This window comes from Carassius carassius, chromosome 9 (genome assembly GCF_963082965.1).
Source record: "Carassius carassius chromosome 9, fCarCar2.1, whole genome shotgun sequence".
Taxonomy (NCBI): Eukaryota; Metazoa; Chordata; class Actinopteri; order Cypriniformes; family Cyprinidae; genus Carassius; species Carassius carassius.
This window is the reverse complement of record NC_081763.1, coordinates 28644126-28763849: the sequence shown is the minus strand read 5'-3', so window position 1 is coordinate 28763849 and position 119724 is coordinate 28644126. Positions and strand designations below refer to the sequence as shown.

At 38.7% G+C, this 119724-nt stretch overlaps 13 protein-coding genes across 19 annotated transcripts; 8 read left to right on the top strand and 5 right to left on the bottom strand.

Annotated features, from left to right (window-relative positions):
* The first annotated feature begins 1669 nt into the window (after positions 1-1669).
* Positions 1670-2782, top strand: LOC132148663 (G-protein coupled receptor 183-like). Its single transcript, XM_059557363.1, has one exon. It carries the CDS (start codon positions 1670-1672, stop codon positions 2618-2620), a length of 951 nt encoding a protein of 316 aa, XP_059413346.1. The 3' UTR covers positions 2621-2782.
* A 1072-nt stretch (positions 2783-3854) lies between these two features.
* Positions 3855-9946, bottom strand: LOC132149507 (nuclear factor 7, brain). Its single transcript, XM_059558818.1, has 6 exons — positions 9388-9946; positions 6268-6363; positions 5939-6169; positions 5836-5858; positions 5366-5484; positions 3855-4769 (listed from the first exon to the last, which is right to left on the bottom strand). The coding sequence occupies exons 1-6, from the start codon at positions 9784-9786 to the stop codon at positions 4240-4242; spliced, it is 1398 nt and encodes a 465-aa protein (XP_059414801.1). The 5' UTR covers positions 9787-9946; the 3' UTR covers positions 3855-4239.
* A 1570-nt stretch (positions 9947-11516) lies between these two features.
* Positions 11517-16713, top strand: tubb4bl (tubulin, beta 4B class IVb-like). The gene is made up of 4 exons (XM_059558819.1): positions 11517-11766; positions 12741-12849; positions 14616-14726; positions 15313-16713. Exons 1-4 carry the CDS (start codon positions 11710-11712, stop codon positions 16368-16370), a joined length of 1335 nt encoding a protein of 444 aa, XP_059414802.1. The 5' UTR covers positions 11517-11709; the 3' UTR covers positions 16371-16713.
* A 1734-nt stretch (positions 16714-18447) lies between these two features.
* LOC132149506 (protein crumbs homolog 3-like) lies at positions 18448-23795 on the bottom strand. Of its 2 annotated transcripts, none has more exons than XM_059558816.1 (4): positions 23419-23795; positions 22654-22861; positions 20647-20690; positions 18448-19947 (listed from the first exon to the last, which is right to left on the bottom strand). In XM_059558816.1, exons 2-4 carry the CDS (start codon positions 22760-22762, stop codon positions 19738-19740), a joined length of 363 nt encoding a protein of 120 aa, XP_059414799.1. In that variant the 5' UTR covers positions 22763-22861; positions 23419-23795; the 3' UTR covers positions 18448-19737. The 2 variants fall into 2 exon arrangements, with proteins under 2 accessions (XP_059414799.1, XP_059414800.1); XM_059558817.1 differs by having other exon boundaries at positions 20647-20687.
* Positions 23796-35206: 11411 nt separating this feature from the next.
* LOC132149503 (histone chaperone asf1b-A-like) lies at positions 35207-40226 on the top strand. The gene is made up of 5 exons (XM_059558812.1): positions 35207-35578; positions 35663-35784; positions 36887-37002; positions 37517-37693; positions 39503-40226. Exons 2-5 carry the CDS (start codon positions 35676-35678, stop codon positions 39692-39694), a joined length of 594 nt encoding a protein of 197 aa, XP_059414795.1. The 5' UTR covers positions 35207-35578; positions 35663-35675; the 3' UTR covers positions 39695-40226.
* Positions 40227-40839: 613 nt separating this feature from the next.
* On the top strand, positions 40840-59718 carry LOC132149502 (cAMP-dependent protein kinase catalytic subunit alpha-like). Of its 3 annotated transcripts, none has more exons than XM_059558809.1 (10): positions 40840-41766; positions 50974-51035; positions 51489-51617; positions 51689-51787; positions 52370-52452; positions 53272-53398; positions 53568-53663; positions 53744-53866; positions 56569-56733; positions 56874-59718. In XM_059558809.1, exons 1-10 carry the CDS (start codon positions 41718-41720, stop codon positions 56997-56999), a joined length of 1059 nt encoding a protein of 352 aa, XP_059414792.1. In that variant the 5' UTR covers positions 40840-41717; the 3' UTR covers positions 57000-59718. The 3 variants fall into 3 exon arrangements, with proteins under 3 accessions (XP_059414792.1, XP_059414794.1, XP_059414793.1); XM_059558811.1 differs by lacking the exon at positions 40840-41766 and adding an exon at positions 46032-46225; XM_059558810.1 differs by lacking the exon at positions 40840-41766 and adding an exon at positions 48160-48507.
* A 940-nt stretch (positions 59719-60658) lies between these two features.
* Positions 60659-68142, top strand: LOC132149500 (polycomb protein SCMH1-like). Of its 3 annotated transcripts, none has more exons than XM_059558805.1 (7): positions 60659-61215; positions 63407-63665; positions 64809-64936; positions 65021-65078; positions 65170-65251; positions 65452-65566; positions 67567-68142. In XM_059558805.1, the coding sequence occupies exons 1-7, from the start codon at positions 60817-60819 to the stop codon at positions 67717-67719; spliced, it is 1194 nt and encodes a 397-aa protein (XP_059414788.1). In that variant the 5' UTR covers positions 60659-60816; the 3' UTR covers positions 67720-68142. The 3 variants fall into 3 exon arrangements, with proteins under 3 accessions (XP_059414788.1, XP_059414789.1, XP_059414790.1); XM_059558806.1 differs by having other exon boundaries at positions 60665-61158; XM_059558807.1 differs by lacking the exon at positions 60659-61215 and adding an exon at positions 61304-61429.
* A 285-nt stretch (positions 68143-68427) lies between these two features.
* Positions 68428-74319, bottom strand: LOC132149501 (very-long-chain enoyl-CoA reductase-like). Its single transcript, XM_059558808.1, has 11 exons — positions 73783-74319; positions 73375-73426; positions 73189-73233; positions 72546-72649; positions 70734-70849; positions 70491-70596; positions 70018-70090; positions 69893-69936; positions 69755-69812; positions 69574-69662; positions 68428-68936 (listed from the first exon to the last, which is right to left on the bottom strand). Exons 1-11 carry the CDS (start codon positions 73945-73947, stop codon positions 68763-68765), a joined length of 1026 nt encoding a protein of 341 aa, XP_059414791.1. The 5' UTR covers positions 73948-74319; the 3' UTR covers positions 68428-68762.
* A 2311-nt stretch (positions 74320-76630) lies between these two features.
* LOC132149499 (dnaJ homolog subfamily B member 1-like) lies at positions 76631-79538 on the top strand. Its single transcript, XM_059558803.1, has 3 exons — positions 76631-76936; positions 77908-78461; positions 78964-79538. The coding sequence occupies exons 1-3, from the start codon at positions 76726-76728 to the stop codon at positions 79192-79194; spliced, it is 996 nt and encodes a 331-aa protein (XP_059414786.1). The 5' UTR covers positions 76631-76725; the 3' UTR covers positions 79195-79538.
* A 4965-nt stretch (positions 79539-84503) lies between these two features.
* Positions 84504-90897, top strand: LOC132149505 (PDZ domain-containing protein GIPC1-like). The gene is made up of 7 exons (XM_059558815.1): positions 84504-84690; positions 85623-86071; positions 86149-86334; positions 87368-87548; positions 87642-87748; positions 88830-88911; positions 88991-90897. The coding sequence occupies exons 2-7, from the start codon at positions 85772-85774 to the stop codon at positions 89140-89142; spliced, it is 1008 nt and encodes a 335-aa protein (XP_059414798.1). The 5' UTR covers positions 84504-84690; positions 85623-85771; the 3' UTR covers positions 89143-90897.
* A 336-nt stretch (positions 90898-91233) lies between these two features.
* LOC132149504 (E3 ubiquitin-protein ligase TRIM39-like) lies at positions 91234-94616 on the top strand. Its single transcript, XM_059558814.1, has 6 exons — positions 91234-92112; positions 92694-92789; positions 92900-93130; positions 93215-93237; positions 93308-93426; positions 93705-94616. The coding sequence occupies exons 1-6, from the start codon at positions 91579-91581 to the stop codon at positions 94262-94264; spliced, it is 1563 nt and encodes a 520-aa protein (XP_059414797.1). The 5' UTR covers positions 91234-91578; the 3' UTR covers positions 94265-94616.
* A 2850-nt stretch (positions 94617-97466) lies between these two features.
* On the bottom strand, positions 97467-99344 carry LOC132148662 (C-signal-like). Its single transcript, XM_059557362.1, has 6 exons — positions 98922-99344; positions 98790-98844; positions 98494-98681; positions 98241-98402; positions 97869-97979; positions 97467-97727 (listed from the first exon to the last, which is right to left on the bottom strand). The coding sequence occupies exons 1-6, from the start codon at positions 99060-99062 to the stop codon at positions 97614-97616; spliced, it is 771 nt and encodes a 256-aa protein (XP_059413345.1). The 5' UTR covers positions 99063-99344; the 3' UTR covers positions 97467-97613.
* An 8200-nt stretch (positions 99345-107544) lies between these two features.
* LOC132149498 (C-signal-like) lies at positions 107545-112798 on the bottom strand. Of its 2 annotated transcripts, XM_059558801.1 has the most exons (7): positions 112531-112798; positions 112393-112447; positions 112075-112262; positions 111042-111203; positions 110798-110930; positions 108211-108328; positions 107545-107768 (listed from the first exon to the last, which is right to left on the bottom strand). In XM_059558801.1, the coding sequence occupies exons 1-7, from the start codon at positions 112675-112677 to the stop codon at positions 107585-107587; spliced, it is 987 nt and encodes a 328-aa protein (XP_059414784.1). In that variant the 5' UTR covers positions 112678-112798; the 3' UTR covers positions 107545-107584. The 2 variants fall into 2 exon arrangements, with proteins under 2 accessions (XP_059414784.1, XP_059414785.1); XM_059558802.1 differs by lacking the exon at positions 108211-108328 and having other exon boundaries at positions 110820-110930; positions 112531-112790.
* Positions 112799-119724: the final 6926 nt, after the last annotated feature.

Genomic DNA, 119724 nt, shown 5'->3' with positions numbered 1-119724 from the left:
TAATGAAACAAAGACAAACTTTTTGTCTTTGAATCACACACAGTAAAACCAGGATTTTGCACTAAGGAAGTACATGGTCAATTCTGTGTTTCATGTTGACTTGTAATTGGGAATTACATTGATTTAGAGAAATGTTTCCCGACTGTGGTCCTTGAGTACCACAACATTAGACATTTTGGATGTCTTCCATTTCTAACACCCATTTCAGAAGATGAGCAAGCTGAATAAAGGATGTTTGATTATGGTGACACTTAAAGTATGCAGTGTTGGAGGTACTTTGGGACCAGGGTGGGGAACCACTCACAACAGACTTCTCAAGTAACTTTGACTTATCAAATATTCGAACTTATCAAAATCTAATTTCCATTGTTCACATCTAGCTGGTTGATGTCCCCAGAGGTGAAGGAGAAAAACACAATTGATTAACAGTGTCAATCCCTGGGAACCTCCTTATTGTTTAGCAGAGGTGCCACTGGAGAGCGTTTTGCCTGAAGGCAAAGGGAGTAGGTCAGGGACATGCGCTGGGTCACAGGGGCCCCTCTGAGGCCCCAGTGGACAAGTGGTACAGAGAATGACATGACAAGAACACATTGAGCTCACTGTCCCTTTAGGTTTAACTGGGTGGTGCTTCCCATACGCTCCTCTATAAAGGAGACAGATGAATCCCAGAAGTTCCACAGTCTTTCACATATAATGTTTTATAGTAATTAATAAATGTGCAAAACAAGTGAAGTTTTGATATGCATTAAAGTTTAACTAAACTTTTTTTTTTTTTTTGTGACTTACTGTGCAAAATAAGTGGATTAGGGAGACACACCAAAAGTACAATGTTGGGGGTACTCCAGGGTTGGTGAAACACTGTGTTAATCATAAATTGAAATCATGCAACCATGCAACAAAATACATTTTAATTTTGTATCAATACTATTGTAATACAATGTACAAGTGCAGCTGCCTCACATATACCTCACCAAGCTAGCCCTTATATATCCAAGCTGAGGAAACAGGGCGGGTCTCATGTCATTTTTGTATGGACCCCAATGGAATTCCCTCTTGACAGGTGTTTCTGCACAGATGTGTTTTTGTGTATTCTGTGTACCTGTGTTTGTGCAGTGGTGCCACTACTCTGGGGATATGCAACGGGATAACAGGATAATATCCTCAGGGGTAGACACTGTTTGTCATAGCTGATGTATTGCCACAAAATTTGAGATGATCTACAAATTGCCCTTAAGACTGAATCCGGTCAAATTATCTTTACTAGACAAAATTATTACCACTAAAGAAACTGTAGAATAAGGGGAGCCAACCTTCATTCTGGAGGGGGTATACCTTCCTGCAGACTTAAGTTCCTGCCCTTCTGCAGCACATCTTACTTTTATTTTCAAGTAATCCTGAACACATAGATTTGCTGGTTTAGGTTTATTTGATTAGGGTTGGAGCCAAACATTGCAGGACAGATACCCTCCAGAAGCAGGACTGGTCACCATGCAAGGATCTTTCTTAAAAAAATAGAAGATCTAAATCTGAAATTTATCTCATAAGAAATGTATCATTAATGTCAAATGGCATTCAGAATATTTTAATATGTTAATATGTTCAATTAACATAATCATTTCCTTTTCGCTTATTCCAGAATTTCATTTGTGGTTTCAGTTTCTCATTTTTCATGGAGAGTCAGCTACGCTACGACACAAGTTTCAGCTACATCCTTAGAAGCAGCCTGCTCTCCTCTAACCTGACAATCGATTCAGTCAACACGACACACACCGACAGTGTGTTTGAAGGGTGCGAACAAATGGTGAGTGGTATCATTTTTGACCTAGCTATACAATGCTTCAACGTGATCGTTGGAATACCTGCCAACATCCTGGTCCTCGCAAACCTAATAAAGATCCGAAATGAGCCATTAACTTCTGATATCTTCCTGGGCTGCCTGGCTTTCATGGACGCCTACTTTGGATTCATGACAATCATATCATCCCTCAATCTCTTCCACTGGAGGAGCACTATGGCTTGGATGGCTTTGAAGTTCTCATACGGTGTGAAGGACACCAGTGGGCCGCTCTTCCTCTCCTGCGTCTGTCTGGATCGCTTTATAGCCGTACTCTTTCCCATCGCATTCGGACAGTTGAAGGCCATCAAATACAGGATCAGCCTGACCATCGTGGTTCTTCTGCTCACTTTTGCTTATGCTTCGGCCAAAACTGTTGGTGGGGTACCAAACTTTGAGAAGGTTTTCACTGGTGAGGTCTTGTTTGCGTTCACCTGGATGGTGGTGTGTAATGTGGCCGTCCTCTGGGCCCTGAAACGCTCACGAGGTTCTGGTAAAGATGAGATGAATCCTATGAAAAGAAAGGCCTTTAAGATGGTGCTGTCTATTTTGATCATAATCATAAGCAACTATCTCCCTCCAGTGGCTCTGTTCCCCTTTGAAGACCACTATCCCCATAAGGTCTTCACTTGCTATGTGCAGCCAGTATGTTTTGCCTTCGTAAACATCAGCAGCACTATCCAGCCTTTAACTTACTTATCCCGCTTAGAGAAAGTACCATTCTTACCAGAATCTTGTGCAGAGAAGGTAAGCTGCAAGAAAAAAGACAAGCCCTCAAATGAATGACATCAACAGCGTCTGAAATATTCTGTTAAAATGATTTAACATACTTCTGTAGTAGTAACTGAATTTCACTAGTTCACCAGTCTGCTACCTATACTCATGTATAATCATTGAATCAATTATAACATGAACTTGGATATTTGTAGAAATATATTGTACTGGAGGTTTAAGATTCTCTTTCAGTTATGTCTGATGAACTGTAACACTGAATTGGTTTTCTCAAACCATGCTATATTCAATTATACGCAGTTTATAACTTTCTAAGCATTAATATATAACCATATTACAGCAGAACTGAATATTGTTTGCATCATAGAATCACTATATTCTTGTCTATAACTGTACAGCTGTTTTGAAACAATCTAAATAAACGTGACTGAATAAAACCAAATAGACATGCAAAGGTTTATTTGAAGGCTTGTGGCGCCACCATGTGTTAACAGAGCAAGTTTGAGCTGTTTGTATTTATCCTAACATTTGTTGATGTTAAAATATGATCCCATAAGGCAATGTTGGTTCTGATTTACTACAAGTCTTATCACTTATCACTTATCTTTTCTGTGTCTCAGCTTTGAATTGAGTCAAGAGTTATCACTAGGGTCAAGTACAGTTTACAGTTGGCCCAGGTTACAGGTGAGTTAAGAACTGGATAACATTAATAACTGCAAATATTTTAACAAATAGCTCTTTGTTGGTATTTAATAGCTTTTTTAATAATAGTCAAATGGACACTTCATGGCCACAACCTACCACGGTAATGGTGTAACCAAGAAAAAGGGTCATTAATCGATCTATGAACAAGTCTTTTTGGTTAAAAGGATATCAGCTATAGCAAATATCAAAGAGGCATTGTTGGACATTATTAGAGTAGCAATTATAAAGATAAACATCAGAAAGTGTTCTTGATTGTATACTCTTAGGAGGTGCACTTGCTGGAGAAAATGATTCATCTTCACAGGTTTAAAAAACCTCAGGCTCAAAAATAAAGAGAACATGTAGTGTCTAAACAAAACTCTCTTTTGCAAACCAGACTCTCCTGTTCTGTCTTTGTAAAATATGTGTGAACACACCTTCTACAGCTGCAGTTTTTACAACATCAGCTATCCTTTTCACCAGAAGGTTATCCTTCAGGAACCCATACAAATATATTTCAGAATAACTTCAGAATGGGTATTACAGTATATAAAGCATGGAAAATATATTATACACAAGTTGTTACATTTTTGTTATTTTGATTTCATTTTTGAAAGCATATTGTAATGATGATAGTAGTTTGATAGGGATATGAATTTTTTTTTGTGTGTAAAATTGTAAAATTTCTAGCGGGGATGTGACGAGTTGGTTTATTCACATGAAAAAAATAACGAAGTTGTTGTGGCATTTCACGCTGCATGCATGTATACTTTAATGACAAATACCATTGAAACAGATTTGGAAACTACAGTTGTATGAATATTTTTTTTTATTAGCAGTGAGGATAAGCTTGCACAGGCACATTAGGCCTCGGGCTACTTTGCACAATACTGATTGAGTTGAACCTGTTTAAATCTGCATTTATTTAATACATGTGTTGTGTACTATTAAGAGGTTCTCTGTATTATATTAGATATTAGATGATACTTTCACGTAGACACCAACACAGGCTTGGAGAGGATCTGCAAAGGATGCTTACTTTGCGTGTAGAAGTACGGCAGTAACTTTTCTGTAAAGACGTGTTTAAATGTGTATATCATTTCTTGACGCAATGGGTTTGAAAAAATCACCTCCCCCCTGTCCCAGTTCAGCTGAACCGAGACCCTTTGCAGTTTCTCCTCCACTTTTAGAGCAGTTGGGGGTGATGACATAGCCCTGTATTGCCCATCCCGTAGGCAGATGGTCCAGAAGCCATTCTCTGGTCTGGCAGGAACTTCCTGATCTCGCTTCACACTGTCACTGGCCAAGCCCAGGATCCAGTCCTCATTGTCCCCAACCTGGATCTCCCAGCTGTGGCTTGCGGAGCTAAAGGCAGTGCAGCCCAGCACCTCTGCACTGATGTGGAAGCGCTCAGGGTTACTCGGGAGGCCTTGGTTTGGGGTGCTATAGCGGAGACTGGTCTGGTTATCTGACAGCGTCAAGCAAGGGTGGGCTGTGTTTGGGTCCAGAATTACTGGACCTGACAAATGAAGACAGACATTGAAAACATACTGTAAAATAGCTGTCACAAACCACAAAAACAGCTACAAAAGCGTATCCTTTCAAAGTGTACATCTTTATTTACTCCTAAAGTCTGCATATTAGTACCTAAAGTGTACATATTAATACCGTTTAGAAGGGTACTGCCCCAGCTTTTGTACCTTTTTGTTAACTTTTTTTTTTAGTATGTGGGAACAGTATAAAGTCACATACAAAAAACAGTAACTTTAAAAATGGAAGTTATCTTTCAAGTGTTGACATTATCAAAACAAGGATTTAGCTGTATTAAAACTAGCTTTTTTTTTTTTGGTCATTTACAGTTAACTAGTTTGGAATTCAATTATATTTTCTAAGTTTGTTATTTCAATATTGTTTGGTCATCATTCAAACCATTGATCTCTCTCTCTCTTTTTTTAGAAATTTTATTACAGTTTTAATAATAGCTGTTATTATGAAAAAAACCCAGTATACAGTTTTCAGTACTATCAGCATTAAATACATAGAACTATGCAGCAAAATAAATTAACCCTACATTAACCCTCCGAGATATTAAGGTTCAAATTTAGACATACTTACTGTACGGTGCAACTGCCTTCATCTTCTCCCAGACCTTATACTTTACATTCCCAAGATGCTTAGATTCATCCAACAAAGATCCAGACATGCCTTCTGGATCCTGCCATGTACTGCACATTCTGCAAACATTTTTATTTTATTTTAATTTATTGTAACATTTTATGTATTTATTAATATTCTAATCTAGGCTTAATTGGATGTGTTATCCCATAAAATCTTATAGGTAATAAATTGTGAAGTTCATCTTTTAGTTCAGGAATTCATTTTAATACACTGATTATAGTAGCTGACATAAACATGCCCCAAAGAATTTTTTTTACTGTTTATGCATAGGACAAAAAAAAACATAATAAAAGCTCAACTTGTTGCAATTATCATCCCAAATTGATATAATGTGTGACACTTACACTGAAAACCATTTTTTCAACAGCAAAACAAAAAGTAATGCGAAAAAAGTAATAGATACTTACCTGTCTATGATAGCTTTGAAGTTCTGTAAAAGATTAACACAAGTCAACACGTCTCAGTGAATGAATGAGAACATGCTATTCCAACAAATGTTGATATTCTCACCTGCAGCAATGTTAAATCTTCAGCATTTATGGTTTGCTCCATTGTCCTGATTATGTCTGTAAGAGACGAAATCCTCCGTGCGTCGTCATCATCTCTGTTTTTCACAGCAGCAACCCTGTGCTCTTCCTCTTCTTTCAGTGCTGATAACCTCTGCTCTTCCTCCTCATAAAGAAACTGATGGAGCTTGAGAAACTCATCCTTCATTTGTCTCTCAACCCGATTGGCCTGATTCTAAGATAAAAAAAATAATAATAATAATTGACATTGATTGAAATCTATTGACTGAGCTTTTAAGAAAAGCAACATATCTGATTAAATATAATATTAACCTTAATGTGCTCCAAAGTTACAGCTGAAGATTGTCTTGCTTTATCGAATACCTCCAGCTTACTTTGCAGTACCTTCATGGCAGCATACATTTTATCCTGCAAATGAAATAATGTTTTTAAAAGAAAAACCAAGGATATATTATTAATGTATGTAAAAAAAATAAAATAAAAATCTTCAAGAGGGAGATTTTGCTTTGGGTATCAATTGGCGTCAGCATCAGAAGTGTCTATCATACATCACTCAATTAAATTAAATGAAAAATAAAAGAGAAACCAGGGTTATTATAGTTAACTAATACTAAAACTAAAAACGTAAAAAAAAAAAAAAAAAAAAAAACCTTGAAATAAAATACATTTTGACTGAAAAGGCAGCCTGAAATGAAGACGGGCACAGTTTTTGTTTTATTCAGCTGTAACATCCAAGTGAAAGATATAACACCAACATGTCAAAAAAAACAAACAAAAAAAAACGGAATCACTGAGTTGGATAAAGGATCACCCCCCCTACTACAAATGAACTCAATCAGGTGTAGCTATCACCTTCTCAGTGGCACACAAAGACATTTGATTTCAGCTGTGGTCATTTTGTTCAGCTCAGCATGAGAAGAGCTTTCCTGGAGCATTTCAGAATCCATGACAGAGAGTGGTCGTTGTCTGCATGTGACAACAATATCACAAATTCTCCACAAATGTGGCTCGTATGGGAGGTTTGTAAGAAAAAAGCCAATCCTCAAGAAAGGCCACATGCAGTCACAAATGAGCTTTGCAAGAACACACCTTGAAGATTCTGAGTCAGATGAGACTAAATTATTTGGCCTCAACACCAAATGGTACGTCTGGCAGAAATCCATTAGCTCAGCATCCAGAAAACTTCCTCCAGTAAAGCATGGAGATGGTAATATCCTGTTATGGACTGTTTCTCTTCAGCAGAGACTGGAGTACTTGTCAGGATAGAAGGAAAAATGTTGAGGAAAATCTGCTGCCGTCTGCCAGAAAGTTGTCAGTGGGAAGAAGGTTAAATACCAACATGACAATGACCCAAATCACACAGTGTTGACCACACAGTGTCCTGCATGGCCTGTCAGAGCCCAGACTTAAACCCCACTGAATATCTGCAGAATGATTTGAAAACTGCCGTCCACAAACGATCACCATCAAATGGAACTGAACTTGAGCAGTTCTGCAGAACTTCTAGAGAGATATCCCAACAGACTAATGTAGTTAAAGCAAAAGGAGGTCTGTCTTCATTTCAAGCTGTAAAGCAACAAAATGTAATTAAAGGTGATTATTTTCTATACCTATATATGTGTGTGTGTGTGTGTGTGTGTGTGTGTGTGTGTGTGTGTGTGTGTGTGTGCCTACTTAACCATATTTTGGTGACAAATATGTACCCAAAAGTGAGCAAAACCTGACAAAATCGCCAAAAACCTCCATTCAGGGATAAGCTTGTTTGTACAAAAATGTATAAAAATAAAGTAAACATAGTTTTTTTAAATGGAAAAAATTTAGAAAGTTTTCTGTAAGTGTTAGTGGTAGGGGTTGGTTTAGTTTAAAAAGTGTATAACTATCTGTATATAAAAAATATAGAAGTCTATGTAATGTCCCTATTTATATAGCTAATTAAACGTGTGTGTGTGTGTGTGTGTGTGTGTGTGTGTGTGTGTGTGTGTGTGTGTGTGTGTGTGTGTGTGTGTGTGTGTGTGTGTGTGTGTGTGTGGTTTTAGTAATCATGGTTTATATATATATATATATATATATATATATATATATATATATATATATATATATATATATATAGAAAGAGAGAGAGAGAGAGAGAGAGAGAGAGAGAGAGAGAGAGAGAGAGAGATAATAATACAAATTTTAATAAAATACAAATTTTCTCTAAGTGGATGTCTTTTGTATATGATTAAAATAAGTTTGTTTATTGTTCATGTTTAGTGAGCTATGTTGACCCACAAAGACTGTATGAACAATTATATGTTTAACTTTGTTCCAAAAGCTAAGAATAAAAATTAAGTTGAAAAAAGTAATTAAAAAAAAATAGCTTAAATTTAAATGACAAATAATAATAAACTTTAAAAAATAAACTTATCCAAAAATTATATATATAAACTATAATAGTATCTCAGTGATAATAAAATAACACTTGAACTTAAAAACTTAATTAATAGCATGGTTTTTATGGGTTGAGGGCATTTACCACAAATTGTCCATGTAGTCCTCAGCATTAATTTTCACCTAAATTTGATTGGTTGCACATCTTTTTATGTTAAAAACAAAATATCTGGCCAGTGGTTTGTCTTCCCTTTAAAATGGTAATATGTTTCTATATAATGCTATCCAAACTATGCGTGATAAGCTTTGTATTTAAAGTGAAGTGACATTCAGCCAAGTATGGTGACCCATACTCAGAATTTGTGCTCTGCATTTAACCCATCCGAAGTGCACACACACAGAGCAGTGAACACACACCCGGAGCAGTGGGCAGCCATTTATGCTGCGGCGCCCGGGGAGCAGTTGGGGGTTCGATGCCTTGCTCAAGGGCACCTAAGTCATGGTATTGAAGGTGGAGAGAGAACTGTACATGCACTCCCCCCACCCACAATTCCTGCCAGCCCGGGTCTCGAACTCACAACCTTTCAATTGGGAGTCCGACTCTCTAACCATTAGGCCACGACTTCCCCCTTCATGCAAATGCAAAATGCAATGCAATGCAAAAAAACAATTTGCATTGAGCATTGTTTTATTCAGAACAGACCTACAGCTAAGAACAACCACTGCAGAAGAACTATGAAGCCTTAACCTTTACCATTACCCTGATCCAACTGTGCAAAGATACTCTGAAAGATTTATGTCACATTTTGGAAAGAGTTGATCACATTTTCCCAGAATATAATAGAGGCATAGGCCACAATGGGAGCTTGAAGGAGGGGAATGCTGAAGGTGTTGTTTGAAAGTCTGCCATGGTCTTTTTGGCCGAACACACTGAGATAATTTCAAAGTGAACTTGATAAACAGCATTCTTGTATTCTGCCGCTGTAAATCAGTAACAGCAGCATTGAGCACGACACAATGTAACACAGTTTGTCGAAACAATGTGGCACTGTCAAACTCTACCTTACAGTCCAGAGCCGCCTCTTCCGTGGGAGAGCAGTCGTGACCTTTGTGCATTTTTGAGGCTTGGCACACCACGCAGATGGGCTCCTGATCCACCAAACAGAAGAGTTTGAGCTTTTCCCCATGTCTCCAGCACAGGATGTTCGTTCCAGATGCACTGCCCTGGCCTCTGCCCAGCAGGAACGCTTCACACAGGTTTTTGAGGGCCCGGTTTGAAGGGGGGCTTTTCTTGGAGGCCCTTCTTCTGCAGACGGGGCAGCTACGAAAGACAGCGCTCTCCCAGAAGTGCTCCAGACAGCTCCTGCAGAAACTGTGGCTGCACGGCAAAAGCACCGGATCCTGGAAGATCTCGCAGCACACGGGACAGGAGAGGTCCTCTTCGGGAAGGTTTGCAGACATGTCCTCTAGCAGGTACTGGGGTTTTAACAGGAGGGATTGTAGTCTGTTGTTGAGTTTACAGGTGTTCCCACTCCGCTGGTTTCATGGAGCTCAGTCTGTCTTGACATGCATCAGTAGAGAAGGAGGGGTCTAAGCACACTGAACTAGTAAATCTAGAAGTCAAGAGTTTTTAATGATGTCGAAAGCCGACGGTAGTTGAGCCACATCTTTCAGCATGTTCCCGCAGTCTGATTTGAATAGTAGGTGTGGTTTCTTCCCATACATCACATTAAATACATTGTTAATAGATAATGTGTATAAATGTTCTTATGCATTGTGAAATATGCACATGCAAATATAAATACTGAAACGCATAGCAATCAATCTAATTGTTTACATTGTAATTGTGTAATTTTCACAAAGCATGGTCATTTTGGTGTTGTACTGTTTAATTTTTACTGAATGAAATTATAACAAGAATTTATCTAATGCAGTACAAAGTATTGTAATGACCGCTTAATAAAATGCCTTGAGTCTGGGCTTAAATGTCACGAAAAAGGCACCGTGGCAAAAAAATGACACCCTATTGATTGATTGTAAATTATAGGAGCACATTTTACAGTGTAATACTGTTTCAACTTCAAAATTTCAGATTTAATTCAATGTTTGTTTTCTTGTTTTTGTTTTTTTAGGATTATTTGCAAAATTTACTAGCAATTTCTGAGTGAAAATATTTTCAAAGTAAATCCTACAGCATTATTACAGTGTATTATATAGGCATAGTCACATTTTTCAAATTTTTCTAGCTATATGTTTAAGATATGTTGTGCATTGGCATACATGACGTTGATCTGATTTTATAGGTATACCATTTGTTTATTTAATATTTTATAAATATTGTTGTGGCGAGTGGGGCGGGGCCGAGGGACGTGGGAACACGAGTGAGGCCAGCAGTGATTGGGCAAATCAGTGGCACCTGCGGCCCACTGCCGGTCTCGAGTCCCACAGAGGAGATGGAAGGATATAAAACTGGAGCGACGACAGTGAAGGACGAGAGAGGACCAGGCCTGGGCTTTTAGTTGTGTTTTGCTTTTTATTTTATGCGCACCAGTCGTCCGTGAGGGGCTGGTGTGCTGTTTTGTGTTTATTTTGTAATTAAAGTCTTTGTTTGATTGTCCGCCGGTTCCCGCCTCCTTCTCCTAGTCATCGGGAAGAAGGAGGATTCATTTGTAATATATGTAACATGTAATAAATGCATTTATTACATTATTTATTAATCTTTGTTGGTGTTAATGAAAATAAAGTCATTCATTGTTAGTTCATGTTAATTCACAGTGCATTAACTAATGTTAACAAGTACAACTTTTGATTTTAATAATGCATTAGCAGATGTTGAAATTAAAATGAACTAAGATTAATAAATGCTGTAAAACTGTTGTTCATTTTAATTCATGTAAACTATAACTAATGTCAACTAATGAACCTTATTTTAAAGTGTTACCAATAATTTAGTGTCAGCCGCACTGGTGAAGCACCAATCTGTCTCTATTGCAGTTATGGTCCTGCTCCAGTCCAGTGTAGCCTACAAAACATAACAAATAAAACAATAGCATGGTGGTTTCATAGTAGTTCATTATTGTAATGAGAAGCCATTTTCCATTTCCTTTGCAATAGTTTTCAGACATGTCTTTACAGTCAGTGGTCGCCTATCATCTCCGTCCAAATCACAGACAGCATCCTATCCACTGTCTCCACGAGCTCAAGGTCCTCCTCCTCTCCTCCAGTCTTGTTGGTTACCATGGCGATTACGTCATCTTGCACCACAAGTTCAGCCCAGTAACGGAGTTCAGAGGCGGGCGTTAATCTCCGAGCGACAGAGACGAGCAGAAGAAGCAGCTCGAGCGAACATTCCTGCATCCCCGCCAGCGTCCTTCCTGCAGCATCATGCGCGAGATTGTGCACCTGCAAGCTGGCCAGTGCGGCAACCAGATCGGAGCCAAGGTAAAATACACCAATTATGTTGCTTTTTGAAAACGGATGGCTCAGATTTAAATCTGCACGCGATGCCCTCCAAGGCGACTAATCCACACTTCAAAGAATCTTCTAGAAACGCACTGCTGTTCGATTCGATTAATTCTGCAGCTTCTGTCATCTGCATGCACGATTTAAACGCGTATTTGTCCGATTTGGAGCTGAAGACAGACGGTGCGTTGTGCGCAGAGGAAACGTCTCATTCATTGTACGATGGAGAATGAATGAATTAAACGTTCCTTTGTTTCCCCCCACTCCCTTTTCTAATTGTGTTAATCATGCAGTTATGGCACATTTATTACAGTTTGACTTTATGTATAGCTACATTCAGGGTCATTCATTTTTGGTCGTAGGCTAATGAGACTGAATTGTGGGAATTGGTTCCTCCTGTCTACGAGAATGACCTAATTTACGTCTAATTAGCATACACGGGATAAAAAATTCTACATTGCTATTTAATATTTAGCAAATATATAAAAACGCATTACATATGTATACAGTACATTTATGCATCAGAGTCTAGACAATATTTCGTTAATCGCTGAAAGAAAATAACATAACATGGAATCCGTAAAATGCACAAGATTACAAATACAAGTTAGAGAAACGTTCTTAAAAACAAGTAGGCTATATGAAAATATTCATTGTGAATAATCGACATAATTTAATTATTTTCGTTGCTTTTCATTATTTGCTCAACATCGTTTATTCTTTAGAATTTTTTTATCTTACATGAAATTTTAAATCTGCATATTTGATGAACATTTAATTCCTTATTTCTTTTTTATTACTAACGAGTTAAATATTATTCTTTCTTCGTTTTTCTGTCTCCATCTGTCCCTCCCCCTCCCTTTCTCTGGCCTTGGCCCTGTTGTCTCTCCTCCTCCTCCTCTTTCTCATCCTCTTCCTCATCCTCCTCCTCCTCCTCCTGCTCTCTCTCTCAGTTCTGGGAGGTTATCAGTGATGAGCACGGCATTGATCCAACCGGAACATATCATGGAGACAGCGACCTTCAGCTAGACAGGATCAGCGTTTACTACAATGAGGCCACAGGTAGTTTTTTAAATATCATAAAGGTTGCAGAAGCAAGAATTGACAGAATATTTATGCATATTCGATGACAGCATAAATATTTATTCGGATCCAAAGGTGACACTGAAATACTGGGATGTAAAAGCAGTGTTTTTATCCCTAACAAATAAATAAATAATAATATGAATAAATAAAATAAAATAATTAAGAAAAATCAATAAATCAAATAAAAACGAGAAATTCTGCCTTGGCAACTAATTGAAATAAGTTTAACTATAATGACAAAAGCACACAATAAAATTACCATTACTGAAATTAAAAGAACAGCTGAATAAAAATAATAGCTCATTCAAAATATGAATAAAAACGATATAATAGTATAATACTAAAATAACACTGTAAAAGTGGAAATTACGTTCCATCCATCCATCCATCTTCTACCGCTTATCCGGGGCCGGGTCGCGGGGGCAGCAGTCTAAGCAGAAAACCCCAGACTTCGCTCTCCCTAGACACTTCCTCCAGCTCTTCTGGGGGGACACCGAGGCGTTCCCAGGCCAGCCGGGAGACATAGTCTCTCCAGCGTGTCCTAGGTCTCCCCCGGGGTCTCCTCCCAGTGGGATGTGCCCGGAACACCTTCCCGGGAAGGCGTCCAGGAGGCATCCGGAACAGATGCCCGAGCCACCTCAGCTGACCCCTCTCGATGTGGAGGAGCAGCGGCTCTACTCTGAGCTCCTCCCGGGTGACTGAGCTTCTCACCCTATCTCTAAGGGATCGCCCAGCCACCCTGCGGAGAAAGCACATTTCGGCCGCCTGTATCCGGGATCTTGTCCTTTCAGGCATGACCCAAAGCTCATGACCATAGGTGAGAGTAGGAACGTAGATTGACCGGTAAATCGAGAGCTTCGCCTTGCGGCTCAGCTCTTTCTTCACCACGACAGACCGGTACATCGACCGCATTACTGCAGAAGCTGCACCGATCCGTCTGTCAATCTCCCGTTCCATCCTTCCCTCACTCGTGAACAAGACCCCAAGATACTTAAACTCCTCCACTTGAGGCAGGAACTCTCCGCCAACCTGAAGTGGGCAAGCCACCCTTTTCCGACTGAGGACCATGGCCTCGGATTTGGAGGTGCTGATTCTCATCCCAGCCGCTTCACACTCGGCTGCAAACCGTCCCAGTGCATGCTGAAGGTCCTGGCCTGATGAGGCCAACACGACAACATCATCCGCAAAGAGCAGAGACGAAATCGTGTTGTCACCAAACCTGACCCCCTCCGGCCCCTGGCTGCGCCTAGAAATTCTGTCCATAAAAATCATGAACAGAACCGGCGACAATACATTTTCAGATTAAAATTTTAATGACAACAGATATTTGTAATTATAATTACATTTATAATTATATTATTATAATTATTATTTTATAGTCACTAATGAAAGTTAAGCAAACCACATTGTGAACTCCTTTTCACTTGCTCAAATGCTAAAACCCAAGCTGATACTCTTTAAATCATTCTCAAATCATGTTGGATAACATGATCATTAGGTTTGACACACACTTCATAGAGCTTGAGTGTTGCTATCATTACAGTGAAAGGAGGACACAAAGACCATTCATTCAAAAATTGTATGCTGATTTGTATAAAATACTGATTTGTATTGTTTTTAGTTATGCAAAATGTAAGCCAATATTGTGGTCTCAGACTTTTAAACCTCACCTCATGTGTACAGAAATTTGCATGCACATTGAAACAAATTGTATGACCCACTCTATCGGTCTCTTTGTTAAGGTGGGAAGTATGTTCCCCGTGCCATCTTGGTGGATCTGGAGCCTGGCACAATGGATTCAGTTCGTTCTGGACCCTTTGGACAGATATTTAGACCTGACAACTTTGTTTTTGGTAAGCTAATCATTCATCAAATGTTTTATTTTTCCATTATCTTTGATATTTCTATCATGTGCTGCTACATTATCATTTTACATGCTTAGTAGGTATGAATCCACACTGACAGCAATTAAATGGTCTCTTCTGTTGGATGCAAGGAGTTTAAATTTGACATGGTGGATGCCTGCAAACTGCTTACAGAAGACTGATGGTGCACTCTTATGAATGGGAGAAAGTTTAACACACAGTATGGCACAATAAGTCCCACCTTCTAAATAAAAGAGCCAATCACTAACTGCGAAAGTCATCACCAGCTGTTAGAAGCTCTGGCTGCACCTTGGCTTTATCAACCTAAAAAACCTTTTTTAATCCTATTTCAGCACAAGAAACACCATTTATGGGGACAGTATGTGCCAGCTTTTATTGCTTGTTTGAATTATGTTATGCAAATGTAAGTTTGGCCAGTTTTTGAGATTTCTGGAGCTGCCAATTCAAGTAGATAGAGCTTGGTCTTGGGTGCCAGAAACAGCTGGCCAGAAGGTGTTGAAAATATGGCCTTTTCTTGAAATGGACTTTCAATGCTAAATTTTAATGATTGCAGGTCAGAGTGGTGCTGGAAACAACTGGGCCAAAGGTCACTACACAGAAGGAGCAGAGCTGGTGGACTCAGTACTGGATGTTGTTCGTAAGGAAGCAGAAAGCTGCGACTGTCTGCAAGGCTTTCAGCTCACCCACTCTCTCGGTGGAGGCACTGGCTCAGGCATGGGCACCCTCCTCATCAGCAAGATCCGTGAAGAGTATCCCGACCGCATCATGAACACCTTCAGCGTGGTGCCTTCACCCAAGGTGTCCGACACCGTGGTGGAGCCCTACAATGCCACGCTGTCCGTTCACCAGCTGGTTGAGAACACCGACGAGACCTACTGCATCGACAATGAAGCTCTCTACGACATATGCTTCCGCACCCTCAAGCTCACCACACCAACCTACGGCGACCTTAACCATCTCGTCTCGGCCACCATGAGCGGAGTCACCACCTGCCTCCGCTTCCCCGGACAGCTCAATGCCGACCTCCGCAAACTGGCCGTCAACATGGTGCCCTTCCCACGTCTGCACTTCTTCATGCCCGGGTTCGCTCCCCTCACCAGCCGAGGCAGCCAGCAGTACCGCGCTCTCTCCGTTCCTGAGCTCACTCAGCAGATGTTTGACGCCAAGAACATGATGGCCGCCTGCGACCCCCGTCACGGCCGCTACCTGACCGTGGCCGCTGTCTTCCGCGGACGCATGTCCATGAAGGAGGTGGACGAGCAGATGCTGAACGTCCAGAACAAGAACAGCAGCTACTTCGTTGAGTGGATCCCCAACAACGTCAAGACCGCCGTATGCGACATCCCACCCCGCGGGCTCAAAATGGCAGCCACCTTCATCGGCAACAGCACGGCCATCCAGGAGCTCTTCAAGCGTATTTCCGAGCAGTTCACCGCTATGTTCAGGCGCAAGGCTTTCCTTCACTGGTACACCGGCGAGGGCATGGACGAGATGGAGTTCACCGAGGCCGAGAGCAACATGAACGACCTGGTGTCCGAGTACCAGCAGTACCAGGATGCCACCGCCGAAGAGGGCGAGTTCGAAGAGGAGGGCGAGGAGGAGGTTGCCTAAATCACAACCATCTGCCGAAATATTATTCCTTCCACTCCATCCCCCACATTTCATCCTTCTCACCACAAACCAGTGCTCTCCATAACAATTCATGGGTTTTCCCATTCAGTACCCAACAATGACAGTCATCACCCCCATCAGTGACATTTTGATGAATTGTGAACTTTTGGTTTGGTTTGGTTTGGTTTGGTTTTGTGTTTCTGAATGTTGTGAATGCACGCCATCAAATCCCCCTTCACATTCAAGTGAAACGCAAGTGATTTTAACTGTTAAGTCTTCGGATTCAAGAACGATGTAACTGTTGTCAGTGTCATTCTGAATAAAGGCTACTCCTACATCTGAATCGCTTTGTTGTTGTATTTTAATGTCACAGAGGGTTACATGAATGTTTTAATTAAAGGGTTAGTTCACCCAAATGGAAAGTTAGCCCATAAATTACTCACCCTCAAATCATCCTACGTGTATAATATGACTTTCTTCTTTCAGATGAATCCAGTCAGAGTTGTTTAATGCCACTCAGCGGGTGTTGCAGTGCAACAGTCCAAAAGAAGTTATGTAAAAAGTGCTCCTGTAGTGAATCGATGCATTTTTGTATGAAAAATATCCATCTTCAAAACGTAATAATCACTTTAATGTAGCTTGCGCCGACAGTTGTACATTTGAAGCAGCTCCAGGAGGATGTCGTATGAGGTCAGCGTTGCACATGCGCTGGTGAGTCTCGTGAAAACCAACCTTTGTTAACAGGAGCAAAGGAAGCAACGTTTCCTTACTTTTACTCTTGGCTTATATCAAAATCCTCTGACATTTTTCTTTACAAATTCTTGTTTTGTACTTCTAATTAGTGACCGTTATTTTGTTTTGATCTCTCCCATGTGCTTCCGCGTTCTTCACTTCTGAGAGGCGCATGCGCAAAGCCGACCTCATACGTCACCTGCATGGAACTGCTTCTGTTTACAACAGTGAACGCCAGCTACTTTAAAGTGATTATTACATTTTAAATATGGTTATTTTTCTTACAAAAATGCATCAATTTGCTACAAGAGGACTTTGTTCACCCCCCAGAGCCTTGTGAGACACTTTTTATTAAGGATGGATGCATTTTATTTAACTTCTTTTGGACCCACTGAGTGCCATTAAACAGCTTGAAAGAGCAAAGACCATTTTTAATATAACTCCGACTGGATTTGTGTGAGTAATTTATGGGCTAATTTTCATTTTTGGGTGGACTAACCCTTTAGAATTAGTGGTTCTCAACCAGGTGGACACAGGATGACTTAATTATTTATTTTAAAACAACTGCCTGAAAGAGACACTAGACCACTAGAGAGCAGTGTTGCTGAAAACAACGTGCTGAACATGCTTTTCTTAGCTCTAGTTCTCACAATAAACTCATGCAATGTTTTTGGCAAGAAAATCTGTGAGACACAGCCTGATTACTATACTATGCTTATTAAGAAATATCCCTCCATGCACACCCAGATGTTATTAAAGTGTCAGCACTCATGGGATATTTATGTAATGTCATAACATTTCAAAGAAGCCTAGCCTAGCCATAACAGTGAACAGTACATCAGATTGCACTAGAATTAAGATAATAAAATAATATGATAACAAATTCGTAACATAGAGCAATAGCAGAATGTTTTGTACAGCTCAAATAATTCTAAGCAGATGACACACTACAAAATAGCTGCACCCACTATTGTGTATAAAGAAATAATGCCCAATGGGTAAATAGACCTTATGAGTCAAAGGAACAAGTGTGCAACCGTCTTTACAATTTTGTCTTTGAACTGCCATTTTAGTTGTAGCTCTGTACAGCTGATGTCATAACAAATGTCAGTACACTAGGAAGATTTTGAAAATGAGCAGTTCATTTATACATTTGTATGACATTACCTTCACGCTGTATACAAATGGAAGACAGAAGACAACCAGCACAGCACAGTCTTGCTAAATTCCACAATATAGAATCCACACCTGTTCACGGCACAGCAAATTATTTTTACTGCGTAGTAGCATTCTCTTATATTAGAGACTGCATCTTCAGCGGAAGAATAACACTTAATGAATTAGCTTAATAAAATAATGTTTTAATGATAATTTGTCCCGTGTCTTGAACTTTTTAATATAGAATAACAGTTTTATAAAAGCAAAGGCACTTGGCCGTGCTGCTCTGTAAATATAGTGACTGCTGGGCATAACAAAACCCATTAACATTTATATTTATCATATTCACAATATAGCATGACCTTTGTGCCTTTTAATCTTAAATTTAAACGGCATGATTTAACAGATTCTAAAAAGCTGAAATTTGAAAAGGTACTCCAGTAAAAAAAAATGCATGAAATATTTGAATGTAAACATTCATGCTATGATAAAAGAATCAAGAATGATTCCAAGCAGAATTCACTGTTGCACTGATCAAATTTCTGGAAAATTAATACTAGATTAAATTATTTAGATTGAGAACATTACTGAGGTAAATCAAGACAAATGTCATTTCTCAATCCTTTGAAAAGTGTTTTCAACAAACATATATGAGAGCATGAACATCTAACATCTATATTGTGAGCAAATTGATCTGAATACATTTTTAAAGGTGTAGTGTGCATAATGCAATGCCAACAAACAGAAATGCAATAATAATGACTAGCGTCCACTGTTCAGTCAAACAGTCCCGCCCCCAGAATCACACCATTGGTCAAGCTGATGCCATTTAAAGTAATAATTCAGCCAGAAATGAAAATTTTGTCATCAAAAAGTTGACGGTAGCCATTAACTTCCATAGTATGTTTTTTTTTTTCTATACTATGTAGCTACTGTCAACTTGTTCAGTTAGCAACATTTTTAAAATATCATTCTAGTCAACAGAAGAACAACTTGAACAACTTGAGCTTGAGTAGACGATGGCATAATTTTCATGTTTGGTTGAACCAACCCGTTTAAGCCTGGCCCATTCTGAATGTGAAACAAACAAACTGCAATTCTGTTTTGTGCCACTAGGGGTGCAGAAATTACATGCTATACCTTTAAATTTCTCTCTACACTACATACAAACATCAGCATTTTTATGTGTAAAGCAACAGTTAAAACAGTTAACACAACACAAAATGAATTATTCAGAGAAAAGCTACCAGGCTAAAATGGCATAAAATGCTAGAGAGATACACGTGCAGATCAGTATGTTGCCTTTTGGAGAGACAATCTGTTCCTTCAAGTTTCTTCCAAGTAGTCAGACTTTAGCCAAAACATAGGGCTAAGTTTTTGCCTTTAGAAACGTTCCTTAGTAAATGTTTATCCGTTTAACCATTTTGGAATTGAGTCACTTTTATCATGTGCTGTATTTTAGTCATAAACCAGTGTGTTAAATCAGTCTCTCCTCCTTGGGTAGTTTCAGAGCGTCAGGCGTCTCTACACTACGCACTCCTGACTGCTCCTCTGCACTGGGTCGGTACGTCCCTTCCGTCTGTCTTTTCTTCTTTACCACGCAGAACAGAAACAACAGAACCGCTGTTAAAATAGCCAGCATTCCCAGGACCACGGTTGGTACCACAATGGCCACAATATTAGGGCCCTGGTCAAAGAAAAGTAGGAATGTTAATCAGCTGAAGCAGTAGAACAGTATGCTAAATTGCATTAAACACTGACTTGATTGCATAAAGAAATCAAATATTGTAATATGTTTTCATTCCAAGGCCATTCAGAAATGTAACAGAGTTTAAATTGAGGAAGCAAAAAAAGATCCAGGGGTAAAATGTATTTTAAGATCTCCTTGATACAGCGTAATTACATGCTTGAATGCTGAATAATATTAATTAACGCTTGCTGGGTTGGGACTGGTTTAAGGTTAGATGCATGTAATTATGCATAATTTACTGTTATTAGTATAGTAATAACATGTAGCAAGGGCAATAAAAAGTGAGAAGTAATAATATGTTCAGTATTTTTTTTTTTTTTGCATTATGAATTAGCCATAAACATAAAAGTTATTTTTTTCTGGGGTTTTCTTTTAAGAAAGTAATCTTTTAATTTACCAAGCATGCATAAAATTGTTTAAAAGTGCTTTCACAAAATAATAATCAGCTACTTTTTTCAGCATTGATATTAATAATAATTATTTTCTTGAGCAGAGAAATCTGCATATTAGAATGATTTTTAAAGGATCATGTGAAACTGAATAAACTAAATAAACGATTTTTAATTTCTAGACAGATGATGCACTTCAGGCTAACATAAGGACACAAGACTACACCTCAGGAGAATTTCTACTTACTGCGCTGGGAGTTGTAGAGTTACTGGACATTGTGGTCGGTTCTACTGCAAATAGAAAACATTACAATGAGATTGCAATCAATTGTACAGATTTTTGATGCAGACTCTTAATATGACTTCGGTATTCATCCTATAGCTCACAAATCTTGCATGTTTTTTTAATGACAGCATTGCAGCTCAAAGTAGCATTTTTTGGTTCTTTAATATTTATGTGCCGGTTTCATTTCAAATCACATCACTATGCTGCACACCTATGTCACAAAGCTCACTATGTAGGCTTTATTTCTGAGAAAGAGAAACAAAGATATGAGAATGAGAACTAAATGTTAATAAAAGAGGAACTTTAAGTTTTCTCCATGTCGATTGGTGTAAAGTGTGATACATCCGCAGCGTGATGGTGAAATCTCACAGTTAATGAATTACCGCAATATTATGAAACCCAGCACCCAACATTCACTACGTGTTCAGAGCTTATTTTTCTTTTCTTTTTTTTTTTTGATCTGGATATTGAATATAAAAGAAATTTATCAAATTGAGAGAGTGAGAAGGTTAAATCTTAATCATTAATGCCTACACAAATGAGATGTAAAAAATACATAGTAAAAAAAAAAAAACCTGCACTTGTTAAGTAATTACATTGCCTTTAATCATGTGGTGCTGTATGACTGGTTGATATCATATCCATTGTATATTCATTTATAAATTTATAAATTATTATCATGGTCACCTTGTTTAATAATAATGAAGCAAAGTATCAACTGGTGCCCCATACTTAGCCTCAATTCTCTAAGGAACAACAAATCCCTTAAACCTCAAATAATCTAAAACTTTGGCAACTTTGTACACTTTGACAAGCCATAATGTGCGTTTTAAGGTCAGAGAAGAAGTAATGGTACAAACTGCTAACTTGACTGAAAATAAATGTTACACTTGCATATTGAAGATAAAACATATAGAAGAGAGAGATCGAGAGAGAAAAAAGGGAAAGAGAGTGGGAGGATATATATAAAAAAGCAAAAATGTTAATCATTCACAGGAGTAAATAATCCCTCAAGGGCAAAAGTGCAAAGATAACTTTAAAGAATGAAAGAAACTTGAGTCATGAAGCATGTGTAGCATCGTATTTTTGTTTGCGTGACCATTTACAGCCCCACTTATGAATCTCACAAAACATGTTCTAATCCAAAAATGAGAATGAAAATACAAATAAATTTTATTTTTTTATAAAGAAAATTACACCTCTTTATGGCCAAGCCTCAAATTCTCATTGTCTTTAAGTCAGCATCAAAGTTGTACAACTAACACCACAATAATGTGTTTAAGTATGGTCACACTCTCAGTATTAAATACCACATTTGCCTCAACAAACTCCTAATTTGGGGTTTATTAATAGTTAGTAAGGTAGTTGATACGTTTAGGTATTGGGTAGTAAGGGATCTTCAATATGGTCATGCAGAACATGCTTTATAAGTACTAATAAATAGCAAATATGCTAGTAATTTTCATGCTAATAAGCGACTAGTAATAATTAAGAACCGGTCCCCAAACTAAAGTGTTATACATAATATTTCACATTAGTATAGAGTATCGTTAGGTTAGAATAAAAAAAATTTGTTTTGCAGTTTAAGAATTTGTGGCTGAAACGTACCTACTTGTCTTAAAAATAAAGTCACAATATATCACAAAAGTCACAATACAAAAAAATCTTAATGACCCTAAAACTTGGTTTGTTTTCTGTAAGGACAATATTATTTCTTACATCGTTCTTGTGATATTCAGGGTTTTTATGACACTTCTGCGGGAAACCGACATGCTTGAGCTTGTCTGCTCAAGAAACAATCCTGTACTCATTTAGTACAAGTTAGAGGAGTGTTAGGCTCTTGTGTTCAGATTAATCTGATGCAACTCCACTGAGCTGTTGAAATGCAGTGAGTCTAAACAGTGATAAATAGGATACTCTCAAAGTTCAGTTTTGGACATGACTGCAGAAGTGGAGCGAGGGACTCACCCTGGGCCGAAACATTCCTGAGAAGCAGCAGCAGAAAACTCCCTGCCAAAAGCCCAACCTGCCGTATCATCTCTGGATTGATGGAGTCAGTCTGCACCTCTACCCTCATCCAGAAGGGCCTGACGCTCCTCGTAGGGTGGAGCAGAGGTGATCAATAAATCATGTCCCAGATCAAAGAATAAAAATAGTCCTATCTGTCTCTAGCAAGCTGCAAAAGAAGAGTAGAAACGTCTGTTAGGATGTGAAGTTGTTTTGCAAATGTGATTGTTCATATTGTGTGCAACAAACAAAATCAGCTAAAGTAAAAGTGATTAATAGGGAACCAGATTATTTAGCTTTCTAATCTTTTTTTATGATCTCCTAAATTACATTTATATATATAAAAAAAAAAAATAATAATAATAATATATATATATATATATATATATATATATATATATATATATACACACACACACACACACACACACACACACAAATGCACTGATTCATTCCATTATGCCTTAATGTTTATGTGTAAACTTCAACTTTCAAAAGATCACCATGTGTCAATCATTTTAAATATTTCTTAAAGATGTACTGGATGTGTTTAACACCTAACAGCTGACCCTGGCCATCCTAATAGAAAAAAGGCAGCCTACTGGTATTTATTTTTCATTTCTCAACTAGCCTTTATCCAGTCCACGACAAGCACATTCCTTCTTATTTGTGTTGCTAAGGAAACATTCGTCCATAGTAGACACATAAACAGAAACAAACTCATACCTGTGTTTCCACCTTCATAACCCACGATGTTTTCCGACGAATAGACTGTATGTCCAATAGATCTGACCGCAGCTCAGTTCCGCCTCACCTTACCGGTGAAATGAAGTATTTAAACCGAAACTAGCGCAATACTCCGGCGTCCTGCTCATCATAATAATAGTACATTGTCCTTCGAGATCCTGCTCTGCTATCAATGGTGGTCTTGTGCGGTTGGTAGCCTATTTACTAGTGTGTTGAGTGAATGCTCGAGCTGTTTTTTTCTTCTTCTTCCTAAATTCTCATCGCTGATCACATGGTTTAGTGTCGTGTTACAACACCTGAGTCCAGCTACTACCTGTGGCGCGAGACAGTCGCGCTATTGTGCGCAGACATGCACCTGCTCAAGAAGAGATGCGCGCTCTCGATCAGTGACTTCACTGACTCACGTCATCGCTGATTTAATCTTTATGCTCTTGCTAATTTAAATATTTCGCGGATATCAAATGGTTTGCATCTGACTGATTTGAGGTTTTAAATTGTAGCTATTTTTAGCTGTAATTAAAGTTTCAAGAGATTTAAATAGCACTATACTATACTTCTCTTTCTTATCAATACCATCGGTTTGAAATGTTATTTTAGTGTCGCGACATCCAGTGGTAGCGAATCAACTTTTAATCTTACAAGAAAAAATTCTTGACATTCCACAGTTCCGTTAATCCCTTTCCTCCTGTCCTTATAGGAAAATTATTAACCACTTCGCTACTGTTGCTTCTTTGACGATCCACACAAATTAGCATTAAACTTTCCCATTGAGGCAGTAAAAAGTAAGACAACAACAATGAAAAAAATATAATATAATATAATATAATATAATATATAGACAATATAATTAAAAATGTAGAACAAACTTGACTATTGAGACAGTAAAAAGTAGGCTACGACAACAACAATTAATATAATATAATATAATATAATATAATATAATATAATATAATATAATATAATATAATATAATATAATATAATATAATATAATATAATATAATATAATATAATATAATATAATATACGTTTATATTTCATAATTTAGCAGATGCTTTTATCCAAGTTGACTTACAAATGAGAAGAGCAAATAGAAGCAATTCAGAGCCATAGGAGGGCAACAGTGTTCAAGTGATGTAAAAAGTCTCAGTTAGTCTAGCACAGTACACATATCAGTTGTTTTGTTTTTGTTTGTTTGTTTTTTTCAGAAAAAGAGACAAATAGAATAAGAATGTTAGCATTAATTAGTCAAGTGCTGACGAAAAAGATGAAATGAAGATGGCCAAAGACTGCTCGAACCCACGAGGTTGGAACAGTCCAGGTAAAGGTCTGTGAGAATGATTTGTGACCCTTTGTTTGGGATGGTACCACGAGGCGTCATTCATTTGCAGAATGTAAACTTCTGGAGGCCGCATAGGTCTGAACTATCGAGTTTAGGTACTTTTACATTGAACATTGAATTTAATGTAAGTGGCTATCGGCAGCCAGTGCAAACTGATGAAGAGACGATATAATTAAAATGTACAACAACAGCAGCAGTTATAATAACAATAGGCGCTAATAAATTGTATTTGCTTACATAAGATGCAGAAAGTGTTTCACAAGTAGGCCTAGGCTATAAACACTTGGAGCTTCTGAAATATCGTGATCGCTAACAACATGTAAAATGTGGTGAAAAAACATAAATTTAAACAAATTTTTGCATAGTAATATTCAGTTATTCTTCTTTAACTGTCAGCTGTTTCATCTTCATCTCAATTTGACTTAATATTTTACAACCTCTCTAATAAAAGACATTTCGTTAGCCTACTTGATATACACAGACACAGATGGTCACTGATCCTTCTGGAATCTTTCTCAATTAAAATTTAATTCACAATAAATAAAAAAAAAGAAAAAAAAACTAGCAGGTTAATATGTGTGTGTGAAAGATTCAGCAACTTGTTTTCTTTTTCTAGCCAGTAGGCTTTGTTACTTTTATTTATCAAGTAAACAGTTTTCACCTTTGGTTTTTAATAATTCAGCAAGAAGACGCCTCCTTCGTCTGCTGCTGTGAAGCGCGTTCACAAGAGCTCTAACAGTTCGGACATCAGTTTCTTGCATAGACTGATCGTTCTGTGTCTTTACACATCAATGTATCATCACGAGCCGCAGGGTTTAATTTGGATTTGTCTGTGCATGTTTTATTTTACTCTCATAGATTATGCTACCATTGCCAAGCATTGTACGGCTGAGAAACTGCAATGGCTGAAGTTAAAAAATCATAAATTGTGTTCTACTGAAGAAACAAAGTAACCTACATCTTGGATAGATAAACATCAAATGTTAATTTTTGGGTGAACTATCCCATTAATTCGTGGCCATGATTTAGTTAAACCTTGTTGATTAAATGACTGTAATGATTTTTTAATTAAACCTAAAAAGATGATGTTTATGTGAAATGTCAGATTACCTGTAGCTTACTGTATACGTGTGAAAACTTGTTTAATGCTCATTGTTTTACCATATTAAGTAGGCTATAAATCATCTTTTATAATTAAACTGTGCTGACTGCCTGGTTGCACCACAGTATTTGTTATGAGCTTGTCATTTTGGCATTGTTTTGCAGTGATGAATGAGATGTTTGGCAGTTTTAATAGTTTAACAAATCTGCAGATCTACACCACATACATTCCATGGTTATCATATGTTGCTTTCTGTCATGTTCTGCATGGCCAATATGAACTGATTTTATGGATTTGGTTTGTTAAAGTACCTCCAAATGCTCCTCAGATCCCTGTAACTATGTTCACATTTATTTATCTTTACAGACTAATCATAGTAAAGATTCACCAATGGCCTTAATTAGTGATTACATTTCAAATTATTGTATCTTTATCTTAAATGTATACATTTCATCAAAATAACAGTTTTTGTATTTGCCCATGTGGTGTAGTCAACAGGAAGCATATATATATATATATATATATATATATATATATATATATATATATATATATATATATATATATATATATATATATATGGAAGCATATGGGTAGCGATATTCAATTTGGAATGTAATGTGCAAAATGACAATGCAATATGTAAAATGGCAATGCATTTCTGTTTTTACATTTACATTTTCCATTTGTGCAACGTTTGGTGCAAAATGAAAATGAAATTACATAATTTTAATTTGCCATTTCATACACCAGTTTTAATATGTAAAATGAAAATTAATTTTAACGCTTTATAAGTTGCAAAATTAAAATTAAAATGTATTACCGAAATGATTAGATATGTATAACATGTTCAAGCAAAAAATGTGGCAAAATTATCATTTACATGCTATTTTTCTTAAATGCATTAACACTCACAGTCAAGACACTTACAATTGCATTTTCATTCAGTGTCCCGCAATGAATGTAGCAAAATTCAATGTGCACATTGAAAATGCATTCCGAGCCGATCACATGTCCGCCCCCTCGCGCCATGTCAATCACTGCGTGAACAAGGCGGGGCTTGCAGAAGGTCTGAGACTCAAATCTCAAGAAGAGGATTCAAGTGAGAGAACATGGACAACACAGTTGGTCCGTGTACGTTTTGATCATTTCAGTTTATGGCTTTAATATTTCATTCGCACTTGTGGGCGGAGCTGATACGCTGCTTTCATCTGATTGGTCGAATCGTTCCACCTTCAACTGTCTTTTCATTCTTTCAGGCAGAATAAGAGTCAGTGCGAGTGAATCACTGTAATGTCTGAAACCACCGCTCACTGTTAATAAGCATAATATTTGAATCAGATGTAGCTGGGCACATAATTCGTGCTGCTGAGACCTGCAAATTATTTCTAGGTTGTAGTATTGTATGAATATTGTCCCAATGATAAATACAGTGCAAATAGTTCTTGTGACGCTAGGTAAGGGAGACAGGAGGCAAAAGCAAGTAAACAGTGTTTATTGTAAATGACGTGCTGATGGAGGGTCGGAGAGTGACGCAGGAATCTGGATGGCAGCACAGACTGGTGAGTAGGTGCGTTGAGTGCGCTGGTACAGATGACGGTGGTGGTAGATCCGATAGAGGTGATGATAATCCGTGTACGAAGGGAACAATCCAGGGCAAACCAAAACAGGAGACAAAGCAGGACAGGAACACGAGAACCAGACATCTAACAAGGAGGACCTCAAACAACGATCTGACAAACAAGAGACGAAAGACAGGGCGTTATAAAGGCGGTGGGGATGAGATGCACCTGCCGCTGATCAGGCGATCAGTGGCCACACCCACATGAACCAATCAACATGACATAACCAGACTACAGCTGGAGACGGTGCGTTCACGAACCGTGACAGTACCCCTCCTCCTAAGGACGCCTCCTGGCGTCCCCAGAATCTCTTACCTGTCGATTGTAATCATCGATAAGGGAGTGATCCAGGATGTCCCTGGCAGGTACCCAACTTCTCTCCTCCGGACCGTAACCCTCCCAGTCCACCAAGTACTGAAATCCGCGTCCCCTCCTTCTAGAGTCCAGAATGCGATTTACCAAATAGGTGGTCTCCCCATCTACGAGACGCGGCGGGGGAGGAACCGGGGTAGGCGGATTAATGGGAGAATGAAATACGGGCTTAATTTTGGACACATGAAAGGCGGGATGAATTCTCCTGTACGTAGGAGGGAGTTTAAGGCGGACTGCCACCGGACTAATGATTTTGGTGACAGTAAACGGGCCAATAAATTTGGGAGCCAATTTATTAGATACGGAACGGAGAGGAATATTCTTGGTTGAAAGCCACACCCTTTGACCCACGACGTATACGGGAGGCCTAGACCGGTGGCGATCGGCCTTGGCCTTGGTGCGCGCCCCCGCTTGGAGTAGAGTCTCACGGGCTCTGGTCCAAGTGCGGTGGCACCTCTGGACGAAGGCGTGAGCGGAGGGGACCGCAACTTCGGATTCCATACTGGGAAAAATAGGTGGCTGGTAACCTACACTACACTCAAAAGGAGATAGGCCCGTAGCTGATACTGGTAAGGTATTGTGGGCGTACTCCACCATAGACAATTGTTGGCTCCAGGAGGAAGGATTCTTGGAGACCAAACATCGCAACACCCTTTCCAAATCTTGGTTGGCTCTCTCGGTTTGCCCATTGCTCTGGGGGTGAAACCCTGAGGACAGACTTACAGTCGCTCCCAGTAGTCTACAGAATTCTTGCCAAAATTTAGCCACAAATTGGGGTCCCCTGTCGGAAACCACGTCTATCGGGAGGCCATGTAACCGAAAGACGTGGTCTACGACGGTCAACGCTGTCTCCTTGGCTGAGGGTAATTTGGGCAAGGGAATAAAATGGGCTGCCTTCGAGAACCGGTCCACCACGGTTAAAACCACCGTGTTTCCCTGGGAGGGTGGGAGGGCGGTAATAAAATCTAGAGCGATGTGGGACCAGGGTCTCGAAGGAACCGGCAGCGGTTGGAGTAACCCATCAGGGGGCCGATTGGAAGTCTTACCAGTGGCACAAACCGAGCAAGCCAAAACAAAACTGTGAATGTCGCGAGCCATAAGTGGCCACCAGAATCGTTGCTTGACTAAAAATCTAGTACGGTTAACCCCTGGATGGCAAGCTACATTCGAGCAATGTCCCCACTGGATAACGTTGGACCTTAATCCCTCCGGCACAAATAAACGGTTCGGTGGGCACCCGGGCGGAGGCGTTACCCCTTCTAAGGCCGTTCTGACCTTCGATTCGATCTCCCATGTGAGAGTGGAGACCACTAATGTCTTCGGAAAAATACTCTCGGGAGTGGACGGGCGTTCGGAATGGTCAAAAATACGCGACAAAGAATCAGGTTTGATATTCTTGGAACCCGGGCGGTACGAGATAGTAAAGTCAAAACGTCCGAAAAAAAGTGCCCACCGAGCCTGCCTGGAGTTCAACCTCTTAGCGGTGCTAATGTACTCTAAATTCTTGTGGTCAGTCCATACTATAAAAGGAACCCCCGATCCCTCTAACCAGTGTCGCCATTCCTCTAATGCCATCTTAACTGCCAACAATTCTCGGTTACCAATATCATAATTTCGTTCTGCCGGGGATAAACGATATGAAAAATACGCGCAAGGATGGACCTTGTCGTCTAAGGGAGAACGTTGAGATAACACCGCTCCTACCCCCACCTCTGATGCGTCGACCTCCACCACGAACTGACGCGTAGGGTCCGGGGTAATCAGAATAGGGGCTGAGCTGAAACGGCTCTTCAGTTTGGCGAACACAGCCTCAGCTGTGTCCGACCACCTGAACGCCGTCTTGGCGGAGGTCAAGGCGGTCAGAGGTGCGGCTAGTTGACTGAAGTTGCGAATAAAACGCCGGTAGAAGTTAGCGAACCCCAGAAACCTCTGTAGGGCCTTACGGGAATCTGGGCTTGGCCATTCTACCACAGCCTTAACTTTCTCGGGATCCATGCGGATTCCCTCAGTCGACACGATATACCCCAAAAATGGAATTGACTGTGCATGAAATTCGCATTTCTCCGCCTTGACAAAAAGCCCATTCTCTAGCAACCTCTGAAGCACTCGTTGGACGTGCTGCACATGTTCCTGGAGAGAAGAAGAAAAAATCAATATGTCGTCCAGGTAGACATAAATGAACTGATCGATCATATCTCGCAGCACGTCGTTAACAAGTGCCTGGAAGACCGCTGGGGAGTTGGAGAGCCCAAACGGCATAACCAAGTATTCAAAGTGCCCTCTGGGGGTGTTAAAAGCGGTCTTCCATTCATCCCCCTCCCTGATCCGAACCAAATGATACGCATTGCGTAAGTCCAGTTTTGTGAAAATTGACGCTCCCTGCAACCTCTCGAAGGCCGAAGACATCAACGGCAAAGGATAAGTATTCTTTACCGTGATGTTGTTCAGTCCCCGGTAATCAATACAAGGTCGCAGAGACCCGTCCTTCTTTCCCACAAAAAAGAACCCCGCCCCCGCAGGAGAAGAGGAAGGGCGGATGAATTTAGAAGCTAGAGAATCAGAAATATATTTCTCCATAGCCTCCCTCTCTGGAACCGAAAGTGAATAGAGTTTGCCCTTAGGCGGAGACTTACCTGACAGTAAATCTATGGCACAGTCGTAAGGACGATGCGGAGGAAGAGAAGCAGCCCGAGACTTACTGAACACTTCCTTCAGATGGAGGTACTCAGCGGGCACGTTAGACAAATCCACCGCCTCCTCCTGCAACACAGACACAGACACAGACGGACAAGCAGACACTAGACAAGACTCATGACATCTTTTGGACCAAGACAAAACAGAGTTAGAGAGCCAGTCAATGCTAGGGTTATGGAGGAGGAGCCAAGGGTGTCCGAGGACAATGGGTGCCAGGGGAGAGTCAAGGATGTGAAAGGAGATGGTTTCGGAGTGATTGCCAGACGTGATGAGTGTGATGTCCTCAGTGATGTATGATATGGTAGGAAGTTGCTGGCCAGTGAGGGCGTGCACCGTGATGTGGTGCGGAAGGGGTTTGAGGGGGATGTGGAGCTTGTGAGCTAATGTGCTGTCCATGAAGTTACCTTCTGCCCCGGAATCCAGTAGTGCCTGACAGTGATGTGTCTGTGCTGACCACCGCAGCCATACCGGAAGGAGCGTGGAAGATGATGGTGATGATGATGATGATGAGGTCTTCTCGGCGGAGATCCCACCCGATAGTAGCCTCATACGTACTACCGGGCCTGGCCTTTTACCGGACAGGCGTGGGCTTGGTGTCCGGCTCCCCCGCAGTAAAGGCAAAGGCCCAGGGACCTCCGCCTCTCCTTCTCCTCCCGGGAAAGCCGAGCTCGCCCTACCTGCATGGGCTCGTGATCGTAGACGGGGCTGGCCACGTCCCCGCCGCTGAACCGCACGTCTGCCGGTCCCCTGGATGGGGTGTTGAGTAGCCCCCTCCTCTCCATCCGTGCCAGACGTGCGTCGACCCGAAGGGCCAGCTCAATGAGCCCATTGAACGACGGGGGAAGGTCCAGGGCGTAGATCTCCCTCTGGACGCGGTCAGCCAGCCCATGCAGGAACATGTCCCACTGCGCCTCCTCGTTCCAATGGCACTCCGCCGCCAGTGTCCGGAACTCGATGGAGTAGTCCGAGACGGATCTTTCGTGCTGGCGCAGCTCCGCCAGCCTCCTGGCCGCCTCCCGTCCTGCGGCGGCCCGATCAAAGACCCGTCTCATCTCGACGGAGAGGGCCTGGAACGAGGCGCAGCATGGGTCCTGGTTCTCCCACACCGCTGTTCCCCACAGTGCCGCCCTCCCAGAGAGCAGGGTCAGGACGAACGCCACCTTGGCCCTCTCAGTGGCGAACGTCCTAGGCTGGAGGGCAAAATGCATATCACACCGGTTAAGGAACGCTCTACAATAATCGGGTTCACCTGAGTAAGCCTCCGGAATCGGGAGGCGTGGTTCCGGCTGGGAGGGGGCCTCCGATGGTGCTGGTGGAACAGGCGGTGTGAGTGGCGCAGTGGGGGCTCGTAATAGCTGGAACTGTTGGGTGAGCTCGGACACCTGCGTCACTAAAGCCTGGACCGCGCGACCAGTGTCGTTAAGAGTCCGCTCCTGGGAGTCCATCCTCCGAACACTGGCGCTGAGGAAAGCTTCGAGAGATGAAGGTTGGTTACTCGCTGCCTCCATGTTGTAGGTCAGATCGTTCTGTGACGCTAGGTAAGGGAGACAGGAGGCAAAAGCAAGTAAACAGTGTTTATTGTAAATGACGTGCTGATGGAGGGTCGGAGAGTGACGCAGGAATCTGGATGGCAGCACAGACTGGTGAGTAGGTGCGTTGAGTGCGCTGGTACAGATGACGGTGGTGGTAGATCCGATAGAGGTGATGATAATCCGTGTACGAAGGGAACAATCCAGGGCAAACCAAAACAGGAGACAAAGCAGGACAGGAACACGAGAACCAGACATCTAACAAGGAGGACCTCAAACAACGATCTGACAAACAAGAGACGAAAGACAGGGCGTTATAAAGGCGGTGGGGATGAGATGCACCTGCCGCTGATCAGGCGATCAGTGGCCACACCCACATGAACCAATCAACATGACATAACCAGACTACAGCTGGAGACGGTGCGTTCACGAACCGTGACAGTTCTGTCTCTTTGGAAAAAAGTGAAGTGGAAATTAAAATCAATAATAGACTGAACAGTTCCATGTCTGTAACATTTACCACTCTCATCTTTTAAGTCATAAGGCACTAGGTATGTGTGTGTGACATTAATAAATAATTGTAAAAATTAATATTGTTACATTTCTGAAATAAAAATAGTAAAATTAGCTCTATGCTGCTCAGTGCTCCTGTAGCCTACCCCAGAGCGCCCTCTCGCGGCTGGAGACGGTAATGTTTTCTCTTGGTTCTGAATAAATGCGACTTAAATATGTTTTTTTCCTCGTCATGACGTATTTTTGAACTGATGCAACTTATACCGAAAAATACGGGTAACATTATTATTATTATTTATTATGAGAGTAACTGACACAGACTTAGAACTTTAATGTTTCACCAAATTCAGCTCAGATCTTCAGACTCGTCTGACTCGTGTTGCTGTATAACTGGCCAGACTTACCTTCCCAAAAAATCCTATTTAATTTTATTTAATAAATTTAACTATATTTATTTCCACTTCACTTTTATCCAAGGAGACATAACTATTTGCACTGTTTTTATCAGTGGGACAATATTTATACAATACTATAACCTAGAAATAATTTAACGGGGTCTCTTGCAAGTCGCAGCAGCACGAATTATGTGGCCAGCATCATCGGATTCAAATATTATGCTAATTAACAGTGAGCGGTGGTTTCAGACATTACAGTGCTTCACTCGCACTGACTCTTATTCTGCCTGAAAGAATGAAAAGACTGTGCTGAAGGTGGAGCGATTCGACCAATCAGATGAAAGGAGCGCTTCAGCGCCGCCCACAAGTGCGAATGAAATATTGAAGCCATAAACCGAAATGATCAAAACGTACACGGACCAACGGTCTTGTCCATGTTCTCTCACTTGAATCCTCTTCTTGAGATTTGAGTCTCTGACCTTCTGCAAGCCCCGCCTTGTTCACGCAGTGATTGACATGGCGCGAGGGGGCGGACACGTGATCGGCTCGGAATGCATTTTCAATGTGCACATTGAATTTTGCTACATTCATTGCGGGACAGTGGATGAAAATGCAATCGAAGTGTCTTGACTGTGAGTGTTAATGCATTTAAGAAAAATAGCATTTAAATGATAATTTTGCCACAGTTTTTGCTTGAACATGTTATACATATCTAATCATTTCGGTAATACATTTTCATTTTAATTTTGCAACTTATAAAGCGTTAAAATTAGTATTCATTTTACATATTAAAACTGGTGTATGAAATGCCAAATGAAAATTATGTAATTTAATTTTCATTTTTGCACCAAACGTTGCACAAATGTATTGGAAAATGTAAATGTAAATACAGAAATGCATTGCCATTTTACATATTGCATTGTCATTTTGCATATTACATTCCTAATTGAATATCGCTACCCATATGCTTCCATATATATATATATATATATATATACATTTAGCTGATGCTTTTATCCAAAGTGACTTACAATTGCTATGTGTGTGTGTATATATATATATATATATATATATATATATATATATATATATATATGTCAGAGGTCGCATGCCTCTGGAGCAACTAGGGGTTAACTGTCTTGCTCAGGGACACATTGGTGTCTCACAGTGGATTCGAACCCAGGTCTCTCATACCAAACGTATGTGTCTCATCCACTGCCCCAACACCACCCCTCTATATATATACACACACACACACACACACACACACACACACACACACACACACACACACACACACACACACACACACACACACACACACACACACACACACACACACACACACACACACACACACATTCAGAAATCTATCTATCACACACACACATATATATATATATATATATATATATACACCCACACACACACACACACACACACACACACACATTCTTGAATCATTATTGAGTCTTGTGTTTTGCCTCTATACAACCTTTATAATATCTGTCTGTAATTTAGTGACTCTAAATGCTGATTCCATCTTTATTTTACCTTATAATGAGCTAATTACTTAAACTTAAGGGGGTTAATCAATATACAGTATATTTAAAGAAATACATTTAAGGTACTCCACTTTTGTATAAAGATTGAAATATATTTTTCATTTAAATTTTAAGTGTAAATTCAATGTAAAATTGTGACTCCAAGCAGGTATTACACATTTTGTAATTAACCTCTGATGCATTCGAATCAGTAATCACAACTGAAATACCAAATGTTTCGTATATTCAATATCTTTAATAACATTTACAAACATTAAACTAAACCAACAGGGTTCTAGAAATGCGGTCCTGAAACTGCAGGCTCCGCTATATCATCCACTTCGGTAGGTGGCGCTGTTGCAAAAAAACTGGGGTCCTGAAAATGCGGTCCTAGAAATGCGAGATCTGCAGACCACAAGTTCCAGGGGGCGTGGTTGGATCTCTTCTAACCTAATGAACTCTAAACCCACCCATATCCACCCCTAGATGTGGATCCAAACACGCACCCTGGATCTTGTGTTTGTTCTGCGGTGAGTGGCTACTGAGAAATGCGGTCCTGAAACTGCAGCCTCTGGTAGTGCAGGAACACCCTTCTATTCTCCAATAAAAGATGATGCATCATGCAGCTAATCAACCACAGAGGAGGGCCCGTCCGTTTAACAGCTCTCACTGTCGTCCAATCAGCGTCCGCAGAATCCGAGACCTTTGGTCTATTGACCAATCAGCGCGCAGACCAATCCGCTCTCCGTGACGCTTCCTGGAGTTGTCTGAAAGCTCTGGCGGGAGACTGCGCAACTTGCATTGTCTGTAAGTTTAAGTAACGAGTTTCGCGAAATAACACCTGTTTTACGTCTACACGTTACTCTCGATCATAGATTTAATTATTGTTCCTTTTAATTTGTGAGGAGAGATTACCTAGACTTCTCTATTCTCCTGCTTTAACAGTATAACGTTAGTCCACGGTGTTGAACCAATAGCTCGCAAGCTAAGAAGTGAAGCCAACGCTTCTGGAGTTTTACTTGAAAACGTCTGTTGAGTATTTAAATTTCTTCTCGATTTATCGGTCTTGCGTTGTTTTGGGGGTAAATTGTAAATTTCCTTGTAACTGCAGGAACGTTAGCGCAATGGCAAAAGTGCAAGTGCTAAATGTAGCTGTTCTTGACAACCCGAGTCCGTTTGGGAACCCGTTTCAATTCGAAGTGACCTTTGAGTGCATGGAGGATCTTCCCGAGGGTGAGTATTAAATTTTATTTTAATTTTTGATATGTTTTCTCGTTCTTCATTAGCCTGCTAGCTAACGCGCTAACTGCAGATGACGTCAGATTGGCGGGTGATTGAAGCGTGCGAGGAGAAAACCGAGCTGTAATTTATACTTTATTTTTTATTCTCAGTTAAACCTAATTAAGCTAATCGTCTCTCTTTATCTAACATTTTGTCTTTTTCTATTGATGTGTGTATTGCTAAGAAGAAAAAAAAGATGCATAAATCTGTTGATTAGTTATGCATGGACTTTACGTTAGTTATATTACGATAAATCTTCCCAAATTACTAACTGCAATCGAAAACCTCGTAAATTAGCAAATCCATTACTCTAATTCCACTGTGCTACAATATTGCCATATAAAACTTTAAAGTTTATATCTGAACAACAGTATAGATTTAGCCTATCAAATACAAACGAAAAATCCAGATGAAATGCACATAAATGTATAATAATACACGTCACATCTCTTACATTTGAGACCCTAGTCTTAGGAAATAAAATGTAAAATGTTAAATCTGCTCTTTTAATTCCAACACAATCGTACTGCCAGTCATGCATCATTCAGCATCATTACTCCAGTCTTTAGTGTCACACGATCTTTCAGAAATCAGTCTAATATGATGATTTGCTGCTCAAGAAACATTTCTCATTATTGTGTTGAAACCTGCTTAATATATATTTTTTGGAAATCAGAATATTTTATCCTTATATTTTATAAGGATTCTTTAAATAGAAAGTTAAAAAGAACAGCATTTCTTTAACATAATACATGTCAGTTATATGCAATTTAATTTAATGCATCCTTGCTGAATAAAAATACCAATTTCTTTTTTTTTTTAAAATCGGACTTACTGCAACTATATGAATGGTAGTGCGTTATGGTTTCCACAAACATTTTAAGCTGCAAAAAACATCATAAATAATGACACTGAAAAACTTAAAAAATAGTTAATTATTCCAAACTTTTGGCCAGTAGTGTATTTTATATATTTTTTTCTGAATAGTTAATTGTAATAATACATTATACAGGACAATCTGATCATTTGAATAAAATAGTTTTCTGTGTTATAGATCTGGAATGGAAGATTATTTACGTGGGCTCAGCAGAAAGTGAAGAGTATGATCAAACTCTTGATTCTGTCCTGGTTGGTCCAGTTCCTGCAGGCCGACATATGTTTGTGTTTCAGGTGAGTTCATAACACGGATCATCATTATCAACATTGTCTACTTCGTAAAAAAAATCCCCCACACAAAAAGAGTATAAATTAGCCATTTTCAAAGTGTTGCGTCTGTTTAATGCAACTTACAAAAAACTGGACTTCATCAGTACTTTAATAGTCATAGTCTCACCACACCTGTATTTGAGATTATTTATTAAATTAAACATTGTCAATCTAATATGGCCACATTCACACAGCAGTAGAAAGTCCTGTATTTGAGTCATCTATGTAGCAAAAAAGTAAATTTAGGTAGAAGAACATGAGTGAAAATTGTTTGTTTTTCGTGCTTTTGAAACTACATGAGTGTTGATCCTTCATAGGTGAACTGTTCCTTTAATGTTGTTCTGTATTAAATGTACAAAGTCAATAAGTGCATTTATCCTGCAGTTACACCCAGTTTAGAGTCATGCAAGTATTCTACGTAATGCTTTTATTTTACTCTTTAATTTCTGTTATGGTATTTTTGTCTTTTGTGCAACAGGCGGACGCTCCAAACACTGGCCTAATACCTGAGAGTGATGCTGTGGGTGTCACTGTTGTTCTGATCACCTGCACATACAGAGGACAGGAGTTTATACGCATCGGCTACTATGTTAACAATGAGTACATGGACACTGAGCTTCGTGAGAATCCGCCCCTCAAACCTGACTATGGACAGGTATGTCAGCATGCTTCTTACACTCTGAAATTAAAAATCCCCATGAATTCAAAAGTGAAGTTTTTTTAGTATCACTATGTTAGCCTTTTGTGCTCCGAAACAATGACAAAATTTGCATTTAGAAGATATAACCTTCTCATCCAACTTTCTGTCCAATCAAATGCCTTCTAGAATCTGAAGCATCCCGCCCCCTTCACTGTAAATAAACGCTGAAGCTGAAATTGGTCACTTGTTGTTCACAGACTTCTGTATGGTGAATGGCACATGGTGTATTATATAGGGGAAAGGGAACGATCCAGTGTAAATATGCTTTCCATGGGGACGAAAGAATTCTGGTTTCGTGTTGTCAGGCGAACCGCTGCAGTGTGTACACAGTCTGCTCCCTTCCAGAGACATGATAGCACAGAGCAGATCATGTGCTTGAGTCGACCATAAAACATATCGGACCCATTCAAATTCTCCACAGAATGCTTTATTTTATAGTGTTATGGATGAGATTATTGGATGGAACTACATCATTAGCATAACTGTTTTGTTTTTGTAACCGTTTAATATTTAATCTAAAGGGGTAATCTATTAGACTGTGGTTGTCATAAGTTTTTGATTCATCTTAAAAGATTGTCCAATGGCCAGATAAGATTAAATCCCTTTTCTTCAGAAACCTATCACTCCACAACTGACTGTAAACTTGCACTCTGCTTCTGTTTAGTTTGCATTAGGGCTGCACAATAAATCGCATGGCATATTTAATGTGCATCTTGTCAGTAAAGCCGGTTCTGTTATCAGCAATAAATCACCTGCGTGCTTTCACATGGAGCTGTTATTCACCACACTCATTTTTTGCGCATGTTTTACACAGCTTATCAGTAAAAAAACGGCTCTGTGTAGTAAATGCTGCTCAATGTGAAAGCACGCAGGTGATGGAGATTTACCTGCTGATTACAGAACCGGCTTTACTGACAAGATGCACATTAAAAATTGAATGCAATTTTTTTTCATGCAGCCCTAGTTTGCAACAACCACTTTTCTACGATCCAATCAATTCCTGCTGGACAATAATTTTTTTCTTTTTCTTATACAATAAGCTGTTAACTTGGATATACATGTCAAAGAAAAGACTGTCGACTTTTGTACCACCTGTCTTGTACAAGCAATATCAAGTAGAAAACTGTAAGTAATGGCTGCTACATAAACTAAAGGCTGTTGGTTGTTTTAAAAACAGATGAGTTTTTCAAACTTGCTGTTTGAAATGTAGTACGGCAATAGGAGGAAGAACACTGTGCTCATAAAGCCATTTCATTGGGTTTTAATAGTTTTATTAAAAGGTATCTTCAGTGTTAATTGAATAAAGTGTGTCAAAATACAAAAATATTTAATTTGAGTAGTGCATGTAATATCACACTTTAGTAATAATTCCAGAGCTCGACATTATAGTTACATTTAAATAAAGGTAATTGTTTTGTTTTTTCTCAGAATTCTAACTTGCCTTGCGATTTGTACGTTTCTCACATTTCTAACTTTTATCTCAGAATTGCATGAAAAACATTGGATAAAAAGTTTAAACTCTTTGTTATTCTATGATGGAAACAAGCTTTCATAAATATTAAATGGGTTTCATTAAAACAAAAGTATGATTGTTGCCTGAGACAACATGCTAAAATTGATTGTAGCTAAACATTTTGAAGATGATATTTTACACGTTTTCCCTAGGGGGTGTTGTATTATCGTCATCTATTTCATCCCTGATGAATTTGCATCACTGTAAAATTATAGTGTATATTGAAAGACTTTTAATCTGCTTGCTTTCAGCTCCAGAGGAACATTCTGGCTTCCAACCCACGTGTAACCAGATTTCACATCAACTGGGAGGGATGTGCTGAGAAAATGGAGGATTCAGAGAACGTGGACCCTGCACCCAATGCCATGCTGCCCCCATCCTGCACTCCGGGAAAAGCACCTCCACTCAGCCAGGTGCCAGACAACTCCATGGACTGTTTGTAGTGACGCAAACTACAAACTCCTGTGAATAATCCTCACATCTCAATGCTCATCTGAGAGCTCATGTCAATCTGGACACTGTGGAGGAGAGGCGGGATTATTCAAACACATCAGAGAAAAAAAAAAAAAAGTTTATCTAATTTTGTTACAGTTGCCACATGTATTTGAAACAACTCAGTGGTGTGCAGCATATGACAAATCCTCCAGTATGCAATAAGCATGTTTGCTTTTCAGTTTGAAACATGAATGGAAAGCTGATGAGTCATAAATATCTAATACATAATTTAAGTATTAGGATGTGTTGCATCTAATGCCATCAAACTTTTGATCCAAAACCGATCCTTCCTCAAATCGAAAGGGGATGGAAGATCAGTTCAGCAGATAAGAAGTCTGATGCATAATTCAGACACATTCAGCAATAATTCTGTAAAAGATTGCAGCGGACAATATTTTTGTAGTTGGGACTGTATTATATTGTGTATATATCTCTCTCTTTATTTGTTCTTAATGAAATAAATGTTTTGTTACGTGATAATGGTCATTGAAGTTGTTTTACTTTGATTTGCCTTGTGCACAGAGTAAATGCAGCTGTGCAGGCTTTTCATTCATAAAAAGCTGTTGTGTTGCATTATGCAGGAGTACACCATGTTTGGAGTAAGACAAGCCGCTTGCTTGTTGCTTGGCAACATGAACTATTGCAGCATCTGTGACAACCTCAAAGTAGTGTTTTATAATTTTTTTTAAAAAATCGGTGTTTAGTTAGCATGAGTGTCACATTGTGGGTTTTGCCTCTCTTTGTTTTATTGCAGGGCAGTCATGCATTTGCGGTTGCTATGCACAGTAAATCATGCAACTTGTTCATGCATGTGCATCACGAAACTGGGTTGGTTGGGACTCGTTTTCCGTTTCCTGCTCGACAAATCCTAGCGCGCGCATTCGTTGCCGAAATGCAATGCATATACCTGCGTATATGACCTCGTCGTGCTTGTTTTGCACAAGACAGACCCCGTTTTTTTAATATTCCATAGACGTGGAGGGTTCGCGTTTTCAAATTCTGACCAACATTCTAAAAATAGACCGTCTTGACGTCATACAGCCTATCACGGATTAGTCCAGCGGGAGGGGTCTGCGCGGCCATTTCGTTAACAAACACCGCGGAGGATCACCAAAGGACTGTGAATGAAACCGACTCTGTATTGAGAAAGCAAAATAGCGCTGCCGGTAACAAAGACGGGAAGCGGACAGAGAAACCTGTGTTAAAGAAATGAAAATAGATTACGTTATTTGCCTGTTTGCGGGGGTGGGATAAAATCCTACAGACAGATATCGGTTGGCCAATCATCGATCACCCTGCATTGGATTGCTGAGCTCTTGTCCAATCAGCTTTGCACTTCGCCAGCGCGTCACACGCATAACGGCCAATGGGCATCGCGTAGGTCTCGCCGAAGCAGGAGTTCCCTGTAGCTGTGGATAGGGGATTAATGGAAGGTGTCTGACTGTCGAATTATGCGAACTACATAGTGCACACGACCGAATTGCTTCATCAACATAAACAAGCAAACGACCAGGCTACCGAAAAGGTACGGTCAAGTCGGCGTGCTGCGATAGGAATCGCGCGCGGACGGTGAAACAAGGGCTCGTGGCGCTCAAGAGGAAAGTCGAGGGCCTCGCTGAGGGCTAGCAGACCGAGGAAGAGGATCGAGAGAAGAAGACGGGATCTTAGTGATATTTCAACAGACCCCAGGAGAGCCGAGAGACATTACCGAACCCGAAGTACTGCAACCAGACAGCTACTGTTAGCTAGCTAGCGCTCGCTCGCTAGCTAGCTAACCAACTAACCAGCTAGCGTTACTATCAACCTCCAGACTGTATGTGATCTGACAGCATACTGCGATCCAGCGAGTTATGATCAGACATAGCTAGTGCAGCGGACGAAGAAATTGTATGAGCAGTAAGGAGACGGAGTCTGAAGACAGTTGGCGTAAAGAAAAAGTCGATTTAGATCTGTTATACCTGACCTGCAATCATGGGCAACGCGCCCACCGCCAAGAACAAGGGCAATGAGATGGAGAGCGGTAAGTGCTTGTGTGTTTACTTGAATTAGTCACACTCAGGCTGGGCTTCAAAGCATAGTGGACCTCCTGCCTGAACTGATCTTGGCCATTCATTTCCATTGAATGAGTGACTTAACATGATCTGACATCATAGTTAAAGGTATAGTTCACCCCAAAATGACGGATCTAACATTACTATTTACTCACACGCATGCCCTAATAAACCTGCAAGAGTTAACTTTCTTCTGTGGAGCTCAGAGGAAGACGATGTCGCATTAACTTTCCAAGTAACGTTATGTAAAAATATAGTGACGAAGGCTGTCCGTTCATAATATCTCTTTTGTGTGCTTCACGGAAGAAAAGTCATATGGGGTTGATAGCAGTATGATGGTAACTAAATGACCCCCCCCCCCCCCTTTAAGTATCCCAGGATACTATATGCTCTTCTAATAAAGGCCCTGTTCTCCTAAATAGTTTTGACATGTTAGAGTTGAATGTGATTGTCAAACGCAGGGTGTCCTTGATTATGACACTGAGAGCTAGTCTGGATATCAAACCAATCGCAAAGCAATATCTATATTTTCACATTCAGATTATTCACTTCCTCTGCAACTAGTCATAACAGTTTAATGACCTCTTGACAAACATCACTACCTTCTAGATTTAACGTTAGCTGTGTTATTTTTAAGCATTATTTTATGCTTGCTTGATACAGCAGTGCAAAATTATGAAAATGGGCTTATGTTTTCTGCGTGAGACATGGCTTGCGAGTGAATTTAGGGAAGAGTTTTCAAGGATTCTTTTGTGTAAACACTTGAGATTGTCAGGAAGTTTTGGTGAATCTCTCCAGCCTATTGCAATTATGTGGCACAAGCCATGAACCATTTAGAACACATTCGCTGGTTGCGACGATTGTCAAATGCATTCATTCTATCTCCATATTACAACAAATTAAGATGTATTACTTTTTTACAAGAAATATTTTACCCCAAAATCCAATTTTGTTATCTTTTACTCGCCCCTCATGTCATTCAAAACTTGCATGCATTTCATTGAACGTGAAAGATACTTTGAAGTATGTCCAAGCTGCTCTTTGCCTCTGTCGCAGATCTCAGATCTGATTCGTAGTTGCACAGGGCCTATATTCAAGTATGTCATATGAAGACACTTTTATAGGTTTAACATCAGTTATGCCAAGCGCCATTGGTTTGTCATGTCAGGTTACAGTGCCAAGCTAAAATATTTGGTATGAATGATAACTGTGGTAGAAGGCAAGACTAATAATAATCACTTTATATTTGAGTCTGTTTGTCAGACTAATCTATTCAAAGTATTCAAAATATTGATATTGTGGAGAGGTTACTTTGTGTCTTCTGTGGAATATTAAAGAAGTTCCGAGCCAACTAGCAAAGTAAACTACACTTAGAAATTAATATTCCATAAGTTTGGGGTTTCACAGTGCCATAGAAGAACTTAATTTGGGTTCCTCACAGCACCTTTCAGTTAATTGTTCCTAAAAGAACAACTGTTTTCGTAGTTTGAAGATCAACTTAATTTAAATAACTTTTTTTCCCCACTACAAAGAACCTTTAGAGCACTTTAAGGTTTCTGTGAAATGAATGGAATGTTCTTCATCGAACCAAAGATGCCAGCAAAGGACTTTTAATTTTAAGAGTGTATTCCTTAGTTTTTGCGAGAAGTCCTTGTGCTCTTCTTTGGAAGAGTATCATGAATGCAAAACTTTTGCAAGGAGGAGATGCAAGAATAATGTCCTCTAAAGATTTTGCTTTTTGCTTACATGTGAATTGCATGTTTGCCATGTCCTGCTATTTTTATTATTAGGAAGCAATAACTGTAAGAGTTAGAACTGTTTGTTTATTTGGCAATTGAAACGGTGAACTGCCTTTAAACTATAATAAAATAACAGACAATCTTCATGGGTGCAGTTCTCTTTTTTTTATTTTTATTTTTTTAGAGTTGAATCCATCCCTCATTAAATCCAATTTATCTCTAAGCTTAATAGACTGATGTCCTCTCCCATTTGAACTTCATAACGCAAGAAATGATTACATATCATCATGAATGGAAGCATATTCCAGGAACAGCTGAGAAAAGGGGCCCTAATTCAGCAGCCGCAATGGGTTTCATGAGAAAAGAATCTCTGACCCCAAAGGTCAAACCAGCAATAATTGTATTTCTGAGGGGGATGTGAGTGAAGAGGACCCGAAACATAAACAGTCCTGCCATGAGTCTTCAGAGAGCACTTGGGAACCGATGCGAGGAGGAGGAGGAGGTGCGGGCTGGTAAAGTCATGGAGGCGGGGTCATATGATGCAGCCTGTGTGATCCAGCAACCCTGGAGTGTTGACGTTGAACAGTCTCTTGAACATCATGTGATGACCACTGTTATGAACAAGACCACTTTGTGTGTGTGTGTGGCCTTCTGTCTGCATCTTCAGGCAATGTCATTTCTTTGCTTTCTCTCTTTTCCTGTTGCAAAAGTTTGCTTTGCTTCTGCTCTCTTGTGAGTTTTGAATTGCGGCATCAGATGTCTCCAGGATATTCCTTGATTTTATAAGCGGTTTTTGCCTGCTAGGGATTGGTGGGATGTTTTATTTTAAACAAAGTGAGACGGCAAAACAGTTTTAACTGGTAGAGACTTTGCTCTGCTGTTTATCACGGTACTGACAGCATAGTAAGCAGTGAGTCTGGTATACCTTATAAACATGTGAAAACAATTGGGTAAAATGAAGTAATCAGAAAATCCAGTGTGTTAGCAAGGTAGAACTTACTAAGGGGTGTTCGTTAGACATAAGAGTCTAGTTGTTTTGCAGCAACAATCTAAAATTTGTCTGATGTCATAGGTATTCATTAACATTAAAAACATGATTTATCCAATCAGAATGTATTCAGGATTTTCTGTTTTATAATACTAGCTTGCCTCTGTTTACTCTTATATCCAGTGTGATTATGAATAATCATCTTTTGACTTGCATTCCTATTGAAAAGAGAAAACAATAAGAGGAGGCACATTCATTGAATTTACTGGATTAGCCACTAATATCTACATAAAATGATCACATGGCCCTTTAAATGAGAATCTTGATAAAAGAATCTCTTAGGAATCACCCAACCAAATTAGCTTGAAGTATTGAAAGTGTTAGTGCTTAGAAAAATGTGAAGTACTATAAAGAAGGAGCTTATTAAAGGAGCTTAGTTGAGAGTCATTTTCAGAAACTTTAAAACGACCCGTCGTGGCCTAGTAGTTAGAGCGTTTGACTCCTTACCCTAGGGTTGTGAGTTTGAATCTTGGTCCTGCAATACCATGTCTGAGGTGCCCTTGAGCAACCCCCAACTGCTCCCCGGGCGCCGCAGCATAAATGGCTGCCCATTGTGTATGTGTGTGTGTGTTCACTGCTCTGTGTGTGCGCACTTCGGATGGGTTAAATGCAGAGCACGAATTCTGAGTATGGGTCACCATACTTGGCTGAATGTCACGTCATGTCAAAAGTTAATTCAACATGGTGAAAAACCATAATGGGATAAAGCAAACTAAGTTGAATTTACATGAAGCTAAGTGAATGATTTTGCATGAACTATGTTGATGTTGGAAAAAAGTTCAACTACATGTAATTTGTTAACTACCCAGTATACTCTGCCATATCAAACCTTTCAAGGCGCCTTTTAAGCCTAGCCTGGATAAGGCGTAGTTGGCGTTGGTGAAACAGATATGTGTGAAATGGATCTCAGTGGCATGCTGCTGCTAGAATCTAGGTGTGAAGAGTGGATTTCTATTTGCATGTGACTGCATGTCATTTGAATATGCTTGATACATTCAGTTGCAAAAACTGATTTTTTTTTCATGGTGGGCTTAAGTGCTCCCTCCCCTGGTCAGAATGAGGGGCTTTATTCATGACATGCTTCACATCCATATCTGCTCCATCGCCGTTGGACCGCCCTGATCCCTAGAGACAGGTGCAGGCTGCCATCCGGGGGCACAAGCCGGGGAGGGACATATTTTATGGTGTGCACGGACAAGAGAGGACATCATGGCAGACAATGCTGTGGATCAGATCGAGGTGCAACAGTAAGGGTTAATGCAAAGGTGGGCTGTGGTCTCTGACTGTTCAAAGAACCCCACGGGAGGAAACTGGGTGTGTAAGCCCAACACAGGAAGGCAAGGAAACGGAGAAGGTTCAGCCCTGCCTGCCCTGAGTCCTGAATCATCAGAGAGGTCAAAATAGAAGAGTCTCATACAAGAAGTGACCCTATCTTTTGTTTTGTCAAAAGAGTTTGGGAACACAGCCGTACAAAGTCGGATGCCTCTACACCGTGCTTACTTTCACAGCTTTCTACCATGTCAGTGCTGCAGAGGTTGGCAGAGAGGCTGTTCCAGCGGGCCGGTCCCTGTCTCGGAGACTCTAGCGGTGGGGGGGGCGGCTACTACCAGTCCCAGGATGAGTCGGAGGCCTTTTGCTGGAGTGAGTGACTGACCTGAGGCATTATGTGGGTTAAGGCTGCTGGCACAGTGAGTGTTTGGACATAACTGTGGAAGGCGTGGCTTGGCAAAGGAGGAGGAGAAACCTGCATGTCTAAAGGGCTTACCTCCCCATCTGATCCATAAGGAAGTTCTGGCCTGATTCCAAAATGAGTTTGTGAGATCAACCGATAATCATCTTGAATAATTCATCTTTGATTATGGATAATAATATTTCAACCAGGTTTATATTTGACCATTTAAGGTCTAGCCAATGGAGGATAGACTGTTCATTTTTAAAGTAAATGTTGTTTAAAACAAGTCTATTTTAGAAATTAGTTTCATTTTCATTAAATGTTTTGATTATCCTCTTCACTAGATGTTAATATTGCCTTAACCATAAAAAAACCATATTGGGTGACCACGAATGATAGTTGTTTTTCATAATGGGATCAAAAAGGGATTTGGGTTAAACAGAAAGTATGTCGTAAATGTAAGTCATGGTTGATATTGAGATCGTGTTTAGATTAGCACCTTTCGCTGTGCTTCGGGGATTGATGTGGGACTGCCGACACGCGCATCCTGGGTATAAAGCCCTTTTTATTCATCTTCTAATGTTTGTGCTGTTGCCTGGCATTGGCTGCGTCATACAGGAGTTCCAGGGAAGCTGGCTGTCTGTCTCCTGGGAAACCTGTCAGTGTGTCCCTCTTTGTTGGGGTCCCAGTGTTCTGCTGTTCCTGCCAGTCTGAATTACGAACTAATGCTAACGGCATTACCTGTTCATGCAGCTCTTATCCACTCTGATGACTAGCATCAGACTCCAGACTCTTTTGAAGTTTGCGATTTGCCCTAAAAGCATTTGATTTGCAATTTGACGTGTATTACAGGTGGTGTCTTCATAGCATCTGTTAAATCAGTCCTTTTTTGCCAACTCTTTCACATTTTCTTTGGTTGACTTTTATGTGCTTTTAAAAGTCTCATCTCAATTTCCCACAAGGGCACATGGACATTTGCTTAAAATACCCCATGTTTACCAACTTTGTATCCGATAAATCAGCCCGTGGAAGGGTGTCAAGTATCTGAGAGCTGAAAAGAGATTATACCGAGACTAGAGAAGCACCTATAGTCTTGAGAAATGAGGTCATGGAGGAGGGTGGGACTTACCAAAGGTGTCACTGTCCCTTGAGTCTCCACCTGGCCAGGATGGCTGCATTTGGCTCATTTGGTCTTTAAATCCATCTGTCCCTGACTCTTCCTGTGTCTCTGCCTTACTCATGCTGCTGTACCACTGCATTTATTCCCTGAAAGAGGCTAAAATGCCAGGCCTTAGGCTGCACTGTCTGCAAATGGGTGCTGCTCTCGGATGTGTGTGTGTGTGTGTGTGTGTCTGTGTGTGTGTGTGGAACAGCAGGGCTCTTGCTGTCGATGCACCACTAGCCGACCCCTCTGGTGTGCGTCAGAGGGAGCAACAGCAGCCGAGGGCCACACTGATTGATTTGACTCATCAATTGTGGACTCTGTCCACTAGAGGACAAAGCCAGGGTTTGAGGGACTTACGGGTTGCACTTAATGCAGTACCCTTTATGCCCACTTAATTTCTCTGGGCACTTTCTCCACTTTCAATAATAAGTTACCATTTCTTTGCTTTGTTTAGGTTGGTAGGAACTGCCACACAATCTATTTATTGTCCAAGTTTTTCATTAGACGAGACACTGCTGTTAGAGGTTTGCCCCTCCCCTAAGCGACCAGGTCCCTATTTGGATCAATCTAGTGCGTGTGTTTGTGTATGTGCTTGCATTTTAGGTGTGTGTGTTCCACTTGAGGGTGAGTCGAATTGCACTGTGTACAGAATAAATATTGATACAAATAGAGCATGAGGGGGATTGATTTACCAGGGTGATGAATGGTAAATCATGAAGCTGCAGAAAGAGAGGGCTTTAGTTCAGCATTCGGCACTCGAGGAAGAGCAGGATCAGTAGACTGAATCATTGGCCACACTTGGAGACAAAAGCGGCGTTGAAAGCACACCTGTAGCTCTTAGCAGAAGTGGATGCGAGGGTCAAGTGTGTGAAGACCTCTTAGGAAGATGCCTACGGCTATGAGCCTGATGCTGTGAGGAAGAAGAGAAAGGAGGAACCATCTCGGCAGGGCCCATGTGTGACCGAAAAAGTTCAAGGAGGCATGGTGGGAAGCGGGAATCTCGTTCTTCAGGAGGATCAGTGGAGGGAGGAGGGGGAGGCAGTAGTGGTGGAGGAGCAGTGGAGGGTCCCACACTTCTAGTGGACGGTAAGGGCAAGACTAACTTTGTGTGGGAATTGGTTATTAGTCTCAGGTAGTCATGGCATCCGATTGTTAGGGAAGCCAACACAAAGGCAAGGATCATTCATATCCTTAGCCATTTATGGAATTGTAGCAGGGCTATTTTTACATATCGCTGTTGTAGTTCTTAGATTTTTCTTTCGCGTTGTTTGCAAGGCCAAGCGGCCGAGGCCTGACCTATGTTTTGACTCTGCTTCGAGTTTTATGGAGCATTGGATCAGTAACAAGTTAGACAGAGGACTTTGGACACTGTCCTCTCCTCTGCCTCTAGCTTCTACTGTAGTTCCTCTACAGATAATCTAAACGAAGTAGAAATATGACCCTGTAGTGTGTGCAATCACTGCGCTTGTGAGAGAGACACTCCTGAATCTCTCTCAGAGATAATAAGGCAGGGGAATTGACGGGAAGTTGTGGGGTGAGGCTTTTTCTCTCTCTCTCCCTCTCTCTCTCAGGCTCTGCCTGGAGCCTGTGGACTAGAGATAATGGCAGTAGATTTGAGTGTGACTAACCTCGCTCTACGCCGTCTGGCTCTTTCACCACAAAGAGAGATCGTTTAATGCCCCTACTTCGGATTTAAAAGCATTGCACTTTGAGAATGCTTCACGTGGGTGTGTCCTGCAGTAGAGTCCTCAATGGCCGCAATCACACTGCATTTCTTTGGATGTCTCCACTGTGTGCAGCAACTGGATCTTCTCAGTGGCTGCAACAGCTTGCATTTCCCTGGAGTGAGCGCTGGTAGTGTGGAATGAGGAAGAGACTGTAGTCTAAACGTTCCCACACAGTCCTATAAAGAGAAGAGGGAGAAATGCTCAAGTAGTTCTTCATTGGGGTGCTCACCTGATAGCTGATTTTTTTCCTCACTCTTTCTGAAGCAGAAATTATGATGCTGTGACTTTTCTCACATGTATACACACACACACAAACACAGAGAGTGAGAGAGAGTCAGAAGATATTGATTTGGATCTGAGCTCTTGTTTTGTCATGGTGGGCTCAGGAAGTATTAGATAACATGAGCTCAGTCGATGTGGTTTCAACAACAGTGGAAACTAGAACAGACCTTTACCTTGAACAGCCAATGAGAGTGATTGCCAAAGGCTCTGAACACACAACAGTTTGCACACAAATAATTTTCTTATGGATGTAGAAGTGTAATAGAAAAAAAACAACAGACCCAACTGACATGACATGCATGCTGCTTGTTCTGAGTAACTGACTGATGCATTAAAAGGGGTGTGTTCAAAATAATAGCACTATGAAGTTTATTTAGAGAATTCATTCATTCTGTGAAAAAATGGGTATCATTAATTGTCCTTTATTAAGGAGGAATGGAAGCAATGTTCCACACATTGTTATAAAATATATTTTCTTCTGAATTATGATGTAACATCGGGCATTCCAATGTAATTTGATTAAAAACTTAATTTGGAGAAGGGCAAATGTAAGAAGTGCAGCAAATTATAGGATGCTCAGCTAAAATAGTGTCAAATGTGATTCAAGATGTAAATAAATGGAAAGTTAAAGGGATAGTTCACCCAAAAATGGAAATTCTGTCATCATTTACTCACTTTTATGTTGTTCCAAACCTGTATGAGTTTCTTTCTTCTGTTGAACCCTAAAGAAGATATTTTGAAAAAATTCTCTTTAGTGTTGATTTTCCTAGTATGGTGAAAATAAAAAAAAAATATTGTGGAAGTCAATGGCTACCGTTTGGTTTGCGACTTTTTTCAAAATATCTTCTTTCATGCTGAACAGAAGAAAGGAACTCAAACAGGTTTGGAAGACTGAGTAATTAATGACAGAATTAAACTTTTGGGGTGAACCGTCCCTTTAAATGACCTTTAAATGTGGTTGCAGAATTCCGTCAATTCATACTTTTTTGATCAACATAGAAAAAAAATTGGTTATGGCTTTTTTTTTTAATTGTAAAAAATCTAAACATTGGTAATACTTGCAAACTGCTTATGTATTTTTAAAGTAATACAATTTAAATAAGATCCCAATTAAGAATAATGAGAATAATTTTATTTAAGGTTGAAATGTTTTCATGAGATTCAGTTTGTGTACATGCAGTGTGGCGTGTAGAAAAAGTAGCAGTTCTCAGCAGTCTTCCCTGGCATTCAGCAGCTCATACGCAGCACTGCTGACAAAATGACGTAAATGGCTGTCATAAATAAGGGCAGACCAGTGACTCTGGACTTTAATGTGTTGTAGGGGCTGTAAAAGGTTAATGTTGAATGCCACACAGCCATGACTGTTTTAACAGGCCCTACTTTATGACATTTTAACAGATTCTAATGGCAACATCGTATCGGACTTTCTCATTTGTTTTTTTTTTGTAGGACATTAGCATGTCTTTAAGTGCATTGTAATTCTGTTGTGCACATAATAAATAAATAATAACACACAAATTATTTCTGCCTTTTTCGTTTTCAGTTAAGGAGTTTCTCGCTAAAGCCAAAGAAGATTTCCTAAAGAAATGGGAGAACCCAGCACAGGTCAGTTAATCCCATTTTCTGCAATGCACACAATAATTTTTTCCAGCCTACGAGTTCATGCGAGTTGCATTGCGCCACCTTCTGGACACAAGGTGAACTGACCTGCTGTTTATTTTTCTTAATAACAATGGAGTCTCTGTGTGTGTGTGTGTGTTTTTTTTTTTCTCAGTACAACGCTTTTGTACTAAAAACCCTGAGGAAATAACAGAAGCCAAATTTGACATATAGTGAATGAGATTTATTTACTTTATTTCACATTTCTGAAAATCGTACCTTAAACCGTATCTCATCTTGTTAGCGAACGTTCAGATAATTAGTGAAATAATCACTGCCAAGTTAGTTTGACTGTGCTCTAGATAAACCATATAGATATAGGGACAGTCAAATTCATCTTTGAAAAAATAGTATGTATTCACCAACGATCTCTTCCTCTTTATTTCTCTGGTTGTACAGAACACTGCAGCTCTGGACCATTTCGAGAGGTTGAAGACTCTAGGCACTGGCTCGTTTGGACGAGTCATGCTAGTCAAGCACAAAGAATCAGGCCAGCATTTTGCCATGAAGATCCTCGACAAACAGAAGGTAAGCCTCTCTCAGAAGCCTCTTTCGGGGCTGAGATCTGTGTGTGTGTCTCATCTTCTCGTGTCTTTCAGGTGGTGAAGCTGAAACAGATAGAACACACGCTGAATGAGAAACGGATCCTGCAGGCCGTCAGCTTCCCGTTCCTCGTGCGGTTGGAGCACTCGTTCAAGGTACCAGCTCTGTGTGTCTGTATACATGCATATTTGGAGAAGGATGATATAGCAATAATAACAATCTCAGTCTTTCAGCCTTTAGATGTGTTTTGAGTCCTTTTATTCATCAAGCGCACATTAAATTGATCGGAAACGACAGTAAAGGCATACTGCTATTCTGGCCTTGTCCACACTATTATGCTTTCGCTGTACTTTTGTCAATGAAAACTGAGCTCTTGAAAACGCTCTCCAAAGTGGATAAATTTGAAAACGGAAACCTTATAGTGTGGACACGTGTTTAGTCGTGACACATATTGTACCAATACATCTATGTTTATACTTCTAATTATGCCTGTTAAGTGCTATTCACTTTCACACCATTTCTTAAGCTCTTTACTTTGTACACCTTCATATTAGAGTCCTAAAAAGGTGACAGAAAAATGACTCCCAATTGCTGTCCTGCAGCAAAGCATACAGGCAGTTGTGTTTTAGATCAAACACATTTCTTTCAAATCTGACTGACTTGTGAATGGTATTTTGTGTTTTTTGTTTTTTTCACAATGCTTTTGTGCTCTTTTCTTTTGTGTGTCCTGTATGTAGGATAATACTAACCTGTATATGGTAATGGAGTATGTTCCTGGAGGAGAGATGTTCTCTCACTTGCGTAGAATCGGCCGTTTCAGGTGAGTTTTTTTTTTTCTCTATTCATATCGCTCAACGATTCTGAAATCATGCTAGATTTCGTTTGGATTAATTGCTGTCTGTTGCTTTTTCTCCTATTTTTAGTGTCGTACTACTATTTGTGCCACATTCATATGACAACACGCAGTTCTGAAACGGCATCGAACACGAAAAAAAAAACAGATTAGAGATTTATTAGTCAAATCTTGAGCAGCGCTGCGTTTTCGCTGACAGTGATTTTTGCAATAAATATTATGAAACTACACTGACTGAATTTACTGAGATGCACTGTTGAGGCCAAATTGTCACTTGCCAGACTTTTCAAATGTATCATTCACAAGTTATTAATTTACTTCCACTTTTGCTTCAAACATTTCAGTTACAATTTGATCCGGGCCGTTTAAATTGTTATCATTATATAATCACTTGACGCATTGCATAACACTCATTGTGACTGCAACACGCGATTGGGTTCTTTTGCATATTGCCAAATCTATATTTTCTATCATTATTATCACACATCCACTGAAAGGATTACATTTAAAGGATCAATTCTGTCTAAGTGCATGGTTCTTGACCAGAAAAAGCAAATAAGTAAAATACTTGCAGATTCACATTATGTTTAGTTGGTTTATTTTCTGTTCAGTTACAGATGTTATTTTAGGGTAGTTGACATGACATGTCAAACAGTGGCAGCAGTGTCCTGATACGTGACCTGTCTAAAACTATTTAATCCTCTCATTCTTGTATAGTGAGTGTGTGTGCATGTCCGATGACCTGTGTACATTGACGTTGTGTCTCTCTGTGTCTGTCTGGTACAGTGAGCCTCACGCCCGATTCTACGCCGCCCAGATAGTTCTGACCTTTGAATACCTTCACTCACTCGATCTTATCTACCGAGATCTGAAGCCTGAAAACCTGCTCATAGACCAGCAGGGCTACATACAGGTAAACTCAAGATGACTTCATGAAATCTAATGATAGCAGCTCCAAGAATGTCACATGACTGCAAAGAATATACCTGCCTTGTGTTTGTGTCACTGTTTAAGGCCATACAGGCCTGTTTTTCACAGATGCATACCTGCAATATTTATCCTCATTCTTGCTGTTTTCTCAGGTAACAGATTTTGGATTTGCTAAACGTGTAAAGGGCAGGACCTGGACACTGTGTGGCACACCTGAGTACCTGGCGCCAGAAATCATCCTCAGTAAAGTGAGTACCAAAGCTGCTTTTCTTGTTTTAACTGCAGTTTAAACCATTTCCGCATGACTCCAGCTTTCTGTGTCTCTCAGGGTTATAATAAAGCAGTGGACTGGTGGGCTCTGGGAGTGCTGATCTATGAAATGGCTGCCGGTTACCCTCCGTTCTTTGCCGACCAGCCCATCCAGATCTACGAGAAGATTGTTTCTGGGAAGGTGAGCGCACTTGCACTGGGATTATTTGACGCTATATAGGGCTGTGCAATTAATCACTGCGATACTCATGTGCATCTCATCAATAAAGCCAGTGATTAGTATTAAATCTCCATTTACTCCAGAAGTTAAAAAAAATAAATACTAAAACATATCTCGTGTCTTGAAGGTTTTTATTTGTGGTTTGGGTAGCTCAGAGCAGGGTTATTATAGCTAACTAAAACGGTCAACTGATAACTGAAATAAAGGTGAAATTAAATTATATAAAATATTAGATGACAAAACTTTTAGAAAAAATTTGAAATGTTGCCTTGACAACTAAATGAAATAATTTCACGCTGAAGCAGTAAAATTAGTCAAGTCATCTTTATTTATATAGCACTTTATACAATACATATTGTGTCAAAGCAGCGTCACAGATTTAAACAGGAAAAGCGTGTGCTGATGATTCAAGAGGACAATAGAAAACAGTCAGTTTGTCAGTTAAAGTCAGTTCATTTTTGATTCAGTTCACTTCTCTTCCAATAGTGTCTGTGCAATCAAGTCAACAATGTTAGCAGATATTGTATAACGGGAAACTTTAAAGTCAATAATGGAAAATAAACGAATGGAATGGAAATGAAATGGGAAAACAAAACAAATCAACCAAAAAACAAAACTAAAAAATGTAAACATTTAATTTAATTAAAAAAGGTTAATTAAAAATTTTAATAAAAACTATGAGTATATAAATTAGTGTTGTCACGATACCAAAATTATTTTTTCGATACCGATACCTTGTCAAGTATTGCGATTTCGATACTTTTTCGATACTTTTCCTGAAAAGGGAAAATACACTCTCAAATATTATTGCTGTGCTTTAGTTTAAAAACGGGACAACATTCTGATCATATAACACACTAATAAATGAACATATGAACAGCAGATATATTAAACATTTGAACAAAATATAAAATATCAAATAAAAAAAAAAACAATTAGAGCAATGACATTCAAGGTAAAGAGAGAATAAATTTAGCAGCATTATCTCAGTTATCATGAGAAACATGAGTAATAAATTTATCTTGTCTCTGAACTTTGAATAAAAATATGAACAGCGATTATATTAAACAATGTTTATGAACTCAGAACATTAAATGTCAAAAGATAAATATCAATTTAAGCAATGGCATTCAAGGAAAAAAAAAAGCTAATAAAATTTAGCAGCAATATCTCAGAAATTGTAACTTATTCTTTCAGTTGTGCAACCTTTTCTTTCAGAGGAGAAAACTCAGTCAGTGAGCGTCATCTTTATTGAGCGTCATGTTCTTCTACCAGTCGTGGACCGGCGGCCACAGTATCACTCGTGCTTGCACATGCAGCTTAGTGATGCATGGGTCGGGTTTTTTTCCAACCCGCGGGTCCCGACTCCCCCTTTTATGAAATTATTTGGCCAGCCCCAGCCCGCAAGTAAAGTAAAAATTTCTTTTCTCATTTCTCGTTCACTGAAGTTCCTCCCTCCACAGCAGCGCGCGATTAAGGCGCTATTAGCAGCGCATGCGCAGCTCGTGAACAGCTCTGTGAACTTTTTCATCCTGTCAAAGAGTTACTCAAAGATGTGACGGAGCTTGTGCTTTGTTGAACGAGATCGAGAGATCTTCTCATTCGTGAATGAGTTTAATGAACTGATACATCTCGTTTATGAATGAAATTAATGCGTATACAGGGTCAGTGAGCCAAGCATGTAAATCTCGATCAGCAATCAGCAGATACAAAGCGCAAAGCGGAGCTGTGCAGATACGCTCGTTTTCATATTTAGCATACAAAACATATCTCCACGTTTAATCACCGATTAATGTGAATATTATATATAAATAAACTGTGTGACCAAACAATTAAAATGTTAATTATGCAAGAAAACCTCGTGCTTTGTTCATCTGAACAACTTATTTAAACTATTTAATGCGATTATGCACACATTTTAGTAAAGCCAAATCAGTTCAGTAAAGCCACTAATGCAGCCATCTCGCTGTAGTGTTGTTTTGCTGCTTGCGTGAGGAGAAAAATACACAGCTGTCCATAGGGAGGCACAGGAAATACGTCTCTTACAAATCTGGAACGCAGTCATTCTTTTAAGTATCGATACTAATAAATTTAGGAATCATGACGTTTTTAATTTCCGAGAATCGCGATACTTTTGAAGTATCGGTGCACCGTGCAACACTAATATAAATAATACCATAAAATGCTGACCTGGAGTCAGACACATAAGCTTGTGTGTGTGTGTGTTTTGCTTTTAACGTTTTAACTCAAGTTTTTGAAAATGTTTTACCAGGGGACACAATTTTCGTCCAGCATTTAACTGAAAAAAAAGTATTTAGTTGTTATTGTGATGTTTTAAGAAATCGAATTGCATATTTAAATTGTGTTGTTATTTCCATGAATATATCCTTTGATGCTGAAATGAATTTAAAAATGAAAGTTTAAGTTTAAATTTGAGCTGTGAGTCATCTCAAGGTTTTGGCTTGCTGTCTTTTGCTGCTGCTCTCTTTGGTTTTTGTGGTTTGGGTGCAACATGCTGTCTTCTACACTGTTTTAAACTTTAGTATTCAGTCACAGCATTGTGTCAGTTATGACAAGACATTCTGGTGGATTGCAATTCACGTCTGTTTGTGAAGATGCTTGTGAATTTCAAACATTGATCGTGTGTCTTAATCTTTCTCTAGGTTCGCTTCCCCTCACATTTTAGCTCTGACCTGAAAGACATGCTGAGAAACCTGCTGCAGGTAGATCTGACGAAGCGCTTCGGTAACCTCAAGAACGGCGTCAACGACATCAAAGGCCACAAATGGTTTGCAACCACCGACTGGATCGCAATCTACCAGAAGAAGGTACCTCAATCACACTGGGTTCTTATGTTCTCGCCATTTCCTCAAGCTTCAAGGCACCTCCATTAGTAAAGCGTCATCATCAGTACACGTTACGGGCTTCATATTATTTCATCAGAATGCAATTTTGTCTTTGTTTTCAGGTGGAAGCCCCCTTCATCCCTAAGTGCAAAGGCCCTGGTGACACCAGCAACTTTGACGACTACGATGAAGAAGAAATCCGGGTCTCTTTCACAGAGAAATGTGGAAAGGAGTTCGGTGAATTCTAGAAGCAGCAGCGGAGGAGAGGGATGGAGAGAAATTAGATGTGGGGCAACACAGAGAAGATAACGTTTTCCAGGGTGATGATGGACTGGACTGAGCCTTAACCGATAACAACAACATAGAGCCCTCACACACAGATGGAGGGAGAAGAAGAACAAAGTCCTGAGAGAGACGCCAGCAGTGTTGCCTTTTCAGATCCTTCGTCTCTTGTTACTTGTCCATTTTCATGTTTTCCCTCTTGTTTGGTAGCCAGGGTCCATTGGGCAGAGATTCGGTCACTTCTCTGTGGCTGGCTGGTATGGGGATATTTGTGACTACTACTTTTGTTTTTCCAGAGACGTAGAGGTTACGTTCTGGTACTGAATTTTGGCTTCTGCAGAGAAAATTACCCAATTCATATAAATATTTTTTTTTTATTAGCAAAGGTGTCCTTGCTCTGTAGTTCTCCACCCTGCCACATCATGTTTACTTCCTGTGCACCTATTAGCATCCAATACCAAATCAAACCCACTTACAGCGTTCAAGAGATCTGGCTTTTTGTTTGACACGTCACCCATTTCTCATTTGGATTTCGAGCATCACACAAGCATCCTTCAAATGTTTCATTGCGTATTAATTTCCTACTGTGCTCTAGGATCAGGCAGAATCAGCCGCTTAGTATAAATATTGTTAATTTGGATCATCATTCGTCATCCTCTTGATTATTCAGTGTATTTTAAGCCAGTGTTGAAAGTAGCCACTGATAAGACTGGAACACTTCGTAATATTTCAGATCTGTAGCATGTAAGCATACTTGAAGCTCCAAATCCATTATTTTACAGGTTTTCACAGATGGCTATGATTCTAAGATACATTTAAAGAGATGAACCAACACAAAACGAAAATGCTGGTTGTTTTTTTAAAAAAAAAGATGCTTTTAAAGGAAAACGTTAAAGAAGAGCACTGTTTCTGTGGTTACACCGGGTTCCTGGTGGATGATGTTGTTGGGTATTTTATATTATTCTTTACTGCCGTAAAATATCGTCCAATGATCTGATCAAAATTTGTTCGCATTCTATCTTGCTCTGTAACTTTGTAGAATGCAAGACAATCTAAAAGCAAAACGTCCCCATGTTGTTGTTGTTGGAAACTTCGTTTCCAGAAGTTTACAGTAATGCGTAGTGTGTTGCAAAGATTTTATTTTGTTATGCTTGAAAAGTTCCGCGATGATGAATATTTAATTCGATTTTAAAGGTCAAGTGTAACTTCTGTGCCAATAGTGGCACCGAATTGAACAGCAGTCTGTTTGAGTAACAGAAAGGACATAATATATTACAGTTGCTAAAAGTTTGATACAATTGATTGTGTTTTTTGCTGCTGTTAGTGGCGCAGAATTGACACGCTTCACCTTTAAAACCGAGATGCAAACCATCGCTTATAGCTCAGCTGTTCGTTAATTGCCAATTTCATGCAAAAATCGATATTTGGTTTGTTATGATGAGTTATGCAAGTTAATTTTGCTGAATGTTTGCAAACTACAGATTGGTGCAAGGTTAAAATTGGTATTTCTAGCACCTTATTTTTTTTTTTTTTTTAGAACAGAAATATCTATTGGACACTGAATGGCTGTGATTCCATTTAAATTGCATCATAAGATCAAATTGCTGTTAATTTCCCTCTAAGGAAATGTTCTGTCACTGTATCCTGCCAGATCCACAGCCAAAACACACCAAATTGGGTCCGTTTTTGATCATTCGGGTGCTGATGTAGCTTTAGAAACATAGACGAGCAAAGGGCAGGAGTTTATATTTCACAACACATTATGGTAGGTTGAGATCTTCTCTCCCTCACGCTTCTCCCTGAATGCCTGGCGATTGCTGGTGTAAAATGGGTGTACAAACAGGAGAAACCGCTCCATCTCTTGGTTTGAATAGCTGGAAAACAAAACAATCAGTGTTTAAAGAATGCGTCTGTACGTTTAGATTGCTCCGCTGGTCTTGTGACGCTACAAGCAATGGAAGATTATCCTATTCTAACTGGTGCACTGAGTTATAATGTACAGGTTGGCTTTTGCATGAGTTTTTTTTCCCTCATCTTTGAGCTTGATCGTGGAAGGGACTATGGAAGGGTTCTGTTTAAAGCAACAGTGACTTTTGTGAAATTATGGCTCTCATGCACCTTTCATTACACCTTTTCTTTTGTCAGAGCATGGAAATATGTGACATTTTTGGCGGTATTCATATGTCGTCCCTCTTTCTCTGGGTCCCGTCCCTTACTTTCAAATACATGGGTGTCACACATCCTTCAGTCTCCCACTCATCTGTTCATTCACATTGTCAGTCATCTTTTTGTGTGTGTGTGTGTGTGTGTGTGTGTGCGCACGCATTAGTCCATGATACAGTTTGCCTTTGTACACATCCATCTGTTTCCTACACTCTTCTATTTGCTTTAAAAAAAAAAAAATCATGAGGAAAACATTTGATTTACTTTTGCATATTTTCTAAGTGTATTTTCAGTAACAGGAGTCTCTTTCCTCCCGACATGGGTATGGTGATGGTGTAGTCTATTGTACCTTCTCGGGAAACAATACTGTATATTCTCTGCCTTTAACAGTCTTAATTACCTTCTGGAGAAGTTGACGGATACCCGTAGGACACATTGAGTATGTTTAAAAACAAATACACAGAATAATATTTTGCAACATGTATCATTCCAATAAAGTTTTAAATGTTAAAATTACAAGAATGTGGTGCCATCTTAAATGTTATTGTTCCGAATTTTTTTTTATTTTATATCTGTCACAGGACATTTACTATAGCACAAAGAAAATAATAATAATAAATTATATATATATATCTTTCTTTCTTTTTTTACCAATATCTGATTTGTATTTTAAGGTTTCTTAAAAGCATGAAAAGGATCGGTGTTGTCATGATATAATTTTCATGTGTGTCTAGTCATTAGTCATGACGTTTTGTCTTTAAAAAAAACAAACAAGCAATCACCGATCACTTATGAATTTTGTGGTGGACCTGCACGAGCTGGGCCAGCTATTTTGGAGATGCATGGAAATTATTATAAATCTCCTTGAGATGACCTACTACATTTAATAAAAGGTAAAGCACACTGCACAAAACTGTATCCCACAATGCAAAGCCCTCGAGAAACTTCTAAGCCACCTTTTTATATATTTATTTATGAACTAATTTGATTGGAAGGCCAATATAATTTTATATAAATGCCTATTATGTTTAACTAAAAAAAAGGTATATAAGACTTACAAACTTTTCCGATAGTGTCTGGTCTGATTAAACGAAGCACAGTGAGCTCAGCATACTGCTGTTTGACGTGGTGTTGTTGCATAACGCCTTGTGATACAAACAGTGTTCTGTATACTACATAGTATATTTCACTCAGCGCATTTCCCTCTCGACTAATCATTTGATTGGATTGGCAAATTAATAATACATGGCTGGATTAAACAAAGAATGTAAATGAAAAGTTACCATTGTATAGTGCGGACGACTTGTTAAAAAAACAACAACAACGTATGCCCTTATGCATCATGCTGGTATTGCATTCCAAAACAGCCATTTAAGCGGCACGGAAACGTGCAACCGAGCGACGCCTCCTTAAATCGCCTAGTGGCGGGAGCGCATCTAGCGCATTCCACCTTAAAAGCGCTCAATGTGATCAACGCACGCGTACAGTATGTTTCCGTTTTTTTTCCTCTTTCTCTCCAGCGCGCTCGCGCCGCGGCTCGAAAGACTGCGAGCGTCACGTAGAAAAGGCTACACTGACGCACTTCATCCACTCTATCAAGCTTGAAGCGCATTAGGAATAATGTCTGAGCCGTACCGCGAGTGGATCCTGGGCTCCATAGACTCCCTGAGGTCGAGGAAAGCGCGACCGGACCTGGACAGAATTTGCAGAATGGTTAAAAGACGACACGGCTCGGACTGGGACCGAACCCGCTCAGAACTAGAGAAACTGATAGAGGAGCAGACGGTGCTCAAAGTCAACTATAAAGGTTCGGTTTCCTATCGCAACGCGGCAAAGGTGCTACGAGGCAGGAGAAAACCCGAGCAGAGCAAGTGTGCGGTGAAACAGCCTTGTCTCGCGGACTGGAGCACCGGCGACAGCGCTCTCGGTCCCGCGGATGAGGATCACATGGAGGACATGGAAGTGAGTGCACAGAGCAAACGGCTGCGCTCCGGGAAAAACGAGACGCGAAATGTCCAAGTATTGGTGTTTTTATCACTAGTTGAGGTGTTCAGGCGAATGCAACATGAAAAAGCAAGTGCACACGCACACACAGACGCGCGCGCGCGGACTGGCGCAGACGGGGAGCGGCACGAACCTTCATGAGCGTCGGAAACGCTCCAACAATGGAAGCGCTTGATCTGCGAGGTCGAAATCTTTCAGAGCGAGTTGTTGTGTGCGCTGGATGAGTCCGGTAACTCAAGTTGCGCGATGAAATCCTCTGCAATGAGTCCAAACTCGCTTTTCGCACAGCGGGGGAAAGTCACCCAAACATCACGGATCAGCCGACTGACGCATTTTGCACAAAGAGCGACACTGGAGACAATTGCATTAGTGATTGTTTACTGACGAGAGAGTTTTTTTTATCTTTATTATTATTATTTATTTAATTTTATTTGTTTGTGCTTGTGCGAGTCGTGACCGAGCCAATACGATAATTTATAGGGATCATCGAAGCTCAAGTCATTAGACGGGCTGCTAGATGATCCTTTATGTCCGTGCACGCGAAGTGCGAACGAAGTCGTTAGTGGGGCTCGTGAACCTGCCGTACTGATTTATCACGGGTTAACACGTGAACAAAGGTTAACGTTAGTTTTCGGGTGTTTTTTTAGGGAGAAAATGTCGGCTTTAGCCACGTTTAACGTTGGCTTGCTTTGGGACGCGCTTGTCTCAGACAGGCAGCGCGCCTCGGAGCGAAGTGGGGCGGGTTCATGAGTATTAACTACGCTGCGTGAAGTTCGCCGGTGGCGTGCCTTATTAATATACATTAACTCAGCGCGCTTCACTCTCAGGGCACTGACGTTCCTCACGCAACTTAATATTCATGAGCCCGCCCCCGCTTCGCTCTTAGCGCGCGCTGATGCCTGCCGCCGGAGAACCGCGAGTCCAAGACGAGTACAGCGAGCTCTTTCCGTAATGTCCTTCATTCTGTATGAATACATTATTTCGATGTGCTCGCTACTGTTAGTAACGTCCCTGACACCATCGTGCCAACTGAATCCAGCGTTAAAAGCGTGAGAAAGAAATCGGACGAAGAGGAATTTCTGTCTGAATAAACAGTGCGCGCGGCCTTCAGATACTGAAGCTCGAGTCGACGACGATCCAGTTTTGCAGTGCGACCGATTGAACATAAACACAAAGTGTGGTAGTCGATGTCTGTTCGTTTAAATGTAAAATACTGCTACATTCTAGCATTGCTAATTCACCATGAAGTCCCGCTTAAAGCCACTGTATGTGTGCTAATTAATAGGTGTTTTCTTCTTCTCATCATCTTGGTATTTATGTAAAACCTTGCCCTGAGTTCAACTCTTGAGAATCAAACATTTAAAATCTGCCTTCATTATATAGTTGACTCAGCCATTCTTCTTGTGTTCAGTCATTAATAGTGAAAAACTAAGACTACTTGAATGCCAGGTTAATTTCACAAAAATATTATGCCAAATTAGAAGATTGAAACCACTACATTTTTGCAATTTTGGACTTCTGACGTTAAACCTTGTAATTGTAGAAATATAACGTTTCTAATCAAAGTAATGATGTTTTAATCTATAATTAGGGTAATGTTCAGTATTATTTTAAAAACAATATATAATTATTATTTATACACTACCGTTCAAACGTTTGGGGTAAGGTTTTTCTATTAATATTATTATTTTATTTTTTTTGTAGATGTTTTTGAAAAAAAAAATATTATAGTCCCCAAGGCTGCATTTATTTAATCAAAAATATATTATTTTCTCATCCAGTCTCATGATCCTTCAGAAATCAATCTAATATGCTGATTTGATGCTCAAGAGCCATTTTTATGATTATTAATGTTGAAAACGGTTATTAAATAACATATTTTTGAGGAAACCATGATACATTTTTTTTTCAGGATTCTTTGAATAGAAGATTCAAAGGAAAAGCATTTATTTAAAATATAAATCTTTTATAACATAAGGTTTTTGCTGTCACTTTCGATCACTTTAATGCATCCTTGATTAATAAAAATAGTGTATTAACTTTTATAAGATCATTTACATAAAGTTTCATAGAACTGTAGAAACAAGGTTCCAAATGGCATGTTGTTGATTCCTCATGTTGCATTGGTTGTTGATGCAGTCCTGGCAGTGATCAAAGCACTTGTCTAAAAATGATGATGATGATAATAATGCTGTGATCTTTTTAGGACGAGATGTCCACGACGGCAGGATTGGACAGCAGCATGGATGAGGAGGGGGATGAGAGCAGTCTGGATGCCATGTGCGCTCAGAGCACCGCCGACTCGGGCATCAGCATGAGTCCCATCACCAGCAGTAACACCAGTCAGCCTGTTCCCTCACCCACGTCCTCCAAGAGCTCGCCTACCCATGATGCTCTGAGGCAGGATGCCGACAGCACTTACATCCTTCCTGAGCACATTCAGCCAGCAGCCCAGCAGGACACAGGTACTCAAGTCAGATCAGGTGAATCCAAGGGGTCAAGGTTTGGCTTGTTAGTGTAGTATCATCCTCCCCCGTGGTAGATATTGTAACTTTGCTGTTTAGCAGCCCCTTCAGGATTTCACCCGACCTTTCTTTGATTTTCCAAAATGACAGAATTTGACTGAATTTCTTTGTGTAGTGAAAACCCACTGATAATCTTTACATGATATGTAAATTGGGATTTTTATCATTATTTTTATTTTTTCTAGAATTTATTAGTTGATCTATTGTGGTCCTGCCCTTATTTTCTAATATTGTTCTTATGAAATGTAAAATTATTGCATTCATTTGAAATAAAATACTGTACTTTTGTATATCTATTGGTGAAATCAAGCATTATGAGAACTAGACAATTGACTGCAAAACAGTGGAAGGGCAGGTGAACACGTAGTGATTCATTTATTTGGGCTCAGAATTATAAATTTTGATTAACGAATATTGACTCCCTCCTCAGGTTGAGTTTTTTTTTTTTTATGTAAAAATTGTAGAAATAGGACAAATGCAAGCTGTCAAATAATGCAACAAATTGTTGAATTAGCTTTTTTGCCATTTGTCTCAACGGCCATTTAAAAATATGGTTGTTTTTGCAGTATATTAAAATGTAAAATATTTCAAAATGTTTTACCAGTGGCCTCCTTATCTATATATTTTTGTGAAAGAGCTTTGAAGCGTAACTTATTGTCCCTGTCCCAGATGTTCCATGATGATTGTGTAACCAAATATTTGTTTTCTGGAGCTCTTCTACACTTGTATATTTATATAAAATAAGCAAGTAGATGCACAACAATCTGTCTTCCTTGAATATACATGGTTTTCTCACTGAAGCTGTGCGAAGTCTGAAGAGACAAACGTACAAAAACACATTTTGACAGTGAAAAGTTATTAAAGCAACCCTCAGTGTGTTGCAATTCCTGTTCTCATTTCATTCATTTTCTGCCAAATTCAAGCATTGCAATGCATGTCAAGGAGTTGGAGAGTTTAGTAATTGTTGATAATGACCGACCTTCTTCCGAAGAAGCCACGATTTCAGCAAAAACAGTCGGTGGATGTGTATGACATCAGCCTACAGAGATTTGATTTGGCGGTATCTGTCATTGTGACCCACAGGATCTGTGGCGCTCCTGCAGCAGCCAGCGGCCATCTGTCTCTCGTCTCTTCAGGCCGAGGAGGGGCCGAGGGTGGAGGAGCACACACTCACCCCTGGTCCGCTGCTGTCAGACTGCACAGCCACACCGGTAAGCACGTCCACCCTGCGCTTCCAATCACAGCTCAACATCTGTCCTGTTCTTCTGTGTCATATTGTGTCTGTCTGTCATCAGGACGAGGCGGGGACGTCAGATGGAGGGCCTCACGCTGTGTCTGATCCTGTTGAGGAGGGTGAGGATTCTGCCTGTGCTCTTTAAATTTCACGCTGTATCTGTGACCTCATTGGATGTTACCATTTATATTCGAAACTGTGCTTTCACAGGTGAATTGTGCACCAAAAGCACAACTGAGGAAGAAACAGTGGAGGGAAACAATGTTGACAATGGAGGAATGAATAATGGAAAGTGAGTAAAAGCCAAATTTGTCTTTGTATCTTTGGTAATAAACATTAAAAGAAAAAAGAGACTTGTAGAGTTGTAGAGTGTCATCTCTGTGGCGTCAAACTTTGTCCATTGGATTCTTTATAGTCGATGTGATATGAAAAAAGTCTAGTTTGAGTTGCTCTTAGACTTTGAGGGTTTAATCTGTTGTTGTTCACTCTCAGTGATGTGGTAAAGAGAGAAATCGGGCGGGACGCTTTGCTTTGGAGCGTGGCTGATGTGGCCAGTTATTTCACGTCTGTGGGTTTCCCCGAGCAGGCGCTGGCTTTCAGGACACAGGTTAGTCCTGGAGTTAACCCAACCTGTCACGAGCATGTTCTTGTCATAGTTTAACCCAAGGTCTGATGAGCCATTTGTGCTTTTTGTATAATAAAAAATACAAATTATTGCGAAGTATACTAGTGAGTGCAGATCCTTCTTTTTTAATTTGAAGTCATTGGTATTAGTATTAGTGGAGCACCGCGATTTCACATCTTTATTTATTTATTTTTTTATTTAAACCCAAAGCCTAAAAAATACAAAAATAAAAATGATTTCGCCTAATGAAAATGAAATCTTAATTTTACAATGCAAAAGATGTCATTTTTATATTTTCGTGCCAAAATAATGTGCAAAACGTTTCTTTTATTTATGTTGATTTTTAGGCTTCCCACTATCCTGGAAAAAACAATTGTCAGCTAGTTTTAAATTGTTATTTCCAGGCCAGGTAAAGGTAATGGAAATTCATGAAATGAATGTAATTTCTGTAGTGACTATGTATTTTTATAGTTATGCTCCGCTCTGAAATATTCAAATGAAATTCCAGTAAGTGATTTTTTTACAATTCTAATTCAGGAGTCACACATGAATGGAAAATCTGTGAGAATTCAAGGTGCGGGAACACTGTAATAATAATAACTAGAATGTACATTTCCTGAAGAAAATGTGAGTGGTGCTTGCAGTGGCAAAACTCGGCGCCCTGTAGCCACCCATGATGCCTGTGTGATGTTGTGGAGCCGAGATATAAGTACTTTATTTTGCTATATGGTTGCTAATGTGCTCTATATGGTTGCTATAGTGTGGCTATATAGTTTATGGGGTGATATTTAAAGACTATTGGCCAGCCTGATTCCAGAAAGCCAGAGCCAGTGTTTCTATATAGTAATTTTGCTGACATATAGCTTTTATATGTTGTTAAACAGTTGCTAGGGTGCTTAAAGTGGTTGCTAGGGCATAGATATGAAGTTATGTCACTACTTATGGACTGCTTGATAGGCTGAGTCAAAAGAGCCCTCTTCCAAGCCTCTACGACTTTCTGATCCAAAGATATGATGTCAGATCATTTTTCCAATGTTAAGTCTATGGGATATTTTCACACATTTTCTTCGCCCGCTGTACGAATATCGTAAGTCTGATTGCTTAGAAAAGTCATAGCACACCTCTCCTTAATAAGTCGCACGATTTGACACCTCATTCATGGGTCTGCGACAAAAACTGCGGGAGGAGTAGCGCGCCAAAGTTTTGTCAAGGCGAATAGTAATAGTGATGCCTTGCCTCCGGCAAGCACCACTAATAAAAAAGCATTTCTCCAATAAGAGTCACCATTGGAAAACAATACAAATACAATAACGGGAATTACAAGCACCCCTCAGAAGTGAAACATCTGTGCACATTATGATAATGAAAATATCACTTTATTCTGGACATATTTTTCACCAAAAACAAGGAAATCCAACTACTTGAGCTTTTAGAGTAGCTTTTGGAAATGGAACTTGTCTGACAAAATGGGTCACTTTTTTTTCCCTCCAAAAAAGATGATCAATATAAGCTATATGGTGATTTCAAACACAATATACATTACTTAAAATCGTATGACCATAATTATGTGAATAATTTAGCTAAAAAAATCTGAAATGTACCCCAGTGGTTGAGTTACAGTATGTAGCTATACACTCCTATTCAAAAGTTCGTGGTCGGTAAGATTTTTTAAACTAGTCTCTAAGGATCTTATGATCCTAAAAATGTAATCAATTCCTGTGATGCGAGGCTGAATTTTCATCATCAGTCTTCAGGGTCACATGATCCTTCAGAAATCAGTCTAATATGCTTTTTTTTGTTGCTCAAGCAATTATTATGAAGGATGAAAATGGTGGTTCTACTTTATATTCATTCATTGAATAGAAAGTTCAAAAGAACAGCATTTATTTGAAATAGAAATCTTTCGTCTTTACTGTCACTTCTGATCAATTTTTTGTGTCCTTGCCGAGAACAAGTATTTATACCTCTATATCTTTCAACAGGAAATAGATGGGAAGTCCTTACTGCTGATGCAGCGCAGTGACGTGTTGACTGGTCTGTCGATCAGACTCGGCCCCGCTCTTAAAATCTACGAGAATCATGTGAAGGTACTGCAGAGAAGCCACTTTCAGGACGACAGCCGTCTCTTCTCATAGTGCTGGTGTTTTCAGCGAAAACAGACTGAAATTCTCCTGGCTCTGAGCGCTGGCCACAAAATGAGGAGACACGTTAACTCTTTAAGACTTGATTTGCACAATGCTCCTCAGTTTATCTTCTCTTCTTCCGTGTGAGGACATGCCGCATGATTCAGCCCTGCAGTCTGTCCTTCTATCCATCCGTCACAGGGCTGAACGGACCATTCGTCTCAGTAGAAGTGTTATTTTTTTATTTCTACGGTGGAGCTTTTCATTCACCAGTGTGTTTTCCTTCTGTTTTTGTCAGATATGATTTACAGTGTCGCAATATTATATAAACCTTGTTCTTGTCCAATTAAATGTTCGATGTTCCGCAATGTTTTACAGCAGTCTTAAAATGAACATGCAATGTTAGGAAATAAATTCCAGTTTCAGAATCTGAAACTGCATTTGTGGCATCAATCTTTTCTGTCATGCATTTTGCCTGCCAAGCAGAGATATGAAGCCAATTACTGATGTAACTCAGTATAATATATATATGAGAAAATATAATAAGTTTCATTAGATTCCTCCAAGCCAATATCATAAAAGCTTACCATAAATGTATGCACATTGACAAGTTCGATGCATGCATCAGTCAGGATATCTGCTACATACAAATTTGCTTTAGTCATTTCATCGAAGAAAAGAAAAACAGAGTGTGTTATGTTTACCTCAAAAGAGCATAATTGCCCTTTAATTCACATCTCACCAAGACTGAAGCTCTCTGACAAAAAGAGTCACTTTTTATTTCTAGGTTGTAGTACTTTTTCTGCTAATTGTATATCTTTTTATTTCCATAAATTTGAACCATTTTCTGTATTCTTGTAAATTAACAATAAAACATTTTTTTATTATTATTATTATTAATAAAATAGAATGCATTACAGTATCATAATGTACTATGGTTATTTAATTCATTAAAATATATTAAGACTTGCTATATATTTATTATATACACAAACTAGTAAAACACTGACTTATGTTTGTTCTGTTGACCTTATTTCTAGTGTTGTATTTTCCTGCTACAGGATGAATGGTAGGATTGGGGAGCGCAGTGTGGGATACTCTTTGAACTCCTTCAGGTAGCTGCGATGCTTTCCTTTGGCCCAAACGGTCATCTGTATGAAGCCCACCACAGTGAAGAACAACACGGGGACACACTGGGTCATGAGTGTGAATCCGAGCCAAGATCCCAGCTACAGAAGTACAGCAAGCACAGTGCACCTTTAGTGTCTGTTATTTACTCAATGTGACCAGTAGAGGTCCGCATTATCTGTTCACACAGGACACACATTTGCCAAGGAGCTCTGCAGACTGCTGCAGGGAGGACCTATTTTTGTAGGCCAAAATCTGGAAATGAGTTTGAATTTGAGCTCTTCTGGTTCCAGTGTCCCAATGGCTTATCATTTTAATGAAGAAACAAACTCATCTACGTATCTTGGATTGCTTGTTTTCACCAAATTATAAAGACTTATTCGTTTTAATAGCGGTGATGCTGAAGTGACCATGCTGCAGTGAATTTATAGTCTGTGTTTAGCTTTTTTTTCTTCTGCCTGCTGCATTTGAGCTTTAAATGTAATTAAAAAAATTCAATTTGTGAGGAATATCATGATGAACAAAATGTGCAAGAATCATGCACTTTTGTTGGTCACTGAGCATAGTTTCCACAGTAATCCAAAAGCCAATGGAAAAATCCCTGTTTTTTTTTTTTTTTAAAGAAAGACAGAATTAGACAGATGTCAACTCAAGGGTTGGCCTACAAAAATACATAATCAGTGCAAAACTCTATAAAGACATGAAATCACTCATAATGCAACCACTCATGAGTCTCACCTCATATGTGTAATTTGGGCATGAAACGAGTGCAAACATCCATGTAAAAGGATTCTTGGTTGGATAAGGAATCTTCTTAATCTTACAACCTTCGCATTAAAAAAAGGAGCAATTTGATGCATTTCATGAACAAAACCAGAATGGCTGATTCGATATTTGTGATTTATTTTACAGATCTTACCAGGTAGTTTGAGATTACGCAGAGCCATGTGAATCGAGAAGCTGCCAAGCTGACAGAACTGCAAAAATAAGAAATCAGTAAGTGAAAAACGCTATGAAGACACACTACAGGAGGAGTCAGTGCAGTTAAAGTGCTTACTAGAAAGACTGCCAGCGCTGCCTTCACCTGCTTCTCCCCATAATCTGCGCAGAAATGGACAGTTCAGTCCATTTAACATACATTTTAACCTGGTTTAATAAAGGAAATGAATGAATGTAATATACATGGCGGTGTGTAAAGTGGGTGATTGATGTAATAAGCCATCCATGCAGCAAAGCACCAGTGATAGGAACAGTTCTGTTGAAGAAACAATCACATGTGATTTACAGACTTCCTGTTTGCAATATATAAAATTACTGTTTGATTGAAATTCAATGATTATTAATTTTATTTAGCATTTATATCAACTGCATTGAAGGCATGATCTAATCTTCATAAAGTGACATTTCCTCCAACACTGGAAATCCACTTAAAAACTGTTGAGTGCTGTTTTCTTTTCTCTGTTGATGAATTTTCTAAGTAGACGACAAATGTTGGGGCGTAGCCATGAATATTTTTTGCATATAATATTTATCTACGAGTCATCAATACTCTTAGTATAATAAAAATAAAACATGAAAAAATTGTACCAACCCCAAACTTTTGAAAGGTATGTATATTCATATAAATAAAACACACACTTGCGAGGCGTTCTCACTTTAAAAATGTTGCGCAGTGGCATGGTGCCGTGGGAGAAGCGATGGATGAACAACGTCTCCAAGATTCGCTTCATGTAGTGGAAGGAATGACACACACAGGCAATACTGTGAAGAACAGTTTAATACCAGATTAAATCTAATTTTATTCCTAGACATCCATCAAATGCTTTTCAACAATTCCCAAAATCCTTCTGGGCCAGTGTCTTGGTTGATCTGATAGCAGTGTTCTTTATGATACTTACTGCACAACCGAATGCTTGCTGGCGGTGAACTCGTACTTGGGAGCGTAGATTAAAGGCAGTCGAAAATAAAACAGCAGATATATGACAAGTGGTCCAATGCACTCGATTAGGAACACCTGCATACACACATTCACAAACACATTTTAACTCTGGATGTGAAACAGGATCTTCAGGAAGAAAAATGTAGATCACTACTTGATTTTATCCAGTGACTGGATGGTGAAAATTGAATATTCTATACTACCTTATTCTACTAACTACCTTAAATACACAGAAATATCTAAAGAACACCTAAAGAAAAGGCCACATGTTGAATCAAATTTCATCACACAAGTAGCTTTTCACAAGATATAGAAGACACACACATTATCAAACACACAAAACACCATCATGATAATAAACATGATGCTAAAATAATGCAACAAACATTAATTTAACAGCATATGATGTAACATAAAACCCTAAATATACACTGTAAAGAAAATTCCGTAAAATGTACGATAAAAAAACAAACGGCTGCTGTGGTTGCCAGAATTTTACTGTAAAAAGCTACCGTAGCAACATTTTAGGTTTTATGGTTTTAACTTAAATTTACAGTTGAATACCGTAATTTCATTAAATTATACAATGTTAATATACCAACTTATTTAAGTACTTAAGTACAAGTAACTTTGTAATACACTGATAACCACCAAATGCTGGAGGTGATGAGAAAATCACATGATGAATCAAAGCACATCGCAAGCAGCGTTTAAATAACAACGTAAAGGTGCACAGTGTCATTCACACAAACACTGTAAACCATCATGGTTATATGCATGAAACTGAAATAATGCAATAAACATTCATTTAACAACATTACAACATAAAAGTTATTTCAACAAAAAAACATAACATTTTAAATGTAATGCAGGGAGTCCTGGGAATGTCAGTTTACGGTTATTCACTGTAAATTATATGGTCTTTTTCCACAAAAATGGTATACTACCGTAAAATTACATGTAATGTCCAATACAGTTTTTTTTACCGTAAATAGTAGGGGAATTAACCATTTAACAGGTTTTTACTGTAGCATCTTTACAGTTAAATTCACAGTCATTTTTTACAGTGTATACATAACTGATAACAAAACACTAATTTCAATGAAAAACCTTCAAATGTGTCACACAGGGATTTCTAGGAATGTCAGTTTATGTTTTTTTTAGATGTCTTGTTCTTTTTCATTTCTAAACACTAAAGATTTAACAATATTTTACTGTAAAATAACATGAAACTTGTTAGAAATAGCACAGATTTGGACTGTATATAGTAAGGGAACTTACAGTTAACCAACAGGTTTTTGCTGTAACAATTTTACAGTCTTTACCGTTAAATTTATGATTTTATAGAACATGCCTCTCATGTGCTGTCATCATCCCAGCTCCGTGGGAGTCAGGACAGGAGTGGGCAGAGGGGCTACGCATGCAGAAAGTGAACGGGATCAACACCTGTGGGGAAATGGTGCCAGAGAGATTACATGTTCTGAGAAAGAGGATTGAGTGATGGGAAGGTGAGAGAAAACTGAACCAGAGGACTGTGCACACATCAGCCGAAACAAACTCCCTAAAACATACCAGTGAAAGATTAGACAAAGATTAGAATACTGAAGCTAAATTCTGACGAGGAACCTTCAAAGCCATTGTTAAATGCTACTAATTGCACAGATGTGAGAGTCTCCAAGAGGCCTTGGAGTCAAAAAGGTAGAGAGCTGCTACTATATGTGATGATTGCATGTGTTTCCGTTGTTATTCATGTGTTTGGCAAAACACTCACAGTTCCCCAGGAGATCTGGGCTCCCAGGTCTCTGAAGTAGAAGGTTGCGGTGGTTCCTACAGGGAGCTCTTGAAGGATTTCCTCATCTCTTAAGGGTTTTACTTCTGAAATCACCAATATAGCACAACCATTAACTTTCTCTTTGCATTTACAGTGGCTTGAATGAGGAAATGGACGCCAACTTATTGCACTTGTCTGAACTTTTTTTGCTACAATTTCAGATCAGCAGTATGAATATGTAGTTCATCTCATTAACTATGAGCACGATTCTTCAATGTTTGACAACCGTTGTGTCCAGATACTTTTTATATTCATTTTGAATAACGTTGAAATATGTTGAAACCAAACAAACATTTTTTTTTTTGTGAAATGCTTTGAAATACAATAAATAACAAATGTTACAATGCATGCCACTAGTTTCGATATTATGTAATATGATATTTAAAAATATATATATATAATAATAAAATAATAACATTTATAATAAAATAAATATATACTAACGCAAGTCACTTGTTTCAATGTTATGTTGTAATTAAACAACATTAACAAATTATTAATTTGTTACTCATTTTAAGGTATGTCATGCTTGTTAGTATGTCAGATACGTTTTTAACAACCGTTATAAAGCAGATGTACTCACTTGGGTCCAGGCGTAAAGACTGTCTGGCAGGATACCAGTGTGGATCTGTGAAAAATGAAGCCTGACATGTAAGACTTTGCTAAAACCATTATTTCAATGTCATCAACTTATCATCGTCCTTGTAGAAAGCTATTTAAAGAAAGGCTTTACGGTTTCATAGCTTCTTCAGCACCGAGCAAAACTTACTTGATTTGTGGAACATAGACTTAATGTCCAAAATAGTGGCTGTTGGCTCTACCTGCAGAAAGATAGACAGCTGCTAAATATCCACATTCTGATTCACAATTATACATAAATATGTAAATGCACAATATACAAATGCAATATATATATATATCTATCTTGAATCTTGATCTTGAATATACTGTTTTTAATAAAGACAGCAATGAAAGTCATGAAAACAAAAGTTAGAAACAGCATTAGCTGTTTGGCTGGTCTAAGCTGGTTTAAGTTGGAAGAAATTGTTAAAACCCCACTAAAGCCAGCCTGCAAACCGACAAGCTTAGGCTGGTTTCAGCTGGTGTATTTTTTTCTAGCAGGGACACAACTTGCTAGTAACGGTTTGTCCATTGTAACACATTAAAAAGCACATACCTTATCCAGAAGCAGTAGTTTTTCCTGGGTTTTGATGTCTAGTATCTCCACCTCAAAGTAAACAATCCGTTTTGGTTTTTTCGGGGGTTTTGGTCTGGGTTTAGGGGGTGCAGGTGCTGCACTTTCACTCTTAGCCCCTTTTGCCTCTAAAGCTAATGCATCCATGACACTTCTTCCAACTTATTGCACACTGAATCCTGTGTTTAGTCCGTAGTTCAAAGGTCTCATTTACACCCCACACATCACTCCCAAGTCCTCAAGCCTCAGTTCTTAATAATAAATCCAATATCCAACTCTCCGTTGAATGCAGTGCAGCCGGAGGGTCTCCAGAAAAGGCTGGTGTGAGTGAGTGCAGTGTGATTGAAATATCTCCCACCTCTTGACACCTGAGGGGTGGCCATCACAACCATTCCTCTGGAGGCGAAATCTGAGAGTCACAAGACATAATCCACGGCTTTTCATGAAGCTAAATTTATTTGCCTTGTTTTCTGAATCCCAGCCCCGTGACCTTGTGGGACTCAGACCAATCCAATTGGACGTGACTCTTACCTCCACACCCCATCTCTTTTTGAATTAGGGTTAGGATAGCGTGCATCTGTACAGCAGGGACAGAGCAGTGTGTGCCTGAGTAATATTAATACATCAGCCTTGCAAGCAGAGTCACCCAGTGGCTCCGTCAGGACATCTGTTTGAGTTTGTCTGTGGCCACATCAAGCTTGGATTCAATAAATAAGCCACTTCTGAGGTCCCCAGAGGTTCTCAATTAGGTTTGGACAAGTTGTTGCTATAGAGAAGCCATTTGTGTCTGTCTGCAGTCAGTAGATCAGACAAACATATAGTGGTAGGCAAAGTGTCTCAAGTTATCTGGTATATTTGCCATACATAATGTCTTTTCCATCACCTGTTCTAAAGCTCTGAGGAATGTAAAAGATTGTACAGAATTGTAGAGATACTGTTTTTGTTAATATTTTGAATCAGTTTATATATATTTAGTTTTTTTTAGTTTATATAGCTTTTAGTAATTATTATTTCAGTTATTTTAAGTTACACAAAATTATTATATATTAAAATGCATTTAAATAAAATGAAAAATTTATTTAAAATAGTTAACAAATTCACAAAAGAGTGTGTTGGATGTGATTTAGTTTTCATTCAAGTAGCTTTGATTTGATACAATCCTAAAATCCTTAGTTAAAATTAGACAATGTGTAATGTATTCAAATATCTGACTTGAGTTGTATTCAGTGAAATAAATATTAAAATATAAAATGCCAAATATAATTGCTTTTAAGGAAACATATTACATTCAAAGTTAAATTATTAGGAAGGTCTAAAGCCATTTTGCAAGGCACTGCACACATGCTCATACATATACACATGAAATGTCTCAGACAAGTGCAGCGAGAGTGAAGACAGCCTAAATTTGTTTACTTACTTCAACTGCTGCAAATGATCATGGTGTGCGGACTGTGCATGCATGGAATCAAACAAGAGCTCATATTACAGTAGTTAGATTACACCATTTCGATTTTCAGTAATACTGTGTCAGTGGCATGATACTAGTTTTACAACTGTTTCCACAATTCACAGCTGAGCTAAACATTTGAAGAATGAGAAATATACATTTTCAAAGCCATGTGTTATCATGACTCGTTGTTTAGGTGTACACAATGTTTAGTCTGGTTCTTAATTCCAGTCCTCGTATACCACAGCTCTACATATTTTGCGAATCTCTCTTGTTTAACACACCTGATTCAGATAACCAAAAGAGAGCTCCATGCATGAACTGTGTTCTGATTTACAGGCTCCCTACACAGTGTTCACTGCTCCCTACTTACAGGAAATGCACTGAAGTTGACTTCACTTCGGAACATCCATTCACGGACTTGCACTAGTCTACACTAGATCCTGCAATATCAAAGACAAAACTTACTAGAGAAGTGTGACGTGTGACTGTAAATAAATACAATTTAGATTCACGTCTCATACACTTTAATGCTATTTGAATGGAACATATATACCTTACAAAAGAAATCATGGCTGAATATCCTGTGAAGTCCACTTTGCAGGGCACTTACGGTAAAACAGAACGATGTCTGAAGTGATATATTCAAAAAGTGCTGACCAAACCAAACCAGTAGGCCTGCTATTTTTTGTACCGCGAGACTACCGTAAACAACTGCTCAGCCCCATGTTTGGAAGAGCATCCTAACATAGCACTCTTACTATTTCTGTAGTATATAGTAGTGCAGGGTATATTATTTTTCTGTGTATAGTAATACCCAGATGATCTTATATTTGCAAAAATAAGCATACAAAAATGCATATGTACTACAAGTAATATTGCATCCTAAAACACAATTAGGTGCGCCGATCAAAATAAAATACATTAATGAAATGTTATTATTTTTCAGAAAGAAGAAGAAGAAGAAAAAAAAGTTATTTGACTTGACTGCGAGAATAATACGTTGTTATAATACAAAACCGAAAATACAATATAAAAATAATAACCGGGCCCACTTACATAATCTAAATAACACAAGGTCATGTTGTTAGCATGAGTTACCATTAGCATGAACCTACTGTTTTGCTTACTGTTTTTATTTTTTATTTTTTTATAATCGGCACTATAAGGTGTATACGGTACTATATTCAGTTAGTAGAAAGGCATTGTCCATAACTAACTACTGCTAGTCCAGCATATGAATTTCTCTCTAGGCTAATTACCTGTCAAAGTCTGCATGCAGTGCACGCTCCTCGTCGCAGGAGGCGCTCGTTCAGTCGCAGCTGAAGCATCTGTCTCTAGCACCGCCGAGCAAGTCATTTTTCTCGGACTTTCTGCGGATGCTCGTTTAAAATTGGTCAAATCGTTCAATATTTGGAGGATATCGACATATGGAGACGGGCAGTTGAGCATCAGTGGGGTTTTAGTCGAGTGTTGTGATGGGTAAAGATTATTACAGGGTCCTGGGGATCGAGAAGGGCGCCTCGGACGAGGAGATCAAGAAAGCCTACAGAAAACAAGCTTTGAGATTTCATCCCGACAAAAACAAATCAGCCGGAGCAGAAGATAAGTTCAAAGAGATCGCCGAAGCGTACGATGTCCTGAGCGATGCCAAGAAGAAAGACATCTATGACAGATATGGAGAGGATGGTAAGAGCTGTCACTGTCCCACAGCAGACAGACTGAGGGAATGATAAAAAGATAGATAGTGTGATAGTGCCAGTGGTGATTTTAGATATGGTTCTATATATATAGGTATTGAGTGATTACCATTGAACATATCCAAAACAGTGCTATGGAACAGATAGATAGACAGAGACAGATAGATAGATAGACCTTAAAAATGACTGTAGTTGCCTTGTATTAATCTTAGTTTAGGTTTAATTGTCAGATAGATGCACAGACACTTATATGCTATGAATTAAGCCATGAGGGAAATGGCAGTACAGCAGCAGCTACAACAGTGTTGTGGAAAAATAATAATAAAAAAAGTCGCAAGTCACATTGTATTGTTTATTTAAAAAGAGACATTTCATGTGTCCTGACATGTTTCTGCTTTTCGCTGGTATATTCTAAAGGCCCCGATATACTCACTGCTAAAATCTTAAATGTTTATTACTCAAGGGTAAAACAAAGTTCGAAAAAATGCAATCAATCAGTTAATAAATAATAACTCACGCGTGAAAGCATGTGTGTACAGTAAGTGAACTGTATGCTGCTGATGATATTTACATTATGCACACTGTACAAATCACAAAGACAGAAGTTAGAAAAGCAGCTAGAAAAGTTATTTATTCGTGGTTAAATAAATAACTAAATGAAAAATGTCAAAAAAATTAATCATGTGCCAGTGGCAGTTTGAAAGGGTTTTACAGAATATTTGTTTTGACAAGCTGTTTCAAACCTCAACAATCCAAACAAACATTGTTTTGGCTACAGTTTGTTTGAAATGACATCACACACTTTTGCTATTTGATTTTGCCTGAAGTAAATTGGGGCCTTGAGTGAGGCGTGTCTTGGTTAAGTGAGCTCCCACAGTACCACATAGAGTTAAACTGTAGCGTGTTTTCCCAAATGGTGAATTGCTGTTTTTCCATAAACATAATTTCTTTCTCCCGCAGGGCTGAAGGGACATGCCGGTGGTGGTACCAATGGCCCTAGCTATAGTTTTCACGGAGATCCTCACGCCATGTTTGCAGAGTTCTTTGGTGGCCGTAGCCCATTCGATCAGTTCTTTGCATCTGCTGGGGGCGCAGATGACATGGACATTGATGACCCCTTTGCGGCCTTCGGAATGGGGGGATTCCCCAGATCTTTTAAATCTCGGGCAGGTGGTGTGCACAGGGGCCGGGAAAAGAAGAAAGATCCCCCAGTAATGCACGAACTCAAAGTGAGTCTAGAAGAAGTGTTTTCTGGTTGCACGAAAAAGATGAAGATCTCTCGCAAGAGGCTGAACCCGGACGGCTGCACGGTGCGCACTGAAGACAAGATCCTCACTTTGGACATCAAACGTGGCTGGAAGGAGGGGACAAAGATTACCTTTCCCAAAGAGGGAGATGAGACGCCAACCAACATCCCTGCTGACATCGTGTTTGTGGTTAAGGACAAGGTTCACTCAGTTTTTCGAAGAGACGGCTCCGACATCATCTATCCTGCAAGGATATCCCTCCGAGAGGTGAGTGTCTAGTGTCTGCTGCTGAGATAATGTTACTTAACATCCAGTAATATACACCAGTGAACTTTTGTTAAGCTTTTAAAACATTTTCAACTAGGGCTGCACGGTTAATTGAACGCAATTGTCATTTTGTTAGTAAAGCTGGTACTGTAATCAGCAGTAAATCATCATCACTGATATGACTAATAAACACACGATTATGACAATATATGGTTGTCAAAGAGTTATTATTATTGTAATTTTCACATGCTTTCAGATGGAGCAGCATTTACCACACAGAGCCATATCACACTGACAAGTTACGCAATATCGCGTTCATTATCGCAGGCGATTCGATCTGTCATGATGAACGTGATATTGCCTAATTGTCAGTGAGGTACGGCTCTGTGAAGTAAATGTTGCTCAATCTGAAAGCAGCTGATGCAGATTTACTCTTAAAGATTTAAGGGTAATGAAGGCAAAAGTAAGTCTTGTTAATCTGTCTTAACCATCATTTACTCAGGCTCTGTGCGGCTGCACCATCAGCGCTCCCACCCTGGACGGAAGAACTGTCACAGTGACATCACGTGATGTCATAAAACCTGGTATGAAGAAGAGGATTGTGGGAGAAGGACTGCCACTGTCCAGATATCCTGAAAAGAGAGGAGACATGGTGCTGGAGTTCTCAGTGAAGTTTCCGGACAAGTTAGGATCGAGTACTCGTGAAGCTCTGGTTCAGATCCTACCAACTTGATCTTTCCAAGCCACTTGAGGACAGACTCAACACACAGATCCTATGATTGGGCCCTTCTGATTTCCTAGATATTAATGCACCTGAAAGTATCAGTGGTAAATGTACAAACAAGTCGAGCTCCGAGAAACTCAATAGAGCTCCAATACATTATTTATATCCCCTTACTTGTATTGCAGTGCACTTTTACAAAACACTGTGAAACATTTCAGAAGTAATATATTGACTTTGACACATAGTTTTACAGTACCTCACCACTCCGTCATCCTCCTCTTCTTCAGGTTTCTTTCCTCTTGAATCTGTTTTTTATGTATTTTTTCTTTTATTAAAATTGTATTCCAATTTTAGTCACTGAGCAGTCAAAATTTTACTTAACAAAAACCATCACTATTGAACATTAGGGTTCTATATGATTCTAAGATCTCAAAAAGTAATTGTAGAAGTGTGTGATTGTGGTTTTGTGAAATCCCAATGAAGGGCCTGCTTTGCATAGAGTGAGCCCAGGAAATTCACAAGGGCATTATTACAGAGCATTATCACAGAGTCCAATCCACTTTATTTTCCAATGTTTAAGTAAGCTATGTTCTGTGAAAGTGCAAGATTTTGGATTCATTAGTTGCTATAGGTAAATAACTGCCTTATGCATACAGATTCATTTCTGCCAGTCAGACAGAATGTGTTTTTCTTTTATTTTTTTGTAGTGAGAGGTGCGTTTTTTAATTGTTTTTCTGTTGACTAAGCGTTTTGCACACTGTTAAGGGTGCCCCAGGCACCTTGTGTTTTTGTAGGAGTGCTCTGAGCACCTGAAGTTGAAAATAATATTAACTCTGAACGAGAAAAGCACAGAAAAGTGTCCAATGTCATTTGCATTTAAAAAAATAATAATTGATTGTCTAATAGAAAAAAATGGAGAGGCGAGCCTTCCATTACAGTTGCTTGGAACGTCCAGAGACTGCAAAGAACTGCTGTCGCGGGTTACCTGGATTTGTATTTTATACAGTATTATATACAGTTTACTTAACAGCAAACCAAAGATAGTACAGTGTTCACGCTATAATCCTCGATTAGACTGACAGGACGGCTGATTCAGAAAAAAACCCAGAGCACACTGCTCTTTACGGAATAAAAAAAAGTCAGCGCAGTGCACCTTGCATTTTAAGACCTGAAAAACATGTTCTGTCTGATGGGGTCTTGTGTGTCAGAGAAACAAAGTGTGCGGTCATCTTTACAATTTTGTCAACCTGTCTTTTTTTTTTGTTTTGTTTGTTTTTTACGATAACTACAGCAGGCCTACATTAAAATAATATAAAAAAATACCTGTTTACAATATTTTGTTGCTACAAGAGACTGGAAGTGAATGACACTGGAAGCCTCGCACATTCAAGTAACAAATGGCTGCGTCAGCTTGTAAGTTGATCGCAAGTTAAGAGTGAAGGTGAATATTCCCCACACAGATTTTCAAACAAAGCAGCTTTTCTTGTGCTCAACGTGGTGAATTTCTGTTAACACATCAGTGTTGCCAGATTGAATGAACATTTTCCAGCCCAAAAGCTCACCAAAACCTGCCCACTGAAAAACCATGACCCTAATATAAAAATAAGATAAGAAAAAAAAAATGAAATCAGGGCAAATACATTAAAGAGAATTACCAAATATCAAGTGAAGTGAAGTCCAACTTCAATTCAATTCAAGTTTATTTGTAACTAAGTATGGTGTCCCATACTCATAGAATTTGTGCTCTGCATTTAACCCATCCTAGTGCACACACACACACCTGTCATTTTTGCTGCAGCGCCCGGGAAGTAATTGGGGGTTTGGTTCCTTGCTCAAGGGTCTCATCTCAGTCGTTGTATTGAGGATGGAGAAGACCCTTTGGGTTACAAATCCGATTTCTAACCATTAGACCACGACTGTCCCATGACTAAATATGACTAAAATATGCAGGAATGAGCAACGTAATTGGCAGGTATTTCTGATTCAGTTTTGCACACACCATGACAGTCAAAACTGTGTCAATCATCGATACATACTGTTTGATAATCTGACATAACAAACCGTAATGTGCTTACCTTCGTGTCACACTTCAAACAGAACTAGAAGTCTCTCTTTAAGTAGCTACATATTGTAGAACATAATGCAGAACTTGGCACAGTCCCATAGTTTTGATTTTTCAGATTTCAGATTATTCAGAGTTACAATGATAATGACAGCAAGATGGCACCCGCATGTTGCATGGCATGCCACTGCATCCTGAGCATTTTAGAAATTATGTTTTTATGATTATAATGCTACTGTCTTCGCTTGTTGCCTCATCTGTGCTGAGATATGGTCGATCAACACTGTTGGAAATTACCTTTGAGGATAGATATTTTATCTATGGTGGTCTTCCTCAAGGTTCTATTCTGGGCCCTATATTATTTTATTATACATGTGATCACTTGGATCTATATGTTGTCGCTATAACATTTCCTATCATATGTATGCTGATGACACTCAGATATATTTACCATTGAGCACTCGCTACAGTCCCTTTTACTCTGTCTGGAAGATGTCAAAATTTGTTTGTCTAAAAATTTTCTTCAGCTAAATGAAAACAAATCTGAGTTAATTATTTTTGGTCCACCAAAATTTAAAGAGATGATTTCCAGTACTATTGCTCCTTTAGAACAGTGTAAGAAACCTGGGTTTATAATTGACTCAACTCTCAGCTTTGACAATCAGATAAAGTCTATAGTAAAAAGTAGTTTTTACCAACTTAGAATGATCTCCAGGTTAAAACCCATTCTTAGTTTTAAAGATTTAGAGACCGCTGTCCATGCATTTATTACCTCAAGATTGGATTACTGCAATTCTCTTTATGTTTGGATCTGTCAGCGATAACTATCTCGTCTGCAAATGATACAGAATGGTGCAGCCAGGCTTTTGACAGGCTCAACAAAAAGGGATCATATTACTCTACTATACTATTATCCCTTCTCCATTGGCTACCAGTTCTGTACAGGATCGATTTTAAGATTTTATTGATGGTTTTTAAAGCACTTTATAACACGTCCCCAAGTTATATCACCAATCTTTTAGAGTACCATACATAGGACACTGAGATCAGCAGATAAACTGTTACTGGCAGTTCCTCGTTCCAAAAAAAGTCTAAAGGTGATAGAGCGTCTTCCACTTCATGTTTGGCAGGCTCCATCCTTAGACGTTTTTAAGTCTCAGTTGAAAACTCATCTTTTTACATTAGCTTTCACAGAGTAAAGACCTTCATACAGACTTTTCGAAGAGGATCAACCCCGATGTGTAATGACCTGGTATTTGTCATCTGTTGGTTGGTTCATAAAGTGGTTTGTTTTTAATCTTTGTATATGCTTTCTGTTAAATTGTGAAGCACTTTGGTCAACAAAATTGCGTTAAAATGTGCTATACAAATAAATAAAGTAAAAATAAAGTTATTCATGTCATCTCCCTCTACAGGTGAAGGTTAATTCACATTTGAGGTATTGAGATATTTAGGCAACTCTGTGTGATCACTTGAATATACAGCTATATGTCCAAAATCTGATTCCTTATCGTGTTAAATTAGCCTATACTATTTAACCCTAAACCATCCCAAATATTTCCACCCACCCAAACCACAGTTGGAATTTCGACTGTCAAAATTCACTAAACAATGGTAAATGTGACCACACATTTACACTGCATGCACCACTCGCTTTCCCCTGTTAGGAGTGATCCATGATGGGTTACTTTCATCTCCATGTCACCATGTCTTTGAGCACACAACTGCTCCATTCAAACCATCCCTCTTCTAGTTATTTGTTGCTACGTTTCAGGTATAAAAATGCCTAAATGTAGCTTTAACTATTAATGGGTGTTGTTTTGGAAAGCATGAATAGTGTAATTGCTGCTAGTTGTGCAAAATTACACACTTCAGCTTTTAAGACTTCTAATTTCCTAACCAGCATAGATTTGTGAGTTTATAAACTATGAAACATCCAACACAACTTAAACCTTCTTTTGCTTGCAATAAATGTAGCTTGAAAATAATTTCTATTATTCTTTCATGGCCCTGGAAACATGCTGTGTTATTTTATAGTCATATTTATGCTGTTCTTGTCATGCACATATTGAAATGATGAGATGTATATATACAATGATGAGATGATGGCGATTTTTTAGATTTTATTGGATTTTGCATCTTAGAACTGCCATTACCAGAAGTCATTTTATAGGGAATTACAGTATTTGTGCCAAATGTACACAGACGGCACATATGCACACATTTTAAAGTACCTCACACATTATTGCTGCATCATCAGCATGCTTTTTGAAATTCACAACGTTGTGGAATATGTGCGTTTCTGTAAAAAGATATTGGCTTTTTTAAGTGAAATGCTTTACAACACATCATATGTGTAATTGTTTTTATTTCTTGCAATTAAAGGCTTTACAAGTACTGTATTGTATTAAGTCTGTTACTGTATTTGTATATAATGTTTCTATGAAAAATGTCTATGAAGTATTGTGATTGCTAGAGCTAAAATAGTATTTTTTAAGTATTAGAAAAGTTTTATTTTCTACTATTTCTACTGTGCAGTTCTAAATTATTCAAAGGCCCTTTCACATCAACAACTATAATGAATATTAATGTCCACACCAACAGATGATATCGTTGCTTGCTCTTGCTGGCGGACTTCCTCAACCACCAATTTTTGATGCTGAGATGGGGTTGCCTTGTGCCAGAATATTGCTTTCTACAGTAAGTGGTCTCATCTGAATCAGGGCCGGATTATGCACAGATCAAGCATATTTACAGTACAAGCGAAAGCAATATGTGGGTGGATTTTGATGTGAGAGGAAAACAGGTGTTGGATCTTTTCACTGAAGGAAGTGTTATGGCCAGAAGTGACAATTAAAAGTTACATCAGTGATGGATTTGTTTCTTACACACACAGGATTTTGCTTAACAAGACATTAATCAGTGGACTGGAGTCATGTGGAATAATATAAAGGTTTTTCTTTTTTTTTTTTCTTCTTCATCTGTTTGGACTCTCATTCTGATGGCACCCATTCACTGTAGAAGATCCATTGGTGAATATTGTACTGCTCATTTTCTCTAAATCTTTGAAGAAACAAATTTTAAGCAAATATAAATTTTTGGGTGAACTGTTTCACTAGTTAGATGATATTGCTCTTTCTGTGAGTAACAATGGCACGGTTTCCCCTACAGCGTCGTTGACTGATGATCACTGTTATGATCGCTTGTCGTCTGTAGGTGGCAGCAGTGCGCGCGTGATTGAGCTTCGCTGCTGTTTGGCGTCTCAGCAGAGGAAGAGCTGCAGGTTGCGTTGAGTGATGTGGTATCCGCCTCTCTTTCACATAGCAGAACGTACTCCCTAAACGTCCGCTTTAATCCTCCTCAACAATCATCTTTTATAATGAATATATTATAAGCGCGACGTCCCAGCGGTTCATGGTTTCCTCTCTGTCAGAGTTAGTTTGGTAAGTGTCGTGATATCTAGAGCATGCTAACATGCTAACTCACATTACTGTTAGCTTCTTAGCTTCAGTCTATAAACAGAAACATAGCAGGCTGCTTTAACTCTGAATCTCCAGCTCATGAAAGTGCTTTTTCACTGGTCGGTATCTGAGTTTAGTTCGTTTAATTTTTAGCCAGGTTGTTGTTCGAGTTGGCTTGCTGGATGACTATGTAAATAAACAATGCAGAACAAAATACTACTTATTTTTTTGTTTGTTTGTTTTTAATAGTAGATACATAATTTTCCTTAAATTAAATTTTTTTTTATATAAATTAAATAACACTACTTTGCTTGTACATGAAATTTTTTTTACAAATATATCCTTTTCCATCTCTTTTTCTATTATTGTTGTTTTTAATGTATGAAAAAGACGATCTAGATTTTCAAGAAGTGACCATTAAATTTTGCACTTATATTACTTGAAATGTTGGAGATGCACATTAAAATATATATGAGTGCAACCTTATCTTTATTTCCCACAGTCGTAGAAAACCTGGAAATATCAGGGTATTTAATATTCAATGATAGAAAATTTATAGAAATTACATTTATGCATTAGATCTTATAATAAGTCGAAATAAAAGTTTTTTTAGTTTAAATGAGGAAATATCATGAAATTTATAATTCAAGGGTAGAAAAAAAATACATTTAGTATTGTACATAATCTTCTATGTCAAATAAAATAACAAATATTTTTTAAAAACTTTTACACATTTTTATATTTACTTTTATATTTACTCATTAATTAAAATGTTTCTTGTTTTTGGTTTAATGTAACTTGTCTGTTGTTTATTTATCTATCCCTTTTGCTTTTGTAGCTTTTTTTTTTTTTTTTTTTTTTTTTTTTTACAAATGTATTTTTTTGATCCCAGCTTGTCCATCTTTGTATCACAGGTCTGGAGATTTCCTTTGAATGGGTTGAATTCAAAACACTTTCTACTTTGATTTGGGCACATCAGGAACATAATTAAAGGTGGTGCACAGCCCCATTTTGTATTAAAACATTGTGCCTGTACGACAAAACGAAGACAGAAGCACCCAAAATGCCACTTGGATTGGGCCGCAGAAAGAAGGCGTCTCCTCTGGTGGAGAATGAGGAGGCCGAGCCCATCCGGGCTGGTCTGAACGTCCCAGGGTCGGGTGGCCTTGATGGTGTCAGGGTCAGTTTGGGTGAAGGAGCTGCCCATGAGGGCTTACCACCTCCACCCACCAGCCTGCGCCCTCGCCTGATCTTCCACACCCAGCTGGCTCACGGCAGCCCCACGGGTCGCATCGAGGGCTTCAGCAATGTGCGTGAGCTATATGCCAAGATAGGAGAGGCCTTTGGGATTCCTCCAACAGAGGTGAGCGGGATTTCTCTATGCATTATAAGAGCAGGTCTCGGTGATTATACTGACTAAATGCTTCTTTTCTTTCTCAGGTGATGTTTTGCACACTGAATACTCACAAAGTAGACATGGACAAGCTTTTGGGTGGCCAGATCGGATTGGAGGACTTTATATTTGCTCATGTGAAGGGCCAGAGGAAAGAGGTGGATGTTTTTAAAGGAGAGGATGCACTGGGGCTCACCATCACTGACAATGGAGCTGGCTATGCTTTCATCAAAGTGAGACTTTTAATCATTACTGTTTTGATGCCTTTTTTTCTTTTTAAGAAATTAATACTTTTATTCAGTAAGGAGGATGCATTAAATTGTTCAAAGGTGTCAGTAGAGACATTTGTAATCTTACAAAAAATTATACTTCAAATGAGTATTGTTATTTTGAACCTTCTATTCATCAAAGAGTCCTGAAACAAATTGATCACAGTCTCCACAAAGTGTTTTCAACATTGTTAATAATAATAAATTCTTCTTAAGCAGCGCATCAGTTCAGTATATAAGAATGATTTCTGAAGGATCATGTGACACTGAAGACTGGAGGAATGACGCTGAAAATTCAGCTTTGCATTAAAGGAATAAATAACAGTCATTTGAAATTGTAATAATATTTCACAATATTACTGTATTTTTGATTAAATGAATGCAGTTTTGGTCACCGTAAGAAACCATAAAAAAATCAATGCTGATATTCGCATGCTTGTGATATATACCGTATTTTCCGGACTATAAGTCACACTTTTTTTTCATAGTTTGGCTGGTCCTGCGACTTATGGTCAGGTGCGACTTATTTATCAAAATTAATTTGACATGAACCAAGATAAATGAACTAAGAGACATGAACCAAGAGAAAACATTACCATCTCCAGCCGCGAGAGGGCGCTCTATGCTGCTCAGTGCTCCTGTAGTCTACCACTGAGAACATAGAGCGCCCTCTCGTGGCTGGAGATGGTTATCTGAACTCTTAGTTCTTGATTCTAAATAAATGTGACTTATAGTCCAGTGCGACTTATATATGTTTTTTTCCTCACCATGACGTATTTTTGGACTGATGCGACTTATACTCAGGTACGATTTATAGTCCGAAAAATACGGTAATAATGAGTCCAGTTGTGCCATTGCTTGACAACCGTAAACAGTTTACACCCTACTTCACACTGTACCTAACAAACCCCTTTTAATAATAACTATCAGAATAATAATCATACCACCTGACCTGCTGGAATGCTGTAATCATCTGAAAATCACGTTTCCTTCGCAGAGAATAAGAGAAGGCAGTATTATTCATCAGATCCAGGTCATCAACGTGGGTGACATGATCGAGTCAATCAACGGACAGATACTCATTGGCTGCCGCCATTATGAGGTTGCCAAGATGCTGAAGGAACTGCCCAAAGGGAAGACATTTGTCCTGAAGCTGGTGGAACCTTTGAAGGCATTTGGTAAGTGTTTTTGGATATCCTTTAGCTGACATTGACGGCCACAGTGAATCTGATATGATGAGTTTTTACCTTTTTTATACCCTTTTATTTAAGACATGATCAGTCAGCGGTCAGGAAGCAAGTCAGGCTCTGCACAGTTAGGAACGGGCAGAGGAACGCTGCGTCTGAGGTCTAAAGGGCCGGCCACCGTAGAGGAACTGGTAAGACTGTTGGGTTAAATATACAGTGAACTCAGATCAGTTCAGTCCATGAGTCAGCATGTTTTCATTTGTGTGACTGGAAAGGTCTAGGCATCTCTAGTTGTCTTGTGATCTGATACACACTTAAATACATATTTCACAATTCAATATATTGTAATGTTTGACACTATAATCGGATTGTGATAATTGTATGAGAAAAACCTAGATGTCATAGAAGCGGCTGTACCATCACGGAAAAGCACCAGTTTCAGAGTTTGTACTTATTTAGATGACTTTTTCTTTACTACTTTTGTAGGAAATGTGAATGTACCTTAAAAATATGTGTATGAGTATAGTGAGAATCAATCTTAATATATGAATGTGTCAGTGAAACCTCATTTTGAATTCCCGCAGTCGTAGATAACTGGGAAATATCAGGGAATTTAGGATTCGTGGCTAGAAAAATTGCATTTCATTTTTTTTTTTTTTTTAAGATAAAATATATTTTTTTAATATTTGCACATATGCATAAATATTAGGGCTGCTCCGATCACGATCGGCCGATTTGCGCAACTTCTCAGTTAACAACGGCTCTGTGTAGTAACAACTGCTCTATGTGAAATCACGCACCTGAGGGAATTTACCGCTGATTAGAGAACCGGCTTTACTGACGAGATGCGCATAACGATCGGAGCAGCCCTAATAAATATATTTTTCTAATTCTTGTTATCAAATGGGTTTTTCACCTTCATGAAAACTTATGTCAGATCACTTTTTACAAACGTTTTCTACATAAAACATGTTTCTTTACAAAGAGACGAATGGCAAAATTCCATATATTCATAAACCAACTTCAGTAATGCAAACTGTTACAGATTGGTTTGTGGTTTTCAATATTCTTACTGATGCTCTCAAGTCTCTCGCTGTTTTTATAACATTTCTACCTCATGCAATGCCAGCTAGATGACTTTATCCTGGCGACTAAGCATTTTAGAAAACATCACAGACGATCAAACACAATAGCACAGCTAACTAATCACCCATAATTTTCAGTTTAGCAGGGTAATCTAATGTTTTCATTCATTCTTTTCTTGTGTTGCAGCCGTCAGCATTTGAAGAAAAAGCTATCGAGAAAGTGGATGATCTGTTGGAGAGCTACATGGGCATTAGAGACAGTGAACTTGGTAATTTTCCCTGCATATTACTATTTTTGTACTCTTGTTTTTTGTAAGTGGCATCTCTAACTCCCACACTCATTTACAGCTGCCACGATGGTGGAGCTCGGCAAGGACAAAAAGAACCCGGATGAGTTTGCTGAAGCTTTGGACGAGACTCTGGGTGATTTTGCATTTCCAGATGAGTTTGTGTTCGATGTGTGGGGTGCCATAGGCGATGCAAAGGTCGGTCGCGTGTAATTTTAGAAATGGATAAAAAAAAAAAAACACTGCTTTAGGAACACTATTGAGTTTTATATTGGTTGGTTTTGGGAACGTATGCTGGGATGCTTTTAAGAATGCTTGAAAAACACTTGTAGGCCTCTAACTCCACACTTTTTTTAATATGCAGGTGTTATCAAAACACTATGTTGAATGCATTTCAAAATTGTATTCATATTTGAATAGGTTGAGCCTGATCACTTATATGAAATGTCTTATTTAGTAGAATATTAAGCAAAAGATAATGAGACTCATTGAATTTGCAAGTTATTTACTCCAGGGCCCGTGTTTGGTCCCCTGAGAGGTTACTCTGTTACATACTGTGACTTTCACTTGCACTGTTACCCAACGCTGTATAAATTGCACGGTTAGACACAGAACACGCAGTGCACAGATCGAGGCAATGCTGGTTTGCACTGTAGTGACCTCTGCGGTGTTGATCTGACCCGTCCCACGGCAGAATCATGGACCATTTGTCTTATCAACACTATAACGATTCTCTAAAGCATGTGCTGTCTTGTTATGTACTCTTGTTCTGTATTATACAAAGGACTTCGAGTGGGTTTGAAGTCGTTGCAATGAACAGTTTCTAAATGACATCTAGTGCTTTACATTTCCAGTTCTGTGGCTTAGCTCTTATTTTAAAAGAGTAAAAGAAAGGGAGACAAAAAATGAACCATCCGTTTTCATTTTAGTAGCGTGGCAAACTAGCACATAATGCCAAACATAAGGAAATCTTTTTTCTTTTTTATCAGTAAAATCAGTATTAAGAAATGTCATAAAGTATTACAGATAGTGTTTCACCTGTAACAGTATTTATCCTTTAAAGGAGAAGCGGAGGAAGAATGAAGGGCTGGGCAATAAGGGAGTTTAAAAAAAAAACATTATTGAAGTGAAACGGATTCAGAAAGCCACATATATAAATATATATAGCTTTCTGAAATATATAAGTGTGTGTGTGTATTAGTGTATCTTTGAATATTTGAAACTTATTGCCCAGCCCTACTGGTAAGTGAATATTAAAGCACTGATTGGACAGTGTAGGTGTTAGATGGTATTGATTTGTATGCTGTTGATTTGAATGTATATAGTGTTGATGTGTTTATGGAAACTACACTACAGCCAGTGAGCATTTCCAAGATCCTGACAATAGTGCTGCAAATATGACCAAACACAGGCGTCTTACACTGAGCACATGTTGAACTCTGAAGTTATCATTACTCTTTTAACCAGGCAGTTCAACACTGTACTATTCCACATCTGTAACGTCAGAGCATGTTTGAAATGTAAATGCTGATCAAGTGATGGTTAAAACTTCAAACTTTATATTTCTTTTTTTATTATTTAGCCGGGCGTCTTGTCTTATGGGAGATGTAGGTTAATGTTTAAAGGACCCAGCTCCAAAATTAATAAAAAGAAGAAGAAAAAAAATGCAATGTTTTGGTGTTACTTTTTACATACTGTAAAGCTGTCAGTGTAGCTTGGACACGGCTCTCTTGTCGTTGATTTACTTTGGTCACTTTTTCATTCGATGCTTTTTGAACATATTTAGATAAGCGTTGTTTTTAAGATTAATGGTTTACACTGATGTAATGGTGTTGATGGACTCATGTTACACTGTCTCAGACTACCTTCAAATGGCAATAAATGTTATGTTTTTTCAGTGACAGAAATGCTATTGCACCAAAATGTTCTTTGTTAGATTTCTGAACAACAATAAAACAAACATAATGAGTTGTGTTTTTGTTTTTCTTGTGCTTTGGAAAGCAGTAGGTGTTTTCCTTCTTATCTTTGGTTGTTCATTGAAACATTGGGTTCGTTCTTCTTGGCTGAAGGGCATATTTACTTTTACATTACCATTGTGGACATAGGGGAACGAGTGACCTGCATATGGTTTAATAAGAGTTATTTGGTATAGTATTTGTAATTTAGCCCATTAGAAACGCTCATTTGTTGCCATGTTCTGTGGCTGTATGTGGAGTTTTACACCTTTCCAAGTTTATTTGCATTAATGTCCCTGCAGCATTTGGAAAGGGTTTGGTTTTTTGCAACCCCTCACATAGCCTTTGATTTCCCAAAACAATAATGCTTACACCAAACATTTCATGGATCAATGGTGGTTTGTTTCCCTGTCAAGCACCAGCTGATCCAATAATGAACCCAGACCGCATATTACAGTGACGTAAATAAGAACCCAGTGCTCCAGCAGACGAGGTGTGGTCAAAGAATGACTTCTGAGAATGTCGTGATCATATAAATGGTCATTATTGACTAAGGACAGACTTGTTTTTAAGACGTGAGGGTGCTTGTGGGACGCTTGTGGTTTTTGTACAAACACTGCAGTTGCAGCTTGGGCTCATCAGGGTTTTCATTTTTAAAAACAAGTGGACTCCACTCCAGCAACACCAGACAGCCATGTCCTTGCGACCAAGGGCTTCCTCTCAACCTGGAGGAGCAAACACCTTTCCAGGCCTTAAAAACATCCGAATTCTGCGTCCAAGAGCTCTGACTTCTCACGCTGGGTCGCCTTTAGAGGATGAGCTCTCCTGTCCGGTTTGCTGCGAGATCTTCACCGATCCCGTGGTCCTAAAGTGCAGCCACAGCTTCTGCCGCCTCTGCCTTCAGCAATTCTGGAACAAGAAGGCGGCCAAGAAGGAATGTCCCGTGTGCAGGATGAAGTGTTCTCTGACGGAGCCCACCATGAGTCTGGCTTTGAAGAACGTTTGCGATGCCATTGCACAGGAGCAGAAAGGACAAGCGTCTGCGAAAGCAGGCTCATATTCAGCCAACGAGACGTCCAAACCAGAGGCTCTCTGTGCCACTCACGGGGAGGGACTCAAATTGTTCTGCCAATATGACGAAGAGGTTCTCTGCTGTGTTTGTCAAACATCCAAGAAACATCAAGGCCACAGTGTGTGTCCTTTGGAAGAAGCAGCAAATGATCTCAAGGTGATGTATTTTTAAGAATATTCCCTAATAATTCTTAGTTTAAAATTTTTTTTTTTCCAAATAAGCCTTATTTTTACCAGAAATAAACCAAAAAGATAATGCATCCAGATGTTTTTCCTGTATTTGTCACTATTCTCAATTCAGTAGATATTTTGTCTATTCTTATTCTTTTTTTTTTGTAAATATATTTAATGTGCATAAATCGAAGGTAAAACAATAAATGCTGCCAGAACATATAAATACAATTTGATTACTGTATTAAATAATATATTTATATACGCATTAAATAATTGTGATAATTTTTTGCATTGTAATGATATAATACAGCTTACCTTGCTTAATCAAAAATACATAAAGTTAATTAGTTACTTTAGGCCAAATCAACACAATTTTCAATAGTAATTACATTAATAGTGAATATGTGTTTTATTAGAGTTAGAACCTTTGAACTTTTTGAGTGCAATTACTATATTATTATTATTATTTATTTTAAAATCTGGAGGAATTCTTGTTTACAGTTTTACTGTCCTTGAGGGTTGTTTCAAATTGGATTGAGACGTAAATTTAGTTTTCTTCTCCAGGACGAAATGCGGCAGATTGTCATCCCACTTAAGAAAAGTCTTCGACGCCTCTATGAGAGCAAACAGGAATATGATGACATAACTGTCCACATCAAGGTATCAACAAAAACCAAGATCCAGACTAATAAACATCATGTGATAGACTAGCCATCAACAGATACCTAGAGTAATCACTTAATTACCTTTTTTATTTTGGGTTCACACAGAACCAAGGGCAACAGACAGAGAAGCAAGTTCACGAGGAGTTTAACGAGCTTCGGCAATTTCTTCTGAAGGAGGAAGCTGCGAGGATTGCTGTTCTGGCAGAAGAAGAAGAGACAAAGAAACAGAGGATGAAGAAAAAAACGGACATAATTGCTCGTGATATACTCACCTTTTCTCGTGCTGTAATAGCCATTGAAAACGAGATTGCTAATGATGACAGCCTCTTTTTACAAGTAACCTGCTGTATTTGGATTAACTAATCTTATCAAGTTTTTACAAATATTAGCACAAGTAACTGATTTGACTTTTTCCTACAGAACTACAAGAATGTCAAAATGAGGTAATAGTACATTTGAGACTATTTGATTGATTTGTTTTCATAAAACTAACCTGACTGAATGTCTTTCTAGAGCTCAGATAGCATTTCATGAACCAGAAAAGGTCCCCAATACTCTAATTGACGTTGCGGAGCACATCGCCTCCCTGAAGTTCAGAGCGTGGGAAAAAATGCAGAGCCTGGTGGAATACAGTAAGTGTTCAGTTACGATAGAGCTGGATGAGTTTGTGTAAACATTCCGAATGGGTTCCCTTTAAATTCATGAGTTGGAATTTGAATGGAATGTCTCGCAGGTTGAATTGGAAGGACAGGAAAAGGAAAATACTGAGTGCAATTACTCACTAGCACAGCCAAGAGGAATTGCAAAAATGTATTGTTTCGACAGGTTTCCGAAACCTTTCCTTTTTACATTTTAACACTGGTACATAAATATGCATGTGTTATGTCTTTCCGATTCCTCTTCCACTTAGCTCCAGTGACGTTGGACCCCAACACAGCCTACCCCTGTTTGTCTCTTAGCAAGAGCCTGACGAGTGTGTCCAACACAGGGACGATGGAAGAGCTACCTAATAACCTGGAGCGCTTTGACCACTTTGATTTTGTACTGGGCTCCAAGGGTTTCACCTCAGGATGTCATTCCTGGGAGGTGGATGTGGGCCAAAATAATGACTGGGTAATCGGTGTGGTTAAAGCATCGGTAGCCAGGAAAGGCAAAATCTCAGGCTGTCCCGACGGTGGATTCTGGACCATCGCTCTCTCTGATGGGAAGTACACGGCCATGACCAGCCCCCACACCCCACTCGATCTGAAGGGCCACCTGGAAAGGGTTCGGGTGAAGATCGACTATGATGCTGGAGAGGTCAGCTTCTTTGACTCAGTGGGTGTCACACCTGTCTACATGTTTAATGATCATTTCACTGAGGCCGTGTTTCCTTTTTTCTGTCCGGGGGCAAATATAAATGGGAACAATCCTGGGCCGCTGAAGATCTGCCCCGTGAGAGTGGCAGTGTGGAACAGTGCCTTCTGGTGACGCCAGCTTTATTTACGTATTTCGGCTTCAGTTATAGGGTACCAGTCAAAGATTTGGATATGTTTACCTTTGAATCTATTAAATAACGATTTTTCCAGGTTTTAGAATGAATTCAAATCATAAAACAAGTCAAATTTAAGTATGACCAGCCCAGGCGTGACCAATATTTGATCTTCATCGAATTCACCAGCATTCATGGATTCCAGCTCTGCACACTCTGGGCTTCTCACTTATGAGGTGCATTCTGGGATCTATGTTCACATCTATGTAGAAACCATAGTGTCCAACTTGTCAATTTTAAATAAATGAATAGAACCATATGTAGGTAAGCACAGTTTAAATTAGTCTGTCATGGAATGTTGAGCTGAGCTGCAGACCACACCCTTTCTGCCTGGGTGTTTTTGGCACTGGGTGTGGCGCCCAGCTGCAGATAGTTAATTAGTCACCAGGTGGGAAGGATCTAGTGATTTAAGGGAATCAGAGTTACTCACAGGATGGAAAGCAGGTTGGCAAGATGTGTGGAGAAACTGGGCCTGGAAAGTGATACTGCAGGACTAAAGCTTGTCGGTGAGCATTTGTTTGTGCAGTGTGGTGGATTTTAACATTTAAATAAATCATGTAACTATACTTAAGGAAAAATGTATGTATAAATGTTATGAAAATCATGTTTGAATTGTAAACTAAAGTGTTATACATTTAACATCATGAAGGTATAGTTAAAAGCAATGTATTGTAAAGATTTTAAGGAAGCTGGAAGTGTGGAATTGTGGTTTTATAGGTTAAAGCTGTTAAAGTTTAAGGGTAAAATCATTTGAGTAGTGCTTTTAAAAGTGTCTTCAATTTATTTGGGGGCTCTAGATATGGGGTTTCTCTTTCCATTTATTTTCAAGACTAATTTCTTGTTTAAATTTAAGTATTTGATCCTGGGTTATGATGCTTTATTATGGTTACTTGGGCTTAATGTATTTTTTTTTCTTGATCTGCTTGTTTAAGGTTTTTTTTTTTTTTACCTGCTTTTGGCCATGGCAACTTTAAAATAAAAGAGAATTGATTCCTGGTCATTGAGTAAAATCCAGTTCAAATCTTCAAGAGCAAGCGTACCCTTTCAAGTGGGGGAAACTGCAGGGTTGAACTTCACTAGAGTGCGGGAACTTGACATGGAATTCTGAATCAGCCGTCCAGTAGTTACCCGTTGACTCCCTTTAAAAAAAAAGTTCTCCATTTGCATCTGTGGTTCCATGAAAAACCTTTCAAATCCACAGAACCTTTAAATTCCATAAAACGTTATTTATAAAAATTTTGGATTTTCTAAAGAACCTTTTAAAAGTTCTTTTAAGAACTCTTCACTGAATGGTTCTTTTGGGGAAGCAAATATGGTTAGTCTATGGCACTGATCAGAAAGCCTCTGTATTTTAATGCTACTTGAATGCTACAGCAATAAAGACTCTTATCTCTCAATAGAATTTACTCAATAGCTGGGGACTCTTTACCATTCCTCGGAAAAGAGAAGCATGCACAATCTTTGAGTAGTTTTCTGCACACAAACTGACCGTTATTAATTTTTCAATTAAATTTTCAAAATCCGTTCGTCTCATATTCCCCACCAATAGTTATTTATATTTTAATTCAGTAGAGGCTTCTTAGCCTTCTAAGCCGAAGACAGAGAATGCCTGCAAATTTAATTTCAGGCATTTAAGCACAATACTTGCACTAAATAGATTTGAAAACGCACAAGAAGCTCAGTCAGGTATATCCAGACCTTTGATTGTGTATGATGTTTTATGGACAGTTTGTTGTCTACCAAAGTATATGTTTGGATAATTTTCTAATATTTGCTTACCTCATATATATATATATATAAATGTAACTGATATGTAATGCCAAATTAGAAAAGCTTGTTTGTATTTATTGAGCTTCTCACAAGTGTGATATGTTAACTTGCTAAACTCAGTAGATCTATGTACCAATTTATAGAACTCTCTAGGATATTGTATAAAATATATAGAAATCATAACATTCTATGCTGTTTGTTAAAGTGCATGTAATAGCAATAAATGCTGTTCTGGTTTTTTACTATTTTATGGTGAATGGCAAATTATATAGCACAATGTTTGTGCATTCAGATAAATGACACAATATCGCAGTATTGTTTTAGTTCATTTTATTGTATTGAACACGAAGTTACCATGTCATAAGCACTGATGACTGCGCTTATCACTTTGCTAATAATGGGTCAAACAGGTCATCTGGATATATAAAATTTTTCTAAAGAACCTTTTTTTTTTTTTTTTTTTTAAGTTAGCGAATGGTTCTTTTGGAAAGCAAAAATTGTTCTTAAAAGGCATTTCTCTGAAAGCACCCTTTTGGAACCTTTATATTTAAGAGTGTATAATTCTCAATTTTAAGCCTTTACTCTTGAATGCTACAACAATAAAGACTGCTCTTTTACTTGCATTTATTCAGCTCGTGAACTCTTTACCATTTATTGGAGAAACTCCGCAAAGATAAGCATGTACAATCTATGTAGATTAGTTTTCAGCCCACGTTGTTTACAGTCTAAACCCAAACTGACCATGAGAAGTAATTTTTCAATTATTTCTCAGAACTTAATCCTCATTATCAGACAGTCCACCCAATAACTGCTAGTCTCCTACCGACAGTTATATTTTAATTCAGTGGAAGTTTCAAAAGACATCACTTGTGAAAATGTAAAATACACTAGTCTATGATGCCTGGAAAATTAATTTCAGATTAACAGAATTTAAAGCTCACAAGAAGCTCAGTCAAGTCTATCCATGACTATGATTGGTTATAAGTTTTATGGGCAGTTTGTGGTCTACCAAAGTATGTTTTCATAATTTAATAGTTACATTTACCTCATACCTCATTGATATGTAATGCCAAATTAGAACAGCCAGTTTTATTTGTTGCTCTTTTTACAATGGTGAGTTTAGTAGCTTGGTGAACTCGGATTATGTAATAGTTTATCAAATCTAAGGATATTGATCAAAATGTAAAAAACTAAAAAATGATAGTTTCTTTGAGGCCCATCTTATATTGTTTGCTAAAGTGCATGTAGTAGCATAGAAATACTGTCAGAAAATGCTTTACATTACTGAATGTGGTGTCATGGTGTTTTTAAAAGGTGAATGGCAAATTATATAAAAGTTTATGCATTAAGATAAATGGCAATATAACAGTATTGTTTGTTTAGACTGTGTTCAATACAAAGAAACAAAGAGAATGAATTTGAACATGTCATAAACATTAATGACTGTGCTTATCACTTTATTTGTAACGGGTTAAAAAGGTCAATCTGTATCAGCCCTTTGATGAACGTTTTTCTGGTTTACCAGGGAATTGTTTCTCCAGTGTAGTCTAAGAATCCACCGTTCTGCTTCTCAGTAAGGCCACCAATGACACGCAGCATCCCCTCCACACTTTCTCTGGCATCAATCGACGCCTGGTGAACAAACAGTGAATCACATGCATTTAAAATAGTGGTAGCATTGTCAAAAGGAGACCATCAGAGTGCTTTTGTGATTCAGGCCTCATGTTCTGTTAAGGTCCTAAGAGATTCCTTTATTACTGAGTCTAGATTTACCATATCTCCCCCCATGTCTGTCTTCACCCATCCTGGATGAAGGGAAATGCAAAGGATCTCATCTGCCTTTAAGTCCCTGGCGGTGTATATGGTCAGCATGTTTAGACCTGCCTGAAAGGAAAACAGATGCATCATAAAGTTTCAGATCAGTTAAGATGGTTTTTATCCAAACTGTGTAGCAGACAATTTATAAAGAAGATATAGAAAGAATAGCTCAATTTCAAACTGTTTTTTCTTTTTTTCCCATTCAGGACATTACATTAGAAATCCAGTCTGATCTTTCACACTGAAACCGTTCCAAATATCTGATTTTCAATTGAGTTTCAAACCACATACAAACAAGAACAGAACAGTCTTAGGATTCTTGTGTACCTTGCTGATACTGTATGGGAAGAATGGGAATGGCTCTTTCAGTTCTGGCATGATGCTCATAGACGCTGAATCCGTGGATATGTTGATCACAGCTGCTTTATCACATGACATCCCTGGTTTGCCACTGGCTTTAGCTGCCGTACGCAGATATGGCAGGTACTCCTGATTGAAACCATTCACAACAGATTGTTTCAGATCTACAAGAAAGGTCGCATTTTAGATTCAGCTTGCTCTCAAAAGGGATTTCCATTACCCTAATGACAAACAAAGGTCCTATCACATTGGTGTTGAAGGTGTTTTGCATGTCCTCAACAGTGGCGGTCAGCATGGTTTTTTGTGGCAACACTGCAGCGTTATTCACAAGTAGGTTCAAGCCCTTCTTCCCCAGAAGAGAACCCACTTTTTTGGCTGACTCTTTGACACTGCATGGATCAGCAACATCTAATAATAGCAGGAAATAAAAATAAATATGACGTTATTTCAAAACATAATCTACATTACAATCTATTGTAATATAAAATGGAGTGTAAAAGATAAATGCACATGTACCAAGCTGCACAAGGGTGACAACTCCTGGATGATTTTTGGCCAGTTCTCTCAGTGCCTGAATCAGAAAGAAAATGTGAATGTTTAAAAATGTTTTTTTGAGCTGTCTATGATCCTAAGCTCCTGAATACTCACCTCAGAGTTTGGCCCATCTGGATCACGACATGCAGCAAAAATATTTGAGCAACAGGCCTCCAGGAGTTGCTTGACCATTTCTAAACCCAAGCCTCGGTTGGCCCCTGTCACTAGAGCATTACATGCCTTCAATCCTGCCATGTTCAAAGATGAAAGTCTGGTTCTGTCAAACAACCTGCCTCACTATATGGCTTTTATATAGGATGCAGAGTGGACTCCACGCCCCTTACTGCACTGGTCTGTTCAGTGTTTGTAACCAAGAGTCATGAACTTATCAGAGCTGATTGCTTTGAGTAATAAAACTACTTTTATACTTTCCAAAATCTGCAATGTATTATACAAAATCATAAATGCTATCAGGGGTGAAAGCAGAGGTGAAAAATCTGGACTAGAAAACAACAGTCCTAAAGCAAAATCTGGAAGGTACTGTATGACCCAGAAACTGATGAGATAATTATTAACTCCTTTATTGCTACTGTGACCTTAAGCAAGGTATTTACTCATATGCTCAAAAGGAACACTCTCTGTAGTAATTTATATAAAAATCATCTGTTAAATAAACCGCACTGAATCAACCAAACAAAGATTTTATGATGGTCAGTCTGTTCAGTATAATGCATTCAAGGAGAAATTTGCGATAAAATGTTCCTTTAGAGAATATATCATACTGTGTGTAGATCTATCCATTTAACACTAAAATAATTCATACTAAATAGTCTTAACGTATTCTGATTTAAGACAGAATTATTTAGATCAGAGTCAGATGCACTATTCTCCAAATATTTAAACTATTGAGACAAATATACAACCATAATGAATATTTGTCATAACATCATTATATTCTATGGGTTTAATGAATTGGCAAATAATATAGTTATCTTTAACGGTCATATAACAAAAATGTAACTTAAATCAGAACTTAAAACTTTCTGGAAGTCTGGATGAAAAAATTGTCCATGCATTGTTCTGTGTGTATTGTGCTGTTTCATACTATATGTGCTATTGAGGATAAGAGGAAAATATATAATTAAATCAATAATCAGAGACAAAAAAAAAGCGATAACAGTGACTTCTAGTTAATGATTTGCAACTGTATCAAACAGTGGCAGCCCAGTCACATTACACTGCTGTCTCTGTGGAAGAAAGGCAGAAAACAAAAGAAACGAGTTTTACAACTTTTTTTGCCTGGTGTACTTATAAAAAAAAAAAAGCACAACTTCTGCATAGAAGCTGAAATTAATTTTTTTTTTCAGCATACTTTTTGGGGAACACAAAGGGAGATTTTTAGTAGAATCCCAAAGCTGCTCACTCAGGACATGCTTTTTAATTCATAGTTTTGATGCCTTCAGAGTGAATCTACAATTTTCATAGTCATGAAAATAAAGAAAACTCTTTGAATGAGAAGGTGTGTCCAAACTTTTGGTCTGTACCGTATATATATATATATATATATATATATATATATATATATATATATATATATTAGGGGTTGCACGACTATTGATTTCTACTAGTCGAATTTTATTTAAAAAATACTCGACTACTCGTGGTTCATGCTACTGTAAATGAAAATACATTTTTTTAATCAATAAACAATTCATAGCCTTATGCAACGATTGCATATGTAAATTAAAAATGTAATTATGACATTACATATTAAAATTTTCATGTAACAGCCAGTATTTGTATCTGTATTTGTGTCTGTAACAATCACAACATTTTTCGTATCTGCATTCGGATACAACGTCGTAAAGTACTTAATAAGACCGTTATGGCTATCTTTTTTTTCATAGTTATCACTGAACAAGTATGCCATGTTAAACTAAAATAATTTTTAATTTCTAAAATAATATTTATCATGCAAGCAGAGATGTCATGACAAACGTTTAGTGATCATTTGAACACGACTGAATCAATTGAACGCGCACATTTTCATTACGCAGAACTCTTTAAAAGCCGTGTTGCAGGGTTAATTATTCAAAGAATTTGTGCAATTTGCTTGTTGGTAATACACATTTAAACTGTTATCCATTGTATTTTATGTTGTTGGGTATCACAAAACGGAATATAATACGGAAAAGTAGGTACTATCTTACAGCGGTCTGCTTTCCCCCACAATGCACAGCGACCAAAACGCACTCACTTCCCTACAGCACAAGTTTTCCAACGCAGTTTCCATGGGACAGCACCCACACAAGCACCTGCTAAACACAGCGACAGAAACGCGGCTACGCTTGCAACAACATTTTCACCAGAGGTGAAACGCTTAGAAACGTTCATATAGCTAGCATGATGCCTTCTATTTATATATGACAAAGACAAAGTTTACCAGTTCTACGACACTATGACAAAGGTTACCGGTACTTATCTGAACTAACGTCATGATCACTGCCACTAGATATAAAGAAAACGTTGATTTTTCACTCGGTGCTATTCAATGACAGTAAAAAATATATACGTGTCGTTATTGTGCACTGCTGCTCGTAGACTAGCTCCAGTGCTCACTGCTGCGATGCTAAATGATAGCAACTCACCAGGACACTTCACCAACTCTCCACTCATTCTCCTCGGACCATGCATAGGCTTTGACGGACAACAGTTCTTGGCAATCCCTCATTTGCCCTCTCACGTCTGGCAGGTTAGAAATTATACGGCTGGGGGTCATCATACATGTTGGCTCTTGCCACCTCTTCCTCATCCCAGTCAGTCGCTACAGTTCTGATGATGCGCTCCAGGCAGGTTTTTGAGCTTTTCATACCACGCGGACTGGCCATCGGGAGCACCGGGACATTTCCTGGTGGCCTGACGGTCATGCTGGTCTGCCTGCTGCCGCTGTGCAGTCGATCAGGCTGACGTGCAATAGGCTGTTATGCAACTGCGAATTAATTGACGGTCTTATGAATCTACAAATCAGGCAATCGCGGAGTGAAAATGACACCACCATATGACCAAACATCAGCGAAGCACTGCCTAATTGGCTATATCCAGAGGCAGGCTTCATCTTAGAAAATCGCGCAAAAAAAAAAAATGGAGCGTAAACGCAAAGGAGGAGCAGAGACGGAACGTATATATATGAGAAAAGCCCTGGCCACAGACACAGCAAGTTGCTGCAAAATTCCAGCCATGTTCGCCAGTAAGGGAGCAGGTCGGTCAGAATTACATTTATATTTAGGGATGGGACGGTTCACTGAAAAAACCGAACCGTTCAGTTCTCCACACACGGTTCGTCACGCGCTGGGACCGCTGTTCATCTTAAATCTGACAAAGCATCTGTAATATGGTTTACTATAAATAACACGTAAAACAAACAGGGTTCAGCTAATATATGTTTCTGTTGATGTAAGCGCATTCTGGATTCCCAGACATTACAACATCAGCGATGAAAAAAAAAAAACCTGGACAAATCATTCACTCAGTGTTGCCAGATTGGAAATGTCCAAGTATCGTACCAGAAGTTCAAAATTATCGTATCTGGAAGAAAATTATCGTACACGAGTCAAAAGAGTTATTTATCTATTCTAAACCAACAACATTTCGACACGACCTGCAAATTACCACTATAGATAACAAGGCGTATTGTTGGACGGAAGCAGTTCGACAAAATACTATCCCATTATTTTCAGTGACTGTCTGTGTCGCGGCGCATATTAAAACATATTAAAATGATTTTTAAAACTTGCTTTGTCGCGTCCAGTGAAGAAGGAATTTAGCTGTTGCTGCGTGGTGCAGTTAACTCCACATCTGAGCCGCTGTAATCGGAATCCTGCGTGTTGCCAGATGTTGAAGGGTTCTTGCTGTCATGGACCGCAACTAGTGCTCGTTGGCTTTAAAGCAGGGCACTCTCCTGCATTCTTAACACACCCTGAGGTGCACACGAACGCATTTAGAGTGTCTGTAATGAGCCGATTTCGTATTTGAGTAAAGAAGCCCTATAAATGCAACTACCCTCATTTAAATTTTCATAGAATTCTGAAATTATCGTACATTACTGGATTTTTTAAATTATTGATCGTACATCGTACAGAGGTAAAAATTATCGTACGAATAGGCCTACGATAATTATCGTACGTCTGGCAACACTGCATTCACTCTTGTTCAATACTAATACGAACACTGTATCAGTGCATTCTTTTAAAGTGACAGTATTTATATTAATCGAACAGCAACAACAAAAAAATCACTCACTGCTCTTTATTAAAAAGCTTTTTTTATTTAATAAAGAATAATCTTTAATTTATAGTCCAAAATGCAATGCTGTTTTATATTTGAATACTTTAATTTTACTAAAAACTAATGCAAGACCTACCTAAAAAAAAAAACTGAAAGTCAGTTTATTTTAATGTGTATCTTTACTCTAAAGAAGTTTTAAAAGAGCATCTTAATGGCACACTGTTTTACATATGGGGATACAGTATTTTTTTAGTGCCAAAATTGACCAGAAATTGATTTTCCATTTCTAGCCTACAGTATGTAGCCTAGTGTACAATGCTTATTTATTTTGAAGGTGACGAAGGAAGCAACAGTAGCACTAGTGCTCCTGCTTTGAACAAGAGGGGGTGGACATTTCAGCTTTTGAGTCAGAGCAGGAAACCTTCAAGTAAAGTTTAAGCTATAAGCAAAACTAAACATGCTGGCTATACTCTAAGAACAATATGTGCTTTTATTATTTATAAGGTCATCAGTAGTAGGACTGTGATCATTGGAACATACAATTGATGGCTGCATAATTAATATAGATTATTGAAAGTGTTTATTTGCATAGAAACTCAATGTGCAGAGTGAGAGAGAGGGGGATTAAGGAAAGACGATAGAGACAGTGTATGCCTTGATACTTTGATTTATTTTTTAAGTATAACCCAATTCAAACAACTGAAAGAGCCAAAGAGTTTAGCAGTCTGGTGGACACATGAATTGGGTGGTGGTGACTGCAAGCAACAGAGGTGGCCTGGGGTGGAGTCAAATTCCCGGCCTCGGAACTCGGAGTACATCGATCTAGTACGAGTTCACGGGTGGGAAGTCATGGGTTTGACTGCCGTTCCAGTGCACTTTCATGGGTTTAAGGTTGGAAAAACACGGGTTACGGGGTGGCTGGAATGCGGCATCATACTAGGCTTAGGCTACCTTTCCTCCACTTCTCCCCAATGTGACGTCATCACCGAGTTATGTAAAAAAAAACCCGTTAATACCAAAAACTTAAAAAAAATGGTCTTTAAGACGATTTTTGAGACATTTTAAAAATGATACACATATCTTGAATGATTTATGTACCCATTAATCGAAAGTGGTGGTTAACCTGCAACATGGCCTTTAAGCGAGTCTTTATGTTTAGTAAACTTCTCTAAACAAATGTGTGTGTGCCGCGCAAACCAGAAAAAGATTAAGATGCAAACATGTAGGCCAAATAGAAAATGTATCCATATCTAAGTTGATTATTAGCCTGCTTAGAGAACTTGTTTGGTTTTTGAGAAACTGACGCGCAAGGTGGCTGTTTGATTGGTGAGTGCGCTGTGCTTAATCCATTAAGCCTAAGGTTTAAATCATTGCCTTTTAAATATATACAATAGAACATGTATGATGTACTATTATAGGTGATGTTACTCTTGCCAAGCTCTGATTTCTGAGAGATGCACGGAGAGACAACAGCAATGCTGTGTAACGATTGATCACAGGAAACGAGAGATCCAATAGCAGTGTGTTTTAATGGGTAATCCAAAATCACAATCCAAAACAAGCAGGGGGTCAAAAACCATGAAAGCAGTCAACAAAAAAAAAAACAAAGAACAAGAAAAACACAAGAAACCAGAAAACACAGGGGAACGCGAGGATACCAGGTGACAGAAAACAAGGACTCCATGAAACAGAATGAAAACAGACCGGTATATACAGGTGATGACGATGAAAGTGAAGACAGGTGAGTGCAATTAACAGGTGTGCAATTAACCGTGATGAAGGGACAAGGCTTAGTGGGAAATGTAGTGCCTGCAGTGGGGTGCCTATGGGGAAGTGAGACCACTAGTGGACACCCAGGGAAACACAGACCAGACACTGTGACATGCTGTGTTTGATTTGCGCTCTTTTCATTCATAAAGTTTACATTCATTTACTTCGCACTCGTGACTTTAGAGGTCTCTGTATAATATTGCGCTGATCCCCTGGCTCGGCTGTTATCTAGCAAACTCCGGACTGTGCCAGCTTCAGCCGAGTATTCGGGCAGAATTATTCCTTGTCTGTTATTCGTTTTTGAAGCCACTATCCGTGCCATTCTGAATAAGGTATTCGGCTTCAGGCACACCCCTGTTTACATATTTAAATTTTACATGCAACAAAGATAAGGTCATAAAAAAAAACCCAGCCACACGCAATATTTAATCCTAAAATTCACGTCGTACTTGCAAACTCTTTGTACGCGTTATGGTTAATGCATGCTCGAGTAGTTGATTGTTTCCGACAGCGCCGACTAGTGGTTGAAGTAGTCGATCACTCGACTAGTCTATGCAAGGCCTTATATATATATATAAGCGGAGGGATCAGTAGATCTAGAATAGAGAGAATTGAGAAATATTTTTTTAGTGATTACGTATAAGTCTTTCAAAACATGAGCTTTTTCAATCAGTAATCTTCTGTTTAAGCCATAGCTCCACATGTTTTCAACTAGGCCATTTCTTGTTTGTTTTCAATTATTTTTAAAAGGTAAGATAACTACTTTGTGGTCCCTCTAAGGAAATGCAACTGCTTGCATATTTACAAGACACAAATGTGTATGTCAAGCCAAAAAATCACAAGAACTGTGTGTGGATGCTTACTTTGGTGTTTTGGTGTCTTTGTCTTTCTCTCTCACTCAGATAACATTCTACATACATGCTAATATGATGAATAGCATACGTTTTTTCATCTCATACATCTATTTTGGTTTCAAATATTTTTAATAGAGTACATATTCACATCGTTATATTATCTACATCATACACAAGAGTATAATGTATATCCATATAGAAATATGTGCAGTTAGGACCTACGGTCCTCTTTTTGTTTTTAGAACATACAACAATGGTAAAAGAAGAACACAATCAACAGATAGACATACAGAGTACAAAAAAAAAAAAACCCAACCTAAATAATCCCTCTTCCCCACCCTACCCAGCCTTATCCTTCCGTCTAAATACAACTATATTATAGTTAGAGGGAAACATTAATTTCCACTGCCAGGTGTGAGATAGTGAATGAGAGGTATATATTTTATTCTCTCTAAGTAGAGAGTGTTAGTAAGATCACTAAGCCATATCTTTGTGGAGGGTGTTTCTTTATTTTTCCAATGCATGAGAAGTAGCTTCTTTGCGGTGATGAGACTATAGGACAGGAAGCATTGTTGGTAGTTGTTTAACCTTTTAATATCGTCTGATTTTCCTAAAATAATAATGTGTGGATTAGGCTCCAATTGTATTTTAAGTATCCTAGAAATTAAACTGAAGATATTAAACCAAAAGATCTTAACCTTGGGACACAGGACGAAGCTGTGAAGCAACGTGTCTTCTGCAACAAGGCATCTGTCATTTAGAGGGGATATCTCAGGGTATATTTTGTGTAACCTCTCCTTAGAATAGTGAAGACGATGTAGAATCTAGAACATCGAGGAGTATGTTCCAAAGTCTTTTCCCATAGAGGGTCTGGGATCACAGTGCCCATTTCTTCCTCCCATTTTGTTTTTATGGAAGTGGAGATCACTGGACTGATAGACTGCAAAGTGTCATAAATATAAGATATCGATTTTTCTGAGCAAGACATGGGTCGGAGGCATCGATCAAGACCAGAGCCTGAGAAGGTCTCAAAATTTTGCAAATATTTTCTTACATAGTTTCTAATTTGCAAGTATCTAAAGAAACTACTACCTGGTATATTATATTTACTCTGTAATTGTGCAAAGGATGCAAAAATGCCATTAATGTATAACTCTCCTATTGTATGGATGCCTCTGTTCATCCAGAGATTAAAAGTATTATCAAGAATCGATGGAGGAAACGTAGGGTTTCCAGTGATAGGTAATGCATAAGATATGGGTTTCAACTTAAAGTGTGATTTGATTTGTTTCCAAATACACACTGTACTATGGATCATCACATTGCTATTGTACAAATACTTCTCAATAGTGTAAGGTGCCAGAAGGATGGCACCTATAGAGTTAGGCTGGCATGCCTCTTGATCTAATTCGAGCCAGTTTGGTGGGGTAGCAGTGTTATCCAGCCAGTACGCCATAATCTTGATATGTGAGGCCCAGTAATATGATAACTCATACATCTATTTTGCAACCATCTCAAATGTAACCATCAGTCATTACTGTTATTTAACATTTTCAGTACAAGTGGGAGATAATAGGCAAGAAATGTACAGTTTGCACCATCATACTGACAATGTTCCTTTAGTCATTCAGCAATCCTGGAGCCTAAACCACCCCTCAGAGTCCTCATAAATAATGTGTGTGTTAAGCTAAGTGTGCTAAACTTATAAGCAAATAATTTGCCACGTATAACATAGAAAAGATATTACTACTTTATTGCCTCATTAATTGTTTTATTGTATGAAATTATATTTGATACAAAGTCATTGTGTATGTAATAAACTTGTGGGCTCCAGTGCTTGATTAAGTGTGGCCTTTTATGCTTAAAGGACTAAACAGGGCAGTTTGGACCTGGATTGGCCCTTTTGAATCCTCTCATATAGGTGTGATTTTGTTCTGGTTCACCAAGGAATTGTTTTTCCAGTGTAGTCCATGAATCCACCGTGCTGCTGCTCAGTAAGGCTGCCAATGACACGCAGCATCCCCTCCACACTTTCTTTAGGTTCAAGTGGTGCCTAGTGGAAATAAAAACACCCATCTAGTTCAAACTCAAAACATGCAAAATATAAACAATATAGCAGAAGCATTTTGACGAATTATAAAATGGTGGAAATCAAAAGCACGGTGCATTAAAATTGACCACATCTGCGGTTCTTTTGACATCAGTCCATATATGTCTAGGAATGAGGAGACCGGCTGCTGGAATTTTGGGAGATGTTCATGTATGACAATTCTAGCTGCTTAACACTCCTTTTTTTTAATCATGTTTTTTATTTCATGATGTGCCAAATGTTTTCAACTGGTGGTAGGTCTGGACTGCAGGCAGGACTCTTCTAATATAAAGCCATGCTGTTGTAACAGAGGCAGCATGTGGTTTAGCATTATCTTACAAGGCCTTCCCTCATAAAGACTTTATCTGGATGGAAGCATATGTTGCTCTAAAACCTGTATATGTACTTTTCATCATTGATGTTGCCTTTTCTAATGTGGAAGCTGTCTATCCCATAGGAACTAATGCACCCCATGTCATCAGAGATGATTGGTTTTGAAGTGTGCGGATAGCAAGCTCTCTCCTCTATAATCTGCAGGATGCGGCATCTATGGTTTAAAAAAAAAATCAAAATTCGATTCATCTGACCAGAGAACAGTTTTCCACTTTGCCTCAGTCCTTTTTAAATGAGCTTTGGCCCAGAGAAGATGGTGGAAATTTGAATCTTGCTAAGATATGACTTCTTCTTTGCATGACAAAGCTTTAACCTGGATTTGTGGATGGCATGGTAAACTGCGTTCACTGATAATGATTTCTGCAAGTGTGTCTGAGCCTATGCAGTGATTTTCATTACAGAATGCCGTTTTTAAATCAGTGCCACCTGAGGGCCCAAAGATCACGGCATCCAATAATGATTTTCACCATTGTCTCTTGCACATAGAGATTTCAGCAGATTATTTTGAAGATATTATGTACTGTAGACAATGGGATATTCAAAGTCTTCACAATTTTACATTGAGGAACATTATTCGGAAATAGTTCTACAATTTGTAAATGTAGTTATTGCAGATTGGCGAACCTCTTCCAATATATAAGATTATCTTTTTTATACCCAATCATGTTACTGACCTGTTGTCAATTAACCTAATTTGCTGCAAATAATTTCTCCTGCTGTTTCCTTACTTATTATCTTTATTGTCCTTAACAGGCCATTTTTGTTTATGTAGACAACAGTATACATGCACATAGAGCAGCAACACTACACATATAAAACACACATTTATAATAAGTCATTTAAAAACATGTTTGCACAGGTACAAAGGAATTCTTGTATCTGTTTGATTTTCACAAAGGGAGTTTAAATCTGCCCAGGAGGAAGCAGTTGGAATTCATTACACAATGGATGGGTGACATCAAAAGGACTAACTGGCCCTTCTTAGTCACCTTATAGTCATATATTTGTGTGATAGTTCTTAATTTAGTCCCCACTATCTTACTGCACATTTTAACTGTGCTGTTCAACTTACCCCTGTTCTTTACATTCAGATTGCCATAGCAACAAATAAAATCAAAATTTAAAATAGATTCAATAAAACAAGTATGAAACATCTTCATAAAAGAAACATCCTCATAAAAAGTTCAAAGTGAAAATACATCTTCAGAAGGTGCATACGTTGGAGAGCTTTCCCTCTAATCTTATTAGTGTTTATCTTAAATTTTAATTTATCATCAAACACAGTGCCTAAATATTTGTACTCCTTAACCACTTCTACCTGATGTCCCTTAATAAAGTCAGGCAACACAGGCACAAAGTTCTTTTTACGGGAGTCAATGAACATTTCTTTTGTTTTAGAAGCATTAATGTTTAACCTTGCCGCCTCATATGAGGACGTTATATTTTTGAGAATTTCTCTGAGACCGTACATGCCACAGTTTTAAGTCTGGATGTCCTGTACAGAGCAAATTTAGGGCTTTCAGAGATACTAAATGATTGGATGTTTGACCATGACCACTCCCTCTCCTTGGTCTTCAGAAATGTCTAAAATAACTTCAGTGACACTTATTGAAATATGATAATATTAAGTAATCACTAAAATCTGCCAATCTTTTTAATTGTGAGTCATAAATCAACATCTCAGGCAAATGTTATGGGGTTTCAAATCAAAATATGACTTTCTGTTATGAAACAGGACGTTGATTTCATACATGTCCCCATACAATATGCCCTCATTTTTTTTAACTTCCTAATATTTTCTAATCATATTTAGCAAGGTACAAATGGCATCTTCCACTCCTCTTCCTGATCTATACACAAACTGCACAGGATCAAGTGCTGAATGTGTTAAGGCTAAAATTCCCTCCCTATTTTTTCATAAGATTTCATAACCAGGGAAGTAGTGCAACGGGCCTATAATCATTAAAAGAAATATGATTACTTTTTTCACAATTGGAACTACTATGGAATCTTTCCAAAGACGAATGACTTTACAAAGTGCACTTTAAGTGCACACGTCCCAATTTTTTTGAGACGTTTTGAGGCCACCAAATTCAAAATGATTAATTATTTGTTCTTTCAGATGGTGCATTTCCTCCGTTTAAACATTTGACATGTTCTCTATATTATATTCTGAGTCTGTATTATATTCTGAGCGCCAGCACTTAACCAACTAATACTAGCACTTTTCCTTCTTTTCTTATCTTTCATAAAAATAAAAACCTGGCTATGCGTTCTGTACTAGACTAACTGAGACTTGTCATGGCACTTGTATACTGTTGTTGTTCTCTTGTTGATCTGACTGCTTCTATTGTTCTCATTTGTAAGTAGCTTTGGATAAAAGCTTCTGCTAAATGATTAAATGTAAATGTAAAATATGGGTTTATGTGGTTTGCAAATCATTGCATTCTGCTTTTTTTTTTCTTGAACACCATACATGAAACTTTAAACTGTTGTTGGCACTAAAAATTTCAAAGACTTCAAAAATCCAGCATTTGTGAGCTCAGTTTGAAAATCCTTTTGACATGTTTCCCATATTTGTGCTTAAAATAAAACAAAACGGACTAATAAATCTACACTCACTTTTTCTCCACCCAGTTCAGTCTTCACCCATCCTGGATGAAGGGCCATGCAGAGGATCTCATCCGCCTTTAACTCCTCAGAAGCTAACACAGTCAGCATGTTAAAACCTGCCTGATACGTAACCATAACAGTAAAGTTATTTAATCGACTCATGCCATCAGTACATCATGGGCAATAAAGAGGATCCAGTTTAACTAGTCATAAGGCAGGACTGTGGTGTACCTTGCTCACGCAATATGGCAACACTGGGAATTTTTTAAATAAAGAAGGCATTGTGCTGATGGATCCCCCCACAGTGGAGATGTTGATGACTGCTGCTTTACTGCAGGACATTCCTGGTGTCCCGCTGGCTTTGGCAGCCTTTTTTAGATATGGCAGGTACTCCTGCAAAAAAAGGAGAAAGAATTAGAATAACTCTGAATTAGAATTTTATTTCATAATGTAGCATTAAAGGAATAGTTCACTCTCTGGCCAGTCAAGATGAGTTGAGATTATTTCTTCCTCTGAACAGATTTGGATGAATTTAGCATTCCATCACTTGTTAGCGAAAAACTGTGAATTTATAATATACAAATCCATTATTACTAATTTTTTTTAACTTCAAACCATTTCTTCCGACTAGAATATCTCTCTAATTTTGCATAATATTGCTTTATCATGTCTGAATCAGGAGAGAAATATGCACAGATCAAGCAGTACAAATCAGTCCACATCAGTTCTAAAGAAATACGTTGGTGGATCGTGAAGTGAGATGACAAAAGGAGATTAACTTTTTCACTAGAAGTGTAATAAGGATAAGGGACTCCTGTGGTTAATTTTGTCCAGAAGCAGGTTTAAAAGTTATAATGCCTTAATGATTGAGTTGTTTCTTACAAACATGTAGCTTTTCACTTCACAAGAAATGCATACTGATGGACAGGAGTCTCTGCGCAATAACAAACTACCAAGCACCAAAGTGGTAGCCCAGTTAAACAATGGTGCAGTAGTGTTTTAATACAATCAGATTAAGAAACCATGAGCTGGTTTAAGATTTTATTTTGGTACAATGTCATGAACCTTGCAGACATCCAGTGACTGGTTTTCCCCAAAAGCACTTATTTTAATAGTCTAGTCACAAACTTTTATCCCAGCACAATATAAGTTAAACCCCAGCCTAGATGTTTAGCCAGGACGTCACGGCACCAACATGCTTAATAAAAACGTTTTAAGACAAAGTGTTGTTTCAGAACTATCAAAAATGCTTTTTTTACATTACCTGAATGATTAATAAGGGTCCTATCACGTTGGTGCTGAAGGTGTTTTTCATGCTCTCAACACTGCTGGTCTGAATGGTGCCCCTTGCCAAGATTCCAGCATTATTCACAAGCAGGTTCAAACCATTGTTTCCCAGTAGAGAGCCCACTTTCTTGGCAGACTCTTTGATACTGCATGGATCATCAGCATCTAAAAGTAATAGAACAAATAGCAGTTCTACAGTTCAATAATACATCTCATGTCTCAATAATAATATAGTCGCAAAATAAATCAATTACATCTGTATCGTTTCTAATTAAACTTTTAAATTCACATTTACCAAGACGTATGATGGTGATCACACTTGGATGCTTTTTCGCCAATTCTCTCAATGCCTTAAGAAAGATAATATACATTAAACAAGATAAATGAGAATTTCTGTTGGTGTTTCAATTTGTGTTGGTTATTTGTAACTCACCTCAGACTTTGGTCCATCTGGATTACGACAGGTAGCAAAAATGTGACGTTTTGGACAAGAATCCTCCAAGAGTTGCTTAACAGTTTCTAAGCCCAAGCCTCGGTTGGCTCCGGTGATCAAGATATTGCATGCTTTCACTGTTGCCATGTTCTGTCAGTCTACTTCTGTCTGTCTGCCTTTCTTTTCTATGTGCAACGAAGTGAACGTTTAGCCCCTATAATATTATGTAATGTGTATGTTGCGTCATGCTGCCATTGAGGCAGAAAGAAAGATTGCAATACCGGTTGTGTAAAATTCAGTTCCTGTGAAAAACTGTTCCAATGGGTGGAGTAAACATGAATATTCCCGTCATGTCAAACGATTGAAACTGTACTTGTCATAGTAACATTTAATGAACGCAACTAATATTTACACAGTATAATCAACAACTGGATCATTATGTTTTTATATACTACCTTTAATTAATCTCAGAAGATGTTAATCTCAGGAGGAGTTGGGAGAACAGAGTTTGGCTGACCTTGTTTCAAAGTTGCATGACTCATTCTTCTCTAGAATACACTTCGAGAAATAATGACACAGTTGTCATTTTTGGGTGCACTCATACCTTTAATCTATTAGAGCTTGGAGATTGGTGATTCCCAAATAGGTGAATGTGGAAAGATTTTTATGTTTTCTTTTTATATATATATATATATATATATATATATATATATATATAAATAAAAAAGCTTAAAAATATTAATAATAAAAGAAAGAAAAAAGAAAATATGAGAAATATTTGCACATTTACTTATAAGACATTAATAATTCTATATTATATCCAGTATAATATGAAGAAGAAGAAAAAAGAACATGATACTCGGACCAGTTTTGCTTATATACATTTTATTAGGCCACAGATATGTTTGTAGAGGTTTATTTCAAGCACTGCTGTAGTTACCAATGATAACTAGGTAGACTATTAATTAAACTATTCAAACAAAAATTTGTTTCACGAATGAAATAAAAAGCTTAGCGCATCGTAGAGTAAATTCTATATTAGCCTGGGTCAGCTCAGACGATTTATCATATAACACAAACTATGAATTTTTTTGACACTGTTGCAGTTAATTCTTCACATTAAAACTTCTTTATCTTTTCAAATAGTGTGCACTCTTCAACTTCCTTTAAAGAGATATTCTTTATAAAAGTTAAGAGTCAACTACACCTTCCAATAACAGCTCATTCTAACACGCCCCCACATGTCTATGTCACAATGTGGGAAGATTTGCATAATGCTGCCCAATTGTTTACACAAATAAAGAAGACTTAACTTTTATTATCGCTGTTGTTGCTGCCGCCATGTTGTGGAGAATCTGTGTGTTTTGTTGTGAAAGTGAAACTACTTTGTTTGGTCTTCCAAAGGAGGACACAACTAGAAATCAGTGGTTAAGTTGTATTTACAACTCTGTTCCAGAACAGTTCAACCCAAATATTCAGATGTGTGCAGCGCATTTTGCGGATGACGAGGACTTTTTCCTGTGAGAGTAGCCTACAATGGCGATGTTTATTTCTATAAAGTGGGGCAACTCCAACTTTGCAAGGACAGTCTGGCACTTCTGACTCAAAGTCTGTAAGTACATTTTCATATTTAAAGAATTTGCCACTGATGATTCAAACATGTGTTTTGAGCAGTGTAGAGTAGCACTTGTTTTTTCTCTGATCACAAATGCAGGCATGGTTTAATGTTAACACACTGTGTAAAAAAGACAGTATGATGGGTTTTATTGGTTTTGTCTCATCATGCCGGGACATAAGGCATCACGGAATGGTAAGTGGCATAACATTTTTTTTTACACGCTTGAGGAATTCGGCCAATCACAACACACTGGATAGCTGGCCAATCAGCGTATACCTCGCTTTTCAGAACGATGAGCTTTGTAAAAATCGATACGTTTCAGGAAGGCGGGGCATAGAGAAGTAAAAAAATTTGTAAAAAAGAATGTGTTCTTTGAACCTTTAACCACATAAACACATTGCATTACACCAAATACACAAAATAATGTTCTTTTTAGCAACGTCATATGACCTCTTTAATGGATTAATATTTTCGGTTCCATTCATTTGCCACGTTGTCTCAAGGACATGCCCACAATATGAGAACTAATGAATATTAATTTAACTCCACCCACTGAAACAGTTTTTCACAGGAAGTGAAAATTTCACAACACCCCAAACTTTAGCGCCACACACGTCACTTTAATCATTTCCCATCACTAGGCTCCTTTAGGCACTTTCGCACAGAAGGGACCTTTTCATAGTTCCTAGAATTTATTTGACAAAAAAAAAATGTCAATGCTTACTTCGTTACGTCCAGCGTACTAGATAAATACAGTGTTACTCACCTTTCGAGAACAAAAAAGCAACCTCGGCATCCAATTACAGACCTTCCGACCCTTGAGTTCTCTCCAGCGCTGGAAAACTGATTTGATATTTATACAACTCGAATTCCGGAAAAGTTGGGACGTTTTTTAAATTTTAATAAAATGAAAACTAAAGGAATTTCAAATCACATGAGCCAATATTTTATTCACAATAGAACATAGATAACGTAGCAAATGTTTAAACTGAGAAATTTTACACTTTTATCCACTTAATTAGCTCATTTAAAATTTAATGCCTGCTACAGGTCTCAAAAAAGTTGGCACGGGGGCAACAAATGGCTAAAAAAGCAAGCAGTTTTGAAAAGATTCAGCTGGGAGAACATCTAGTGATTAATTAAGTTAATTGATATCAGGTCTGTAACATGATTAGCTATAAAAGCTTTGTCTTAGAGAAGCAGAGTCTCTCAGAAGTAAAGATGGGCAGAGGCTCTCCAATCTGTGAAAGACTGCGTAAAAAAATTGTGGAAAACTTTAAAAACAATGTTCCTCAACGTCAAATTGCAAAGGCTTTGCAAATCTCATCATCTACAGTGCATAACATCATCAAAAGATTCAGAGAAACTGGAGAAATCTCTGTGCGTAAGGGACAAGGCCGGAGATCTTTATTGGATGCCCGTGGTCTTCGGGCTCTCAGACGACACTGCATCACTCATCGGCATGATTGTGTCAATGACATTACTAAATGGGCCCAGGAATACTTTCAGAAACCACTGTCGGTAAACACAATCCGCCGTGCCATCAGCAGATGCCAACTAAAGCTCTATCATGCAAAAAGGAAGCCATATGTGAACATGGTCCAGAAGCGCCGTCGTGTCCTGTGGGCCAAGGCTCATTTAAAATGGACTATTTCAAAGTGGAATAGTGTTTTATGGTCAGACGAGTCCAAATTTGACATTCTTGTTGGAAATCACGGACGCCGTGTCCTCTGGGCTAAAGAGGAGGGAGACCTTCCAGCATGTTATCAGCGTTCAGTTCAAAAGCCAGCATCTCTGATGGTATGGGGGTGCATAAGTGCATACGGTATGGGCAGCTTGCATGTTTTGGAAGGCTCTGTGAATGCTGAAAGGTATATAAAGTTTTTAGAGCAACATATGCTTCCCTCCAAACAACGTCTATTTCAGGGAAGGCCTTGTTTATTTCAGCAGGACAATGCAAAACCACATACTGCAGCTATAACAACAGCATGGCTTCGTCGTAGAAGAGTCCGGGTGCTAACCTGGCCTGCCTGCAGTCCAGATCTTTCACCTATAGAGAACATTTGGCGCATCATTAAACGAAAAATACGTCAAAGACGACCACAAACTCTTCAGCAGCTGGAAATCTATATAAGGCAAGAATGGGACCAAATTCCAACAGCAAAACTCCAGCAACTCATAGCCTCAATGCCCAGACGTCTTCAAACTGTTTTGAAAAGAAAAGGAGATGCTACACCATGGTAAACATGCCCCGTCCCAACTATTTTGAGACCTGTAGCAGAAATCAAAATTGAAATGAGCTCATTTTGTGCATAAAATTGTAAACTTTCTCAGTTTAAACATTTGCTATGTTATCTATGTTCTATTGTGAATAAAATATTGGCTCATGTGATTTGAAAGTCTTTTAGTTTTCATTTTATTTCAATTTAAAAAAAAGAATTCGGGTTGTACTACTTCTTGCCTTATGCCGTCTTTCCTTCCACAGACGTTTTCCTCTTTTGTTTTATCTGCCATCTTTATCTTTCTGTTGCTTGACTCGGCTAATGTCTGTCCTGTGCACTTAATGCTTTCTCGTCCACATCATGAGTAGACACGCCCCTTACTGCTGATTAGCTTCAAGTTTTGCTACTTGGCCCGAATCAGTTTTATACAGCGTTTTTGAAAAATATCTTACCCTACCTTTAACATTTAAGCAATTTAATTTTAGATACAAATCTTGTGGGTCTAAAATATAAATGACTGTAAAATCCACAACTGTCAATCAGAAATATGCAGCTAACCTAGATAATGCTACAATGTTTTGTTGTTTTGTCCACCACAACCAACTACCATTAAACAATGAATATTTTGTTTGTGTAAAGGTAAAGTGTGGGAAACAAATTACTGCTTTTTGCTGGTTCTGTTGATATTTTCTCATGCACAGTCAGTAGATACATTTACATGGAAAGTTTTTACTTCCATTGGAATGAATTCATTCTAATTGATGAATCTGAATGTAGTGTTTACATGAACGGTAATTAAAGTGATGGGGTTCATATGCGTACTTGTTTACATGTCACAAGTGGATTTACTCTTTTGACGAGCACTCTGCATGAATATAAAGAGTTTACCCGCTGTTGTCGCATACTGTTTATTTATCACACTTTATCTACTTCAGTTACTAATTAGGCGACAACAAGCACATGAACTGTTGTGTTGCTTACTTTATAAAACAGTAAATGTGCCCCTTCCCGCACCCAAAACCAGTCGGCTGTGGATGACAGTCTTAAACATAATGACTGGCGGGACATTGTACTGCTCCACTTCACAGATGCTGAGTGAAAGGGGAGTTTTACAATGGCAGGACACTCATTTATGACACTTTATTCACCAGTAAGAACAGTTTGTTCTATGTGTCATACATCATTGCTCTATTTTTACGTCACTGCACATGCACAGTACTTTCCAGTTTTGGTTTTCAATCCGATCAAAGGTTTACATATTCTCTCGCTCTGATTACAAAAGAAATAAACCACCACTTACAATCCGATCAAAATCCTATTACGATCGGAGTAGTAGAGTCCATGTAAACGCAGCCGACAGTCTGACCCATAGAAACCATGAGGAACAGCAGTACCATTAGTACTTATTTTTATTCATATTTCCCAAACTTATAGAAAAAAAACAACATTTGGGGCAGAGTGGCCCATGTTAATATCTACACAAATAATTCCAATGTCTAACTCCTCCTTCGATAAAAGACTTTCTCAGATTTTCTCAGCCAACTTTATGAGTTGCAGCCTAGGATGCTTTTTTACACACACAGAGAGAGAGATCAGGCTTTGTTTTATAATTTTTTTTTTTTTATTAATAGGTTAAGGAATGGTAATATGATAATTTTGTCTAACTTTAAAAGGGTCATCAGATGCCCATTTTCCACAAGTTGATATGATTCTTTAGGGTCTTAATAAAAAAAGTCTGTAACATAGTTTGGTTAAAATTTCTCAGTGTTAGTGTAAAAAAACACCCTGTTAAAAACAGCTCTTTTCAAAGCAATCGTTTTGAAGCATTTTCCTTTAAATGCAAATGAGCTCTGCTGACCCCGCCTCCATCTTCAGAGCCCCTGAGGGACTGTTTACTTTAGCTGCATTCATTGTGAATCTTGCTAATTAGCACATTATTAGGAAAGGCTATTTGCTAAGATTCATTAAAAAAACCTTATACCCACTTCTGTTGGTGAAGCTGAATTACGAGTGATTTGCCTGAACATAAAAGGTTTTAGGTAGATCGGGGATGCATTACCATCAGAAACAAACGTTATCCACTGCAGCTTGTACCAAGCTGACCAAAGTAAGCAACAGATCATTTGCTCATGTACATTAGGTCCATTAGCAGTTACAGTAGCCTATATGTGTGCTTTTAGCTTGAGTTTAGGCAAAAAATGAGTTTAGGCAATCAGGTATGGATGGCTGTATTTCAACTTGTATTAATGCTTATGAAACATCCACAAACTTCTGCAACCCTCTGCTTTATAATAGGCTGCCAGTGTGATGCCAAACACTTCACCTGGTCCTCTTCTGTTTTTATTAGAAACGACAGTGTTGCCATATCCAAAATTGAACTACTTTGATACTGCTGTCTACACCTAATCCTTACAGAAAACTTTATATATTTTTTATATATATTTCTAAAAACTGTATGAAAAAAATGTAAGGTCCCCACAAGGTCATCACTTCCTGGAGAGCCACTGTCCTGCAGCGTTTTAACTCCAACCCTTTTTAGATGCACCTAAGCCATCTAATCAACATCTTCAGAAACTTCCATGCAGGTATTTTGGAACTGGTTGGAATTAAACTCTGCAGGATAGTTTGACACAGAGCTTGACATGTGTCCTAAAACAGCCTTTTCACCTGTAGATCTGTAACTGCAACACATCAAAACATGACCTTTATTTAAAACTATGTCATTGTCTACTGAAACAGGAAATCTGTGAGAATAATGGAATGTTTTTTACGTGTGCTGTTTGCACTTTAATTATGATGAGTCATTCCCTATGTTTACCAAAATGTGAGTTAAAGAGAACAGCATGTGAGATGGTCAGATTCACAAGGTGCATTCAACTCCAAAAATATCCCTATTAATGTGGTCTGGAAAACCACATTACACATTTTTGGAAAAGGGTGTATAGGTGAGATGTTTTTCTCTGCGTACTTGGTAACCTTTTGGTGAACTCACACATGGAAGCATGAGAGACAAGTCATCAGTTTGGTTGATTTTATTATGCTCCTGTGTTTGAATGGCACTGAATCAAGGCAAAAGTGCTTAATCAACACAGGGCAGCAGGACAGTACAATCTCGCTCACTCCTGTACTTTATGGCAGGACGAACAAATCCTTGGTCTATACATGCATGTTCTTGAGCATGCATGCCAGCAACAGGATAGTATACTGACAAATGACAAAAACAGCCTTGGAAAAGGCATAAACATCTCAATAAAAGGGAGAAGAAAACAAAGAAACCCACAAACCCATAGCTGAACAGATGATCTTATCAAAGCAAACATCTAACAGAGACTTAAGCCATTTCACAGAAAGAAT

Coding starts and splice junctions, on each gene's coding strand:
- LOC132148663 (XM_059557363.1), top strand. CDS start 1,670: ATGGAGAGTCAGCTACGCTACGACACAAGTTTCAGCTACATCCTTAGA.
- LOC132149507 (XM_059558818.1), bottom strand. CDS start 9,786: ATGTCTGCAAACCTTCCCGAAGAGGACCTCTCCTGTCCCGTGTGCTGC. Junction 6,170..6,267: donor TAACTTTGGAGCACATTAAG/GTTAATATTATA, acceptor TTTTTATCTTAG/AATCAGGCCAATCGGGTTGA. Junction 5,485..5,835: donor TTCAAAGCTATCATAGACAG/GTAAGTATCTAT, acceptor AAATGTTTGCAG/AATGTGCAGTACATGGCAGG.
- tubb4bl (XM_059558819.1), top strand. CDS start 11,710: ATGCGCGAGATTGTGCACCTGCAAGCTGGCCAGTGCGGCAACCAGATC. Junction 12,850..14,615: donor TTACTACAATGAGGCCACAG/GTAGTTTTTTAA, acceptor CTCTTTGTTAAG/GTGGGAAGTATGTTCCCCGT. Junction 14,727..15,312: donor ACCTGACAACTTTGTTTTTG/GTAAGCTAATCA, acceptor TAATGATTGCAG/GTCAGAGTGGTGCTGGAAAC.
- LOC132149506 (XM_059558816.1), bottom strand. CDS start 22,762: ATGAGGGTAGAGGTGCAGACTGACTCCATCAATCCAGAGATGATACGG. Junction 20,691..22,653: donor CAGGAATGTTTCGGCCCAGG/GTGAGTCCCTCG, acceptor TTCTATTTGCAG/TAGAACCGACCACAATGTCC. Junction 19,948..20,646: donor ACTCTACAACTCCCAGCGCA/GTAAGTAGAAAT, acceptor TTCTTTGACCAG/GGCCCTAATATTGTGGCCAT.
- LOC132149503 (XM_059558812.1), top strand. CDS start 35,676: ATGGCAAAAGTGCAAGTGCTAAATGTAGCTGTTCTTGACAACCCGAGT. Junction 35,785..36,886: donor CATGGAGGATCTTCCCGAGG/GTGAGTATTAAA, acceptor TCTGTGTTATAG/ATCTGGAATGGAAGATTATT. Junction 37,003..37,516: donor GACATATGTTTGTGTTTCAG/GTGAGTTCATAA, acceptor TTTGTGCAACAG/GCGGACGCTCCAAACACTGG.
- LOC132149502 (XM_059558810.1), top strand. CDS start 48,375: ATGTGTGACCGAAAAAGTTCAAGGAGGCATGGTGGGAAGCGGGAATCT. Junction 51,788..52,369: donor GGTTGGAGCACTCGTTCAAG/GTACCAGCTCTG, acceptor TCCTGTATGTAG/GATAATACTAACCTGTATAT. Junction 53,399..53,567: donor ACCAGCAGGGCTACATACAG/GTAAACTCAAGA, acceptor CTGTTTTCTCAG/GTAACAGATTTTGGATTTGC.
- LOC132149500 (XM_059558805.1), top strand. CDS start 60,817: ATGTCTGAGCCGTACCGCGAGTGGATCCTGGGCTCCATAGACTCCCTG. Junction 61,216..63,406: donor ACGAGACGCGAAATGTCCAA/GTATTGGTGTTT, acceptor TGATCTTTTTAG/GACGAGATGTCCACGACGGC. Junction 63,666..64,808: donor AGCAGCCCAGCAGGACACAG/GTACTCAAGTCA, acceptor TGTGACCCACAG/GATCTGTGGCGCTCCTGCAG.
- LOC132149501 (XM_059558808.1), bottom strand. CDS start 73,947: ATGGATGCATTAGCTTTAGAGGCAAAAGGGGCTAAGAGTGAAAGTGCA. Junction 70,091..70,490: donor CACTGCGCAACATTTTTAAA/GTGAGAACGCCT, acceptor TTTCTTCAACAG/AACTGTTCCTATCACTGGTG. Junction 69,813..69,892: donor CAGCGCTGGCAGTCTTTCTA/GTAAGCACTTTA, acceptor TTATTTTTGCAG/TTCTGTCAGCTTGGCAGCTT.
- LOC132149499 (XM_059558803.1), top strand. CDS start 76,726: ATGGGTAAAGATTATTACAGGGTCCTGGGGATCGAGAAGGGCGCCTCG. Junction 76,937..77,907: donor TGACAGATATGGAGAGGATG/GTAAGAGCTGTC, acceptor TTTCTCCCGCAG/GGCTGAAGGGACATGCCGGT. Junction 78,462..78,963: donor CAAGGATATCCCTCCGAGAG/GTGAGTGTCTAG, acceptor TCATTTACTCAG/GCTCTGTGCGGCTGCACCAT.
- LOC132149505 (XM_059558815.1), top strand. CDS start 85,772: ATGCCACTTGGATTGGGCCGCAGAAAGAAGGCGTCTCCTCTGGTGGAG. Junction 86,072..86,148: donor TTGGGATTCCTCCAACAGAG/GTGAGCGGGATT, acceptor TTTCTTTCTCAG/GTGATGTTTTGCACACTGAA. Junction 86,335..87,367: donor CTGGCTATGCTTTCATCAAA/GTGAGACTTTTA, acceptor TTTCCTTCGCAG/AGAATAAGAGAAGGCAGTAT.
- LOC132149504 (XM_059558814.1), top strand. CDS start 91,579: ATGTCCTTGCGACCAAGGGCTTCCTCTCAACCTGGAGGAGCAAACACC. Junction 93,238..93,307: donor TACAAGAATGTCAAAATGAG/GTAATAGTACAT, acceptor ATGTCTTTCTAG/AGCTCAGATAGCATTTCATG. Junction 93,427..93,704: donor GCAGAGCCTGGTGGAATACA/GTAAGTGTTCAG, acceptor TCTTCCACTTAG/CTCCAGTGACGTTGGACCCC.
- LOC132148662 (XM_059557362.1), bottom strand. CDS start 99,062: ATGGCAGGATTGAAGGCATGTAATGCTCTAGTGACAGGGGCCAACCGA. Junction 97,980..98,240: donor TCCCATACAGTATCAGCAAG/GTACACAAGAAT, acceptor TTTTCCTTTCAG/GCAGGTCTAAACATGCTGAC. Junction 97,728..97,868: donor CAGACATGGGGGGAGATATG/GTAAATCTAGAC, acceptor TTTGTTCACCAG/GCGTCGATTGATGCCAGAGA.
- LOC132149498 (XM_059558801.1), bottom strand. CDS start 112,677: ATGGCAACAGTGAAAGCATGCAATATCTTGATCACCGGAGCCAACCGA. Junction 111,204..112,074: donor GACCCTTATTAATCATTCAG/GTAATGTAAAAA, acceptor CTTTTTTTGCAG/GAGTACCTGCCATATCTAAA. Junction 110,931..111,041: donor TGCCATATTGCGTGAGCAAG/GTACACCACAGT, acceptor GTTACGTATCAG/GCAGGTTTTAACATGCTGAC.